Genomic DNA, 144,179 nt, shown 5'->3' on the forward strand with positions numbered 1-144,179 from the left:
GTGTAGTGAGGTGTATGAGCCTCTGGTCGAAGATCAATGGCCACACAACCCCCATTTGTGTCGAAAATTGCCATGAATGACCATTTTCAGTAATACCGAAGGCTAACACGTACGGATTTTTGACCAAGAAATGGTCTCCACCAGAAATCCAAGAATGTGATCTATGGCAAGGAAATATATGTGGGGTGAGGTGTATGAGCCTCTGGTCGATGATCAATGGCCACACAACCCCCATTTTTGTCGAAAATAGCCATGAACGACCATTTACAATAATACTGAAGGCTAACACCTACGGATTTTTGACCAAGAAATGGTCTCCACCAGAAATCCAAGAATGTGATCTATGGCAAGGAAACATATGTTGGGTGAGGTGTACGAGCCTCTGATCGATGATCAATGGCCACACAACCCCCATTTTTGTCAAAAATAGCCATGAACGACCATTTTCAATAATTCCGAAGGCTAACACCTACGGATTTTTGACCAAGAAATCGTCTCCACCAGAAATCCAAGAATATGATCTATGGCAAGGAAACATATTTGGGGTGAGGTGTACGAGCCTCTGGTCGATGATCAATGGCCACACAACCCCCATTTTTGTCGAAAACAGCCATGAACGACCATTTTCAATAATACCGAAGGCTAACACGTACGGATTTTTGACCAAGAAATGGTCTCCACGAGAAATCCAAGATTGTGATCTATGGCAATTAAACATATGTGGGGTGAGGTGTACGAGCCTCTGGTCGATGATAAATGGCCACACAACCCCCATTTTTGTCGATAATAGCCATGAACGACCATTTTCAATAATACCGAAGGCTAACACCTACGGATTTTTGACCAAGAAATGGTCTCCACCAGAAATCCAAGAATGTGATCTATGGCAAGGAAACATATGTGGGGTGAGGTGTACGAGCCCCTGGTCGATTATCAATGGCCACACAACCCCCATTTTTGTCGAAAATTGCCATGAACGACTATTTTCAATGACACTAAAGGCTAACACCTATGGATTTTTGACCAAGAACTGGTCTCCACCATAGATCCAAGAATGTGATCTATGGCAAGAAAACATATGAGTAGTGAGGTGTATGAGCCTCTGGTTGAAGATAAATGGCCACACAACCCCCATTTTTGTCGAAAATAGCCATGAATGACCATTTTCAATAATACCGAGGGCTAACACATTCAGATTTTTGCCCAAGAAATGGTCTCCACTAGAAATCCAAAAATGTGATCTATGTCAAGGAAACATATGTGGGGTGAGGTGTATGAGCCTTTGGTCGATGATCAAAGGCCACAGAACCTCTATTTTGTCAAAAATAGCCATGAACGACCATTTTCAATAATACCGAAGGCTAACACGTACGGATTTTTGACCAAGAAATGGTCTCCACCAGAAATCCAAGAATGTAATCTACGACAAGGAAACATATGTGGGTGAGGTGTACGAGCCTCTGGTCGATGATCAATGGCCACCCAACCCCCATTTTGTCGAAAATAGCCATGAACGACCATTTTCAATAATACTGAAGGCTAACACGTACGAATTTTTGACCAAGAAATGGTCTCCACCAGAAATCCAAGAGTGTGCTCTATGGCAAGGAAACATATGTGGGGTGAGGTGTACGAGCCTCTGGTCGATGATAAATGGCCACACAACCCCCATTTTTGATGAATATAGCCATGAACGACCATTTTCAATAATACCGAAAGCTAACACCTACGGATTTTTGACCAACAAATGGTCTCCACTAGAAATCCAAGAATGTGGTCTATGGCAAGGAAACATATGTGGGGTGAGGTGTATGAGCCTTTGGTCGATGATCAATGGCCACACAACCCCCATTTTTGTCGAAAATAGCCATGAACGACCATTTTCAATAACACCGAAGGCTAACACCTACGGATTTTTGACCAAGAAATGGTCACCACCAAAAATCCAAGAATGTGGTCTATGGCAAGGAAACACATGTGGGGTGAGGTGTATGAGCCTTTGGTCGATGATCAATTGCCACACAACCCCCATTTTTGTCGAAAATAGCCATGAACGACCATTTTCAATAATACCGAAGGCTAACACCTACGGATTTTTGACCAAGAAATGGTCTCCACCAGAAATCCAAGAATGTGATATATGGCAAGGAAACTTATGTGGGGTGAGGTGTACGATCCTGTGGTCCATGATCAATGGCGACACAACCCCCATTTTTGTCGAAAATAGCCATGAATGACCATTTTCAATGACACTGAAGGCTAACACCTATGAATTTTTCACCAACAAATGGTCTCCATGAGAAATCCAAGATTGTGATCTATAGCAAGAAAACATATGTGGGGTGAAGTGTACGAGCCTCTGGTCGATGATCAATGGCCACACAACCCCCATTTTTGTCGAAAATAACCATGAACGACCATTTTCAATGACACTGAAGGCTAACACCTATGGATTTTTGACCAAGAAATGGTCTCCACCATAAATCCAAGAATGTGATCTATGGCAAGGAAACATAAGTGTAGTGAGGTGTATGAGCCTCTGGTCGAAGATCAATGGCCACACAACCCCCATTTTTGTCGAAAATAGCCATGAATGACCATTTTCAATAATACCGAAGGCTAACACATACGGATTTTTGACCAAGAAATGGTCTCCACCAGAAATCCAAGAATGTGATCTATGGCAAGGAAACATATGTGGGGTGAATTGTACGAGCCTCTAGTCGATGATAAATGGCCACACAACCCTCATTTTAGTCGAAAATAGCCATGAACGACCATTTTCAATAATACCGAAGGCTAACACCAATAGATTTTTGACCAAGAAATGGTCTCCTCCAGAAATCCAAGAATGTGATCTATGCTAAGAAAACATATGTGGGGTGAAGTGTACGAGCCTCTGGTCGATGATCAATGGCCACACAACCCCCATTTTTGTCGAAAATAGCCATGAACGACAATTTTCAACGACACTAAAGGCTAACACCTATGGATTTCTGACCAAGAAATGGTCTCCACCATAAATCCAAGAATGTGATCTATGGCAAGGAAACATATGTGTAGTGAGGTGTATGAGCCTCTGGTCGAAGATCAATGGCCACACAACCCCCATTTTTGTCGAAAATAGCCATGAATGACCATTTTCAAAAATACCAAAGGCTAACAAATTCGGATTTTTTCCCAAGAAATGGTCTCCACCAGAAATCCAAGAATGTAATCTATGGCAAGGAAACATATGTGGGGTGAGGTGTACGAGCCTCTGGTCAATGATCAATGGCCACACAACCCCCATTTTGCCGAAAATAGCCATCAACGACCATTTTCAATAATACCGAAGGCTAACACGTACGAATTTTTTACCAAGAAATGGTCTCCACCAGAAATCCAAGAATGTGATCTATGGCAAGGAAACATATGTGGGGTGAGGTTTACGAGCCTCTAGTCGATGATAGATGGCCACACAACCCCCATTTTTTATGAAAATAGCCATGAGCGACCATTTTCAATAATACTAGAGGCTAACACCTACGGATTTTTGACTAAGGAATGGTCTCCACCAGAAATCCAAGAATGTGATCTATGGCAAGGAAACATATGTGGGGTGAGGTGTATGAGCCTCTGGTCGATGATCAATGGCCACACAACCACCATTTTTGTCGAAAATAGCCATGAACGACCATTTTCAATAATACCGAAGGCTAACACCTACGGATTTTTGACCAAGAAATGGTCTCCACCAGAAATCCAAGAATGTGATCTACGGCAAGGAAACATATGTGGGGTGAGGTGTACGAGCCTCTGGTTGATGATCAACGGCCACACAACCCTAATTTTTGTCGAAAATAGCCATGAACGACCATTTTCAATGACACTTAAGGCTAACAACTACGGATTTTTGACCAAAAAATGGTCTCCACCATAAATCCAAGAATGTGATCTACGACAAGGAAATATATGTGAGTTGAGGTTTACGAGCCTCTGGTCGATGATCAATGGCCACACAACCCTAATTTTTGTCAAAAATAGCCATGAACGACCATTTTCAATGACACTGAAGGCTAACACCTACGGATTTTTGACCAAGAAATGGTCTCCACCAGAAATCAAAGAATGTGGGGTGAGGTGTACGAGCCTTTGGTCGATGATCAATGGCCACATGACCCCCATTTTTGTCGAAAATAGCCATGAATGACCATTTTCAATAATACCGAAGGCTAACACGTACGGTTTTTTGACCAAGAAATGGTCTCCACCAGATATCCAAGAATGTGATCTATGGCAAGGAAACATATGTGGGGTGAGGTGTATGAGCCTCTGGTCGATGATCAATGGCCACACAACCCCCATTTTAGTCAAAAATAGCCATGAACGACCATTTTCAATAATACCGAAGGCTAACACCAACAGATTTTTGACCAAGAAATGGTCTCCACCAGAAATCCAAGAATGTGATCTATGGCAAGAAAACATATGTAGGGTGAAGTGTACGAGCCTCTGGTCGATGATCAATGGCCACACAACCCCCATTTTTGTCGAAAATAGCCATGAACGACCATTTTCAATGACACTGAAGGCTAACACCTATGGATTTTTGACCAAGAAATGGTCTCCACCATAAATCCAAGAATATGATCTATGGCAAGGAAACATATGTGTAGTGAGGTGTATGAGCCTCTGGTCGAAGATCAGTGGCCACACAACCCCCATTTTTGTCGAAAATAGCCATGAATGACCATTTTCAAAAATACCGAAGGCTAACACATTCGGATTTTTGCCCAAGAAATCGTCTCCACCAGAAATCCAATAATGTGATCTATGGCAAGGAAACATATGTGGGGTGAGGTGTATGAGCCTCTGGTCGATGATCAATGGCCACACAACCCCCATTTTGTCGAAAATAGCCATGAACGACCATTTTCAATAATACCGAAGGCTAACACGTACGAATTTTTGACCAAGAAATGGTATCCACCAAAAATCCAAGAATGTGATCTATGGCAAGGAAACATATGTGGGGTGAGGTATACGAGCCTTTGGTCGATGATAAATGGCCACACAACCCCCATTTTTGATGAAAATAGCCATGAACGACCATTTTCAATAATACTAGAGGCTAACACCTACGGATTTTTTTACCAAGAAATGGTCTCCGCCAGAAATCCAAGAATGTGATCTATGGCAAGGAAACATATGTGGGGTGAGGTGTATGAGCCTCTGTTTGATGATCAATGGCCACACAACCCCCATTTTTGTCGAAAATAGCCATGAACGACCATTTTCAATGATACCGAAGGCTAACACCTACGGATTTTTGACCAAGAAATGGTCTGCACTTGAAATCCAAGAATATGATCTATGGCAAGGAAACATATGTGGGGTGAGGTGTACGAGCCTCTGGTCGATGATCAATGGCCACACAACCCCTATTTTTGTCGAAAATAGCCATGAACAACCATTTTCAATGACACTTAAGGCTAACACCTACGGATTTTTGACCAAGAAATGGTCTCCACCATAAATCCAAGAATGTGATCCATGGCAAGGAAACATATGTGTAGTGAGTTCTATGTGCCTCTGGTCGAATATCAATGGCCACACAACCCCCATTTTTGTCGAAAATAGCCATGAACGACCATTTTCAATAGTACCGAAGGCTAACACATTCGGATTTTTGACCAAAAAATGGTCTCCACCAGAAATCAAAGAATGTGATCTATGGCAAGGAAATATATGTGGGGTGAGGTTTACGAGCCTCTGGTTGATGATCATTGGCCACACAACCCCCATTTTTGTCGAAAATAGCCATGAATGACCATTTTCAATAATACCGAAGGCTAACATGTACGGATTTTTGACCAAGAAATGGTCTCCACCAGAAATCCAAGAATGTGATCTATGGCAAGGAAACATATGTGGGGTGAGGTGTACAAGCCTCTGGTCGATGATAAATGGCCACACAACCCCCATTTTAGACGAAAATAGCCATGAACGACCATTTTCAATAATACCGAAGGCTAACACCAACGGATTCTTGACCAAGAAATGGTCTCCACCAGAAATCCAAGAATGTTATCAACGGCAAGAAAACATATGTGGGGTAAAGTGTACGAGCCTCTGGTCGATGATCAATGGCCACACAACACCCATTTTTTCGAAAATAGCCATGAACGACCATTTTCAATGACACGGAAGGCTAACACCTACGGATTTTTGACCAAGAAATGGTCACCACCATAAATCCAAGAATGTGATCTATGGCAAGGAAACATAAGTGAGGTGAGGTGTACGAGCCTCTGGTCGATGATAAATGGCCACACAACCCCTATTTTTGATGAAAATAGCCATGAACGACCATTTTCAATAATACCGAAGGCTAACACCTACGGATTTTTGACCAAGAAATGGTCTCCACCAGAAATCCAAGAATGTGATCTATGGCAAGGAAACATACGTGGGGTGAGGTGTATGGGCCTCTGGTCGATGATCAATGGCCACACAACCCCCATTTTTGTCGAAAATAGCCATGAACGACCATTTTCAATAATACCGAAGGCTAACACCTATGGATTTTTGAACACGAAATATTCTCCACCAGAAATCCAAAATGTGATCTATGACAAGGAAACATATGTGGGGTGAGGTGTACGAGCCTCTGGTCGATGATCAATGGCCACACAACCCCCATTTTTGTCAAAAATAGCCATGAACGACCATTTTCAAAGACACTGAAGGCTAACACCTACGGATTTTTGACCAAGAAATGGTCTCCACCATAAATCCAAGAATGTGATCTATGGCAAGGAAACATATGTGGGGTGAGGTGTATGGGCCTCTGGTCGATGATCAATGGCCACACAACCCCCATTTTTATCGAAAATAGCCATGAACGACCATTTTCAATGACACTGAAGGCTAACGCCTACGGATTTTTGACCAAGAAATGGTCTCCACCATAAATCCAAGAATGTGATCTATGGCAAGGAAACATATGTGGGGTGAGGTGTATGGGCCTCTGGCCGATGATCAATGGCCACACAACGCCCATTTTTGTCGAAAATAGCGACCAACGACCATTTTCAATAATACAGAAGGCTAACACGTATGGATTTTTGACCAAGAAATGGTCTCCACCAGAAATCCGAGAATGTGATCTATGGCAAGGAAACATATGTGGGGTGAGGTGTACGAGCCTCTGGTCGATGATCAATGGCCACACAACCCCCATTTTTGTCGAAAATAGCCATGAACAACCATTTTCAATGACACTGAAGGCTAACACCTCCGGAATTTTGACCAAGAAATGGTCTCCACCATATATCCAAGAATGTGATCTATGGCAAGGAAACATATGTGTAGTGAGGTGTATGAGCCTCTGGTCGAAGATCAATGGCCAAACAACCCCCATTTTTCTCGAAAATAGCCATGAATGGCCATTTTCAATAATACCGAAGGCTAACACATTCAGATTTTTGCCCAAGAAATGGTCTCCACCAGAAATCCAAGAATGTGATCTATGGCAAGGAAACATATGTGGGGTGAGGTGTACGAGCCTCTGGTCGATGATCAATGGCCACACAACCCCCATTTTTGTCGAAAATAGCCATGAACAACCATTTTCAATGACATTGAAGGCTAACACTCACGGATTTTTGACCAAGAAATGGTCTCCACCATAAATCCAAGAATGTGATCTATGGCAAGGAAACATATTTGTAGTGAGGTGTATGAGCCTCTGGTCGAATATCAATGGCCACACAACCCTTATTTTTATCGAAAATAGCCATGAACGACCATTTTCAATAGTACAGAAGGCTAACACATTCGGATTTTTTACTAAGAAATGGTCTCCAACAGAAATCTAAGAATGTGATCTATAGCAAGGAAACATATGTGGGGTGAGGTTTATGAGCCTCTGGTCAATGATCAATGGCCACACAACCCCCATTTTTGTCGAAAATAGCCATGAATGACCATTTTCAATAATACCGAAGGCTATCACGTACGGATTTTTGACCAAGAAATGGTCTCTACCAGAAATCCAAGAATGTGATCAATGGCAAGAAAACATATGTGGGGTAAAGTGTACGAGCCTCTGGTCGATGATCAATGGCCACACAACCCCCATTTTTGTCGAAAATAGCCATGAACGACCATTTTCAATGACACGGAAGGCTAACACCTACGGATTTTTGACCAAGAAATGGTCTCCACCATAAATCCAAGAATGTGATCTATGGCTAGGAAACATATGTGAGGTGAGGTGTACGAGCCTCTGGTTGATGATAAATGGCCACACAACCCCCATTTTTGTCGAAAATAGCCATGAACGACCATTTTCAATGACACTGGAGGCTAACACCTACGGATTTTTGACCAAGAAATGGTCTCCACCATAAATCCAAGAATGTGATCTATGGCAAGGAAACATATGTGGGGTGAGGTGTATGGGCCTCTGGCCAATGATCAATGGCCACACAACGCCCATTTTTGTCGAAAATAGTGATCAACGACCATTTTCAATAATACCGAAGGCTAACACGTATGGATTTTCGACCAAGAAATGGTCTCCACCAGAAATCCGATAATGTGATCTATGGAAAGGAAACATATGTGAGGTGAGGTGTACGAGCCTCTGGTCGATGATCAATGGCCACACAACCCCCATTTTTGTCAAAAATAGTCATGAACGACCATTTTCAATAATACCGAAGGCTAACACCTACGGATTTTTGACCAACAAATGGTCTCCACCAGAAATCCAAGAATGTGATCTATGGCAACAAAACATATGTGGGGTGATGTGTACGAGCCTCTGGTCGATGATCAATGGCCACACAACCCCCATTTTTGTCGAAAATAGCCATGAACGACCATTTTCAATGACATTGAAGGCTAACACTCATGGATTTTTGACCAAGAAATGGTCTCCACCATAAATCCAAGAATGTGATCTATGGCAAGGAAACATATTTGTAGTGAGGTGTATGAGCCTCTGGTCGAATATCAATGGCCACACAACCCTTATTTTTGTCGAAAATAGCCATGAACGACCATTTTCAATAGTACCGAAGGCTAACACATTCGGATTTTTTACTAAGAAATGGTCTCCACCAGAAATCAAAGAATGTGATCTATGGCAAGGAAACATATGTGGGGTGAGGTTTATGAGCCTCTGGTCAATAATCAATGGCCACACAACCCCCATTTTTGTCGAAAATAGCCATGAATGACCATTTTCAATAATACCGAAGGCTAACACGTACGGATTTTTGACCAAGAAATAGTCTCCACCAGAAATCCAAGAATGTGATCAATGGCAAGAAAACATATGTGGGGTAAAGTGTATGAGCCTCTGGTCGATGATCAATGGCCACACAACCCCCATTTTTGTCGAAAATAGCCATGAACGACCATTTTCAATGACACGGAAGGCTAACACCTACGGATTTTTGACCAAGAAATGGTCTCCACAATAAATCCAAGAATGTGATCTATGGCTAGGAAACATATGTGAGGTGAGGTGTACGAGCCTCTGGTCGATGATAAATGGCCACACAGCCCCCATTTTTGTCGAAAATAGCCATGAACGACCATTTTCAATGACACTGAAGGCTAACACCTACGGATTTTTGACCAAGAAATGGTCTCCACCATAAATCCAAGAATGTGATCTATGGCAAGGAAACATATGTGGGGTGAGGTGTATGGGCCTCTGGCCAATGATCAATGGCCACACAACGCCCATTTTTGTCGAAAATAGTGATCAACGACCATTTTCAATAATACCGAAGGCTAACACGTATGGATTTTCGACCAAGAAATGGTCTCCACCAGAAATCCGATAATGTGATCTATGGAAAGGAAACATATGTGAGGTGAGGTGTACGAGCCTCTGGTCAATGATCAATAGCCACACAACCCCCATTTTTGTCAAAAATAGCCTTGAACGACCATTTTCAATAATACCGAAGGCTAACACCTACGGATTTTTGACCAAGAAATGTCTCCACCATAAATCCAAGAATGTGATCTATGGCAAGTAAACATATGTGCAGTGAGGTGTATGAGCCTCTGTCGAATATCAATGGCCACACAACCCCCATTTTTGTCGAAAATAGCAATGAACGACCATTTTCAATAGTACCGAAGGCTAACACATTCGGATTTTTGATTAAGAAATGGTCTCCACAAGAAATCAAAGAATGTGATCTATGGCAAGGAAACATATGTGGGGTGAGGTTTACGAGCCTCTGGTCGATGATCAATGGCCACACAACCCCCATTTTTGTCGAAAATATCCATGAATGACCATTTTCAATAATACCAAAGGCTAACACTAACGGATTTCTGACCAAGAAATGGTCCCCACCAGAAATCCAAGAATGTGATCTATGGCAAGAAAACATATGTGGGGTGAAGTGTACGAGCCTCTAGTCGATGATCAATGGCCACACAACCCCCATTTTTGTGGAAAATAGCCATGAACGACCATTCTCAATGACACTGAAGGCTAACACCTAAGGATTTTTGACCAATAAATGGTCTCCACCATAAATCCAATAATTTGATCTATGGCAAGGAAACATATGTGTAGCGAGGTGTATGAGCCTCTGGTTGAAGATCAATGGCCACACAACCCTCATTTTTGTCAAAAATAGCCATGAATGACCATTTTCAATAATACCGAAGGCTAACACATTCAGAATTTTTCCCAAGAAATAGTCTCCACCAGAAATCCAAGAATGTGATCTATGGCAAGGAAACATATGTGGGGTGAGGTGTATGAGCCTCTGGTCGATGATCAATGGCCACACAACCCCCATTTTTGTCGAAAATAGCCATGAACCACCATTTTCAATGACACTGAAGGCTAGCACCTACAGATTTTTGACCAAAAAATGGTCTCCACCATAAATCCATGAATGTGATCTATGGCAAGGAAACATATGTGTAGTGAGGTGTATGAGCCTCTGGTCGAATATCAATGGCCACACAACCCCCATTTTTGTTGAAAATAGCCATGAACGACCATTTTCAATAGTACCAAAGGCTAACACATTCGGATTTTTGACCAAAAATGGTCTCCACCAGAAATCAAAGAATGTGATCTATGGCAAGGAAACATATGTGGGGTGAGGTTTACGAGCCTCTGGTCGATGATCAATGGCCACACAAACCCCATTTTTGTCGAAAATAGCCATGAACGACCATTTTCAATAATACCGAAGGCAAACACATACGGATTTTTGACCAAGAAATGGTCTCCACCAGAAATCCAAGAATGTGATCTATGGCAAGGAAACATATGTGGGGTGAGGTGTATGGGCCTCTGGTCGATGATCAATGGCCACACAACGCCCATTTTTGTCTAAAATAGCGATCAACGACCATTTTCAATAATACAGAAAGGCTAACACGTATGGATTTTTGACCAATAAATGGTCTCCACCAGAAATCCGAGAATGTGATCTATGGCAAGGAAACATATGTGGGGCGAGGTGTACGAGCCTCTGGTCGATGATCAATGGCCACACAACCCCCATTTTTGTCGAAAATAGCCATGAACGACCATTTTCAATGACACTGAAGCCTAACACCTACAGAATTTTGACCAAGAAATGGTCTCCACCAAAAATCCAAGAATGTGATATATGGCAAGGAAACATATGTGGGGTGAGGTTTACGAGCCTCTGGTAGGAGATCAATGCCCACACAACCCCCATTTTTGTCGAAAATAGCCATGAATTACCATTTTCAATAATACCCAAGGCTAACACATTCGGATTTTTGCCCAAGAAATGGTCTCCACCAGAAATCCAAGAATGTGATCTATGGCAAGGAAACATATGTGGGGTGAGGTGTACGAGCTTCTGGTCGATGATCAATGGCCACACAACCCCCATTTTTGTCGAAAATAGCCATGAACCACCTTTTTCAATGACACCGAAGGCTAACACCTACGGATTTTTGACCAAGAAATGGTCTCCACCATAAATCCAAGAATGTGATCTATGGCAAGGAAACATATGTGTAGTGAGGTGTACGAGCCTCTGGTCGATGATCAATGGCCACACAACCCCTATTTTTGTCGAAAATAGCCATGAACGACCAATTTCAATAGTACCAAAGGCTAACACATTCGGATTTTTGACCAAGAAATGGTCTCCACCAGAAATCAAAGAATGTGATCTATGGCAAGGAAATGTATGTGGGGTGAGGTGTACGAGCTTCTGGTCGAAGATAAATGGCCACACAACCCCCATTTTTGATGAAAATAGCCATGAACGACCATTTTCAATAATACCGAAGGCTAACACCTACACATTTTTTTACCAAGAAATGGTCTCCACTAGAAATCCAAAATGTGATCTATGGCAAGGAAACATATGTGGGGTGAGGTGTACGAGCCTTTGGTCGATGATCAATGGACACACAACCCCCATTTTTGTCGAAAATAGCCATGAACGACCATTTTCAATGACACTGAAGGCTAACACCTACGGATTTTTGACCAAGAAATGGTCTCCACCATAAATCCAAGAATGTGATCTTTGGCAAGGAAACATATGTGGGGTGAGGTGTATGGGCCTCTGGTCGAAGATCAATGGCCACACAACCCCCATTTTTGTCGAAAATAGCCATGAATGACAATTTTCAATAATATCGAAGGCTAACACATTCGGATTTTTGCCCAAGAAATGGTCTCCACCAGAAATCCAAGAATGTGATCTATGGCAAGGAAACATATGTGGGGTGAGGTGTACGAGCCTCTGGTCGATGATAAATGGCCACGCAACCCCCATTTTTCTCGAAAATAGCCGTGAACTACCATTTTCAATGACACCGAAGGCTAGCACCTACGGATTTTTGACCAAGAAATGGTCTCCACCATAAATCCAAGAATGTGATATATGGCAAGGAAACATATGTGGGGTGAGGTTTACGAGCCTCTGGTCGAAGATCAATGCCCACACAACCCCCATTTTTGTCGAAAATAGCCATGAATGACCATTTTCAATAATACCGAAGGCTAACACATTCGGATTTTTGCCCAAGAAATGGTCTCCACCAGAAATCCAAGAATGTGATCTATGGCAAGGAAACATATGTGGGGTGAGGTGTAAGAGCTTCTGGTCGATGATCAATGACCACACAACCCCCATTTTTGTCGAAAATAGCCATGAACCACCTTTTTCAATGACACCGAAGGCTAACACCTACGGATTTTTGACCAAGAAATGGTCTCCACCATAAATCAAAGAATGTGATCTATGGCAAGGAAACATATGTGTAGTGAGGTGTACGAGCCTCTGGTCGATGATCAATGGCCACACAACCCCTATTTTGTCGAAAATAGCAATGAACGACCATTTTCAATAGTACCAAAGGCTAACACATTCGGATTTTTGACCAAGAAATGGTCTCCACCAGAAATCAAAGAATGTGATCTGTGGCAAGGAAACATATGTGGGGTGAGGTGTACGAGCCTCTGGTCGAAGATAAATGGCCACACAACCCCCATTTTTGATGAAAATAGCCATGAACGACCATTTTCAATAATACCGAAGGCTAACACCTACGGATTTTTTACCAAGAAATGGTCTCCACTAGAAATCCAAAATGTGATCTATGGCAAGGAAACATATGTGGGGTGAGGTGTACGAGCCTTTGGTCGATGATCAATGGACACACAACCCCCATTTTTGTCGAAAATAGCCATGAACGACCATTTTCAATGACACTGAAGGCTAACACCTACGAATTTTTGACCAAGAAATGGTCTCCACCATAAATCCAAGAATGTGATCTTTGGTAAGGAAACATATGTGGGGTGAGGTGTATGGGACTCTGGTCGAAGATCAATGGCCACACAACCCCCATTTTTGTCGAAAATAGCCATCAACGACCATTTTCAATAATACCGAAGGCTAACAAGTATGGATTTTTGCCCAAGAAATTGTCTCCACCAAAAATCCAAGAATCTGATCTATGGCAAGGAAACATATGTGGGGTGAGGTGTAGAGCCTCTGGTCGATGATAAATGGCCACGCAACCCCCATTTTTGTCGAAAATAGCCGTGAACCACCATTTTCAATGACACCGAAGGCTAGCACCTACGGATTTTTGACCAAGAAATGGTCTCCACCATAAATCCAAGAATGTGATCTATGGCAAGGAAACATATTGTAGTGAGGTGTACAAGCCTCTGGTCGAATATCAATGGCCACACAACCCCCATTTTTGTCGAAAATAGCCATGAACGACCATTTTCAATGACCCTAAAGGCTAACACCTACGGAATTTTGACCAAGAAATGGTCTCCACCATAAATTGAATAATGTGATATATGGCAAGGAAACATATGTGTAGTGAGGTGTATGAGCCTCTGGTCGAATATCAATGCCCACACAACCCCCATTTTTGTCGAAAATAGCCATGAACGACCATTTTTCAATAATACCAAAGGCTAACACCAACGGATTTCTGACCAAGAAATGGTCTCCACTAGAAATCCAAGAATGTGATATTTGGCAAGAAAATATATGTGGGGTGAAGTGTACGAGCCTCTGGTTGATGATCAATGGTCACACAACCCCCATTTTTGTCGAATATAGCCATGAACGACAATTTTCAATGACACTGAAGGCTAACACCTATGGATTTTTGACCAAGGAATGGTCTCCACCATAAATCCAAGAATGTAATCTATGGCAAGGAAACATATGTGTAGTGAGGTGTATGAGCCTCTGGTCGAAGATCAATGGCCACACAACCCCCATTTTTGTCGAAAATAGCCATGAATGACCATTTTCAATAATACCGAAGGCTAACACATTCGGATTTTTGCCCAAGAAATGGTCTTCACCAGAAATCCAAGAATGTGATCTATGGAAAGGAAACATATGTGGGGTGAGGTGTACGAGCATCTGGTCGATGATCAATGGCCACACTACCCCCATTTTTGTCGAAAATAGCGATGAACGACCATTTTCAAGGACACTGAAGGCTAACACCTACGGATTTTTTTACCAAAAATGGTCTCCACCATAAATCCAAGAATGTGATCTATGGCAAGGAAACATATGTGTAGTGAGGTGTATGAGCCTCTGGTCGAATATCAATGGCCACAGAAGCCCCATTTTTGTCAAAAATAGCCATGAACGACCATTCTCAATACTACAGAAGGCTAACACATTCGGATTTTTGACCAAGAAATGGTCTCCACCAGAAATCAAAGAATGTGATCTATGGCAAGCAAACATATGTGGGGTGAGCTTTACGAGCCTCTGGTCGATGATCAATGGCCACACAACCCCCATTATTGTCGAAAATAGCCATGAATGACCATTTTCAATAATATCGAAGGATAACACGTACGGATTTTTGACCAAGAAATGGTCTCCACCAGAAATCCTATAATGTGATCTATGGCAAGGAAACATATGTGGGGTGAGGTGTACGAGCCTCTGGTCGATGATAAATGGCCACACAACCCCCATTTTAGATGAAAAGAGCCATGAACGATTATTTTCAATAATTCCGAAGGCTAACACCAACGGATTCTTGCCCAAGAAATGGTCTCCACCAGAAACCCAAAAATGTGATCTATGGCAAGGAAACATATGTGGGGTGAGGTGTACGAGCCTCTGGTCGATGATAAATGGCCACACAACCCCCATTTTTGATGAAAATAGCCATGAATGACCATTTTCAATAATACCGAAGGCTAACAACTACGGATTTTTGACCAATAAATGGTCTCCACCAGAAATCCAAGAATGTGATCTATGGCAAGTAAACATATGTGGGGTGAGGTGTATGAGCCTCAGGTCGATGATCAATGGCCACACAACCCCCATTTTTGTCAAAAATATCCATGAACGACCATTTTCAATAATACTGAAGGCTAACACCTATGGATTTTTGACCAAGAAATGGTCTCCACCAGAAATCCAAGAATGTGATCTATGGCAAGGAAACATATGTGGGGTGAGGTGTACGAGCCTCTGGTCGATGATCAATGGCCACACAACCCCCATTTTTGTCGAAAATAGCCATGAACGACCATTTTCAATCACATTGAAGGCCAACACCTACGGAATTTTGACCAAGAAATTGTCTCCACCATAAATCCAAGAATGTGATCTCTGGGAAGGAAACATATGTGTAGTGAGGTGTATGAGCCTTTGGTCGAATATCAACGGCCACACAACCCCCATTTTTGTCGAAAATACCCATGAACGACCATTTTCAATAGTACCGAAGGCTAACACATTCGGATTTTTGACCAAGAAATGGTCTCCACCAGAAATCAAAGAATGTGATATATGGTGAGGAAACATATGTGGGGTGAGGTTTAAGAGCCTCTGGTCGACGATCAATGGCCACACAACCCCCATTTTTGTCGAAAATAGCCATGAATGACCATTTTCAATAATACCGAAGGCTAACACGTACGGATTTTTGACCAAGAAATGGTCTCCACTTAGAAATCCAAGAATGTGATCTATGGCAAGGAAACATATGTGGGGTGAGGTGTACGAGCCTCTGGTCGATGACAAATGGCCACACAACCCCCATTTTAGTCAAAAATAGCCATGAACGACCATTTTCAATAATACCGAAGGCTAACACCAACGGATTTTTGACCAAGAAATGGTCTCCACCAGAAATCCAAGAATGTGATCTATGGCAAGAAACCATATGTGGGGTGAAGTGTACAACCTCTGGTCGATGATCAATGGCCACACAACCCCCATTTTTGTCGAAAATAGCCATGAACGACCATTTTCAATGACACTAAAGGCTAACACCTACGGATTTTTGACCAAGAAATGAACTCCACAATAAATCCAAGAATGTGATCTATGGCAAGGAAACATATGTGTAGTGAGGTGTATGAGCCTCTGGTCGAAGATCAATGGCCACACAACCCCCATTTTTGTCGAAAATAGCCATGAATGACCATTTTCAATAATTCCGAAGGCTAACACATTTGGATTTTTGCCCATGAATTGGTCTCCACCAGAAATCCAAGAATGTGATCTATGGCAAGGAAACATATGTGGGGTGAGGTGTACGAGCCTCTGGTCGATGATGAATGGCCACACAACCCCCATTTTGTCGAAAATAGCCATGAACAAACCATTTTCAATAATACCGAAGGCTAACACGTACGAACTTTTGACCAAGAAATGGTCACCACCAGAAATCCAAGAATGTGATCTATGGCAAGGAAACATATGTGGGGTAAGGTGTACGAGCCTCTGGTCGATGATAAATGGCCACACAACCCCCATTTTTGATGAAAATAGCCATGAACGACCATTTTCAATAATACCGAAGGCTAACACCTACGAATTTATGACCAAGAAACGGCCTCCACCAGATATCCAAGAATGTGATCTATGGCAAGGAAACATATGTGGGGTGAGGTGTATGAGCCTCTGGTCGATGATCAATGGCCACACAACCCCCATTTTTGTCGAAAATAGCCATGAACGACCATTTTCAATAATACCGAAGTCTAACACCTACGGATTTTTGACCAAGAAAAGGTCTCCACCAGAAATCCAAGAATGTGATCTATGGCAAGGAAACATATGTGGGGTAAGGTGTACGAGCCTCTATTCGATGATCAATGGCCACACAACCCCCATTTTTGTCGAAAATAGCCATGAACGACCATTTTCAATGACACTGAAGGCTAACACCGACGGATTTTTGACCAAGAAATGGTCTCCACCAGAAATCCAAGAATGTGATCTATGGCAAGGAAACATATGTGGGGTGAGGTGTATGAGCCTCTGGTTGAATATCAATGGCCACACAACCCCCATTTTTGTCAAAAATAGCCATGAACGACCATTTTCAATAGTACCGAAGGCTAACACATTCGGTTTTTGAGCAAGAAATGGTCTCCACTAGAAATCAAAGATTGTGATCTACGGCAAGGAAACATATGTGGGGTGAGGTTTACGATCCTCTGGTCGATGATCAATGGCCACACAACCCCATTTTTGTCGAAAATAGCCATGAATGACCATTTTCAATAATACCAAAGGCTAACACGTACGGATTTTTGACCAAGAAATGGTCTCCACCAGAAATCCAAGAATGTGATCTATGGCAAAGAAAAATATGTGAGGTGAGGTGTATGAGCCCCTGGTCGATGATAAATGGCCACACAACCCCCATTTTAGTCGAAAATAGCCATGAACGACCATTTTCAATAATACCGAAGGCTAACACCAACGGATTTTTGACCAAGAAATGGTCTCCACCAAAAATCCAAGAATGTGATCTATGGCAAGAAAACATATGTGGGGTGAAGTGTACGAGCCTCTGCTCGATGATCATTGGCCACAAAACCCCCATTTTTGTCGAAAATAGCCTTGAACGACTATTTTCAATGACACTGAAGGCTAACACCTACAATTTTTTGACCAAGAAATGGTCTCCACCATAAATCCAAGAATGTGATCTATGGGAAGGAAACATATGTGTAGTGGGGTGTATGAGCCTTTGGTCGAAGATCAATGGCCACACAACCCCCATTTTTGTCGAAAATAGCGATGAATGACCATTTTCAATAATATCGAAGGCTAACACATTTGGATTTTTGCCCTAGAAATGGTCTCCACCAGAAATCCAAGAATGTGATCTATGGCAAGGAAACATATGTGGGGTGAGGTGTACGAGCCTCTGGTCGATGATCAATTGCCACACATCCCCCATTTTGTCGAAAATAGCCATGAACGACCATTTTCAATAATACCGAAGGCTAACACGTACGAATTTTTGACCAAGAAATGGTCTCCACCAGAAATCCAAGAATGTGTTCTATGGCAAGGAAACATATGTGGGGTGAGGTGTACGAGCCTCTGGGCGATGATAAATGGCCACACAACCCCCATTTTTGATGAAAATAGCCATGAACGACCATTTTCAATAATACCGAAGGCTAACGCCTACGGATTTTTGACCAAGAAATGGTCTCCACCAGTAATCCAAGAATGTGATCTATGGCAAGGAAATATATGTGGGGTGTGGTGTATGAGCCTCTGGTCGATGATCAATGGCTACACAACCCCCATTTTTGTCGAAAATAGCCATGAACGACCATTTTCAATGACACAGTGTAACACCTCAGGTGTTACATAGGGTTTTCACTTAAGACTACACAATGCCAAGCCCATCATCACATGTGGTTGAAATAGAGCAAAGTACCTCAAACTTGGAACTCAAGGTCCTAAGCAAGTGCAACCCATCTTAGATATCATACCCTAACTTATCATGCACATCTAAAGGGGAGAATTGCCCAAAACCCTAATGCAAACCACTTTGGACAATGGGAACCCTAGAAGTAAGTATGACCAAAAGGTCATGAAAACCATATGATCATGACTTAGGCCAAATATAAAAGTTGTAGTACACTTAATAACCTACAAATAATAGTAAGAAAGTAACCCAAAAAGATTTCAGAAAAAGCCCCAAAAGGTTCACAAAAGGGTTGAGCACAAAAGAAAAATCAGGATTTTTCTAAGTCCAAAACCAACCCTTGGCCAAAGATCACACATGTTCACCCTCATTCAAACCTCAAAACAATTCGACCCAATTGACAAAGTGGCGCCAAATTACCTCTAAAATGCCCTGGAGAAAGTTGACGCCTACCCTAAGTCATTTGACACGACTTGGCATAGCTTTTGTCCCGGTTTGGATAGCTATGACATAGGCAACTTCTCACCCCTCTATCTCCCTACCTCGATCGTATCTTGGCTTGGAACTCACAGCAAAAAGGTAGGATATGGAGCAGGGAAGAGACCGTACACAGTGGTTTTGCCAAGGTACACACGCTAAGGTGCTCAAATCCGCCGTTGAACCATGGCAGAAGCGAGCTCCCACGTGTTCGACGCGGGCTGACACTCGGGGGCCCGATCAGAGCACGCCCGTGTGTGAACCCCCGCACGCCCGTGGCCGCCCGTGACCATGCCCGCGCCACAGCTATAAAGCCCGTCCCAGAGCTCGGCTGTCTTCCCCGTTGCCTCCTCCGTACCACGCCTAACTCCCCCGAGCTCGCCCATAGCTCCGGCGACCTCCCCGCGACCCGCCAGAGCCGCCCGAGGGCAACCACCGTGGCCAACCCTTTTCCCGCCCTCCTCCGCTCGATCCAAGCCCTCGGATAGCTCCCCTGGGAGGCCGTGAAGCTTGCACGAGGTTGAACCGAGGACCCGTGCCACCGGAATAGCGCAATTGTGCTCGCCGGAGTTCGGAACCCCGCCGGTGAACGTGGACCGGGTAAGCCTCTGCACCATTTCCAAATTCCTTGTGCCCACAGTCTCTACGTCACCCCGTGAAGCTCACCGTGCCATTGCATTGAACTAGATCGTCGTGGTTTAGCCGGAACACCCGCCGCCGACGAGATCACCCGCCTGCGCGCGTGGACCGGACGATTCCGGCCACCCCCGCCGTCGAGCCGTACACCGTTGTGACCGCCAGGACCTCTCGGAGCCAACCCCGCCCCTCGCCGGACCTCTCTCGCCGCCGGTAAGCCGCGCCGCCCTTTTCTTTTCCGCGGGTACTGTTTAAACCTAGGGAGGGACCGCGGGGGAGAAGAAGAAAAGAGTAGGGGGTTTTGCGCATTGTCAGTGACTCAGGGGAATAGTAGCGCAGGGGTATAACTGAGAGGATTAGTTTGGAAAGAACCCGAGGACTTCGGTGCAAAGTGGTTTTTCCAGGAAACCTTTTATTTAATCTGATTTAAATTCAAACAGAACTTGAATAATTCATATCTTCTGTTTTATTCACCCAAATCAAGTCAAACAAATTTTGCCAGACCTTAAATAATGTAAACTACTTAGGAAAAATATAAAACCCCTAAGTGCTACAGAAAACTTTAGGGTTCTGATTTAAATATTGATTTGGCCAAAAGCTAAATAATAGAAGGAAAAATAGTTGCACTATTTAACTGAGGTTAAGAAAATTTAGAGAAGTACTTGACCACCTACTGACCTATTTAAAAATGATAAACCCCTCTGTACACCCCATTAAGGTAGAATTTGCCATTTATTTTACATTGTGCTTATAGATAAAGAAAATAGGAAAGGTAATTTAAATAAAGAACCAGGGACCCCCATATTTTTTTAGTCTACTTATTTAGTATAGTTCACTAGAAAAATCTATTATACTCTAGTTTAGTACAAAATAATTGGGATACCTTTTATTTTAAGAAAACAAGAAAAACTTAGAAAAACCCTAGAAAAATAACCTCAAGGTGAAAGCACCCCAAACCTTGGGATAAGTAATGTTTTGTTCTTAAAAACATATGAAAAATATTAAATCTGCTGTTTGACATTTTTCAAATAACAAGGCAGTAGAAAGTGCCTTTTTGGCATTAAACTTTAGAAACTCACAACTAAATAACCATCAATTAACTTTCTGTGATTTTTGGCACAGAAGCTTGTTATTACTGTTAGATGCCAACAAAAATGACCCTTTGGACAGAACCCACTCCTAGTTAAGAGTTGTAGTGCAAAGTGACCCATTTGCCCAACTTTTGTTATTTTTGTCCAAGGCATAGTCTTTTTATTCTGGACCTCAAATTCCTAGAACAGGCTATAGTGACCAATGGCAACCCACTGTAATTGTTACAGAATTTTTGGAAAAAGTTAAACCACTATTGTAGTTCAAACCCACACTAGAATTCATAATTAGAAAATGAAAAAGGGGAAATTGATAATGGAAATTTGTGTCACCCTAACCCCACTAGCAAAACCCTTTTTAAATTGCCCACTGAAATATGTAAGGAAAATACAAATCCACTATGCTTATTCTCAACCCAACCTAAACCTAGAATGATAAGCATAAACCACTAAAAGCCATGTATGACCAAGAAACCCTAAGTTACTACCTAACTTAGTTTTTCTTCCTTTAGCATAATGTTGTTAAACCCTGCATAATCGTGACATACATATTCATTATAATTCAATAGATTGCAACCTCGCTGACGGAGAGTACGTCCTCGTGCCGGAGCAAGGACTCGCTTAGGAGGTAGCCCCGGATCCAGCACCAGAGCCTACACCAGAGGATCTGCCTGCCACTGCTTTGGAAGGCAAGCCCCGGTTTATGCATAACCTGTTCTATATGCTATTTTACTACACTTAATGATTGTAGGATTGAATGTGCACTTAAGTGTAGGAGTTGTTTGGAACCCTAGTTGCATGATCTCAGGAATCCCATTGAGATGAATACTAGTATGCTAAGCCGAGTAGCTGCTTATTTAATTAGGGATTTCGGTAGAAGTCGAGTGATTTTTCTAGCACTCGCGCGAGGTCAGGAAATTGGTTGTATCCACTTTCTTATCATAATGATGCTGGTTTGTGGACAACAATCCATGGGGATTGGTTGTCCACGTGATAAAAATTTGAATAAGGATTAAGGTGTGGTACCGTGTGTCAAGCGTTTGAACGTACTAAGCACATGCCGAGAAATATGGTAAATCGGTAAGCCTAGTACCTGAGTGAACCTGGCGTGGACATATCCCCTCACGCGACCTGAGATGAGGTCTCCCATTCCGGTTATGGTGGGTACAAGTGCGGTCACTGCACGACGGCAGTCGGGGTCAGTGAGGCATTGTACGCCAAAGCGGTGAGCCCTGGTCTGCTGACGGGGAATCGATGGGGACGGTTGATGTGTGTGGGGACGGAGTGCCCCTACATGTCGTGTGTTTAGGTTTACCTTGCAAGGATAAAAACTCGATTCGAATCGTCTGCTTCTCGTAGCTAATGAGACTGCTTGATCCATGCTGCTACATTGAGTAACAAGTGGAAATGTGATGAGTTGACACAAGATGTTGATTGCTAAATATGTTTGATACCATGTATGATTAGATAGTACACTTTTATCCTTAAGAGAGTCACACTTAAACTTGACAAAGCTAAAACTTGATTTATAAACTCAGCTAGTGCTTTTGGCAACCTAACCCCACAGCCAAACAGCTGCATGTCTAGAGGTAGACGAGTAGACTCCTCACACCGGGTAAGTCTAGCTGAGTATTAGTATACTCAGCCTTGCTTGTGGCATAATTTTACAGGTTCTTTGGAGGACATGGTTGCTGGAGTGACTTGGCCATCCATCTTGCCACCGGGTTGGACTGTCGAGTGGGACCCCGCCTCGGCTGAGGAGAAGCATGAGGAGTGATGGGACAGGCTTCCCATCTCTCTGTTTATTTATCGTTAGTTTCATTCGGCTGCACTTCGAACAATGATGACTACTTTTGCAAAAACTCCGATGATGATGTAATAATTTAATACTCCTTAATGTATGGTTTTATGTTTTATTGTATTTGCTCTGTGACTCACCATCGAGTGAGATTGTGGTACTTGATCCTGTCAGTGGCCTCGTCGGACTAGATCCGAGGGATTGACGAGTTATTCCCATTTAAGTGTGGTCTAGTCTCTAAGGCGGGACGTAGGCACATAAGTTGGAATAATTCGGGCAGTTCCGCCACACACAGAAGACTAATACCTATGGATTTTTGACCAAGAAATGGTCTCCACCATAAATACAAGAATGTGATCTATGGCTAGGAAAAATATGTGTAGTGAGGTGTATGATCCTCTGGTCGAATATCAATGGCCACACAACACCCATTTTTGTCGAAAATAGCCATAAACGACCATTTTCAATAGTACCAAAGGCTAACACATTCGGAGTTTTTGACCAAGAAATGGTCTCCACCAGAAATCAAACAATGTGATCTATGGCAAGGAAACATATGTGCGGTGAGGTTTATGAGCCTCTGGTCGATGATCAATGGCCACACAACCCCCATTTTTTGTCGAAAATAGCCATGAACGACCATTTTCAATAGTACCGAAGGCTAACACATTTGGATTTTCGACCAAGAAATGGTCTCCACCAGAAATCAAAGAATGTGATCTATGGCAAAGAAACATATGTGGGGTGAGGTTTACGTTCCTCTGGTAGATGATTAATGGCCACACAACCCCCATTTTTTGTCGAAAATACCATGAATGACCATTTTCAATAATACCGAAGGCTAACACGTATGGATTTTTGACCAAGAAATGGTCTCCACCAGAAATCCAAGAATGTGATCTATGGCAAGGAAACATATATGGGGTGAGGTGTACGAGCCTCTGGTCGATGATAAATGGCCACACAACCCCCATTTTAGTCGAAAATAACCATGAACGACCATTTTCAATAATACCGAAGGCTAACACCAACAAATTTTTGACCAAGAAATGGTCTCCACCAGAAATCCAAGAATGTGATCTATGGCAAGAAAACATATGTGGAGTGAAGTGTACGAAGCTCTGGTTGATGATCAATGGCCACACAACCCCCTTTTTTGTCGAAAATAGCCATGAACGACCATTTTCAATGACACTAACGGCTAACACCTACGGATTTTTGACCAAGAAATGGTCTCCACCATAAATCCAAGAATGTGATCTATGCCAAGGAAACATATGTGTAGTGGGGTGTATGAGCGTCTGGTCGAAGATCAATGGCCACACAACCCCCATTTTTGTCGAAAATAGCCATGAATGACCATTTTCAATAATACCGAAGGCTAACACATTCGGATTTTTGCCCAAGAAATGGTCTCCACCAGAAATCCAAGAATGTGATCTATGGCAAGGAAACATATGTGGGGTGGGGTGTACGAGCCTCTTGTCGATGATCAATAGCCACACAACCCCCATTTTGTCGAAAATATCCATGAACGACCTTTTCAATAATACTGAAGGCTAACACGTACGAATTTTTGACCAAGAAATGGTCTCCACCAGAAATCCAAGAATGTGATCTATGGCAAGGAAACATATGTGGGGTGAGGTGTACGAGCCTCTGGTCGATGATAAATGGCCACACAACTCCAATTTTTGATGAAAATAGCCATGAACGACCATTTTCAATAATATCGAAGGCTACGACCTACGGATTTTTTTACCAAGAAATGGTCTCCACCAGAAATCCAAGAATGTGATCAATGACAAGGAAACATATGTGGGGTGAGGTGTATGAGCATCTGGTCGATGATCAATGGCCACACAACACCCATTTTTGTCGAAAATAGCCATGAACGACCATTTTCAATAATACTGAAGGCTAACACCTACGGATGTTTGACCAAGAAATGGTCCCCACCAGAAATCCAAGAATGTGATCTATGGCAAGGAAACATATGTGGAGTGAGGTGTATGAGCCTCTGGTCGATGATCAATGGCACACAACCCCCATTTTTGTCGAAAATAGCCATGAACGACCATTTTCAATAATACCGAAGGCTAACACCTACGGATTTTTGACCAAGAAATGGTCTCCACCTTAAATCCAAGAATGTTATCTATGGCAAGGAAACATATGTGTAGTGAGGTGTATGAGCCTCTGGTCGAATATCAATGGCCACACAACCCCCTTTTTTGTCGAAAATAGCCATGAACGGCCATTTTCAATTCTACCGAAGGCTAACACATTCGGATTTTTGACCAAGAAATGGTCTCCACCAGAAATCAAAGAATGTGATCTATGGCAAGGAAACATATGTGGGGTTTGGTTGACAAGCCTCTGGTCGATGATCAATGGCCACACAACCCCCATTTTTGTCAAAAATAGCCATGAATGACCAGTTTCAATAATACCGGAGGCTAACACGTACGGATTTTTGACCAAGAAATGGTCTCCACCAGAAATCAAAGAATGTGATATATGGCAAGGAAACATATGTGGGGTGAGGTTTACGAGCCTCTGGTCGATGATCAATGTCCACACAACCCCCATTTTTGTCGAAAATAGCCATGAACGACCATTTTCAATAGTACCGAAGGCTAACACATTCGGATTTTTGACCAAGAAATGGTCTACACCAGAAATCAAAGAATGTGATATATGGCAAGGAAACATATGTGGGGTGAGGTTTACGTTCCTCTGGTCAATGATCAATGGCCACACAACCCCCATTTTTGTCGAAAATACCATGAATGACCATTTTCAATAATATCGAAGGCTAACACGTACGGATTTTTGACCAAGAAATGGACTCCACCAGAAATCCAAGAATGTGATCTATGGCAAGGAAACATATGTGGGGTGAGGTGCACGAGCCTATGGTCGATGATAAATGGCCACACAACCCCCATTTTAGTCGAAAATAGCCATGAACGACCATTTTCAAAAATACCGAAGGCTAACACCAACGGATTTTTGACCAAGAAATGGTCTCCACCAGAAATCCAAGAATGTGATCTATGGCAAGAAAACATAAGTGGGTTGAAGTGTACGAGCCTCTGGTCAATGATCAATGGCCACACAACCCCCATTTTTGTCAAAAATAGCCATGAACGACCATTTTCAATAATACTGAAGGCTAACACCTACGGATTTTTGATCAAGAAATGGTCTCCACCAGAAATCCATGAATGTGATCTATGGCAAGGAAACATATGTGGGGTGAGGTGTACGAGCCTCAGGTCGATGATCAATGGCCACACAACCCCCATTTTTGTCGAAAAATAGCCATGAACGACCATTTTCAATGACACTGAAGGCTAACACCTACGGATTTTTGACCAAGAAATGGTCTCCACCATAAATCCAAGAATGTGATCTATGGCAAGGAAACATATGCGTAGTGAGGTGTATGAGCCTATAGTCGAATATCACTGGCCACAGAACCCCCATTTTTGTCGAAAATAGCCATGAACGACCATTTTCAATAGTACCGAAGGCTAACACATTCGGATTTTTGACCAAGAAATGGTCTCCACCAGAAATCAAAGAATGTGATCTATGGCAAGGAAACATATGTGGGGTAAGGTTTACGAGCCTCTGGTCGATGATCAATGGCCACACAATCCGCATTTTTGTCGAAAATAGCCATGAATGACCATTTTCAATAATAGCGAAGGCTAACACGTACGGATTTTTGACCAATAAATGGTCTCCACCAGAAATCCAAGAATGCGATCTATGGCAAAGAAACATATGTGGGGTGAGCTGTACGAGCCTCTGGTCGATGATAAATGGCCACACAACCCCCATTTTAGTCGAAAATAGCCATGAACGACCATTTTCAATAATGTCGAAGGCTAACTCCAACGGATTTTTGACAAGGAAATGGTCTCCACCAGAAATCCAAGAATGTGATCTATTGCAAGGAAACATATGTGGGGTGAGGTGCACGAGCCTCTGGCCGATGATAAATGGCCACACAACACCCATTTTGGTCGAAAATAGCCATGAACGACCATTTTCAATAGTACCGAAGGCTAACACATTCAGATTTTTGACCAAGAAATGGTGTCCACCATTTTGGTCGGGGTGAGGTTTACGAGCCTTTGGTCGATGATCAATGGCCACACAACCCCCATTTTTGTCGAAAATAGCCATGAATGACCATTTTCAATAATACCGAAGGCTAACACGTACGGATTTTTGACCAAGAAATGGTGTCCACCAGAAATCCAAGAATGCGATCTATGGCAAGGAAACATATGTGGGGTGAGGTGTACGAGCCTCTAGTCGATGATAAATGGCCACACAACCCCCATTTTAGTCAAAAATAGCCATGAACGACCATTTACAATAATACCGAAGGCTAACACCAACGGATTTTTGACCAAGAAATGGTCTCCACCAGAAATCCAAGAATGTGATCTATGGCAAGAAAACATATGTGGGGTGAAGTGTACAAGCCTCTGGTCGATGATCAATTGCCACACGACCCCCATTTTTGTCGAAAATAGCCATGAACAACCATTTTCAATAATACCAAAGGCTATAGATTTTTTACCAAGAAATGGTCTCCACCAGAAATCCAAGAATCTGACATATGGCAAGGAAACATATGTGGGGTGAGGTGTACGAGTAACTGGTCGATGATCAATGGCCACACAACCCCCATTTTTGTCGAAAATAGCATGAACGACCATTTTCAATAATAATGTAGGCTAATACCAATGGATTTTTGACCAAGAAATGGTTTCCATCAAAAATCCAAGAATGTGATCTATGGCAAGAAAACATACGTGGGGTGAAGTGTACGTGCCTCTGGTCGATGATCAATGACCGCACTATCGACCAGAGGCACGTACACTTCACCCCACGTATGTTTTCTTGCCATAGATCACATTCTTGGATATCTGATGGAAATCATTTCTTGGTCAAAAATCCATAGGTGTTAGCCTTCGTTATTATTGAAAATGGTCGTTCATGCTATTTTCGACAAAATGGGAGTTGTGTGGCCATTGATCATCGACCAGTTACTCGTACACCACACCCCACATATGTTTCCTTGCCATAGGTAACATTCTTGGATTTCTGGTGGAGACCATTTCTTGGTCAAAAATCTGTAGCCTTTGGTATTATTGAAAATGGTCGTTCATGGCTATTTTCGACAAAAATGGGGGTCGTGAGGCCATTGATCATTGACCAGAGGCTCGTTCACCTCACCCAACATATGTTTCCTTGCCATAGATCACATTCTTGGATTTCTGGTGGAGACCATTTCTTGGTCAAAAATCTGTAGGTGTTAGCCTTCGGTATTATTGAAAATGGTCATTCATGGCTATTTTCGACAAAAATGGGGGTTGTGTGGCCATTGATCATTGACCAGAGGCTCATTCACCTCACCCCACATATGGTTCCTAGCCATAGATCACATTCTTGGATTTCTGGTGGAGACCAGTTCTTGGTCAAAAATCCGTAGGTGTTTGCCTTCGGTATTATTGAAAATGGTCGTTCATGCTATTTTCAACAAAAATAGGTGTTGGGTGGCCTTTGATCGTCAACCAGAGGCTCGTACACCACTCCCCACATATGTTTCCTTACCATAGATCACATTCTGGGATTTTTGGTGGAGACCATTTCTTAGTGAAAAATCTGTTGGTGTTAGCCTTCAGTATTATTGAAAATGGTCGTTCATGCTATTTTCGACCAAAATGGGGCTTGTGTGGCCATTTATCATTGACCAAAGGCTCGTACACCTCACCCAACATATGTTTCCATGCCATAGATTACATTCTCGTATTTTTGGTGGAGACCATTTCTTGGTCGAAAATTCGTAGGCGTTAGCCTTTGGTATTATTGAAAATGGTCGTTCTTGGCTATTTTCGACAAAAAGGGGGTGGTGTGGCCATTGATCATCGACCAGAGGCTCGTACACCATACCCCACATATTTTCCTTTCCATAGATCACATTCTTAGATTTTTGGTGGAGACCATTTCTTAGTCAAAAATCCATAGGTGTTATCCTTTAGTATTATTGAAAATGGTCGTTCATTCTATTTTTTGACAAAAATGGGGGTTGTGTAGCCATTGACCATCGAACAGAGGCTTGTACACCTGAACCCACATATATTTCCTTGCCATAGATCACATTCTTGGATTTCTAGTGGAGACCATTTCTTGGTCAAAAATCCATATGTGTTAGCCTTCGGTATTATTGAAAATGGTAGTTTATACTATTTTGACAAAAATGGGGGCTGTGTAGCCATTGATCATCGACTAGAGACTCATACACCTCATCCCACATATGTTTCTATGCCATAGATCACATTTTTGTATTTTCGGTGGAGACCATTTATTGGTCAAAAACCTATAGGTGTTAGCCTTCGGTATTATTGAAAATGGTCGTTGATGCAATTTTCGGCAAAAATATGTGTTGTGTGGCTAGAAATCATGGACTAGAGGCTCGTACACCTCAATCCACATATGTCTCCTTACCATGGATCACATTCTTAGAATTCTGGTGGAGGCCATTTCTTGGTCAAAAATCCGTAGGTGTTAGCCCTCGGTATTATTGAAAATGGCCGTTCATGCTATTTTCGTCAAAAATGGGGGTTGTGTGGCCATTGATCAACTACTAGAGGCTCAGAAACCACACACCACATATGTTTCCTTGCCATAGATCACATTCTTGCATTTCTGGCAGAGACCATTTCTTGATCAAATATCCATAGGTGTTAGCCTTCACTATTATTGAAAATGGTCATTCATGCTATTTTCAACAAAAATAGGGGTTGTGTGTCCATTGATCATCGACTAGAGGTTCATACACCTCACCCCACATATGTTTCCTTGCCAAAGGTCACATTCTTGGATTTCTAGTGGAGACCATTTCTAGGTCAAAAATCCGTAGGTGTTAGCCTTTAGTATTATTGAAAATGGTCGTTCATGCTATTTTCGACAAAAATGGGGTTGTGTGGCCATTGATCATCGACTAAAAAAACCCCATTTTCAATAATACCGAGGCTAACACCAACAGATTTTTGGCCATGAAATGGCCTCCACCAAAAATCCAAGAATGTGATCTATGGCAAGGAAACATATGTTGGGTTAGGTGTATGAGCCTCTGGTTGATAATCAATGGCCACACAACCCCCATTTTTGTCCAATATTGCAAGAACGGCCATTTTCAATAATATCGAAGTCTAACACCTACGGATCTCGACCAAGAAGTGGTCACCACTAGAAATCCAAGAATGTGACCTATGGCAAGGAAACATATGTGGGGTCAGGTGTACGAGCCTCTGTTCGATGGTCAATGGCTACACAACCCCTATTTTTGTCGAAAATTGCATCAACGACCATTTCCAATAATACCGAAGGCAAACACCTACGAATTTTTGACCAATAAATTGTCTCGACCAAAAATCCAAAAATGTGATCTATGGCATGGAAACATATGTGGGGTGAGGTGTACTAGCCTCTGGTCGATGATTAATGGTCACACAACACCTATTTTTGTCGAAAATGCCATGAACGACCATTTTCAATAATACCCATGGCTAACACCTACGGATTTTTGAACAAAAAATGGTCTCCACCAGAAATCCAAGAATGTGATCTATGGAAAGAAAACATGCGTGGGGTGAGGTGTACGAGCCTCTGGTCAATGATCAATGGCCACACAACTCCCATTTTTGTCGAAAATAGCATGAAGGACCATTTTCAATTATACCGAAGGCTAACACCAACAGATTTTTCGCCAAGAAATGGTCTCCACCAGAAAACCAAGAATGTGATCTATGGCAAGGAAACCTATGTGGGGTGAGGTGTAGGAGCCTCTAGTCGATGATCAATGGCCACACAACCTTCATCTTTGCCGAAAATATCCATGAAACGACCATTTTCAACAATACCAAAGGCTTACACCAACGGGTTTTTTACCAAGAAATGATCTCCACCAAAAATCCAAGAATGTGATCTATGTCAAGGAAACATATGTGGGGTCAGGTGTATGAGCCTTTGGTCGATGATCAATGGCTACACAACCCCCATTTTTGTCCAAAATAGCAAGAACGAGCATTTTCAACAATATCGAAGGCTAACACCTACGGATTTTTGACCAACAAATGGACCCCACCAGAAATCCAAGAATGTGACCTATGGCAAGGAAACATATGTGGGGTCAGGTGTACGAGCCTTTGTTCGATGGTCAATGGCTACACAACCCCCATTTTGTCGAAAATAGAATGAACGACCATTTTCAATAATACCGAATGCTAGCACCTACGGATTTTTGACCAAGAAATGGTTTCCACCAGAAATCTAAAAATGTGACCTATGACAAGGAAACATATGTGGGGTCTGGTGTACAAGCCTCTGGTCGATGTCCAATGGCCCCACAACCCCCATTTTGTCGAAAATAGCCATGAACGATCATTTTCAATAATACTGAAGGCTAACACCTAGGATTTTTACCAAAAAATGGTCTCCACTAGAAATCCAAGAAATGTGATCCACGGTAAGGAAACATATGTGGGTGAGGTGTACGAGCCTCTGGTCGATGATCAAAGGCCACACAACCCTATTTTTTCAAAAATAGCAAGAACGACCATTTTCAATAATATCGAAGGCTAACACCAACGGATTTTTGACAAAGAAATGGTCTCACCAAAAATCCAAGAATGTGATCTTTGGCAAGGAAACATATGGGGTGAGGTGAACGAGCCTCTGGTCAATGATCAATGGCCACACAACCCCCATTTTTGTCGAAAATAGCCATGAACGTGACCTATGGCAAGAAAATGGTCTCCATAGAAATCCAAGAACGTGACCTATGGCAAAGAAACATAAGTGGGGTAAGGTGTACGAGCGTCTGGTCGATGATGAATGGCCACACAACCCCATTTTTGTCAGAAATTTCCTTGAACGAGCATTTTCAATAATACCAAAGGCTAATACCTACCGATTTTTGACCAAGAAATAGTCTTCGCCACAAATCCAAGAATGTGAACTATGGGAAGGAAACATATGTGGGGTGAGGTGTACGATAAACTGGTCGATGATCAATTGCCACACAACCCCCATTTTTGTCGAAAATAGCATGCACGACCATTTTCAATAATACTTACAAATTTTTGGCCAAGAAATGGTCTCCGCCCGAAAACCAAGAATGTGATCTATCACAAGGAAACAAATGTGCGGTGATGTGTACGAGCCTCTAGTCGATGATCAATGGCCAACACCTATGGATTCTTGACCAAGAAATGGTCTCCACCAAAAATCCAAGAATGTGATCTATGGCCAGGAAACATATGTGGGGTTAGGTTTATGGGCCTCTGGTCGATGATCAATGATCACACAACCCCTATTTGTGTCCAAAATAACATGAATGACCATTTTCAATAATGGCCAAGTAATGGCCTCCACCAGAAATCCAAGAATGTGATCTTTGGCAAGGAAACATATGTGGGGTGAGGTGTACGAGCCTCTGGTCGATGACAATGGCCACACAACACACATAAACTTAAACTCATATTGATGTGTTTATGTCCACTCAAGTAAAACATCACACATCATTATGCCACATTGTTTCTAAAAATAAAATAAAGACCATGGGAAATTTAGCCAAATTGCACGAGAGAACTGTCCAAACATGGGTTAAGGTTGTAAGGAATCTTCTTTCCACCAAACTATTGCTATTAAGTAGGAATATGAAGAATTCAAAACAATAGATCATCTTTTAAACTAAAAATGACGTTTCCTTGATGTCAAGGGCATTGTATTCGCACCAGAGGGTATTAGAGTACAACTAGTGGATGAAGACGTTATTGGGCTAGCTAATGACCTTTTGTGATACCAGGTTTCCTATAATCCCCTCTATTCAAGGCATACCTAGATGGTTTTTATATCCACTCAAGAAAAACAACACACATCAATATGCCACATCGTTTCTCAAAATAAAATAATGACCATGGAAAATTTATCCAAATTGAGTGAGAGAACTGTCCAAACATAGGTTAAGGTTGTAAGGCACATTTTTCCACCATACCATTGCTAAAAAGTTGGAATATAGAGAATTCAAACAATATATCACCTTTTAAACCACAAATGACGTTTCTATGATTTTGAGGACACTATATTCGCACGAGAGGGTATTAGAGTGCAACTAGTGGATGAAGACGTTATTGGGCTAGCTAATGACTTTTGTGATACCATGTTTCCAATAGTCCCCTCTATTCAAGGCATACCTAGATGGTGTTTATGTCCACTCAAGTATAACACCATACATCATTATGCCACACTATTTCTCAAAGTAAAATAAAGACCATGGGAAATTTAGCCAAATTGCGTGAGAGAACTGTCCAAATATAGGTTAAGGTTGTAAGACACCTTTTTTCCACCGTACAATTGCTAAAAAGTTGGAATATAAAGAATTCAAAACAATAGATCACCTTTTATACCACAAATGACGTTTCCCAGATGTCAAGGGCATTGTAATTGCACGTGAGGGTATTAGAGTACAACTAGTGGATGAAGACGTCATTGGGCTAGCAAATGACGTTTTGTGATACCAGGTTTCCTATAATCCCCTCTATTCAAGGCATACCTACACGGTGTTTATGTCCACTCAAGAAAAACAATAGATTAAGGTTGTTTCTAAAAATAAAATAATGACCTTGGAAAATTTAGCCAAATTACGTGAGTGAACTGTACAAAGATAGGTTAAGGTTGTAAGGCACCTTTTTTCCACCATACAGTTGCGAAAAAGTTGGAATATAAAAAATTCAAAACAATAGATCACCTTTTAAACCTCAAATGACGTTTCTATGATATTGAGGGCATTGTATTCACAACTAGTGGATGATGACGTTATTGGGCTAGCTAATGACCTTTTGTGATACTAGGTTTCCTATAATCCCCTCTATTCAAGGCATACCTAGATGGTGTTTATGTCCACTCAAGTAAAACACCGTACATCATTTTTGCCACATCGTTTCTCAAAATAAAATAAAGACCATCGAAAATTTATCCAAATTGCGTGTGAGATCTGTCCAAACATAGGTTACTGTTGTAAGGCACCTTTTTTTCACCATACAGATGCTAAAAGGTTGGAATATAAAGAATTCAAAACAATATATCACCTTTTAAACCTCAAATGTCGTTTCTATGATATTGAGGGCATTGTATTCACACGAGTGGGTTTTAGAGTACAACTAGTGGATGAAGACATTATTGGGCTAGCTAATGATCTTTTGCGATACCAGGTTTCCTATAATCCCCTCTATTCTAGGCACCCCAAGATGGTGTTTCTGTCCACTCAAGTAAAACACCACACATCATTATGCCACATCATTTCTCAAAATATAATAAAGACCATGTGAAATTTAGCGAAATTGCGTGAGAGAACTGTCCAAACATAGGTTAAGGTTATATGACACCTTTTTCCACCATACAGTTGCTAAAATGTAGGAATATAAAGAATTCAAAGTAATAGATCAACTTTTAAACTAAAAATGATGTTTCCCTGATGTCAATGGCATTGTATTCACACGAGAGGGTATTAGAATACAACTACTGGATGAACACGTTAATGGGCTAGCAAATGACCTTTTGTGATAACAGGTTTCGTATAACCCCTCTATTCAAGGCATACTTAGACGGTGATTTTGTCCACTCAAGTAAAACACCACACATCAATTTGCCACATTGTTTCTCAAAATCAAATAAAGACCATTGAAAATTTTGCAAACTACATGGGAGAACTGTCCAAACATAAGTTAAGGCTGTAAGGCACCTTTTTTCCACCATACAGTTGCTAAAAAGTTTCAATATAAAGAATTCAATTCAATAGATCACCTTTTAAACCACAACTGACGTTTCCTTGATGTCAAGGGCATTGCATTGGCACGAGAGGGTATTAGAGTACAACTAGTGGATGAAGATGTCATTGGGCTAGCTAATGACCTTTTGTGATACCAGGTTTCCTATAATCCCCTCTATTCAAGGCATACCTAGTCGTGTTTATGTCCACTCAAGAAAAACAAAACACATCAATATGCCACATTGTTTCTCAAAATAAAATAATTACCATGGAAAATTTAGCCAAATTACGTGAGTGAACTGTCCAATCATAGGTTAAGGTTGTAAGGCACCTTTTTTCCACCATACAGTTGCAAAAAAGTTGGAATATAAAGAATTCAAAACAATATATCACCTTTTAAACCTCAGGATATTGAGGGCATTGTATTCACACGAGACGGTATTAGAGTACAACTAGTGGATGAAGACGTTATTAAGCTAGCAAATGACCTTTTGTGATAGCAAAATACCTAAAATCCCCTCTATTTAACGCATACCTAGATGGTATTTGTGTCCACTCAAGTAAAACACCGCACATCATTATGCCACATCGTTTCTCAAAATAAAATAAAGACCATGTGAAATTTAGCCAAATTGCGTGAGAGAACTTTCCAAACATAGGTTAAGGTTGTAAGGCACTTTTTCCGCCATACAGTTGCTAAAAAGCAGGAATATAAAGATTTCAAAACAATAGATCACCTTTTAAAATAAAAATGATGTTTCCCAGATGTCAAGGGCATTGTATTCGCATGAGAGGGTATTAGAGTACAACTAGTGGATAAAGATGTTATTGGGCTAGCTAATGACCTTTTGTGATACCAGGTTTCCTATAATCCCCTCTATTCAAGGCATACCTAGACGGTGTTTATGTCCACTCAAATAAAACACCACATATTAATATGCCACATTGTTTCTCAATAAAACAAAGACCACGGAAAATTTAGCCAAATTGGGTGAGAGAACTGTCCAAACATAGGTTAAAGTTGTAAGGCACATTTTTCCACCATACGGTTGCTAAAAAGTTGGAATATAAAGAATTCAAAACAATAGATCACATTTTAAGCCACAAATGACGTTTCTATGATATTGAGGGCACTGTATTCGCACGAGAGGGTATTAGAGTACAACTAGAGGTTGAAGACGTTATTGGGCTAGCTAATAACTTTTTGTGATACCAGGTTTCCTATAATCCCTTCTATTCAAGGCGTACCTAGATTGTGTTTATGTCCACTCAAGGAAAACACCACACATCAATTTGCCACATCTTTTCTCAAAATAAAATAAAGAGCATGGAAAAGTTAGCCCAATGACGTCTTCATCGACTAACCCAATGTGCCTTACAACCTTAACCTATGTTTGGACTGTTCTCTCACTCAATTTAGCTAAATTTTCCATGGTCATTGTTTTATTTTGAGAAATGATGTGGCATATTGACGTGTGTTGTTTTTCTTGAGTGGACATAAACACCGTCTAGGTATGTCTTGCATGGAGGGGATTATAGGAAACCTAGTATTACAAAAGGTCATTAGCTAGCCCAATAACGTCTTCAACCACTAGTTGTACTCTAATACCCTCTGGTGCGAATACAATGCCCTTGACATCAGGGAAACATCATTTTTAGTTTAAAAGGTGATCTATTGTTTTGAATTCTTTATATTCCTACTTATTAGCATCTTTTTGGTGGAAAAAAGGTGTCTTACAACCCTAACCTATGTTTGGAAAGTTCTCTCGTGCAATTTGGCAAAATTTCCCATGGTCTTTATTTTATTTTGAGAAATGATGTGGCATAATGATGTGCGATGTTTTACTTGAGTGGACATAAACACCATCTAGATATGCCTTGAATAAAGGGATTATAGGAAATCTAGTATCACAAAAGGTCATTAACTAGCCCAATAACGCCTTCATCCGCTAGTTGTACTCTAATACCCTCTCGTGTGAATACAATGCCCTCAATATCATAGAAACGTCATTTGAGGTTTAAAAGGTGATCTATTGTTTTGAATTCTTTATATTCCAACTTTTTAGCAACTGTATGGTGGAAAAAATTGCCTTAAAACCTTAACCTATCTTTGGACAGTTCACTCACGCAATTTGGCTAAATTTTCCATAGTCTTTATTTTATTTTTAGAAATGATGTGTCATATTGATGTGTGGTGTTTTACTTGAGTGGACATAAACACCATCTAGGTATCCCTTGAATAGAAGGGATTATAGGAAACCTGGTATCACAAAAGGTCATTATCTAGCCCAATGACGTCTTCATCCACTAGTTGTACTCTAATACCCTCTCATCCGAATATAATGCCCTTGACATCAGGGAAACATCATTTGTGGTTTAAAAGTTGATCTATTGTATTGAATTCTTTATATTCCAACTTTTTATCATCTTTATTTTATTTTGAGAATCGATGTGGCAAATTGATGTGTGGCGTTTTACTTGAGTGGACATAAACACCATTTAAGTATTCCTTGAATAGTGGGGATTATAGGAAACCTGTTATCACAAAAGATCATTAGCTAGCCCACTAGCGTCTTCATCCAATAGTTGTACTCTAATACCCTCTCGTGCGAATACAATGCCTTTAATATCATAGAAACACTATTTTTTGTTTCAAACATGATCTATTGTTTTGAATTATTTATATTCTAACTTTTTAGCAACTGTATGGTGGAAAAAAGGTGTCTTACAACCTTAACCTATGTTTGGACAGATCTCTTACGCAATTTGGCTAAATTTCCTATTCTCTTTATTTTATTTTTAGAAACGATGTGGCGTAATGATGTGCGATGTTTTACTTGAGTGGACATAAACACCATCTAGGTATGCCTTTAATACAGGGGATTATAGGAAACCTAGTATCACAAAAGGTCATTAGCTAGCCCAATAACGTCTTCATCCACTAGTTGTTCTCGAATACCCACTCGTCTGAATACAATGTCCTCAATATCATAGAAACGTCACTTGAGGTTTAAAAGGTGATCTATTGTTTTGTATTCTTTATATTACAACCTTTTCACAACTGTATGGTGGAAAAAAGGTGACATACAACTATAACCTATGTTTGGACAGATCTCTCACGCAATTTTTCTAAATTTCCCATGGTCTTTATTTTATTTTATTTTATTTTGAGAAACGATGTGGCATAATGATGTGCGGTGTTTTACTTGAGTGGACATAAACACCACCTAGGTATGCCTTGAATAGAGAGGATTATAGGAAACCTGGTATCACAAAAGGTCAGTAGCTAGCCCAACAATGTCTTCATCCACTAGTTGTACTCTAATACCCTCTCATGTGAATACAATGCCCTCAATATCATGGAAACATCATTTGTGGTTTAAAATGTGATCTATTGATTAGAATTCTTTATATTCCAACTTTTTAGCAACTGTATGGTGGAAAAAAGGTGCCTTACAACCATAACCTATGTTTGGACAATTCACTCATGCAATTTGGCTAAATTTTCCATGGTCTTTATTTTATTTTGAGAAACGATGTGGCATATTGAATAGAGGGGATTATAGGAAACCTAGAGGGGATTACAGGAAACCTAGAATCACAAAAGGTCATTAGCTAGCCCAATGACGTCTTCATCCACTAGTTGTACTCTAATACCCTCTCGTGCTAATACAATGCCCTTGACATCAGGAAACGTCATTTGTAGTTTAAAAGGTTATCTATTGTATTGAATTCTTTATATTCCAACTTTTTGCATGGTTTAAAAAATATGCCTTACAATGTTAACCTATGTTTGGACAGGTCTCCCATGCAATTTGGCTAAAATTTTCATGGTCTTTATTTTATTTTGAGAAACGATGTTGCAAATTGAAGTGTGGTCTTTTACTTGAGTGGACTTAAACACCATTTGAGTATGCCTTGAATAGAGGGGATTATAGGAAACATATTATCACAAAAGGTCATTAGCTAGCCCACTAATGTCTTCATTCAGTGTGTTGTACTCTAATACCCTCTCATGCGAATACAATGCCCTCATTACCATAGAAACACTATTTCTAGTTTCAAAGTTGGTCTATTCTTTTGAATTCTTTATATTCCAACTTTTTAGCAACTGTATGATGGAAAAAGGTGCCTTACAACCTTAACCTATGTTTGGACAGATCTCTTATGTAATTTGGCTAAATTTCCCATGGTATTTATTTTATTTTGAGAAACAATGTGGCATAATAAAGTGTAGTGTTTTACTTGAGTGGACATAAACACCATCTAGGTTTGCCTTGAATAGAGGGGATTATAGGAAACCTGGTATCACAAAAGGTCATTAGCTAGCCCAATAACGTCTTCATCCACTAGTTGTACTCTAATACTCACTCATGTGAATACAATGCAGTCAATATCATAGAAACATCATTTGAGGTTTAAAAGCTGATCTATTGTTTTGAATTCTTTATATTCCAACCGACCATTTCCAGGTCATAAATCATAGGTGTTAGCCTTCTGTATTATTGAAAATGGTCATTAATGGCTATTTTTGACAATAATGGGTTTGTGTGGCCATTGATCATCGACCAGAGGCTCGTACACCTCACCCCACATATGTTTCCTTGCCATAGATCACATTCTTGGATTTCTAGTGGTGACCATTTGTTGATCAAAAATCCGTAGGTGTTAGCCTTCGGTATTATTGAAATAGTCGTCCATTCAATTTTCGACAAAAATGTGGGTTGTGTGGCCATTTATCATCGACCAAAGGCTCGTACAACTCACCCCACAAATGTTTCCTTCCCATAGATCACAATCTTGGATTTCTGGAGGAGACCATTTCTTGGTCAAAAATTCATAGGTGTTACCCTTCGGTATTATTGAAAATGGTCGTTCATGTTATTTTCAAAAAAAATAGGGGTTGTGTGGCCATTGATCAATGACGAGAGGCTCGTACACCTAACCCCACATATGTTTACTTGCCATATATCACATTCTTGGATTTCTATTGGATACCATTTCTTGGCCAAAAATTGTAGGTGTTATCCTTCGGTATTATTGAAAATGGTCGTTCATGCTATTTTCAACAAAAATAGGGGTTGTGTGGCCATCAATCATCGACCAAAGGCTCGTACACCTCATCCCACATATGTTTTATTGCCATAGATAAAATGTTTGGATTTCTGGTGGAGACCAAATCTTAGTAAAATGCGTAGGTGTTAGCCTTCGGTATTATCGAAAATGGTCGTTCATGCTATTTTCGACAAAAATGGGGGTTGTGTGGCCATTGGTCATTGACAAGAGGCTCGTACACCTCACCCCACATATGTTTCCTTGCCATAGATCACATTTTGTTTGACTCTATTTATTAGTAAAATATATGTAGGTGTTAGCCTTTGGTATTATTGAAAATGGTCGTTCATGCTATTTTCGAAAAAATATGGGTTGTGTGGCCATTGATCATCGACCAGGGGTTCGTACACCTGACCCCACATATTTTTCTTTGCCATCGATCACATTCTTGGATTTCTAGTGGAGGTCGTTTCTTGGTGAGAAATCTGTAGGTGTCAGCCTTCTGTATTATTGAATATGGTAGTTCATGCTATTTTCGACAAAAATGGGGGTTGTGTGGCCATTGATCATCGACCAGAGGCTCATACACCTGACCCCACATGTGTTTCCTTGCCATAAATCACATTCTTGGATTTCTGGTAGAGACCATTTCATGGTCAAAAATCTGTAGGTGTTAGCCTTCAGTTTTATTGAAAATGGTCGTTCATGGCTATTTGCGACAGAAATGGGGGTTGTGTGGCCATTGATCATCGACCAGAGGCTCGTACACCTCACCCCACATATGTTTCTTTGCCAGAGATCACATTCTTGGATTTCTGGTGGAGACCATTTGTTGGTGAAAATTCCGTAGGTGTTAGCCTTCTTTATTATTGAAAATGGTCGTTCTTGGCTATTTTCTACAAAAATGAGGGTTGTGTGGCCATTGATCATCGACTAGAGTCTCATACACCTGTCCACACATATGTTTCCTTGCCAAAGATCACATTCTTGGATTTTTGGTGGTGACCATTTCTTGGTCAAAAATTTGTATGTGTTAGCCTTCGGTATTATTGAAAATGGTCGTTCATGCTATTTTCAACAAAAATGGGGGTTGTGTGGCCATTAGTCATCTACTAGAGGCTCGTACACCACACCCCACATATGTTTCCTTGACATAGATCACATTCTTAGATTTCTGGTGGAGACCATTTCTTCGTCAACAATCCATAGGTGATAGACTTTGGTATTATTGAAAATGGCAATTCATGCTATTTTCGACAAAAATGGGGGTTGTGTAGCCATTGATCATCGACCATAGGCTCGTACGCCTGACCCCACATGTGTTTCCTTACCATAGATCACAATTTTGGATATTTGTTGGAGACCATTTCTTGGTCAAAAATCTGTAGGTGTCAGCCTTCGGTATTATTGAAAATGGTCGTTCATGCTATTTTCGACTTCCTTGGATTCCTAGAGGAGACCAAATTTTGGTCAAAAATCCGTAGGTGTGAGCCTTCGGTATTATTGAAAATGGTCGTACATGCTATTTTCGAAAAAATGGGTGTTGTGTGGCCATTAATCATCGACTAGAGGCTCGTACACCTCACCCCACATATTTTTGCTTGCCATAGATTCCATTCTTGGATTTTTGGTGGAGTCCATTTCTTGGTCAAAAATCCGTAGGTGTTATCCTTCGGTATTATTAAAATGGTCGTCCATGCAATTTTCGAGAAAAATGTGGGTTGTGTGGCCATTGATCATCGACTAGAGGCTCGTACACTTCACCCCACATATGTTTACTTGACATAGAACACATTCTTGGATTTCTGGTGGAGACCATTTATTGGTCAAAAATCTGTAGGTGTTAGCCTTCGGTATTATTGAAAATGGTCCTTCATGCTATTTTTGACAAAAAATAGGGGTTGTGTGGCCATTGATCATCGACCAGAGGCTCGTACAATTCCCCACACATATGTTTCCTTGCCATAGATCACATTGTTGGATTTCTGGTAGAGACCATTTTTTGGTCAAAAATTCGTAGGTGTTTGCCTTCAGTATTATTGAAAATGGTTGTTCATGGCTATTTTCGACAGAAATGGGGGTTGTGTGGCCATTGATCATTGACCAGAGTCATGTACACCTCACCCGACATATGTTTCCTTGACATAGATGACATTCTTGGATTTTTGGTGGAGACCATTTCTTAGTCAAAAATCTGTAGGTGTTAGCCATCGGTACTATTGAAAATGGTCGTTCATTCTATTTTCGACAAAAATAGGGGTTGTGTGGCCATTGATCATCGACCAGAGGCTCGTACACTTCACCCCACATATGTTTCCTTGCCATAGATCACATTCTTGGATTTTTGGTGGAGACCATTTCTTGGTCAAAAATCCGTAGGTGTTGGCCTTCTGTATTATTGAAAATGGTTGTTCATGCTATTTTTGACAAAAATAGGGGTTGTGTGGTCATTGATCATCGACCAGAGGCTCGTACACCTAACCCCACACATGTTTCCTTGCCATAGATCACATTCTTGGATTTCTTGGTCAAAAATCTGTAGGTCTTAGCCATTGGTATTTTTGAAAATGGTCGGTCATAATATTTTCGAAAAAATGGGTGTTGTGTGGCCACTCATCGTCGACCAGAGCCTCGTACACCTGACAACACATATGTTTCCTATTCATAGATCACATTCTTGGATTTCTGGTGGAGACAATTTTTTTAAAAAAATTCGTAGGGGTTAGCCTTCGGCATTATTGAAATGGTCATTCATGCAATTTTCGACAACCTTGAATTTCTAGGGGAGACCATTTCTTGGTCAAAAATCTGTAGGTGTTAGCCTTCAGTATTATTAAAAATGGAGACCACATATGTTTGCTTGCCATAGATTGCATCCTTGGATTTCTTATGGAGACCATTTCTTCATCAAAAATCCGTAGGTGTTATCCTTTGGTATTATTGAAAATGGTCGTTCATTCAATTTTCGACAAAAATGTCTGTTGTGTGGCCACTAGTCATCGACTAGAGGCTCGTTTGTATGTGTTAGCCTTCAGTATTATTGAAAATTGTTGTTCATGCTATTATCGACAAAAATGGGAGTATTGTGGCCATTGATCATTGACCAGAGGCTCGTACACCTCACCCCACATAGGTTACCTTGCCACAGATCACGTTCTTGGAATCCTGGTGGAGACCATTTCTTGGTCAAAAAATTCGTAGGTGTTAGCCTTTGCTATTATTGAAAATGGTCGATCTTGGCTATTTTCGACTAAAATGGGGGTTATGTGGCCATTGATCATCGACTAGAGGCTCGTACACCTCACCCCACATATGTTTCCTTGCCATAGATCATCGACTAGAGGCTCGTTCTTGGATAGCGAGCCTCTAGTCGATGATCAATGACCACACAATAGACATTTTTTTCAAAAATTGCATGAATGACCATTTTCAATAATACAGAAGGATAACACCTACGGATTTTTGATGAAGAAATGGTCTCAACCAGAAATCCAAGAATGCAATCTTTGGGAAGCAAACATATGTGGGGTGAGGTGTACGAGCCTCTAGTCGATGATCAATGGCCACACAACCCCCATTTTTGTCGACAATAGCATGAACAAACATTTTCAATAATACTGAAGGCTAACACCTACAGATTTTTGACCAAGAAATGGTCTCCCCTAGAAATCTAAGGCTGTCGAAAATTGCATGAATGACCATTTCAATAATGTCGATGGCTAACCCCTACGGATTTTTACTAAGAAATTGTCTCCACCAGAAATCCAAGAATGTGATCTATGAAGAGGAAACATATGTGTTGTCTGGTGTACGAGGCTCTGGTCGACCATTAGTGGCCACACAACCCCCATTTTTTCGAAAATATTATGACCGACCATTTTCAAAAATACCAAAGGCTAACACCTACAGATTTTTGACCAAGAAATGGCCTCCACCAGAAATCCAAGAATGTTATATATGGCAAGGAAACAAATGTGGGGTGAGGTGTACGAGCCTCTGGTCGATGATCAATGGCCACACAACCCCTATTTTTGTCGAAAATAGCATGAACGACCATTTTCAATAATACGGAAGGCCAACATCTACGGATTTTTGACCAAGAAATGGTCTCCACCAAAAATCCAAGAATGTGATCTATGGCAAGGAAACATATGTGGAGTGAAGTGTACGAGCCTGTGGTCGATGATCAATGGCCACACAACCCCTATATTTGTCGAAAATAGCATGAACGACCATTTTCAAAAGTACCTAAGGCTAACACCTACAAATTTTTGACTAAGAAATGGTCACCACCAGAAATTAAAGAATGCGATCTATGCCAAGGAAACATATGTGGGGTGAGGTGTACGAGACTCTGGTCGATGATCAATGGCCACACAACCCCCATTTCTGTCGAAAATAGCTATGAACAACCATTTTCAATAATACTGAAGGCTAACACCTACGAATTTTTGACCAAAAAATGGACTCTACCAGAAATCCAATAATGTGATCTATGGCAAGGAAACATATGTGTGGGGAATTGTACGAGCCTCTGGTCGATGATCAATGGCCACATAACCCCTATTTTTTGTCGAAAATAGCATGAACGACCATTTTCAATAATATCGAAGGCTAACACCTATGGATTTTTGACCAATAAATGGTCTCCACCAGAAATCCAAGAATGTGATCTATGGCAAGTAAACATATGTGGGGTGAAGTGTACGAGCCTCTGGTCGATGATAAATAGCCAGACAACCCACATTTTTCTCAAAAATTGCATGGACGACCATTTTAATAATACCGAATGATAACACCTACGGATTTTTGACCAAGAAATGGATTCCACCAAAAATCCTAGAATGCAATATATGGCAAGCAAACATATGTGGGGTGACACAACCCCCATTTTTTCGAAAATAGCATGTACGACCATTTTCAATAATACCGAAGGCTAACACCTACAGATTTTTGACCAAGAAATGGTCTCCCCTAGAAATCCAAGGATGTCGAAAATAGCATGAACAACCATTTTCAATAATACCGAAGGCTAACACCTACATATTTTTGACCAAAAAATGGTCTCCAACAGATATCCAAAATTGTGATCTATGGTAAGGAAGCACATGTGGGGTCAGGTGTACGAGCCTATGGTCGATGATCAATGGCTACACAACCCCCATTTTTGTCGAAAATAGCAAGAACGACCATTTTCAATAATACCGAAGTTTGTCACCTACGGATTGTTGACCAAGAAATGGTCTGTGGCGGAACTGCTCGAATTATTCCAACTTAAGTGCCTAAGTCCCGCCTTAGAGGCTAGACCACAATTAAATGGGAATAACTCGTCAATCCCTCGGATCTAGTCCGACGAGGCCACTGACAGGATCAAGTACCACAATCTCACTCGATTGTGAGTCACAGAGCAAATACAATAAAGCATAAAACCATACATTAAGGAGTATTAAATTATTACATCATCATCATCGGAGTTTTTGCAAAAGTGGTCATCATTGTTCGAAGTGCAGCGGAATAAAACTAACGATAGATAAATAGAGGGATGGGGAAGCCTGTCCCATCACACCTCATGCTCCTCCTCAGCCGAGGCGGGGTCCCACTCGACAGTCCAACCCGGTGGCAAGATGGACGGCCAAGTCACTCCAGCAACCATGTCCTCCAAAGAACATGTAAAAAATTATGCCACAAGCAAGGCTGAGTATACTAATACTCAACTAGACTTACCCGGTGTGAGGAGTCTACTCCTCTACCTCTAGACATGCAGCTGTTTGGTTGTGGGGTTTGGTTGCCAAAAGCACTAGCTGAGTTTCTAAATCAAGTTTTATCTTTGTCAAGTTTAAGTGTGACTCTCTTAAGGCTAAATATGTACTAACTACTCATACATAGTAGCAAACATTTTTAGCAATCAACATCTTGTATCAACTCATCATATTTCCACTTGTTACTCAATGTAGCAGCATGGATCAAGCAGTCTCCTTAGCTGCGAGAAGCAGACGATTCGAATCGAGTTTTCATCCTTGCAAGGTAAACCTAAACACATGACATGTAGGGCACTCCGTCCCCACACACATCAACCGTCCCCATCGATTCCCTGGCAACAGAAAGGGGCTCACCGCCTTGGCGTACAATGCCTCACTGACCCCGACTGCCGTTGTGCAGTGACCGCACTTGTACCCACCATAACCGGAATGGGAGACCACATCTCAGGTCGCGTGAGGAGGGCAATCTGCGGGCAGGTTCACTCAGGTACTAGGCTTACCGATTTACCATATTTCTTGGTATGTGTTTAGTACGTTCAAACGCTTGACACACGGTACCACACCTTAATCCTTATTCAATTTTCATCCCGTGGACAACCAATCCCCATGGATTGTTGTCCACAACCTAGCATCATTATGATAAGAAAGTGGATACAACCAATTTCCTGACCTCGCGCGAGTGCTAGAAAAATCACTCGACTTCTACCGAGATCCTAATTAATAAAGCAGCTACTCGACTTAGCATACTAGTATTCATCTCAAAAGGAATCATGAGTTCATGCAACTAGGGTTTCAAGCAACTCCTACACTTAAGTGCACATTCAATCCTACAATCAATAAGTGTAGTAAAATAGCATAAATAACAGGTTATGCATAAACTGGGGCTTGCCTTCCAAAGCAGTGGCAGGCAGATCCTCTGGTGTAGGCTCTAGTGCTGGATCCGGAGCTACCTCCTGAGCAGCTCCTTGCTCTGGCACGAGGACGTACTCTCCGTCAGCGAGGTTACAGTCTATCGAAATGCAATGAATATGTATGTCATGATTATGCAGGATTTAATAACATTATGCTAAAGGAAGAAAACCAAGTTAGTCAGCAACTTAGGGTTTTCTTGGTCATACGTGGCTTTTAGTGGTTTATGCTTATTACTCTAGGTTTAGGTTTTGTTAGAGGTAGGCATTTCTTTTATATAATTCAGTGGACAATTTACAAAGGGTTTTAGGATGACACTAATTTCCATCATTCATTTTCCTTTCTTTATTTTCTATTTAGGAGTTCTAGTGTAGGTTTGAACTACAACAGTGAATTAACTTTTTCCAAGAATTCTGTAAAAATTACAGTGGCTTGCCATTGGTCAATATAGTCTGTTCTAGGAATTTGATGTTCAAAATAAAAAGGCTATGCTCTAGACAAAAATAATAAAAGTTGTGTAAATGGGCCACTTTGCACTACATGTCTTAATTAGGGGTGGGTTCTGTCCTAAGGGTTATTTTTGTTGGCATCTAACAGTAATAATAAGCTTCTGTGCCAAAAATCACAGAAAGCTAAGGGATGGTTATTTAGGTGTGATTTTCCAAAGTTTAATGCCAAAAAGGCACTTTCTACAGCCTTGCCATTTGAAAAATGTCAAACAGCAAATTTCATATTTTTCCTAAGTTCTTAATAACCAAACATTAGCTATCCCAAGGGTTGGGGTGTTTTCACCTTGGGGTTATTTTTGTAGGGTTTTTCTAAGTTTTCCTTGTTTTGTTAAAATAAAAGGTATCCTATTTATTTTATACTAAACCAGAGTATAATAGATTTTTCTAGTGAACTACACTGAATAAGTACCCTAACAAAAATAGGAGTGCCCCCTGGTTCATTATTTAAATCACCTTTTTTATTTTTCTTAACCTTAAGCATATTGTAAAACAAATGGCAAAAGCTACCTTAATGGGGTGGACAGAGAGGTTTAGCATTTTTTAAACAGGTCAGTAGGTGGACATAAACTTCTCCAAATTTTCTTAACCTTAGTCAAATAGTGCAACTATTTTTCTTCCTATTATTTAGCTTTTGGCCAAAACAATAATTAAATCAGAACCCTAAAGTTTTCTGTAGTACATAGAGCTTTTATATTTTTCCTAAGTAGTTTATATTATTTAAGATCTGACAAAATTGGTTTGACTAAATTTGGATGAATAAAACAGAAGTTATGAATTATTCAAGTTCTGTTCAAATTTTAAATCAGATTTAATAAAGGGTTTCCTGGAAAAACAGTTTACACCTAGGACCCTGGGTTTAATCCAAATCAACCCACTCAAATCTACCCCTGCACCACTATTCCCCTGAGTCACTGACAGTTAAAAAATCCCCCCGACCTTTCCTTCTTCTTCCCCGAGGTCCTTTCCCTAATGCAAACAGTACCCGCGGGAAAGAAAAGGGCAGCGCGGCTTACCGGCGGTGAGAGAGGTTCGGCGAGGGGCGGGGTTGGCTCCGGGAGGCTCTGGCGGTCACAACGGTGTACGGCTCGACGGCGGGGATGGCCGGAATCGCTCGGTCCACGTGCACAGGCGGGTGCTCTCGTCAGCGGCGGGTGTGCCGGCCAAATCACGGCGATCTAGTTCAATCCAATGGCACGGTGAGCTTCACGGGGTGATGTAGAGGCTATCTGTGCATTGAATCGAAAAATGGCGCAGTGGATTACCCGGTCTACGCTCGCCGGCGGTCGGATGGAGTCCGGCGACCGTGGACTGGCCTCTCCGGCGAAGCAAACTTCGATTCCTCGCTCGGGGAGCTTCACCGAGGTGTGCTCAGTCCGAGGGCTGGACGGGGTTGGGAAAGGCTTGGCTGGCCGGTCTACGGTTGTAGGGGCTCGGGTGGCCGCGGACACGCCGTGCACGGGCAAACGCAGGTGAGTTTGAGCTCCGGCGAGGTTGAGCGCGTGCGGAGGGGTACGGTCAAGCTCCCTGGGTGCTTTATAGGCGCGGGCGCGGGCCATGGTGTCGGCTTGGCTTTGGCGCGACGCGGGGCACGCGGGGGCGCGCGCGGGCGTGCTCTAGTGAGCTCAGAGCGCGTCGAACACGTGGCTCTTTGCTTCTGCCCGTGTTCTTCCCTCTGCTGAGCGGCCAAAACGTACGAATCTTGCGCTAGAGCCTGTGAGAGATCTCTTCCCTGCACCTAGAGCTACCTAGTTATGTGAGTTCCAAGGGTAGATGTGGTCGGGTTAGAGAGATATGGGGGTGGGAAGTCGGCTATGTCAAACACGTCCAAACCGAGACAAAAATGGTGCCAAGTCGTGTCAAACGTCTAAGGGTAGGTTTCAACTTTTTCCAGGGCATTCTAGGGTTAATTTGGCACCACTTTGTCAATTGGGTCGAAGTGTTTTGAATTTTGGATGAGGGTGAACATGTGTGATCTTTGTCCAAAGTTTAGTTTTGGACTTAGGCATTTTCTGATTTTTCTTTTGTGTTCAAACCTTTGGTGAACTTTCTGGGGCTTTTCTGAAATCTTTTTGTGGTTACTTTCTTACTATTATTTGTAGGTTATGAAGTATACTACAACTTTTATATTTGGCCCAAGCCATGATCATAAGGTTTTCATAACTTTTTGGTCCTACTTACATCTAGGGTTTCCATTGTCCAAAGGGGTTTGCTTTAGGGTTTTGGGCAATTCTCCCCTTTAGATGTGCATGACAAGCTAGGGTATGATATCCAAGATGGGTGGCACTTGCTTAGGACCTTGAATTCCAAGTTTGAGATACTTTGCTCAAACTACCCCACATGTGATAGTAGGTTTAACAGGTGTAGCCCTGGGTGGACACCCTGAGTAACACCTGGGGTGTTACAGCCCTCCCCCCTTAAAGGAATCTCGTCCCGAGATTTAGGTAGAGTCCCTTGGAGGGGGGTGCGTGAAGGTGTGTTAGTGTGCTACTCTTTCTTTTACCCAGGTTTCTCTTGTTACTGCTCTTCGAATGTCATTCTCTTTGCAACTTTAGAAGGAAGTCCTTTTTAAGTTAAATCCACAACTTAGACTACCCTTGTTATCTAAGTTTTTCTTATAATTGTATTCAAAGGGCAGGTGGGGGTGGGGTTTTGGGTTACGTACCGACTCCTTTGGGCAGAAAGTCGGGGAAGCGAGAGCGTAGAAAATCCTCAGTCTCCCATGTAGCTTCTTCTACTGAATGGTGACTCCACTGAACCTTATACATTCGGATCGACCTTGCCCGTGTTGATCTCTCCTTCTGATCCAATACCTTGATGGGGTATTCTTGATAGGACAAGTCTGGTTCTATCTCAATGTCTGGTTCAGGTAGCAATTCAGTGGGTAGGCGGACACATTTCCGCAGCTGAGATACATGGAACACATCATGAACCGTTGACATGCTGGGTGGCAACTTCAATTGATAGGCTACAGGTCCACAAGCCTCCTTGATCTCGTAGGGTCCAATGTAGCGAGGAGCTAATTTGCCCTTGATCCCGAATCTCTGGACACCCTTGGTGGGTGACACCTTAAGATAAACATGATCTCCCACTTCAAATTGCAGAGGCTTCTGCCTCTTGTCATGATAGCTCTTTTGCCTGGCCTGAGCAGCTTCTAAGTTCTTTGTAATAACTCTGACCTTTTCCTCTGCTTCAAGTACCAAGTCTGGTCCAAATATTTCCTTCTCTCCTGCTTGAGACCAATTCAGTGGGGTTCTACATCTTCTCCCATATAAGGCTTCAAAAGGTGCCATCTTCAAACTAGACTGGTAGCTGTTATTATAAGAAAACTCTGCCAAAGAAAGGCACTTGTCCCAATCTTTTCCGTAGTGCAGTACACATGCCCTTAACATGTCTTCCAAAATCTGGTTTACCCTTTCTGTCTGGCCATCTATTTGGGGATGGTATGCTGAGCTTCGTATTACATGGGTCCCAAGTGATTCCTGCAATTGTTCCCAAAATCGTGCCACAAATGGTGCTCCTCTGTCTGAGACTATAGTCCTTGGTATTCCATGCAAACGAACTATCTTGTCAATGTAGATCTCTGCATACTTCTCCGTCCTGTGGGTGGTGTGTACTGGCAAGAAATGAGCTGACTTGGTCAATATGTCCACAATGACCCAAATAGAATCATGGTGCCTGGAGGTATTGGGCAATCCCACGATAAAGTCCATGCAAATGTCCTCCCATTTCCATGATGGTATGTGAAGGGGTTGCAAAGGGCCTACTGCCTTCAAATGACTAGCTTTAATCCTTTGGCAGGTGTCACACTCGGATATATACTTGGCAATTTCCCTCTTCATCCTGGTCCACCAGTATAAGGATCTGAGATCATGATACATCTTGTTACTACCAGGGTGCATGGAGAATTTTGAAAGGTGAGCTTCGTCCAGTATCTTCTTTCTGAGCTCAGGGTCCTTGGGAACAACCAATCGATCTCCAAACCATAAAATTCCCTTGCTGTCCTGACGGAAGCACTTGTATTTCTCTGCCTTCTGCTCGATCATTTCCTTGATAACCTGAACACCCTTGTCTTCAATCTGTGCCCTGACTATTTGCTCTTGCAATGTGGGCTCCACCGAGATATAGTTTAAGTCACTAGAAGAAACAACTTCTAGGTTCAATTTGCACAACTCATCGCACAGGGTGGTAACACTTGCATCCATGCTCATACAATTGCACTGGGCCTTTCTGCTCAAGGCATCTGCCACAACATTGGCTTTGCCAGGATGGTAATGCACCTCCAAATCATAGTCCTTGATTAATTCTAACCATCTTCTCTGCCTCATGTTCAGATCTGCCTGAGTGAAGATCTATTTGAGGCTCTTGTGATCAGTGTAAATGTTACAGTGAGCTCCCATCAAGTAGTGTCTCCATATCTTAAGAGCATGAACCACAGCTGCTAACTCCAGATCATGTGTAGGGTAGTTCTGCTCATGGGGCCTGAGTGCTCGGGAAGCATAAGCAATTACTCTGTTATCTTGCATTAAGACACATCCCAATCCAGTACCGGAAGCATCACAATAAACTTCAAATGGCTTGGTGTTGTCAGGTTGAGCCAGCACTGGGGCTGTTGTCAAATGCTGCCTTAGTGTATGAAAAGCATCTTCGCACTTTTGGCTCCAATCATACTTGACTCCCTTCTTTAACAGTTCAGTCATTGGTTTAGCAATTCTGGAGAAATCTAGAATAAATCATCGATAATACCCTGCCAATCCAAGAAAACTCCGAATCTGCCTCACTGTAGTCGGGGGTTTCCAATCCATCACCTCTTGTACCTTCTCAGGATCAACAGATATCCCATCCTGAGAAATTGTGTGACCTAAGAATTTAATTTCCTTCATCCAAAATTCACATTTAGACAATTTGCCATACAACTGATGGTCACGTAGCCTCTGAAGTATAGTATGCAAATGTTTGGTGTGCTCGGCTTCATTCTTGGAATAGACCAGAATATCATCAATGAAAATGACCACGAATTTGTCCAACTCTGGCATGAATACTGAGTTCATCAGGTACATAAAATAAGCCAGGGCATTGGTCAGCCCAAAAGACATCACCAAAAACTCATAAAGCCCATATCTGGTTGTGAAAGCCGTTTTGGGAATATCACTGGTACGAATCTTGATCTGATGGTAACCCGAACAAAGATCTATCTTGGAGAATATCTTGGCTCCCACTAACTGATCAAACAAAACATCAATACAGGGCAGTGGGTATTTGTTCTTGATAGTCACCGCATTGAGAGGGCGGTAATCAACACACATCTTCAAACTCTCATCCTTTTTCTTCACAAATAAAGCAAGACATCCCCATGGTGAAGTACTTGGGCGAATAAACCCCTTGTCCAACAACTCCTGCAGTTGCTTTTTCAATTCTGCGAATTCCGCGGGAGGCATCCTATAGGGTCTCTTGGAGATAGGAGCAGTCCCGGGTTGCAATTCAATGGCGAACTCAATGTCTCTATCGGGTGGCATTCCCGGCAATTCATCCGGAAAAACATCTGGGTAGTCACAAAACACTGGGATCTTTTCCACTGGGGATTCTATCATAACAAAAGCACAAGAACGGGTACAACCCTGATCAGGCAAATACAAAACAGTCTTGCCATATGCAGGGGAATGAATTTCAATGGCCCTTGCTGCAATATCCAATACTGCCTGATGCCTGGTCAACCAGTCAGTTCCCAATATAATATCCACGCTATCCAATCCTAAGATGAGAAGGGTGGTTCTAATCACAAGACTACCAAATTTTATAGGCACTTGCCTGTTGATTTGATAGGTGGCAACCCTGCCTCATGGTGTTGAAATTGTAATGCCCCCATCGGTGTGGTGAAAGGGCAACTGGCACTTGGCACTAAATTTGGCACTGATAAAACTATGCGATGCACCAGAATCAAAAAGAATAATAGCAGGATAATTCAAAACTGTAAAGATACCAGTCATGACGGGTGCCCCCTCTGGAATATCAGCCATGGTGGTGAAGTTTAGCTTGCCCTGCCTCACTTGCACCTTCTGTCTCTTGCCTTGATTCTGATTAACATTCTGCCCCTGCCTCTGCTGGTTCCTGGGGCAATTCTTGGCATAATGTCCGGTGTTGCCGCATGTGAAACACCTGTTGTCATTTGCCTGGCGATACTGCTGCTGCTGTTGATTGTTCCTCTGAGCTAGAAACTGGGTGCGGTTGGGTGCCTGCTGCTGCTGCTGCTGTGGTCGGATCACCCATCGCCCTTGCTGCTGCTGAGGTCCCCTGTTCTGAGTGTCAGACACAATCCGGAAATGTTGTGGATGAGCTGAAGGTCCTGTCACAGGGGTCTTCCTCTTCTTCTCTACCTGACGAGCTGTGATACAGTCCTCCTGGGAGATGGCCATGTTGACCAACTCATTATAGCTGTTGGCCCTGACGGTGTTGAGACGGTCACGGAGCTTAGTGCTAAGCCCCCTTCTGAACCTGTCTCTCTTCTTCTCGTCCGTATCTGCATGATACCTGGCATACTGGCATAGGTCATTAAAAGCCTGAGCATACTGCAACACTGTCCTATTTCCCTGAGTGAGTGCCAGAAACTCGTTGAGCTTTCGGTCCATAATTCTGGCTGGTATAAGGTGCCCCCTGAAAGCTGCCTTGAACTCTCTCCATTCCACCTCTCGGTCATCTGGCTGCATAGCAAGAAAATGATCCCACCAAGTCCTTGTGGGTCCGCGAAGCTGCTGGGTGGCGAACCTGACTTTAGTGACCTCTAAGCAAACTCCATGGAGTAGCGGGAATTTGGATTCCACTAGTCTCAACCATACATCCGCATCAAGTGGGTCCTCTGCCCTGGTGAACAATGGAGGCTGGGTACTGAGGAACTCCTGGTAGGTGGCTACCACGGGGTGACGCTGATGATCTCCACCACCATAATGCTGAGGTGGTGGCTGACGCTGAGCTAGCTGCCTCAAGATCTCATTCTGCTGAGCCATTAGCTCCTGCAGAGTGGGAGGCGGTGGCGGCGGTAGAGGAACGCGCTCATTCTGGCCACTACGCGCTCTCCCGGCCATCTGAAAAATCACATATATCCTCAATAACACATCTTCAAGTTTAAGGTTTAATCGCAGTGAAAGAGTCAAAAGGCGAATTGATAAATTCCGACATAAACATAAAGGATTTAACAAGGCATAAACTTTTCTTCCCAATTTAAAACTAACATCATCCATCAACCATGCTTCCAAAAGAGTTTATCATGATTACTTCAATGGCCCAAAAGGCTCAACTCTATCTAGCCTAGTACCCCAAGGGTGCAAAAGCTAAGCTAGCTGTGAGGAGTCCTACCATCACCGACTTCTAACCCTACTCCTGATACCTAGTGGGCGAACGAGGCAACACTCGACTCGAGGGAAGGTGGTCTCCCTGAGCCAGCAGTGTCCAAGCTGGAAGCCGGCTCCTCTCCTCCCTCAATGTCGACGTCCTCGTTGGCCTCCATGTCCTGTATCTCCTGGTGATGCATATCCAGGTGCTCATTAGCCTCGGCAAGCTGCTGCTGGGTGTTGATAAGATGATCCTCGAGAACCTCGATGGTGTTCTCCCTGGTCCTCACTAATTCCTCTAGCTCTTGGATCTCATTGGACAGCTGCTCCACCTGCAAGTCCTTCTCCACCATCTCAGTGGACAAATCAACCACAAGCTCCTCTCTGTTGTCCAGGGTGATCTTTGTTGCCTCCAACAAGGCCATCAGATGGGACATCGCCTCACCGCGCATCACTTGCAGACGGTACAGGGCATTCATGCACCGCACGGTCAAGTGAGCAGTCTGACCTGGGTAGATAGCCCAGATGTCCTTGGCATGCTCCACCCGATCCTTCCACATTGGGTCGTCCTCCCTCTCTGCGGGGAACAAGCCAATGGGGTGGGTAGACAGCTCTAAGGGATGGAATCCGCAGAAAGTAGTCAACCCGTGCAGAGCAATCGCCTCGATCGTGTCCTCAGCCCGGTATCCAAAGGACTCAGAGTCCAGCGAACGCCAGCCTAGCTGCAGGGGATGAGGCTCCAAGGTCATCCTCACCCTACAGGGGGGCACTCGGTGCTTCTCAAACTGCTGCACCGCGTACTGAGGAGGTGTCGTGTATCCGGCCCCCTAAAGTACCTCCCACAAAATACGGGGAAAGCCCTCTCGTGCAAGCCCGTCAATGTGGGACAGTGCATTCCCGTCGTCTGAGGATCCGTGGGAAGACATCTGTGTACGGTTAAGCGTAAGTAAAAGAAAAAGAATTATAAAAAGAAAAAGGAAATACAACTCATCCTCTCTCTAATTATAAAAATGGTACTGGGGTACTTAGTTGGTCATCATTTTGTATTTAAGTCTTTACTCAATTATCTATTTGTTTATTTAAGAATGCATGCATGCTCGTCCTAAGCGACCTTACATCAATATAAAGGGAATAGGGAAGAACTCTCATCCCTTATAGTAGCCCGTAGGGCTTAATCACATAGCCACCTAGCTACCCCTCTATCATCCTAAGGCTTCACATCCTAGGTCTATCATGATCGTCCTACGATCTATCCAACATTGTTTCTATCAAGTTTTACTTCGGAAAAGGATGGTATTTATATTTTATTGATTCCTCGGTGGTGGTACAAGCTCCGATACCAGCTGTGGCGGAACTACCCGAATTATTCCAACTTAAGTGCCTAAGTCCCGCCTTAGATGCTAGACCACACTTAAATGGGAATAACTCGTCAATCCCTCGGATCTAGTCCGACGAGGCCACTGACAGGATCAAGTACCACAATCTCACTCGATGGTGAGTCACAGAGCAAATACAATAAAGCATAAAACCATACATTAAGGAGTATTAAATTATTACATCATCATCATCGGAGTTTTTGCAAAAGTGGTCATCATTGTTCGAAGCGCAGCGGAATAAAACTAACGATAGATAAATAGAGGGATGGGGAAGCCTGTCCCATCACTCCTCAGGCTCCTCCTCAGCCGAGGCGGGGTCCCACTCGACAGTCCAACCCGGTGGCAAGATGGACGGCCAAGTCACTCCAGCAACCATGTCCTCCAAAGAACCTGTAAAAAATTATGCCACGAGCAAGGCTGAGTATACTAATACTCAGCTAGACTTACCCGGTGTGAGGAGTCTACTCCTCTACCTCTAGATATGCAGCTGTTTGGCTGTGGGGTTTGGTTGCCAAAAGCACTAGCTGAGTTTCTAAATCAAGTTTTAACTTTGTCAAGTTTATGTGTGACTCTCTTAAGGCAAAATATGTACTAACTACTCATACATAGTAGCAAACATTTTTTGCAATCAGCATCTTGTATCAACTCATCATATTTCCACTTGTTACTCAATGTAGCAGCATGGATCAAGCAGTCTCCTTAGCTGTGAGAAGCAGACGATTCGAATCGAGTTTTCATCCTTGCAAGGTAAACCTAAACACACGACATGTAGGGGCACTCCGTCCCCACACACATCAACCGTCCCCATCGATTCCCTGGCAACAGAAAGGGGCTCACCGCCTTGGCGTACAATGCCTCACTGACCCCGACTGCCGTCGTCCAGTGACCGCACTTGTACCCACCATAACAGGAATGAGAGACCACGTCTCAGGTCGCGTGAGGAGGGCAATCTGCGGGCAGGTTCACTCAGGTACTAGGCTTAACGATTTACCATATTTCTCGGTATGTGTTTAGTACGTTCAAACGCTTGACACACGGTACCACACCTTAATCCTTATTCAATTTTCATCCCGTGGACAACCAATCCCCATGGATTGTTGTCCACAACCCAGCATCATTATGATAAGAAAGTGGATACAACTAATTTCCTGACCTCGAGCGAGTGCTAGAAAAATCACTCGACTTCTACCGAGATCCTAATTAATAAAGCAGCTACTCGACCTAGCATACTAGTATTCATCTCAAAAGGAATCCTGAGTTCATGCAACTAGGGTTTCAAGCAACTCCTATACTTAAGTGCACATTCAATCATACAATCAATAAGTGTAGTAAAATAGCATAAATAACAGGTTATGCATAAACCGGGGCTTGCCTTCCAAAGCAGTGGCAGGCAGATCCTCTGGTGCAGGCTCTGGTGCTGGATCCGGGGCTACCTCCTGAGCAGCTCCTTGCTCCGGCACGAGGACGTACTCTCTGTCAGCGAGGTTACAATCTATCGAAATGCAATGAATATGTATGTCATGATTATGCAGGATTTAATAACATTATGCTAAAGGAAGAAAACCAAGTTAGTCAGCAACTTAGGGTTTTCTTGGTCATACGTGGCTTTTAGTGGTTTATGCTTATTACTCTAGGTTTAGGTTTTGTTAGAGGTAGGCATAGTGGATTGGCATTTCTTTTATATAATTCAGTGGACAATTTACAAAGGGTTTTAGGATGACACTAATTTCCATCATTCATTTTCCTTTCTTTATTTTCTATTTAGGAGTTCTAGTGTAGGTTTGAACTACAACAGTGAATTAACTTTTTCCAAGAATTCTGTAAAAATTACAGTGGCTTGCCATTGGTCAATATAGTCTGTTCTAGGAATTTGATGTTCAAAATAAAAAGGCTATGCTCTAGACAAAAATAATAATAGTTGTGTAAATGGGCCACTTTGCACTACATCTTATAATTAGGGGTGGGTTCTGTCCTAAGGGTTATTTTTGTTGGCATCTAACAGTAATAATAAGCTTTTGTGCCAAAAATCACAGAAAGCTAAGGGATGGTTATTTAGGTGTGATTTTCCAAAGTTTAATGCCGAAAAAGCACTTTCTACTGCCTTGCCATTTGAAAAATGTCAAACAGCAAATTTCATATTTTTCCTAAGTTCTTAATAACCAAACATTAGCTATCCCAAGGGTTGGGGTGTTTTCACCTTGGGGTTATTTTTGTAGGGTTTTTCTAAGTTTTCCTTGTTTTCTTAAAATAAAAGGTATCCTATTTATTTTAAACTAAACCAGAGTATAATAGATTTTTCTAGTGAACTACACTGAATAAGTACCCTAACAAAAATAGGAGTGCCCCCTGGTTCATTATTTAAATCACCTTTTTTATTTTTCTTAACCTTAAGCATATTGTAAAACAAATGGCAAAAGCTACCTTAATGGGGTGGACAGAGAGGTTTAGCATTTTTGAAACAGGTCAGTAGGTGGACATAAACTTCTCCAAATTTTCTTAACCTTAGTCAAATAGTGCAACTATTTTTCTTCCTATTATTTAGCTTTTGGCCAAAACAATAATTAAATCAGAACCCTAAAGTTTTCTGTAGTACATAGGGGTTTTATATTTTTCCTAAGTAGTTTATATTATTTAAGATCTGACAAAATTGGTTTGACTAAATTTGGATGGATAAAACAGAAGTTATGAATTATTCAAGTTCTGTTCAAATTTTAAATCAGATTTAATAAAAGGTTTCCTGGAAAAACAGTTTACACCGAGGACCCTGGGTTTAATCCAAATCAACCCACTCAAATCTACCCCTACGCCACTATTCCCTTGAGTCACTGACAGTTCAAAAATCCCCCCGACCTTTCCTTCTTCTTCCCCGAGGTCCTTTCCCTAATGCAAACAGTACCCGCGGGAAAGAAAAGGGCGGCGCGGCTTACCGGCGGTGAGAGAGGTCCGCCGAGGGGCGGGGTTGGCTCCGGGAGGCTCTGGCGGTCACAACGGTGTACGGCTCGACGGCGGGGATGGCCGAAATCGCTCGGTCCACGTGCGCAGGCGGGTGCTCTCGTCGGCGGCGGGTGTGCCGGCCAAATCATGGCGATCTAGTTCAATCCAATGGCACGGTGAGCTTCACGGGGTGATGTAGAGGCTATCAGTGCATTGAATCGAAAAATGGCGCAGTGGCTTACACGGTCTACGCTCGCCGGCGGTCGGATGGAGTCTGGCGACCGTGGACTGGCCTCTCCGGCGAAGCAAACTTCGATTCCTCGCTCGGGGAGCTTCACTGAGGTGTGCTCAGTCCTCTCCGAGGGCTGGTCGGGGTTGGGAAAGGCTTGGCTGGCCGGTCTACGGTGGTACGGGCTCGGGTGGCCGCGGACACGCCGTGCACGGGCAAACGCCGGTGAGTTTGAGCTCCGGCGAGGTTGAGCGCGTGCGGAGGGGTACGGTCAAGCTCCCTGGGTGCTTTATAGGCGCGGGCGCGGGCCATGGAGTCGGCTTGGCTTTGGCGCGACGCGGGGCACGCAGGGGCACGCGCGGGCGTGCTCTGGCGAGCTCAGAGCGCGTCGAACACGTGGCTCTTTGCTTCTGCCTGTGTTCTTCCCTCTGCTGAGCGGCCAAAACGTACGAATCTTGCCCTAGAGCCTGTGAGAGATCTCTTCCCTGCACCTAGAGCTACCTAGTTCATGTGAGTTCCAAGGGTAGATGTGGTCGGGTTAGAGAGATATGGGGGTGGGAAGTCGGCTATGTCAGACACGTCCAAACCGAGACAAAAATGGTGCCAAGTCGTGTCAAATGTCTAAGGGTAGGTGTCAACATTTTCCAGGGCATTCTAGGGTTAATTTGGCGCCACTTTGTCAATTGGGTCGAAGTGTTTTGAATTTTGGATGAGGGTGAACATGTGTGATCTTTGTCCAAAGGTTAGTTTTGGACTTAGGCATTTTCTGATTTTTCTTTTGTGTTCAAACCTTTGGTGAACTTTTTGGGGCTTTTCTGAAATCTTTTTGGGGTTACTTTCTTACTATTATTTGTAGGTGATGAAGTATACTACAACTTTTATATTTGGCCCAAGCCATGATCATAAGGTTTTCATAACTTTTTGGTCCTACTTACATCTAGGGTTTCCATTGTCCAAATGGGTTTGCTTTAGGGTTTTGGGCAATTCTCCCCTTTAGATGTGCATGACAAGCTAGGGTATGATATCCAAGATGGGTGGCACTTGCTTAGGACCTTGAATTCCAAGTTTGAGATACTTTGCTCAAACTACCCCACATGTGATAGTAGGTTTAACAGGTGTAGCCCTAGCCCTGGGTGGACACCCTGAGTAACACCTAGGGTGTTACATGGTCTCCACCAGAAATCCAAGAATGTGATCTATGTCAAGGGAACATATGTGGGGTGAGGTGTACGAGCCTCTGGTAGATGACTAATGGCCACACAACCCCCATTTTTGTTGAAAATAGCATGAACGACCATTTTCAATAATACCGAAGGCTAACACATATAGATTTTTGACCAAAAATGGTCACCACCAAAAATCCAAGAATATGATCTTTGGTAAGGAAACATATGTGTGGACAGGTGTACGAGCCTCGGGTCAATGATCAATGGCCACACAACCCACATTTTTGTAGAAAATAGCCAAGAACGACCATTTTCAATAATACCGAAGGCTAACACCTATGGATTTTTCACAAAGAAATGGTCTCCACCAGAAATCCAAAAATATGATCTCTGGTAAAGAAACATATATGGGGTGAGGTGTACGAGCCTCTGGTCGATGATCAATGGCCACACAACCCCCATTTCTGTCGAAAATAGCCATGAACGACCATTTATAATAAAACTGAAGGATAACACTTACATATTTTTGACCATGAAATGGTCTCTACCAAAAATCCAAGATTGTGATCTATGGCAAGAAACACACGGGGGGTCAGGTGCACGAGCCTCTGGTCGATGATTAATGGCCACACAACCCCCATTTTTGTCGAAAATAGCATGAACTACCATATTCAATAATACAGAAGGCTAACACCTACGGAATTCTCACCAAGAAATGACCTCCACTAGAAATCCAAGAATGTGATCTATGGCAAAGAAAAATATGTGGGGTCAGGTGTACGAACCCCTGGTCGATGATCAATGGACACACAACCCATATTTTTCGAAAATAGCGTGAACGACCATTTTCAATAATACCGAAGGCTAACATCTACAGATTTTTTACCAATAAATAGAGTCAAACAGAATGTGATTTATGGCAAGGAAACATATGTGGGGTGAGGTGTACGAGCCTCTAGTCAATGACCAATGGCCACACAACCCCAATTTTTGTCGAAAATAGCATGAACGACCATTTTCAATAATACCGAAGGCTAACACCTACGCATTTTTACTAAGATTTGTTCTCCACCAGAAATCCAAGCATGTGATCTATGGCAATAAAACATATGTGGGATGAGGTGTACGAGCCTTTGGTCGATGATTAATGGCCACACAACTCCTATTTTTTTGAAAATAGCATGAACGACCATTTTCAATAATACCGAAGGATAACACCTACAATTTTTGACCAAGAAATGGTATCCAATAGAAATCCAAGAATGTGATCTATGGCAAGTAAACATATGTGGGGATAGGTGTACGAGCCTCTCGTCATTGATCAATGGCCACACAACCCCCATTTTTTCAAAAATAGCATGAACGACCATTTTCAATAATACCGAAGGGTAACACCTACGAATTTTTTACCAAGAAATGGTCTCCACCAGAAATCCAAGATTGTGATCTATGGGAAGGAAACATTTGTGGGGTGAGTTGCACGAGCTTTTGGTAGATGATAAATGGCCACGCAACCCACATGTTTGTCGAAAATTGCATGGACGACCATTTTCAATAATACCGAAAGCTAACATCTACGGTTTTTTATCAACAAATGGTCTCCACCAGAAATTCAAGAATGTGATCTATGGCAAGGAAACATATGTGGGGTGAGGTGTATGAGCCTCTGGTTGATGATCAATGGCCACACAACCCGATTTTTTTCGAAAATAGCCATGAATGACCATTTTCAATAATACAGAAGGCTAACACCTACAATTTTTGACCTAAAAATGGTCGGTTGGGATATATAGAATTCAAAACAATAGATCAGCTTTTAAACCTCAAATGACGTTTCTATGATATTGACTGCATTGTATTCACATGAGTGATTATTAGAGTACAACTAGTGGATGAAGACATCATTGGGCTAGCTAATGACCTTTTGCGATACTAGGTTTCCTATAATCCCCTCTATCCAAGGCATACATAGATGGTGTTTATGTCCACTCAAGTAAAACACTACACTTTATTATGCCACATTGTTTCTCAAAATAAAATAAAGACCATGGGAAATTTAGCCAAATTACATAAGAGATCTGTCCAAACATAGGTTAAGGTTGTAAGACACCTTTTTTCCATCATACAGTTGCTAAAAAGTTGGAATATAAAGAATTAAAACGAATAGACCAACTTTGAAACTAAAAATAGTGTTTCTATGGTAATGAGGGCATTGTATTCGAATGAGAGGGTATTAGAGTACAACACACTGAATGAAGACATTAGTGGGCTAGCTAATGACCTTTTGTGATAATATGTTTCCTATAATCCCCTCTATTCAAGGCATACTTAAACAGTGTTTATGTCCACTCAAGTAAAACACCACACTTCAATTTGCAATGTCGTTTCTCAAAATAAAATAAAGACCATGAAAATTTTAGCCAAATTGCGTGAGAGACCTGTCCAAACATAGGTTAACGTTGCAAGGCACATTTTTTAAACCATGCAAAAAGTCGGAATATAAAGAATTCAATACAATAGATAACCTTTTAAACTACAAATGACGTTTCCCTGATGTCAAGGGCATTGTATTAGCACGAGAGGGTATTAGAGTACAACTAGTGGATGAAGACGTCATTGGGCTAGCTAATGACCTTTTGTGATTCTAGGTTTCCTATAATCCCCTCTAGGTTTCCTATAATCCCCTCTATTCAATATGCCACATCGTTTCTCAAAATAAAATAAAATAAAGACCATGGAAAATTTAGCCAAATTGCATGAGTGAATTTTCCAAACATAGGTTAAGGTTGTAAGGCACCTTTTTCCACCATACAGATGATAAAAAGTTGGAATATAAATAATTCAATACAATAGATCAAGTTTTAAACCACAAATGATGTTTCCCTGATATCAAGGGCATTGTATTCGGACGAGAGGGTATTAGAGTACAACTAGTGGATGAAGACATTGTTGGGCTAGATAATGACCTTTTGTGATACCAGGTTTCCTATAATCCTCTCTATTCAAGGCATACCTAGATGGTGTTTATGTCCACTCAAGTAAAACACCGCACATCATTGTGCCACATCATTTCTCAAAATAAAATAAAATAAAATAAAGACCATGGAAAATTTAGCCAAATTGCGTGAGTGAACTGTCCATACATAGGTTACGGTTGTAAGGCAATTTTTTCCACCATACATTTGCTAAAAAGTTGGAATATAAAGAATTCAAAACAATAGATTGCCTTTTAAACCTCAAATGATGTTTCTATGATATTGAGGGCATTGTAATCCCACGAGAGGGTATTCGAGTACAACTAGTTGATGAAGACGTTATTGGGCTAGCTAATGACCTTTTGTGATACCAGGTTTCCTATAATCCCTTTATTCAAGGCATACCTAGTTGGTGTTTATGTCCACTCAAGTAAACACATCGCACATCATTATGCCACATCATTTCTCAAAATAAAATAAAGACCATGGAAAATTTAGCCAAATTGCATGAGAGAACTGTCCAAACATAGGTTAAGGTTGTAAGGAATCTTCTTTCCACCAAACAGTTGCTAATAAGTAGGAATATAAAGAATTCAAAACAATAGGTCAATTTTTAAACTAAAAATGATGTTTCCCTGATGTCAAGGGCATTGTATTCGCACGAGAGGATATTAGAGTACAACTAGTGGATGAAGACGTTATAGGGCTAGCTAATGACCTTTTGTGATACCAGGTTTCCTATAATCCCCTCTATTCAAGGCATACCTAGACGGTGTTTATGTCCACTCAAGAAAAACACATCAATATGCCACATCGTTTCTCAAAAAAAAATAATGACCATGGAAATTTTTTCCAAATTGAGTGAGAGAACTGTCCAAACATAGGTTAAGGTTGCATACCATTGCTAAAAAGTTGGAATATAGAGAATTCAAACAATAGATCACCTTTTAAACCGCAAATGACGTTTCTATGATTTTGAGGGCACTATATTCACATGAGAGGGTATTAGAGTGCAACTAGTGGATGAAGACGTTATTGGGCTAGCTAATGACTTTTGTGATACCAGGTTTCCAATAATCCCCTCTATTCAAGGCATACCTAAATGGTGTTTATGTCCACTCAAGTATAACACCATACATGATTATGCCACACCATTTCTCAAAATAAAAAAAAGACCATGGGAAATTTAACCAAATTGCGTGAGAGAACTGTCCAAATATAGGTTAATGTTGTAAGGCACCTTTTTTCCACCGTACAATTGCTAAAAAGTTGGAATATAAAGAATTCAAAATAATAGATCACCTTTTATACCACAAATGACATTTCCCTGATGTCAAGGGCATTGTAATTGCACGTGAGGGTATTAGAGTACAACTAGTGGATGAAGACGTCATTTGGCTAGCAAATGACATTTTGTGATTCCAGGTTTCCTATAATCCCCTCTATTCAAGGCATACCTAGACGGTGTTTATGTCCACTCAAGAAAAACAAAGCACATCAATATGCCACATTGTTTCTCAAAATAAAATAATGACCTTGGAAAATTTAGCAAAATTACGTGAGTGAACTATACAAACAAAGGTAAAGGTTGTAAGGCACCTTTTTTCCACCATACAATTGCGAAAAAGTTGGAATATAAAGAATTCAAAACAATAGATCACCTTTTAAACCTCAAATGACGTTTCTAGGATATTGAGGGCATTGTATTCACATGAGACGGTATTAGAGTACAACTAGTGGATGAAGACGTTATTGGGCTAGCTAATGACCTTTTGTGATACCAGGTTTCCTATAATCCCCTTTATTCAAGGCATACCTAGATGGTGTTTATGTCCACTCAAGTAAAACACCACACATCATTTTGCCACATCGTTTCTCAATAAAATAAAGACCATGGGAAATTTATCCAAATTGCGTGTGAGATCTGTCCAAACATAGGTTACGGTTGTAAGGCACCTTTTTTCCACCATATAGATGCTAAAAGGTTGGAATATAAAGAATTCAAAACAATATATCACCTTTTAAACCTCAAATGTCGTTTCTATGATATTGACGGAATTGTATTCACACGAGAGGGTATTAAAGTACAACCAGTGGATGAAGACATTATTGGGCTAGCTAATGACCTTTTGTGATACCAGGTTTCCTATAATCCCCTCTATTCAAGGCATACCTAGTCGTGTTTATGTCCACTCAAGATAAACAAAAGACATCAATATGCCACATCGTTTCTCAAAATAAAATAATGACCATGGAAAATTTAGCCAAATTACGTGAGTGAAGTGTCCAAACATAGGTTAAGGTTGTAAGGCACCTTTTTTCAACCATACAGTTGCGAAAAAGTTGGAATATAAAGAATTCAAAACAATAGATCACCTTTTAAACCTCAAATGACGTTTCTATAATATTGAGGGCATTGTATTCACATGAGACGGAATTAGAGTACAACTAGTGGATGAAGACGTTATTGGGCTAGCAAATGACCTTTTGTGATAGCGGGGTTCGTATAATCTCCTCTATTTAATGCATACCTAGATGATATTTGTGTCCACTCAAGTAAAACACCGCACATCAATATGCCACATCGCTTCTCAAAATAAAATAAAGACCGTGGGAAATTTAGCCATTGTGTGTGAGAACTTTGCAAACATATGTTAAGGTTGTAAGGCACTTTTTTCCACTATACGGTTGCTAAAAAGCAGGAGTATAAACAATTCAAAACAATAAATCACCTTTTAAACTAAAAATGATGTTTCCCAGATGTCAAGGGCATTGTATTCGCATGAGAGGGTATTAGAGTACAATTAGTGAATAAAGATGTTATTGGGCTAGCTAATGACCTTTTGTGATACCAGGTTTCCTATAATCCCCTCTATTCAAGGCATACCTAGACGGTGTTTATGTCTACTCAAATAAAACACAACATATTAATATGCCACATTGTTTCTCAATAAAATAAAGACCATGGAAAATTTAGCCAAATTGAGTGAGAGAACTATCCAAACATAGGTTAAAGTTGTAAGGCAAATTTTTCCACCATACGGTTGCTTAAAAGTTGGAATATAAAGAATTCAAAACAATAGATCACCTTTTAAACCACAAATGACGTTTTTATGATATTGAGGGCACTGTATTCGCACGAGAGGGTATTAGAGTACAACTAGAGGATGAAGACGTTATTCGGCTAGCAAATAACTTTTTGTGATACCAGGTTTCCTATAATCCCTTCTATTCAAGGCGTAACTAGATTGTGTTTATGTCCACTCAAGTAAAACACCACACATCAATTTGCTACATCTTTTCTCAAAATAAAATAAAGACCACGGAAAATTTTGCCCAATGACGTCTTCATCGACTAGCCCAATGTGCCTTACAACCTTAACCTATGTTTGGATTGTTCTCTCACTCGATTTGGCTAAATTTTCCATGGTCATTGTTTTATTTTGAGAAATGATGTGGCATATTGATGTGTGTTGTTTTTCTTGAGTGGACATAAACACCATCTAGGTATGCCTTGAATAGAGGGGATTATAGGAAACCTGGTATTACAAAAGGTCATTAGCTAGCCCAATAATGTCTTCATCCACTAGTTGTACTCTAATACCCTCTCGTGCGAATACAATGCCCTTGACATCAAGGAAACGTCCTTTTTAGTTTAAAAGGTGATCTATTGGTTTGAATTCTTTATATTCCTACTTATTAGCATCTTTTTGGTGGAAAAAGGTGCCTTACAACCTTAACCAATGTTTGGAAAGTTCTCTCGTGCAATTTGGCTAAATTTCCCATGGTCTTTATTTTATTTTGAGAAATGATGTGGCATAATGATGTGTGATGTTTTACTTGAGTGGACATAAACACCATCTAGGTATGCCTTGAATAAAGGGATTATAGGAAACCTGATATCACAAAAGGTCATTAGCTAGCCCAATAACGTCTTCATCAACTAGTTGTACTCGAATACCCTCTCGTGTGATTACAATGCCCTCAATATCATAGAAACGTCATTTGAGGTTTAAAAGGCAATCTATTGTTTTGAATTCTTTATATTCCAACTTTTTAGCATAATGTATGGTGGAAAAAATTGCCTTACAACCTTAACCTATGTATGGACAGTTCATTCACGCAATTTGGCTAAATTTTCCATGGTCTTTATTTTATTTTATTTTGAGAAATGATGTGGCATAATGATGTGCGGTGTTTTACTTGAGTGGACATAAACACCATCTAGGTATGCCTTGAATAAAGGGATTATAGGAAACCTGGTATCACAAAAGGTCATTAGCTAGCCCAATAACGTCGTTTGAGGTTTAAAAGCTGATCTATTATTTTGAATTCTTTATATCCCAATGAACCATTTTCAGGTCAAAAATTGTAGGTGTTAGCCTTCTGTATTATTGAAAATGGTCATTCATGGCTATTTTCGAAAAAATGGGGTTGTGTGGCCATTAATCATCGACCAGAGGCTCATACACCTCACCCCACATATGTTTCCTTGCCATAGATCACATTCTTGGATTCCTGGTGGAGACCATTTGTTGATAAAAAAATCCGTAGGTGTTAGCTTTCGGTATTATTGAAAATGGTCGTCCATGCAATTTTCGACAAACATGTGGGTTGTGTGGCCATTTATCATCGACCAAAAGCTCGTGCAACTCACCCCACAAATGTTTCCTTCCCATAGGTCACAATCTTGGATTTCTGGTGGAGACCATTTCTTGGTAAAAAATTCGTAGGTGTTACTCTTCGGTATTATTGAAAATGGTCGTTCATGCTATTTTCGAAAAAATGGGGGTTGTGTGGCCATTGATCAATGACGAGAGGCTCGTACACCTATCCCCACATATGTTTACTTGCCATAGATCACATTCTTGTATTTCTATTGGATACCATTTCTTGGTCAAAAATTGTAGGCGTTATCCTTCGGTATTATTGAAAATGGTCGTTCATGCTATTTTCGACAAAAATGGGGGTTGTGTGGCCATTGGTCATTGACCAGAGGCTCGTACACCTCACCCCACATATGTTTCCTTGCCAAAGATCACATTCTGTTTGACTCTATTTATTGGTAAAAAATATGTAGGTGTTAGCCTTCGGTATTATTGAAAATGGTCATTCACGCTATTTTCGAAAAATATGGGTTGTGTGGCCATTGATCATCGACCAGAGGTTCGTACACCTGACCCCACATATTTTTCTTTGCCATAGATCACATTCTTGGATTTCTAGTGGAGGTCGTTTCTTGGTGAGAAATCCGTAGGTGTTAGCCTTCTGTATTATTGAATATGGTAGTTCATGCTATTTTCGACAAAAATGGGGGTTGTGTGGCCATTGATCATCGACCAGAGGCTCGTACACCTGACCCCCGTGTGTTTCTTGCCATAGATCACAATCTTGGATTTTTGGTAGACACCATTTCATGGTCAAAAATATGTAAGTGTTATCCTTCAGTTTTATTAAAAATGGTCGTTCATGGCTATTTTCGACAGAAATGAGGGTAGTGTGGTTATTGATCATCGACCAGAGGCTCGTACACCTCACCCCACATATGTTTCTTTACCACAGATCATATTCTTGGATTTCTGGTGGAGACCATTTCTTGGTGAAAAATCCGTAGGTGTTAGCCTTCGGTATTATTGAAAATGGTCGTTCTTGGCTATTTTCTACAAAAAATGAGGGTTGTGTGGCCATTGATCATTAACCAGAGGCTCGTACACCTGTCCACACATATGTTTCCTTGCCAAAGATCATATTTTTGGATTTTTGGTGGTGACCATTTTTGGTCAAAAATCTATATGTGTTAGCCTTCGGTATTATTGAAAATGGTCGTTCATGCTATTTTCAACAAAAATGGGGGTTGTGTGGCCATTAGTCATCTACAAGAGGCTCGTACACCTCACCCCACATATGTTTCCTTGACATAGATCACATTCTTGGATTTCTGGTGGAGACCATTTCTTGGTCAACAATCCGTAGGTGACAGACTTCGGTATTATTGAAAATGGTCGTTCATGCTATTTTCGACAAAAATGGGGGTTGTGTAGCCATTGATCATCGACCATAGGCTCATACACCTGACCCCACATGTGCTTCCTTACCATAGATCACAATTTTGGATATATGTTGGATACCATTTTTTGGTCAAAAATATGTAGGTGTTAGCCTTCGAAAAATAGCCATGAACGACCATTTACAATAATACCGAAGGCTAACACCAACGGATTTTTGACCAAGAAATGGTCTCCACCGGAAATCCAAGAATGTGATCTATGGCAAGAAAACATATGTGGGGTGAAGTGTACAACCTCTGGTCGATGATCAATGGCCACACAACACCCATTTTTGTCGAAATAGCCATGAACGACCATTTTCAATGACACTGAAGGCTAACACCTACAGATTTTTGACCAAGAAATGAACTCCACAATAAATCCAAGAATGTGATCTATGACAAGGAAACATATGTGTAGTGAGGTGTATGAGCCTCTGGTCGAAGATCAATGGCAACACAACCCCCATTTTTGTCGAAAATAGCCATGAATGACCATTTTCAATAATACCGAAGGCTAACACATTCGGATTATTGCCCAAGAAATGGTCTCCACTAGAAATCCAAGAATGTGATCTATGGAAAGGAAACATATGTCGGGTGAGGTGTACGAGCCTCTGGTCGATGATGAATGGCACACAACCCCCATTTTGTCGAAAATAGCCATGAACAAACCATTTTCAATAGTACCGAAGGCTAACACATTCGGATTTTTGACCAAGAAATGGTCTCCACCAGAAATCAAAAATGTGATATATGGCAAGGAATCATATGTGGGGTGAGGCTTACAAGCCTCTGGTCGATGATCAATGGCCACACAACCCCCATTTTTGTCGAAAATAGCCATGAATGACCATTTTCAATAATACCCAAGGCTAACACGTACGGATTTTTGACCAAGAAATGGTCTCCACTTAGAAATCCAAGAATGTGATCTATGGCAAGGAAACATATGTGGGGTGAGGTGTATGAGCCTCTGGTCGATGACAAATGGCCACACAACCCCCATTTTAGTCAAAAATAGCCATGAACGACCATTTACAATAATACCGAAGGCTAACACCAACGGATTTTTGACCAAGAAATGGTCTCCACCGGAAATCCAAGAATGTGATCTATGGCAAGAAAACATATGTGGGGTGAAGTGTACAACCTCTGGTCAATGATCAATGGCCACACAACACCCATTTTTGTCGAAATAGCCATGAACGACCATTTTCAATGACACTGAAGGCTAACACCTACATATTTTTGACCAAGAAATGAACTCCACAATAAATCCAAGAATGTGATCTATGACAAGGAAACATATGTGTAGTGAGGTGTATGAGCCTCTGGTCGAAGATCAATGGCAAAACAACCCCCATTTTTGTCGAAAATAGCCATGAATGACCATTTTCAATAATACCGAAGGCTAACACATTCGGATTATTGCCCAAGAAATGGTCTCCACTAGAAATCCAAGAATGTGATCTATGGCAAGGAAACATATGTGGGTTGAGGTGTACGAGCCTCTGGTCGATGATAAATGGCCACACAACCCCCATTTTTGATGAAAATATCCATGAACGACCATTTTCAATAATACCGAAGGCTAACACCTACAAATTTCTGACCAAGAAACGGCCTCCACTCGAAATCCAAGAATGTGATCTATGGCAAGGAAACATATGTGGGGTGAGGTGTATGAGCCTCTGGTCGATGATCAATGGCCACACAACCCCCATTTTTGTCAAAAATAGCCATGAACGAGCTTTTTCAATAATACCGAAGTGTAACACCTACGGATTTTTGACCAAGAAAAGGTCTCCACCAGAAATCCAAGAATGTGATCTATGGCAAGGAAACATATGTGGGGTGAGGTGTACGAGCCTCTGGTCGATGATCAATGGCCACACAACCCCCATTTTTGTCGAAAATAGCCATGAACGACCATTTTCAATGACACCGAAGGCTAACACCAACAGATTTTTGACCAAGAAATGGTCTCCACCAAAAATCCAAGAATTTGATCTATGGCAAGAAAACATATGTGGGGTGAAGTGTACGAGCCTCTGCTCGATGATCAATTGCCACAAAACCCCCATTTTGGTCGAAAGTAGCCATGAACGACTATTTTCAATGACACTGAAGGCTAACACCTACGAATTTTTTACCAAGAAATGGTCACCACCATAAATCCAAGAATGTGATCTATGGGAAGGAAACATATGTGTAGTGGGGTGTATGAGCCTTTGGTCGAAGATCAATGGCCACACAACCCCCATTTTTGTCGAAAATAGTGATGAATGACCATTTTCAATAATACCGAAGGCTAACACATTTGGATTTTTGCCCTAGAAATGGTCTCCACCAGATATCCAAGAATGTGATCTATGGCAAGGAAACATATGTGGGGTGAGGTGTATGAGCCTCTGGTCGATGATCAATTGCCACACATCCCCCATTTTGTCGAAAATAGCCATGAACGACCATTTTCAATAATACCGATGGCTAACACGTACGAATTTTTGACCAAGAAATGGTCTCCACCAGAAATCCAAGAATGTGTTCTATGGCAAGGAAACATATGTGGGGTGAGGTGTACGAGCCTCTGGTCGATGATAAATGTCCACACAACCCCCATTTTTGATGAAAATAGCCATGAACGACCATTTTCAATAATACCGAAGGCTAACACCTACGGATTTTTGACCAAGAAATGGTCTCCACCAGAAATCCAAGAATGTGATCTATGGCAAGGAAACATATGTGGGGTGAGGTGTATGAGCCTCTGGTCAATGATCAATGGCCACACAACCCCCGTTTTTGTCGAAAATAGCCATGAACGACCATTTTCAATAATACCGAAGGCTAACACCTACGGATTTTTGACCAAGAAATGGTCTCCCCCAGAAATCCAAGAAAATGATCTATGGCAAGAAAACATATGTGGGGTGAGGTGTACGAGCCTCTGGTCGATGATTAATGGCCACACAACCCCCATTTTTGTCGAAAATAGCCAAGAACGACCATTTTCAATGACACAGAAGGCTAACACCTATGGATTTTTGACCAAGAAATGGTCTCCACCATATATACAAGAATGTGATTTATGGCTAGGAAACATATGTGTAGTGAGGTGTATGAGCCTCTGGTCGAATATCAATGGCCACACAACCCCCATTTTTGTCGAAAATAGCCATAAACGACCATTTTCAATAGTACCAAAGCCTAACACATTCGGATTTTTTTACCAAGAAATGGTCTCCACCAGAAATCAAAGAATGTGATCTATGGCAAGGAAACATATGTGGGGTGAGGTTTACGAGCCTCTGGTCGATGATCAATGGCCACACAACCCCCATTTTTTGTCGAAAATAGCCATGAATGACCATTTTCAATAGTACCGAAGGCTAACACATTCGGATTTTTGACCAAGAAATGGTCTCCACCAGAAATCAAAGAATGTGATCTATGGCAAGGAAACATATGTGGGTTGAGGTTTACGATCCTCTGGTAGATGATCAATGGCCACACAACCCCCATTTTTGTCGAAAATAACATGAATGACCATTTTCAATAATACCGAAGGCTAACACGTATGGATTTTTGACCCAGAAATGGTCTCCAGCAGAAATCCAAGAATGTGATCTATGGCAAGGAAACATATATGGGGTGAGGTGTACGAGCCTCTGGTCGATGATAAATGGCCACACAACCCCAATTTTAGTCGAAAATAGCCATGAATGACCATTTTCAATAATACCGAAGGCTAACACCAACGGATTTTTGACCAAGAAATGGTCTCCACCAGAAATCCAAGAATGTGATCAATGGCAAGAAAACATATGTGGGGTGAAGTGTACGTAGCTCTGGCTGATGATCAATGGCCACACAAACCCCTTTTTTTGTCGAAAATACCCATGACACTGACGGCTAACACCTACGGATTTTTGACCAAGAAATGGTCTCCACCATAAATCCAAGAATGTGATCTATGGCAAGGAAACATATCTGTAGTGGGGTGTATGACCCTCTGGTCGAAGATCAATGGCCACACAACCCCTATTTTTGTCGAAAATAGCCATGAATGACCATTTTCAATAATACCGAAGGCTAACACATTCGGATTTTTGCGCAAGAAATGGTCTCCACCAGAAATCCAAGAATGTGATCTATGGCAAGGAAACATATGTGAGGTGAGGTGTACGAGCCTCTGGTCGATGATCAATAGTCACACAACCCCCATTTTGTCGAAAATATCCATGAACGACCATTTTCAATAATACTGAAGGCTAACACGTACGAATTTTTGACCAAGAAATGGTCTCCACCAGAAATCCAAGAATGTGATCTATGGCAAGGAAACATATGTGGGGTGAGGTTTACGAGCCTCTGGTCGAGGATAAATGGCCACACAACCCCCATTTTTGATGAAAATAGCCATGCACGACCATTTTCAATAATACCGAAGGCTAAGACCTACGGATTTTTTTACCAAGAAATGGTCTCCACCAGAAATCCAAGAATGTGATCAATGACAAGAAAACATATGTGGGGTGAGGTGTATGAGCTTCTGGTCGATGATCAATGGCCACACAACCCCCATTTTTGTCGAAAATAGCCATGAACGACCATTTTCAATAATATCGAAGGCTAACACCTACGGATGTTTGACCAAGAAATGGTCTCCACTAGAAATCCAAGAATGTGATCTATGGCAAGGAAACATATGTGGAGTGAGGTGTATGAGCCTCTGGTCGATGATCAATGGCACACAACCCCATTTTTGTCGAAAATAGCCATGAACGACCATTTTCAATGACACTGAAGGCTAACACCTATGGATCTTTGACCAAGAACTAGTCTCCACCATAAATCCAAAAATGTGATCTATGGCAAGGAAACATATGTGTAGTGAGGTGTATGAGCCTCTGGTCGAATATCGATGGCCACACAACCCCCATTTTTGTCGAAAATAGCCATGAACGACCATTTTCAATAGTACAGAAGGCTAACACATTCGGATTTTTGACCAAGAAATGGTCTCCACCAGAAATCAAAGAATGTGATCTATGGCAAGGAAACATATGTAGGGTGAGGTTGACGAGACTCTGGTCGATGATCAATGGCCACGCAACCCCCATTTTTGTCAAAAATAGCCATGAATGACCATTTTCAATAATACCGAAGGCTAACACGTACGAATTTTTGACCAAGAAATGGTCTCCACCAGAAATCAAAGAATGTGATCTATGGCAAGGAAACATATGTGGGGTGAGGTTTACGAGCCTCTGGTCGATGATCAATGTCCACACAACCCCCATTTTTGTCGAAAATAGCCATGAACGACCATTTTAAATAGTACCGAAGGCTAACACATTCGGATTTTTGACCAAGAAATGGTCTACACCAGAAATCAAAGAATGTGATATATGGCAAGGAAACATATGTGGGGTGAGGTTTACGTTCCTCTGGTCAATGATCAATGGCCACACGACTCCCATTTTTGTCGAAAATACCATGAATGACCATTTTCAATAATACCGAAGGCTAACACGTACAGATTTTTGACCAAGAAATGGTCTCCACCAGAAATCCAAGAATGTGATCTATGGCAAGGAAACATATGTGGGGTGAGGTGTACGATCCTCTGGTCGATGATAAATGGCCACACAACCCCCATTTTAGTCGAAAATAGCCATGAACGACCATTTTCAATAATACCGAAGGCTAACACCAACGGATTTTTGACCAAGAAATGGTCTCCACCAGAAATAGAAGAATGTGATCTATGGCAAGAAAACATATGTGGGTGAGGTTTACGAGCCTCTGGTCGATGATCAATGGCCACACAACCCCATTTTTTGTCGAAAATAGCCATGAACGACCATTTTCAATGACACTGAAGGCTAACACCTACGGATTTTTGACCAAGAAATGGTCTCTACCATAAATCCAGGAATGTGATCTATGGCAAGGAAACATATGTGTAGTTGGGTGTATGAGCCTCTGGTCTAAGATCAATGGCCACACAACCTCCATTTTTCTCGAAAATAGCCATGAATAACCATTTCCAATAATATCGAAGGCTAACACATTCGGATTTTTGCCCAAGAAATGGTCTCCACCAGAAATCCAAGAATGTGATCTATGGCAAGGAAACATATGTGGGGTGAGGTGTACGAGCCTCTGGTCGAGGATAAATGGCCACACAACCCCCATTTTTGATGAAAATAGCCATGCACGACCATTTTCAATAATACCGAAGGCTAAGACCTACAGATTTTTTACCAAGAAATGCTCTCCACCAGAAATCCAAGAATGTGACCAATGACAAGGAAACATATGTGGGGTGAGGTGTATGAGCCTCTGGTCGATGATCAATGGCCACACAACCCCCATTTTTGTCGAAAATAGCCATGAACGACCATTTTCAATAATATCGAAGGCTAACACCTACGGATGTTTGACCAAGAAATGGTCTCCACTAGAAATCCAAGAATGTGATCTATGGCAAGGAAACATATGTGGAGTGAGGTGTATGAGCCTCTGGTCGATGATCAATGGCACACAACCCCATTTTTGTCGAAAATAGCCATGAACGACCATTTTCAATGACACTGAAGGCTAACACCTATGGATCTTTGACCAAGAAATGGTCTCCACCATAAATCCAAGAATGTGATCTATGGCAAGGAAACATATGTGTAGTGAGGTGTATGAGCCTCTGGTCGAATATCAATGGCCACACAACCCCCATTTTTGTCGAAAATAGCCATGAACGACCATTTTCAATAGTACCGAAGGCTAACACATTCGGATTTTTGACCAAGAAATGGTCTCCACCAGAAATCAAAGAATGTGATCTATGGCAAGGAAACATATGTAGGGTGAGGTTGACGAGACTCTGGTCGATGATCAATGGCCACGCAACCCCCATTTTTGTCAAAAATAGCCATGAATGACCATTTTCAATAATACCGAAGGCTAACACGTACGAATTTTTGACCAAAAATTGGTCTCCACCAGAAATCAAAGAATGTGATCTATGGCAAGGAAACATATGTGGGGTGAGGTTTACGAGCCTCTGGTCGATGATCAATGTCCACACAACCCCCATTTTTGTCGAAAATAGCCATGAACAACCATTTTAAATAGTACCGAAGGCTAACACATTCGGATTTTTGACCAAGAAATGGTCTACACCAGAAATCAAAGAATGTGATATATGGCAAGGAAACATATGTGGGGTGAGGTTTACGTTCCTCTGGTCAATGATCAATGGCCACACGACTCCCATTTTTGTCGAAAATACCATGAATGACCATTTTCAATAATACCGAAGGCTAACACGTACAGATTTTTGACCAAGAAATGGTCTCCACCAGAAATCCAAGAATGTGATCTATGGCAAGGAAACATATGTGGGGTGAGGTGTACGATCCTCTAGTCGATGATAAATGACCACACAACCCCCATTTTAGTCGAAAATAGCCATGAACGACCATTTTCAATAATACCGAAGGCTAACACCAACGGATTTTTGACCAAGAAATAGTCTCCACCAGAAATACAAGAATGTGATCTATGGCAAGAAAACATATGTGGGTGAGGTTTACGAGACTCTGGTCGATGATCAATGGCCAGACAACCCCATTTTTTGTCGAAAATAGCCATGAACGACCATTTTCAATGACACTAAGGCTAACACCTACGGATTTTTGACCAAGAAATGGTCTCTACCATAAATCCAGGAATGTGATCTATGGCAAGGAAACATATGTGTAGTTGGGTGTATGAGCCTCTGGTCTAAGATCAATGGCCACACAACCCCCATTTTTCTCGAAAATAGCCATGAATAACCATTTCCAATAATACCGAAGGCTAACACATTCGGATTTTTGCCCAAGAAATGGTCTCCACCAGAAATCCAAGAATGTGATCTATGGCAAGGAAACATATGTGGGGTGAGGTGTACGAGCCTCTGGTCGAGGATAAATGGCCACACAACCCCCATTTTTGATGAAAATAGCCATGCACGACCATTTTCAATAATACCGAAGGCTAAGACCTACGAATTTTTTACCAAGAAATGGTCTCCACCAGAAATCCAAGAATGTGATCAATGACAAGGAAACATATGTGGGGTGAGGTGTATGAGCCTCTGGTCGATGATCAATGGCCACACAACCCCCATTTTTGTCGAAAATAGCCATGAACGACCATTTTCAATAATATCGAAGGCTAACACCTACGGATGTTTGACCAAGAAATGGTCTCCACTAGAAATCCAAGAATGTGATCTATGGCAAGGAAACATATGTGGAGTGAGGTGTATGAGCCTCTGGTCGATGATCAATGGCACACAACCCCATTTTTGTCGAAAATAGCCATGAACGACCATTTTCAATGACACTAAAGGCTAACACCTATGGATCTTTGACCAAGAAATGGTCTCCACCATAAATCCAAGAATGTGATCTATGGCAAGGAAACATATGTGTAGTGAGGTGTATGAGCCTCTAGTCGAATATCAATGGCCACACAACCCCCATTTTTGTCGAAAATAGCCATGAACGACCATTTTCAATAGTACCGAAGGCTAACACATTCGGATTTCTGACCAAGAAATGGTCTCCACCAGAAATCAAAGAATGTGATCTATGGCAAGGAAACATATGTAGGGTGAGGTTGACGAGACTCTGGTCGATGATCAATGGCCACGCAACCCCCATTTTTGTCAAAAATAGCCATGAATGACCATTTTCAATAATACCGAAGGCTAACACGTACGAATTTTTGACCAAGAAATGGTCTCCACCAGAAATCAAAGAATGTGATCTATGGCAAGGAAACATATGTGGGGTGAGGTTTACGAGCCTCTGGTCGATGATCAATGTCCACACAACCCCCATTTTTGTCGAAAATAGCCATGAACGACCATTTTAAATAGTACCGAAGGCTAACACATTCGAATTTTTGACCAAGAAATGGTCTACACCAGAAATCAAAGAATGTGATATATGGCAAGGAAACATATGTGGGGTGAGGTTTACGTTCCTCTGGTCAATGATCAATGGCCACACAACTCCCATTTTTGTCGAAAATACCATGAATGACCATTTTCAATAATACCGAAGGCTAACACGTACAGATTTTTTACCAAGAAATGGTCTCCACCAGAAATCCAAGAATGTGATCTATGGCAAGGAAACATATGTGGGGTGAGGTGTACGATCCTCTGGTCGATGATAAATGGCCACACAACCCCCATTTTAGTCGAAAATAGCCATGAACGACCATTTTCAATAATACCGAAGGCTAACACCAACGGATTTTTGACCAAGAAATAGTCTCCACCAGAAATACAAGAATGTGATCTCTGGCAAGAAAACATATGTGGGTGAGGTTTATGAGCCTCTGGTCGATGATCAATGGCCACACAACCCCATTTTTTGTCGAACATAGCCATGAACGACCATTTTCAATGAAACTGAAGGCTAACACCTACGGATTTTTGACCAAGAAATGGTCTCTACCATAAATCCAAGAATGTGATCTTTGGCAAGGAAACATATGTGTAGTTGGGTGTATGAGCCTCTGGTCTATGATCAATGGCCACACAACCCCCATTTTTCTCGAAAATAACCATGAATAACCATTTCCAATAATACCGAAGGCTAACACATTCGGATTTTTGCCCAAGAAATGGTCTCCACCAGAAATCCAAGAATGTGATCTATGGCAAGGAAACATATGTGGGGTGAGGTGTACGAGCCTCTGGTCGAGGATAAATGGCCACACAACCCCCATTTTTGATGAAAATAGCCATGCACGACCATTTTCAATAATACCGAAGGCTAAGACCTACGGATTTTTTACCAAGAAATGGTCTCCACCAGAAATCCAAGAATGTGATCATTGACAAGGAAACATATGTGGGGTGAGGTGTACGAGCCTCTGGTCGATGACACATGGCCACACAACCCCCATTTTTGATGAAAATAGCCATGAACGACCATTTTCAATAATACCGAAGGCTAAGACCTACGGATTTTTGACCAAGAAATGGTCTCCACCAGAAATCCAAGAATGTGATCTATGGCAAGGAAACATATATGGGGTGAGGTGTATGAGCCTCTCGTCGATGATCAATGGCCACACAACCCCCATTTTTGTCGAAAATAGCCATGAACGACCATTTTCAATAATACCAAAGGCTAACACCTACAGATTTTTGACCAAGAAATGGTCTCCACCAGAAATCCAAGAATGTGATCTATGGCAAGGAAACATATGTGGGGTGAGGTGTACGAGCCTCAGGTCGATGATCAATGGCCACACAACCCCCATTTTTGTCGAAAATAGCCATGAACGACCATTTTCAATGACACTGAAGGCTAACACCTACAGATTTTTGACCAAGAAATGGTCTCCACCATAAATCCAAGAATGTGATCTATGGAAAGGAAACATATGTGTAGTGAGGTGGAGACCATTTATTGGTCAAAAATCCGTTGGTGTTAGCCTCGGTATTATTGAAAATGGGGCTCATACAACGCATATTTTTGCCGAAAATTGCTACAACGACCATTTACAATAATACCGAAGGCTAACACCTACAGATTTTTGACCAATAAATGGTCTCCACCAAAAAATCCAAAAATGTGATCTATGGCATAGAAACATATGTGGGGTGAGGTGTACGAGTCTCTAGTCGATGATCAATGGCCACACAACCCCCATTTTTGTCAAAAATAGCATGAACGGCCATTTTCAATGATACCGAAGGATAACACCTATGGATTTTTGACTAAGAAATGGTCTCCACCAGAAATCTAAGAATGTGATCTATGGCAAGGAAAATATGTGGGGTATGGTGTACGAGCCTGTGGTCGATGATCAATGGCCACACAACCCCCATTTTGTCGAAAATAGCCAAGAACGACCATTTTCAATAATACCGAAGGCTAACGCCTACGGATTTTCGACCAAGAAATGGTCTCCACCAAAAATACAAGAATGTAATCTATGGCAAGGAAACATATGTGGGGTGAGGTGTACAAGCCTTTGGTCAATGATAAATGGCCACGCAAGCCCCATTTTGGTCAAAAATAGCATGAACGACCATTTTCAATAATACCGAAGGCTAACACGTACAGATTTTTGACCAAGAAATGGTCTCCACCAGAAATCCAAGAATGTGATCTATGGCAAGGAAACATATGTGGGGTGAGGTGTACGATCCTCTAGTCGATGATAAATGGCCACACAACCCCCATTTTAGTCGAAAATAGCCATGAACGACCATTTTCAATAATACCGAAGGCTAACACCAACGGATTTTTGACCAAGAAATAGTCTCCACCAGAAATACAAGAATGTGATCTATGGCAAGAAAACATATGTGGGTGAGGTTTACGAGACTCTGGTCGATGATCAATGGCCAGACAACCCCATTTTTTGTCGAAAATAGCCATGAACGACCATTTTCAATGACACTGAAGGCTAACACCTACGGATTTTTGACCAAGAAATGGTCTCTACCATAAATCCAGGAATGTGATCTATGGCAAGGAAACATATGTGTAGTTGGGTGTATGAGCCTCTGGTCTAAGATCAATGGCCACACAACCCCCATTTTTCTCGAAAATAGCCATGAATAACCATTTCCAATAATACCGAAGGCTAACACATTCGGATTTTTGCCCAAGAAATGGTCTCCACCAGAAATCCAAGAATGTGATCTATGGCAAGGAAACATATGTGGGGTGAGGTGTACGAGCCTCTGGTCGAGGATAAATGGCCACACAACCCCCATTTTTGATGAAAATAGCCATGCACGACCATTTTCAATAATACCGAAGGCTAAGACCTACGGATTTTTTACCAAGAAATGGTCTCCACCAGAAATCCAAGAATGTGATCATTGACAAGGAAACATATGTGGGGTGAGGTGTATGAGCCTCTGGTCGATGATCAATGGCCACACAACCCCCATTTTTGTCGAAAATAGCCATGAACGACCATTTTCAATAATATCGAAGGCTAACACCTACGGATGTTTGACCAAGAAATGGTCTCCACTAGAAATCCAAGAATGTGATCTATGGCAAGGAAACATATGTGGAGTGAGGTGTATGAGCCTCTGGTCGATGATCAATGGCACACAACCCCATTTTTGTCGAAAATAGCCATGAACGACCATTTTCAATGACACTGAAGGCTAACACCTATGGATCTTTGACCAAGAAATGGTCTCCACCATAAATCCAAGAATGTGATCTATGGCAAGGAAACGTATGTGTAGTGAGGTGTATGAGCCTCTAGTCGAATATCAATGGCCACACAACCCCCATTTTTGTCGAAAATAGCCATGAACGACCATTTTCAATAGTACCGAAGGCTAACACATTCGGATTTTTGACCAAGAAATGGTCTCCACCAGAAATCAAAGAACGTGATCTATGGCAAGGAAACATATGTAGGGTGAGGTTGACGAGACTCTGGTCGATGATCAATGGCCACGCAACCCCCATTTCTATCAAAAATAGCCATGAATGACCATTTTCAATAATACCGAAGGCTAACACGTACGAATTTTTGACCAAGAAATGGTCTACACCAGAAATCAAAGAATGTGATATATGGCAAGGAAACATATGTGGGGTGAGGTTTACGTTCCTCTGGTCAATGATCAATGGCCACACAACTCCCATTTTTGTCGAAAATACCATGAATGACCATTTTCAATAATACCGATGGCTAACACGTACAGATTTTTGACCAAGAAATGGTCTCCACCAGAAATCCAAGAATGTGATCTATGGCAAGGAAACATATGTGGGGTGAGGTGTACGATCCTCTGGTCGATGATAAATGGCCACACAACCCCCATTTTAGTCGAAAATAGCCATGAACGACCATTTTCAATAATACCGAAGGCTAACACCAACGGATTTTTGACCAAGAAATAGTCTCCACCAGAAATACAAGAATGTGATCTATGGCAAGAAAACATATGTGGGTGAGGTTTACGAGCCTCTGGTCGATGATCAATGGCCACACAACCCCATTTTTTGTCGAAAATAGCCATGAACGACCATTTTCAATGACACTGAAGGCTAACACCTACGGATTTTTGACCAAGAAATGGTCTCTACCATAAATCCAGGAATGTGATCTATGGCAAGGAAACATATGTGTAGTTGGGTGTATGAGCCTCTGGTCTAAGATCAATGGCCACACAACCCCCATTTTTCTCGAAAATAACCATGAATAACCATTTCCAATAATACCGAAGGCTAACACATTCGGATTTTTGCCCAAGAAATGGTCTCCACCAGAAATCCAAGAATGTGATCTATGGCAAGGAAACATATGTGGGGTGAGGTGTACGAGCCTCTGGTCGAGGATAAATGGCCACACAACCCCCATTTTTGATGAAAATAGCCATGCACGACCATTTTCAATAATACCGAAGGCTAAGACCTACGGATTTTTTACCAAGAAATGGTCTCCACCAGAAATCCAAGAATGTGATCAATGACAAGGAAACATATGTGGGGTGAGGTGTACGAGCCTCTGGTCAATGATACATGGCCACACAACCCCCATTTTTGATGAAAATAGCCATGAACGACAATTTTCAATAATACCGAAGGCTAAGACCTACGGATTTTTGACCAAGAAATGGTCTCCACCAGAAATCCAAGAATGTGATGTATGGCAAGGAAACATATATGGGGTGAGGTGTATGAGCCTCTCGTCGATGATCAATGGCCACACAACCCCCATTTTTGTCGAAAATAGCCATGAACGACCATTTTCAATAATACCAAAGGCTAACACCTACAGATTTTTGACCAAGAAATGGTCTCCACCAGAAATCCAAGAATGTGATCTATGGCAAGGAAACATATGTGGGGTGAGGTGTACGAGCCTCAGGTCGATGATCAATGGCCACACAACCCCCATTTTTGTCGAAAATAGCCACGAACGACCAATTTCAATAATACCGAAGGATAACACCTATGGAATATAAAGAATTCAAAACAATAGATCACCTTTTATACCACAAAAGATGTTTCCCAGATGTCAAGGGCATTGTAATTGCACGTGAGGGTATTAGAGTACAACTAGTGGATGAAGACGTCATTGGGCTAGCAAATGACATTTTGTGATACCAGGTTTCCTATAATCCCCACTATTCAAGGCATACCTACACGGTGTTTATGTCCACTCAAGAAAAACAAAACACATCAATATGCCACATTGTTTCTAAAAATAAAATAATGACCTTGGAAAATTTTGCCAAATTACGTTAGTGAAATGTACAAAGATAGGTTAAGGTTGTAAGGCACCTTTTTTCCACCATACAGTTGCGAAAAAGTTGGAATATAAAGAATTCAAAACAATAGATCACCTTTTAAACCTTAAATGACGTTTCTATGATATTGTGGGCATCGTATTCACACGAGACAGTATTAGAGTACAACTAGTGGATGATGACGTTATTGGGCTAGCTAATGACCTTTTGTGATACTAGGTTTCCTATAATCCCCTCTATTCAAGGCATACCTAGATGGTGTTTATGTCCACTCAAGTAAAACACCGTACATCATTTTTGCCACATCGTTTCTCAAAATAAAATAAAGACCATGGGAAATTTATCCAAATTGCGTGTGAGATCTGTCCAAACATAGGTTACAGTTGTAAGGCACCTTTTTCCACTATACAAATGCTAAAAGGTTGGAATATAAAGAATTCAAAAAAAATATCACCTTTTAAACCTCAAATGTCGTTTCTATGATATTGAGGGCATTGTATTCACACGTGTGGGTTTTAGAGTACAACTAGTGGATGAAGACATTATTGGGCTAGCTAATGATCTTTTGTGATACCAGGTTTCCTATAATCCCCTCTATTCTAGGCACACCTAGATGGCGTTTCTGTCCACTCAAGTAAAACACCACACATCATTATGCCACATCATTTCTCAAAATATAATAAAGACCATGTGAAATTTAGCGAAATTGCGTGAGAGAACTGTCCAAACATAGGTTAAGGTTATATGACACCTTTTTCCACCATACAGTTGCTAAAATGTAGGAATATAACAAATTCAAAGTAATAGATCAACTTTTAAACTAAAAATGACGTTTCCCTGATGTCAATGGCATTGTATTCACACGAGAGGGTATTAGAATACAACTACTGGATGAACACGTTAGTGGGCTAGCTAATGACCTTTTGTGATAACAGGTTTCCTATAACCCCTCTATTCAAGGCATACTTAGACGGTGATTATGTCCACTCAAGTAAAACACCACACATCAATTTGCCACATCGTTTCTCAAAACCAAATAAAGACCATTGAAAATTTTGCCAAACTACATGGGAGAACTGTCCAAACATAAGTTAAGGCTGTAAGGCACCTTTTTCCACCATACAGTTGCTAAAAAGTTTCAACATAAAGAATTCAATTCAATAGATCACCTTTTAAACCACAACTGACGTTTCCTTGATGTCAAGGGCATTGCATTGGCACGAGAGGGTATTGGAGTACAACTAGTGGATGAAGATGTCATTGGGCTAGCTAATGACCTTTTGTGATACCAGGTTTCCTATAATCCCCTCTATTCAAGGCATACCTAGTCGTGTTTATGTCCACTCAAGATAAACAAAACACATCAATATGCCAGATCGTTTCTCAAAATAAAATAATGACCATGGAAAATTTAGCCAAATTACGTGAGTGAACCGTCCAAACATAGGTTAAGGTTGTAAGGCACCTTTTTTCCACCATACAGTTGCAAAAAAGTTGGAATATAAAGAATTCAAAACAATATATCACCTTTTAAACCTCAAATGACGTTTCTATGATATTGAGGGCATTGTATTCACAAGAGACAGTATTAGAGTACAACTAGTGGACGAAGATGTTATTAAGCTAGCAAATGACCTTTTGTGATAGCAGAATACCTAAAATCCCCTCTATTTAACGCATACCTAGATGGTATTTGTGTCCACTCAAGTAAAACACCGCACTTCATTATGCCACATCGTTTCTCAAAATAAAATAAAGACCATGGGAAATTTAGCCAAATTGCGTGAGAGAACTTTCGAAACATAGGTTAAGGTTGTAAGGCACTTTTTCCACAATACAGTTGCTAAAAAGCAGGAATATAAATAATTCAAAACAATAGATCACCTTTTAAACTAAAAATGATGTTTCCCAGATGTCAAGGGCATTGTATTCGCACGAGAGGGTATTAGAGTACAACTAGTGGATAAAGATGTTATTGGGCTAGCTAATGACCTTTTGTGATACCAGGTTTCCTATAATCCCCTCTATTTAAGGCATACCTAGACGGTGTTTATGTCCACTCAATTAAAACACCACATATTAATATGCCACATTGTTTCTCAATATAAAAAAGACCATGGAAAATTTAGCCAAATTGAGTGAGAGAACTGTCCAAACATAGGTTAAAGTTGTAAGGCACATTTTTCCACCATACGATTGCTAAAAAGTTGGAATATAAAGAATTCAAAACAATAGATCACATTTTAAGCCACAAATGACGTTTCTATGATATTGAGGGCACTGTATTCGCACGAGAGGGTATTAGAGTACAACTAGAGGTTGAAAACGTTATTGGGCTAGCTAATAACTTTTTGTGATATCGGTTTCCTATAATCCCTTCTATTCAAGGCGTACCTAGATTGTGTTTATGTCCACTCAAGGAAAACACCACACATCAATTTGCCACATCTTTTCTCAAAATAAAATAAAGACCATGGAAAATTTAGTCCAATGACGTCTTCATCAACTAGCCCAATGTGCCTTACAACCTTTACCTATGTTTGGACTGTTCTCTCACTCAATTTGGCTAAATTTTCCATGGTCATTGTTTTATTTTGAGAAATGATGTGGCATATTGACATGTGTTGTTTTTCTTGAATGGACATAAACACCGTCTAGGTATGCCTTGAATGGAGGGGATTATAGGAAACCTAGTATTACAAAAGGTCATTAGCTAGCCCAATAACGTCTTCATCCACTAGTTGTACTCTAATACCCTCTGGTGCGAATAAAATGCCCTTGACATCAGGGAAACATCATTTTTAGTTTAAAAGGTGATCTATTGTTTTGAATTCTTTATATTCCTACTTATTAGCATCTTTTTGGTGGAAAAAAGGTGTCTTACAACCTTAACCTATGTTTGGAAAGTTCTCTCGTGCAATTTGGCAAAATTTACCATGGTCTTTATTTTATTTTGAGAAATGATGTGGCATAATGATGTGCAATGTTTTACTTGAGTGGACATAAACACCATTTAGATATGCCTTGAATAAAGGGATTATAGGAGACCTGGTATCACAAAAGGTCATTAGCTAGCCCACTAGCGTCTTCATCCAATAGTTGTACTCTAATACCCTCTCGTGTGAATACAATGCCCTCAATATCATAGAAACGTCATTTGAGGTTTAAAAGGTGATCTATTGTTTTGAATTCTTTATATTCCAACTTTTTAGCAACTGTATGGTGGAAAAAATTGCCTTACAACCTTAACCTATGTTTGGACAGTTCAGTCACGCAATTTGGCTAAATTTTCCATAGTCTTTATTTTATTTTTAGAAATGATGTGTCATATTGATGTGTGGTGTTTTACTTGAGTGGACATAAACACCATCTAGGTATCCCTTGAATAGAGGGGATTATAGGAAACCTGGTATCACAAAAGTTCATTGTCTAGCCCAATGACGTCTTCATCCACTAGTTGCACTCTAATACCCTCTCATCCGAATATAATGCCCTTGACATCAGGGAAACATCATTTGTGGTTTAAAAGTTGATCTATTGTATTGAATTCTTTATATTCCAACTTTTTATCATCTTTATTTTATTTTGAGAATCGATGTGGCAAATTGATGTGTGGCGTTTTACTTGAGTGGACATAAACACCGTTTAAGTATTCCTTGAATGGTGGGGATTATAGGAAACCTGTTATCACAAAAGATCATTAGCTAGCCCACTAGCGTCTTCATCCAATAGTTGTACTCTAATACCCTCTCGTGCGAATACAATGCCCTTAATATCATAGAAACACTATTTTTTGTTTCAAACATGATCTATTGTTTTGAATTCTTTATATTCCAACTTTTTAGCAACTGTATGGTGGAAAAAAGGTGTCTTACAACCTTAACCTATGTTTGGACAGATCTCTTACGCAATTTGGCTAAATTTCCTATTGTCTTTATTTTATTTTTAGAAACGATGTGGCGTAATGATGTGCGATGTTTTAATTGAGTGGACACAAACACCATCTAGGTATGCCTTTAATACAGGGGATTATAGGAAACCTACTATCACAAAAGGTCATTAGCTAGCCCAATAACGTCTTCATCCACTAGTTGTTCTCGAATACCCACTCGTCTGAATACAATGCCCTCAATATCATAGAAACGTCATTTGAGGTTTAAAAGGTGATCTATTGTTTTGTATTCTGTATATTACAACCTTTTCACAACTGTATGGTGGAAAAAGGTGACAAACAACTATAACCTATGTTTGGACAGATCTCTCACGCAATTTTTCTAAATTTCCCATGGTCTTTATTTTATTTTCTTTTATTTTGAGAAACGATGTGGCATAATGATGTGTGGTGTTTTACTTGAGTGGACATAAACACCACCTAGGTATGCCTTGAATAGAGAGGATTATAGGAAACCTGGTATCACAAAAGGTCAGTAGCTAGCCCAACAATGTCTTCATCCACTAGTTGTACTCTAATACCCTCTCATGTGAATACAATGCCCTCAATATCATGGGAACATCATTTGTGGTTTAAAAGGTGATCTATTGATTAGAATTCTTTATATTCCAACTTTTTAGCAACTGTATGGTGGAAAAAAGGTGCCTTACAACCATAACCTATGTTTGGACAATTCACTCATGCAATTTTATTTTGAGAAATGATGTGGCATATTGAATAGAGGGGATTATAGGAAACCTAGAGGGGATTATAGAAAACCTAGAATCACAAAAGGTCATTAGCTAGCCCAATGACGTCTTCATCCACTATTTGTACTCTAATACCCTCTCGTGCTAATACAATGCCCTTGACATTAGGAAACGTCATTTGTAGTTTAAAAGGTTATCTATTGTATTGAATTCTTTATATTCCAACTTTTTGCATGGTTTAAAAAATATGCCTTACAATGTTAACCTATGTTTGAACAGGTCTCCCATGCAATTTGGCTAAACTTTTCATGGTCTTTATTTAATTTTGAGAAACGATGATGCAAATTGAAGTGTGGTGTTTTACTTGAGTGGACTTAAACACCATTTGAGTATGCCTTGAATAGAGGGGATTATAGGAAGCATATTATCACAAAAGGTCATTAGCTAGCCCACTAACGTCTTCATTCAGTGTGTTGTACTCTAATACCCTCTCATGCGAATACAATGCCCTCATTACCATAGAAACACTATTTCTAGTTTCAAAGTTGGTCTATTCTTTTGAATTCTTTATATTCCAACTTTTTAGCAACTGTGTGATGGAAAAAGGTGCCTTACAACCTTAACCTATGTTTGGACGGTTCACTCACGTAATTTGGCTAAATTTTCCATGGTCATTATTTTATTTTGAGAAACAATGTGGCATAATAAAGTGTAGTGTTTTACTTGAGTGGACATAAACACCATCTAGGTATGCCTTGAATAGAGGGATCATAGGAAACCTGGTATCACAAAAGGTCATTAGCTAACCCAATAACGTCTTCATCCACTAGTTGTACTCTAATACTCACTCATGTGAATACAATGCAGTCAATATCATAGAAACATCATTTGAGGTTTAAAAGCTGATCTATTGTTTTGAATTCTTTATATTCCAACCGACCATTTCCAGGTCATAAATCGTAGGTGTTAGCTTTCTGTATTATTGAAAATGGTCATTAATGGCTATTTTTGACAATAATGGGGTTGTGTGGTCATTGATCATCGACCAGAGGCTCGTACACCTCACCCCACATATGTTTTCTTGCCATAGATCACATTCTTGGATTTCTAGTGGAGACCATTTATTGATCAAAAATTCGTAGGTGTTAGCCTTCGGTATTATTGAAATAGTCGTCCATTCAATTTTCGACAAAAAAGTGGGTTGTGTGGCCATTTATCATCGACCAAAGGCTCGTACAACTCACCCCACAAATGTTTCCTTCCCATAGATCACAATCTTGGATTTCTGGAGGAGACCATTTCTTGGTCAAAAATTCATAGGTGTTACCCTTTGGTATTATTGAAAATGGTCGTTCATGTTATTTTCAAAAAAATAGGGGTTCTGTGGCCATTGATCAATGATGAGAGGCTCGTACACCTAACCCCACATATGTTTACTTGCCATATATCACATTCTTGGATTTCTATTGGATACCATTTCTTGGCCAAAAATTGTAGGTGTTATCCTTCGGTATTATTGAAAATGGTCGTTCATGCTATTTTCAACAAAAATAGGGGTTGTGTGGCCATTAATCATCGACCAAAGGCTCGTACACCTCATCCCACATATGTTTTATTGCCATAGATAAAATGTTTGGATTTCTGGTGGAGACCAAATCTTAGTAAAAATGCGTAGGTGTTAGCCTTCGGTATTATTGAAAATGGTCGTTCATGCTATTTTGGACAAAAATGGGGGTTGTGTGGCCATTGGTCATTAACCAGAAGCTCGTACACCTCACCCCACATATGTTTCCTTGCCATAGATCACATTTTGTTTGACTCTATTTATTGGTAAAATATTTGTAGGTGTTAGCCTTCGGTATTATTGAAAATGGTCCTTCACGCTATTTTCGAAAAAATATGGGTTGTGTGGCCATTGATCATCGACCAGGGGTTCGTACACCTGACCCCACATATTTTTCTTTGCCATAGATCACATTCTTGGATTTCTAGTGGAGGTCGTTTCTTGGTGAGAAATCTGTAGGTGTTAGCCTTCTGTATTATTGAATATGGTAGTTCATGCTATTTTCGACAAAAATGGGGGTTGTGTGTCCATTGATCATCGACTAGAGGCTCGTACACCTGACCCCACATGTGTTTCCTTGCCATATATCACAATCTTAGATTTCTGGTAGAGACCATTTCATGGTCAAAAATCTGTAAGTGTTAGCCTTCAGTTTTATTGAAAATGGTCGTTCATGGCTATTTTCGACAGAAACGGGGGTTGTGTGGCCATTGATCATCGACCAGAGGCTCGTACACCTCACCCCACATATGTTTGTTTGCCAGAGATAACATTCTTGGATTTCTGGTGGAGACCATTTGTTGGTGAAAAATCCGTAGGTGTTAGCCTTCTTTATTATTGAAAATGGTCGTTCTTGGCTATTTTCTACAAAAATGAGGGTTGTGTGGCCATTGATCATCGACTAGAGTCTCATACACCTGTCCACACATATGTTTCCTTGCCAAAGATCACATTCTTGGATTTTTGGTGGTGACCAATTCTTGGTCAAAAAATTGTATGTGTTAGCCTTTGGTATTATTGAAAATGATCGTTCATGCTATTTTCAACAAAAATGGGGGTTGTGTGGCCATTAGTCATCTACTAGAGGCCGTACACCACACCCCACATATGTTTCCTTGACATAGATCACATTCTTCGATTTCTGGTGGAGACCATTTCTTGGTCAACAATCCGTAGGTGATAGACTTCGGTATTATTGAAAATGGTCGTTTATGCTATTTTCGACAAAAATGGGGGTTGTGTAGCCATTGATCATCGACCATAGGCTCGTACGCCTGACCCCACATGTGTTTCCTTACCATAGATCATAATTTTGGATATCTGTTGGAGACCATTTCTTGGTCAAAAATCTGTAGGTGTCAGCCTTCGGTATTATTGAAAATAGTCGTTCATGCTATTTTCGACATCCTTGGATTCCTAGGGGAGACCAAATTTTGGTCAAAAATCCGTAGGTGTTAGCCTTCGATATTATTGAAAATGGTCGTACATGCTATTTTCAAAAAAATGGGTGTTGTGTGGCCATTAATCATCGACTAGAGGCTCGTACACCTCACCCCACATATGTTTGCTTGCCATAGATTGCATTCTTGGATTTTTGGTGGAGTCCATTTCTTGGTCAAAAATCCGTAGGTGTTATCCTTCGGTATTATTAAAAAGGTCGTCCATGCAATTTTCAAGAAAAATGTGGGTTGTGTGGCCATTGATCATCGACTAGAGGCTCGTACACTTTACCCCACATATGTTTACTTGCCATAGATCACATTGTTGGATTTCTGGTAGAGACCATTTTTTGGTCAAAAATTCGTAGGTGTTTGCCTTCAGTATTATTGAAAATGGGGGGTTGTGTGGCCATTGATCATCGACCAGAGTCTCGTACACCTCCCCCGACATATGTTTCCTTGACATAGATCACATTCTTGGATTTCTAGTGGAGACCATTTCTTAGTCAAAAATTTGTAGGTGTTAGCCCTCGGTACTATTGAAAATGGTCGTTCAGGCTATTTTCGACAAAAATAGGGGTTGTGTGGCCATTGATCATCGACCAGAGGCTCGTACACTTCACCCCACATATGTTTCCTTGCCATATATTACATTCTTGGATTTTTGGTGGAGACCATTTCTTGGTCAAAAATCCGTAGGTGTTGGCCTTCCGTATTATTGAAAATGGTTGTTCATGCTATTTTTGACAAAAATAGGGGTTGTGTGGCCATTGATCATCGACCAGAGGCTCGTACACCTCACCCCAGACATGTTTCCTTGCCATAGATCACATTCTTGGATTTCTTGGTCAAAAATCTGTAGGTGTTAGCCTTTGGTATTTTGAAAATGGTCGGTCATAATATTTTTGAAAAAATGGGGGTTGTGTGGCCACTCATCGTCGACCAGAGCCTCGTACACCTGACAACACATATGTTTCCTATTCATAGATCACATTCTTGGATTTCTGGTGGAGACAATTTTTTTAAAAAATTCGTAGGGGTTAGCCTTCGGCAATATTGAAATGGTCATTCATGCAATTTTCGACAGCCTTGAATTTCTAGGGGAGACCTTTTCTTGGTCCAAAATTTGTAGGTGTTAGCCTTCAGTATTATTGAAAATGTTCGTTCATGCTATTGTCGACAAAAATGGGGGTTGTGTGGCCATTGATCATCGACTAGAGGCTCGTACACCTCACCCCACATATGTTTGCTTGCCATAGATTGCATCCTTGGATTTCTTATGGAGACCATTTCTTCATCAAAAATCCGCAGGTGTTATCCTTCGGTATTATTGAAAATGGTCGTTCAAGCAACTTTTGACAAAAATATCTGTTGTGTGGCCACTAGTCATCGACTAGGGGCTCGTTTGTATGTGTTAGCCTTCGGTATTATTGAAAATTGTTGTTCATGCTATTATCGACAAAAATAGGGGTATTGTGGCCATTGATCATCGACCAGAGGCTCGTACACCTCACCCCACATAGGTTACCTTGCCACAGATCACGTTCTTGGAATCCTGGTGGAGACCATTTCTTGGTCAAAAAATTCGTAGGTGTTAGCCTTCGCTATTATTGAAAATGGTCGTTCTTGGCTATTTTCGACTAAAATCGGGGTTATGTGGCCATTGATCATCGACTAGAGGCTCGTACACCTCACCCCACATATGTTTCCTTGCCATAGATCACATTCTTGGATTTCTAATGGAGGCCATTTCTTGGATCAATGGCCACATAACCCCCATTTTTGTCGAAAATAGCCAAGAATGACCATTTTCAATAATACCGAAGGCTAACACCTACGAATTTTTTGACCAAGAAATGGTCTCCACCAGAAATCCAAGAACATGATATGTGGCAAGGAAACTTATGTGGGGTCAGGCGTACGAGCCTCTGGTCGATGATCACTGGCCACAATACCCCCATTTTTGTCGATAATAGCATGAACAACAATTTTCAATAATACCGAAGGCTAACACCTACGAACGAGCCTCTAGTCGATGATCAATGGTCACACAACAAACATTTTTTTCAAAAATTGCATGAACGACCATTTTCAATAATACAGAAGGATAACACCTACGGATTTTTGATGAAGAAATGGTCTCAACCAGAAATCCAAGAATGCAATCTGTGGCAAGCAAACATATGTGGGGTGAGGTGTACGAGCCTCTAGTCGATGATCAATGGCCACATAACCCCCATTTTTGTCGACAATAGCATGAACAAACATTTTCAATAATACTGAAGGCTAACACCTACAGATTTTTGACCAAGAAATGGTCTCCCCTAGAAATCCAAGGCTGTCGAAAATTGCATGAATGACCATTTAAATAATGCCGATGTCTAACCCCTACGGATTTTTACTAAGAAATTGTCTCCACCAGAAATCCAAGAATGTGATCTATGAACAGGACACATATGTGTTGTCTGGTGTACGAGGCTCTGGTCGACGATTAGTGGCCACACAACCCCCATTTTTTTCAAAAATATTATGACCGACCATTTTCAAAAATACCAAAGGCTAACACCTACAGATTTTTGACCAAGAAATGGCCTCCACCAGAAATCCAAGAATGTGATATATGGCAAGGAAACATATGTGGGGTGAGGTGTACGAGCCTCTGGTCGATGATCAATGGCCACACAACCCCTATTTTTGTCGAAAATAGCATGAACGACCATTTTCAATAATACGGAAGGCCAACATCTACGGATTTTTGACCAAGAAATGGTCTCCACTAGAAATCCTAGAATGTGATCTATGGCAAGGAAACATATGTGGGGTGAAGTGTACGAGCCTGTGGTCGATGATCAATGGCCACACAACCCCTATTTTTGTCGAAAATAGCTTGAACGACCATTTTCAATAGTACCGAAGGCTAACACCTACAAATTTTTGACTAAGAAATGGTCTCCACCAGAAATCAAAGAATGCGATCTATGCCAAGGAAACATATGTGGGGTGAGGTGTACGAGACTCTGGTCGATGATCAATGGCCACACAACCCCCATTTCTATCGAAAATAGTCATGAACAACCATTTTCAATAATACTGAAGGCTAACACCTACGAATTTTTGACCAAAAAATGGTCTCTACCAGAAATCCAAGAATGTGATCTGTGGCAAGGAAACATATGTGTGGGGAATTGTACAAGCCTCTGGTCGATGATCAATGGCCACACAACCCCCTATTTTTTGTCGAAAATAGCATGAACGACCATTTTCAATAATACCGAAGGCTAACACCTATGGAATTTTGACCAATAAATGGTCTCCACCAGAAATCCAAGAATGTGATCTATGGCAAGTGAACATATGTGGGGTGAAGTGTACGAGCCTCTGGTCGATGATCAATAGCCACACAACCCACATTTTTCTCGAAAATTGCATGGACGACCATTTTAATAATACCGAAGGATAACACCTACGGATTTTTGACCAAGAAATGGATTCCAATAAAAATCCTAGAATGTAATCTATGGCAAGCAAACATATGTGGGGTGACACAGCCCCCATTTTTTCGAAAATAGCATGTACGACCATTTTCAATAATACTGAAGGCTAACACCTACGAATTTTTGACCAATAAATGGTCTCCCCGAGAAATCCAAGGATGTTGAAAATAGCATGAACGACCATTTTCATATTTTTGACTAAAATGGGGGTTGTGTGGCCATTTGTCATCGACCAGAGGCTCATACACCTAAACCCACATATGTTTCCTTGCCATAGATCACATTCTTGGATTTCTAAGTGGAGACCATTTCTTGGTCAAAAATCCGTACGTGTTAGCCTTGGGTATTATTGAAAATGATCATTCATGGCTATTTTCGACAAAAATGGGGGTTGTGTGGCCATTGATCATCGACCAGAGGCTTGTAAGCCTCACCCCACATATGATTCCTTGCCATATATCACATTCTTTGATTTCTGGTGGAGACCATTTCTTGGTCAAAAATCCGAATGTCTTAGCCTTCAGTACTATTGAAAATGGTCGTTCATGGCTATTTTCGACAAAAATGGGGGTTGTGTGGCCATTGATATTCGACCAAAGGCTCATACACCTCACTACACATATGTTTCCTTCCCATAGATCACATTCTTGGATTTATGGTGGAGACCATTTCTTGGTCAAAATTCCGTAGGTGTTAGCCTTCAGTGTCATTGAAAATGGTCGTTCATGGCTATTTTCAACAAAAATGGGGCTTGTGTGGCCATTGATCATCGACCAGAGGCTCGTACACCTCACCCCACATATGTTCCTTGCCATAGATCACATTCTTGGATTTCTGGTGGAGACCATTTCTTGGTCAAAAATCCATAGGTGTTAGCCTTCAGTATTATTGAAAATGGTCGTTCATGGCTATTTTTGACAAAAATGGGGGTTGTGTGGCCATTGATCATCGACCTGAGGCTCATACACCTCACCCCACATATGTTTCCTTGCCATAGATCACATTTTTGGATTTCTGGTGGAGACCATTTCTTGGTCAAAAATCCGTAGGTGTTAGCCTTCGGTATTATTGAAAATGGTCATTCATGGCTATTTTCATCAAAAATGGGGGTTGTGTGGCCATTTATCATCGACCAGAGGCTCGTACACCTCACCCCACATATGTTTCCTTGCCATAGATCACATTTTTGGATTTCTGGTGGAGACCAATTCTTGGTCAAAAATTCGTACGTGTTAGCCTTCAGTATTATTGAAAATGGTCGTTCATGGCTATTTTCGACAAAATGGGGGTTGTGTGGCCATTGATCATCGACCAGAGGCTCGTACACCTCACCCCACATATGTTTCCTTGCCATAGATCACATTCTTGGGTTTCTAGTGGAGACCATTCCTTGGGCAAAAATCCGAATGTGTTAGCCTTCAGTATTATTGAAAATGGTCATTCATGGCTATTTTCGACAAAATGGGGGTTGTGTGGCCATTGATCTTCGACCAGAGGCTCATACACCTCACTACACATATGTTTCCTTGCCATAGATCACATTCTTGGATTTATGGTGGAGACAATTTATTGGTCAAAAATCCATAGGTGTTAGCCTTCAGTGTCATTGAAAATGGTCATTCATGGCTATTTTCGACAAAAATGGGGGTTGTGTGGCCATTGATCATCGACTAGAGGCTCGTACACTTTACCCCACATATGTTTTCTTAACATTGATCACATTCTTGGATTTCTGGTGGAGACCATTTCTTGGTCAAGAATCCGTTGGTGTTAGCCTTCGGTATTATTGAAAATAATCGTTCATGGCTCTTTTCGTCTAAAATGGGGTTGTGTGGCCATTTATCATCACCAGAGGCTCGTACACCTCACCCCATATATTGTAACACCACAGGTGTTACCATGGCTAGGGCACATCTATGCACTAATGACTATGATCACATGTGGAAGAAACTTAAGGAGCAAAGTGTAAGGGCCTTGGAGGCTAGGTTTTAACCAAGAGATGTGGATGACCAAAAGCATTACCCAAGTTGTGTGCACTTATCACTTTGGACAAGGGGGGAGTAAACCCTAGACCTCTCTTGAACCCTATCTCCTAAGCACCTTGGTTAAAGGTGAGAGATTAAGCAAAGGTGCAAGTCATGACCAAACCTTTGGCACAAAGTTAAGTAACTTATTAACCTACAATTATAGAGAGGAAACATTGCTAAAAGACCCCTTAAGAAACCCCAAATCCATTCCCTAAGTAGAGAAAGAGCTAGAGCTCTCTAATTCTCTCTAAGTCAAAAACTACACCTAATCTAAAGATCCACCGTGTTCACCTTGAAGATGGAACCAAAACCACTTAAGTTCTATACCAAAATGTGGCATACCACCTAGGGCACCCCCTGGAAAAAGTTGAGACCGAGACCTTGACGTTTGACATGGCTTAGCATCACTTTTGTCGCGCAGCGGGCAGGGGGACAAGCCAGATTTGGCGTCCGCATATCTTCTGACCTAGGGCTTATCTTCCCTTGGAACTCACATATGAGAGATAGCCATAGGTGCCAGGAAGAGGTCTGCGCCGGATTTTTGCCAAGATTCGCACGTTTGCGATCTCAGCAGGCGTTTGAACACGGGCAGATGAACACTTCCACGTGTTCGACGCGTTCTGCGCGCGCCAGAGCACGCCCTCGCCCGACCTCGCGTGCCCCGCGTCGCGCCAAAGGCCAGCCGACGCCATGGCCCGCGCCCGCGCCTATATAACGCCCAATGACCTTAACCGTACCCTTCCACACACGCTCAACCTCACCGGAGCTCAAACTCACCGGCGTTTGCCCGTGCACGGCGTGTCCGCGGCCACCCGAGCCCCTGCCACCGTAGACCGGCCAACCAAGCCCTTCCCAACCCCGTTCGAGCCTCGGAGAAGACTGAGCACACCTCGGTGAAGCTCCCCGAGCGAGGAATCGAAGTCTGCTTCGCCGGAGAGGCCACCACGGTCGCCGGACTCCATCCGACCGCCGGCGAGCGTAGACCGGGTAAGCCACTGCGCCATTTTTTGATTCAATGCACAGATAGCCTCTACATCACCCTGTGAAGCTCACCGTGCCATTGGATTGAACTAGATCGTCGTGATTTGGCCGGCACACCCTCCGCCGACGGGGACACCCGCCTGCGTACGTGGACCGAGCGATTCCGGCCACCCCCACCGTCAAGCCGTACACCGTTGTGACCGCCAGAGCCTTCCCAAGCCAACCCCGCCCCTCGCCGGACCTCTCTCGCCGCCGGTAAGCCGCGCCGCCCTTTTCTTTCCCGCGGGTACTGTTTACATTAGGGGAAGGACCTCGGGGAAGAAGGAAAGGTCAGGGGGATTTTTGAACTGTCAATGACTCAGGGGAATAGTGACTGTTGGGGACTTGTTCTCAAATGCTTCGGATTAAGAACAAGGCAACACAAAATGTTAAATGTCAATATCCTTCGTCCTTCTAAACATTATTTCCTTAAGGATATAATGATTTTCAGATGAAGGTTATGAAAGACATACCTTCATAAGCATAAAAATATAATAATGAAGAAGGAATCATATGAAATATATAAGTTAATATCAACGATTATATATTATTGACAATCCATTTTTATTTTATTATGATGATGGAATAAAAATAATATTAAATTACAAATGTACCTTCGGCTTGTTAGAAGGTAAAAGTACGAGTGTGACGCAAAAGTCAATGCCAAATCAGCGTGAACAGTACAGGGATACTGTTCATCTATTTATAGGCACGGGTCGCAGCCCATGGAAAATTACAATAATGTCCTTCACATTTATCAATAACTCTATGATAACTCTTCGAGGTTTAATCTGGTTTTTCATCTTTAAGTCGGTTTCCTTTTCCGCCGCTACTTCGAAGCTCTTCTACACACAGCTTCGGCTCTGTATTTCTTCGTACCGTGACTCTGATCCGAATCCGAAGGTACCTGTTAATGTACTTTACTCCAGAAACATTGTTAAATCATACTTTTGAGGACCTTCGGAAGCCGAAGGCCCCCAAGAGTAGCCCCTCGCAATATTAATTTGTCAGAATGATGAATTCAGATTGCGAAATGGACGAAGGCTATAAGCCGAAGGTCCGAAAAAACACCTTCCTTTTGCTAGAATAGCAACAGTCATTGGCAAATGGGGCCCTCCAGTCCCCGACACAATGAGTATATAAATACAGGCTCGCCACAATTTATTCGGCACGCTCCCTTGCCATCTGTTTTGCCCGCTCAAATAGTTTTCTGCCCACAAATATTTTGTTGCCGTCCTAGCTTTAAGCTTCGGAAGCAAGAGGCAAGAATTCCGAAGAGATGTCCGAGGAGAAGAAGGTTGTTGCCGAAATGAAGCTAAGTCTTTCTGAAGAGATGCATCTGGGTTTTCTTCAATCTATGTCGAAGACTAATACTGAGAAGATCACTAAAGAAATTTTGGAAGGTTTATCTAAAGATACTGGTGAGAGCGACAGCTATGATGCGGATAGTGGTGGCGAAGACTCCGAAGATCGACCTTAGCGACCAAGCCATGCGGTTTTCAGCAAATCAAGTATTAAAGAAAGTCATCTTGCCAATATGAGGGGAAGATATTTCCGGGATTTGTCTATTGTAAGGGCTGACGAGGGAGAGAAGACTTCCCCAACTCCTGAGGAAAATGAAGTTGTAATATTTCGAAGCTTCTTGAAAGCTGGATTACGATTTCCCCTGAGCCGTTTTGTTGTGGAGGTGCTGAAGATATTTGAAATCCACCTTCACCAACTTATCCCTGAAGCGATCATAAGGATGAATATCTTCGTGTGGGCTGTGAGGAGCCAAGGCTTGGAGCCTGATGCAAAGAGCTTCTGTAATATACACGAATTGTTATACGAGACAAAACCCTGGGGTAAGGAACAATATCACAACAACTTTGGCTGCTACAGCTTCGGCTCTCGTTCTGGGTCAAGCTGCCCTGTGCCGACCTTCCGCAAGAGGTGGCCTGGCGACTGGATGACGGAATGGTTTTACATGAAAAATGACTTGAAATCTCGAGAAGATATAAAGAAGATCATTATGCGTTCCATCTAGCAACGCTTCGGCCTGCGAAGGTCGAAGGTGGAAATGAATGAAGCAACCGAAGAATGCTAGAGAGCCTTCGGAGTTGTTTGCTCTTTTATTGGGACGAGGGATTTAACACAAGAACATATTGCCTTCAGAGTGTGGCCTCTTGCGGATAATTGGGAAATGCTGAAAGAAACTATTAAAGAAACTGACGAAGGTGGGCTAGTCCGGCTGAAGTACACATTCAAGTACGGAGACAAATTCGTTGAACCAGATGATGATTGGTTAAAGAGCATTGAGACTGTAAGTGATGAACTGCTTGGAGCATATTCGAAGGCCGAAGATACTGCTTTGTCAGCGGCCTTCGGAGGCCGAAAAAGGAAAAGACTCAACCGGGTATTTGATGCAATCGGGTTCGTCTACCCCGACTATCGCTATCCTATTCGAGGGCAGAAAAGAAAAGGCACAACTTCTGCGAAAGAAGAAACTGCAGCTGCTCCTAGTGAGCCAGCACCGAAGAGAAAAAGGGTAAATGTTCTCACACATCGGCCACGCTATATTGAACCAGCCACGGTGCCTGAGTTTACCGGAAAGACCTCTTCGGCCACCGAGGCTGAAGAGCCAACCCTGCTGCCAGAAGTCGCAGAAATGGCCGAAGTGCCAGCGACAGAAAAGATAAAAGAACCAGAGACTGAAGAAGCAAAAACATCAGCCGAGGGAGTGAAGGCATCAGAAATTTTAAGTCCTTCAGAAGAAATTGAAGCATCAAAAATTAAGAAGGGGCCGACAGTGACCCCAAAAAGGAAAAGAATGGTTAATGTGTTAGATATTTTGGAAACAATTAAACTTCCAAGCACAATTCCAAAGAAAACTGCTGAAACTTCTGAGGCACTTGCTGAAGTGTCTGTTGCTGAAGCTCCAAAGCAACAGACTGGAGTTGAAACTGGGCCTCCAGAACCAACCAAGGTAATACCTTCGGAAGCAGAAGAAGTAAAAATTGCAAAAGCAACCGAAGAAATGAAAATGTCAGAGCCAGCTTCGGTTGAAGGAATTGATACCGCCGTCCCCGAAGCATCTTCCAAAATGTATGACTATATTGTGCGACATGCTTCGGGGAAAAAGTTATCAGAAGAAGAGATTTATGAAGCTAACCATTATGCCAAAGAATTGAAATATCCGAAGGGGGCACTAGTATTCAATGGAACGGACGAAGGGGATTTCCTATACTGCCTTCCAGACAACAAAGAATTATCCGTCTGTCGGGAGATGGCTAGGAGTATGGGGTTCCCAAAGCTCGAAGCTGGCTTATGTGCTATGACGAAAGAAGATCTCGCAGATAGCCTTGCGTATAATAGCCTGAAGGTATGGGGATTAGACGTTTGAAAATTTTATAATTCGTAACTCATTCTTTTATTCTTATATGGACTCTTTTTCGTATAGGGTTTAATTCTAAGCAACGCATTAAGAGCACAAAAGAGTGCCGAAGACGAGAGCTATGAAATCGCGTTCAACAATTTACGATCAGAAGTTATTAAACTGAGAAACGAAGCTCTTGAAAAAGATAAAATTCTGCTTACATTGGTAGACAAGATAAAAAAGGACGAAGCTGCTTCAAAGGTTCAGGCCGAAGCTCACATGCGCGAAATTAAAGATCTTCAGAAGCAACTAGCTAGAGCTAAAGAAGAACGTATGCTTGAAGAGACAAAACGAGAGCTTAGTGACCAATTGGCCAATCATTTGGAGATAAGTGCTAAGGAGCTTCGTGCATCCCAGAGAAAATGCTATGTTAAATCCATAGAGTGCGTTAAGAAAATAAAATCCAGCTTCGCCAGCGTTGGTGCATTTTCTAGTGAAGAGAATATTTCAAGAGGCAATCCTGAAGGTCCCATGGAATGGATCAGTCACGAAGCAGAAGCCTTCGAGGAAATTCTGAACAGCCGCGGCGACATCTGCGCTTTTTCGGGTGCTAGAGGGATTGCTACTGTTTTGGAGAAGAAGGGCTGCGAGCACGTAAAATCCTTAGCGCAGTCCGAAGCTACTTTGTCTACTGAAGATATTAAAGACCCCTCACCCGAAGCAAGCATGGTCGACGGAAAATTTTTCACCGATATCTGGGATAACGGCGGCCGAGAACTGGCGCAAGAAATTATCCAAAGGAGTGAAAAAGGCATCCACGATGCTAGAAAAGTAGCAGAAGCTGCCGAAAAAAGTACAGAGCCCGAAGGGCACATAGGTATTAATTAGTGGTTTTTATCATGCTGTAATTTCTATTTCCAAACTCCACTCTCGGTTTGTAATAGTAATATAGCCGTATCTTTTCTTCCCTCAGAAGCTGCTGAAGCATCTCCGGGCCCCCACCCGAAGGGGGACGATGAAATTAGACAAATGGCCGAAGCCATTATGGACAAGGTTGTCAATCAACTATTGAACGAAGCTGCAGAAATAGTGCTTAAAGAGGATTGAATGCCATTGTAGAAACATTTGAAATGTAAAAATGTGTAATATATTGTAACTTTAAATGTAATATACAATCTATTTGTAGTTTTATTCTTTACGATGCATGAAACTTTGCATACATACCATTTTTTGAGCCTTCGGCGAAAAAAACACCTTCCCTTCTTTTCATGCTTCGTGAAGAAAATCTTTTTCTATATCATAAGAATTTGCTTACTTCTCTGATGAAAAATGTCCAAGCTTCGTGAAATGTTCTTCGAAGCTGTAAAGAAGTTTTGTGTTGCTTTTCTGATGAGGCTACACTTCATCTCGATTTGCCTTGTGCCTTAGCACGATTTTTTCTTTCCCAAAATATGTTCCGAAGGTCAATACTGTATCCCCTTCTTGTTCCAGATGCATTATGTTGTATGATGCTTATGTTATGCAAAAATGATGTGATGATGTTATGTTATGCAAAAATGATGTTTGTGCCGCAGATACATATCCCTGTAATAAAGCACACACACTTTTTATATCAGCGCTGACTTTTCGCTGTAAGCCTCCCTTAGGAGCTTCTTCGCCTTTTACTTTCAGCGGAATTAGCGTTTATTTTTCGCTGTAAGCCTCCCTTAGGAGCTTCTTCGCCTTTTACTTTCAGCGGAATCAGCGTTTATTTTTCGCTGTAAGCCTCCCTTAGGAGCTTCTTCGCCTTTTACTTTCAGCGGAATCAGCGTTTATTTTTCGCTGTATGTTTAGAAAACTTACACTGCGCTCCCTTAGGAACGACTTTTTACTGCTTCGAACAATTTGTACTGTGTCCATTAGATCGAATTTTTGATAATACAAAAGTCCTTCAAATCAGTACAAGTTCGTATGCTTCGGCAACTCGAGTCTATGGAAAAAACATATTTTTATTATGGTAGAAGACGGAAGTATTACAAGAAATTGAAATTCAATTAAAGACATTTGAACTCTTCATAATTGTTCCTTATTAACAAAAAAGTAATAGCGAATGTAGGAAATGCAAAAGAACTGCTGTTGATGTAGGATATTCGTCAGTAGATGTGCTTCGACTCTGGCACAATGCTATTGACTGTGCGAGCTTCGGATTCCTCTCTGAAATCCCGCTGAAGGTTAGTGCGCTGACTCCCTTCTGGCTGCTGACCTCTTTGGATCGGCGGTGGCAGTGGAGGTTGCTGCCAGGATGCTTGGGGTTGACTCGCCGAAGCAACAGAAGTTGCAGGGTGGTTGCCTACATATTCTGGAATATAAGGTGAGTGATACGAAGCAGTATGCATGACCTGCTTCGGCTGACTCTGTTGCGCTGCTGCTTCCGCTATTTCCTTCTGCTTCTGGATGGTAACATGGCACATTCTAGTAGTATGGCCCTTGTCTTCACCACAGAATAGGCAATATATTTTTCTTGGCTGGTCTCCAAACCTTCCCCCGAAGCCCCTGGCGCCTCTACCCCTTGGCGCTGGCGGCCGAAAAGAACTCTGCTGTTGGGCCGAAGCTTGTGAAGAATGTTGTGGCCTTTGCTGCTGGCTTCCTCGATCATCAGTTTGAGCAGAGTTATGGATTGACCTAACATGCCTCGGGTGAAATCTTCCTCCGAAGCCCCTGGTCATTTCAGAAAACCTGAATGCTTCCTCCCTTCTTTGGCGGAAGTCATTGTCAGCTCGAATGTATTCGTCCATCTTCTGGAGCAGCTTCTCCAACGTTTGTGGTGGCTTCCTGGCAAAGTACTGCGCTGACGGCCCTGGCCGAAGCCCCTTAATCATGGCCTCAATGACAATTTCATTGGGCACTGTTGGCGCTTGTGCCCTCAGGCGCAGAAACCTCCGAACATACGCCTGAAGGTACTCTTCATGGTCCTGGGTACACTGAAAGAGAGCCTGAGCGGTGACTGGCTTCGTCTGAAACCCTTGGAAGCTAGTTATCAGCATATCCTTCAATTTCTGCCAAGAAGTGATTGTCCCTGGCCGAAGGGAAGAGTACCAAGTCTGAGCAACGCTCCTGACGGCCATGACAAAAGATTTTGCCATGACTGCCGTATTGCCACCATACGAAGATATTGTTGCTTCATAACTCATTAGGAATTGCTTCGGGTCTGTGTGACCGTCATACATGAGGAGCTGGGGTGGCTTGTAAGACTGTGGCCATGGTGTAGCCTGCAATTCTGTTGAAAGAGGAGAAGCATCATCAAAAGCAAAGTTTCCATGATGGAAATCTTCATACCAGTCATTCTCATTGTGAAAGCCTTCTTGATGAAGCTCTCTGCGTGGAGGCCTTTGGCTTTGATCATCTTGAACAAGATGTCGAACCTCATCAGAAGCTTTGTCTATCTGTCTCTGAAGATCAGCTAGACGAGCCATCTTCTCCTTCTTGCGTTGCACCTGTTGCTGAAGGATCTCCAGGTTTTGGATTTCCTGATCCAGGTCATCCTCCGGGGGTGTTGGACTGACAGCCTTCCTCTTTTGGCTTCGGGCCTCTCTGAGAGAAAGGACATCCTGATTGGGATCCAGCGGCTATAAAGTACCAGCCCCTGTCGCTGGAGCTTGTTTCGGTGGCATGACGAAGGTGATGCTTGCCGAAGATGTTCAAAACTCAAGAAATGGAAGTGAGTTCACCGGAGGTGGGCGCCAATGTTGGGGACTTGTTCTCAAATGCTTCGGATTAAGAACAAGGCAACACAAAATGTTAAATGTCAATATCCTTCGTCCTTCTAAACATTATTTCCTTAAGGATATAATGATTTTCGGACGAAGGTTATGAAAGACATACCTTCATAAGCATAAAAATATAATAATGAAGAAGGAATCATATGAAATATATAAGTTAATATCAACGATTATATATTATTGACAATCCATTTTTATTTTATTATGATGACGGAATAAAAATAATATTAAATTACAAATGTACCTTCGGCTTGTTAGAAGGTAAAAGTACGAGTGTGACGCAAAAGTCAATGCCAAATCAGCGTGAACAGTACAGGGATACTGTTCATCTATTTATAGGCACGGGTCGCAGCCCATGGAAAATTACAATAATGTCCTTCACATTTATCAATAACTCTACGATAACTCTTCGAGGTTTAATCTGGTTTTTCATCTTTAAGTCGGTTTCCTTTTCCGCCGCTACTTCGAAGCTCTTCTACACACAGCTTCGGCTCTGTACTTCTTCGTACCGTGACTCTGATCCGAATCCGAAGGTACCTGTTAATGTACTTTACTCCAGAAACATTGTTAAATCATACTTTTGAGGACCTTCGGAAGCCGAAGGCCCCTAACAGTGGCGCAGGGGTAGAATTGAGTGGGTTGATTTGGATTAAACCCAGGGTCCTCGGTGTAAACTGCTTTTCCAGGAAACCTTTATTAAATCTGATTTAAAATTTGAACAGAACTTGAATAATTCATAACTTCTGTTTTATTCATCCAAATTTAGTCAAACCAATTTTGTCAGATCTTAAATAATATAAACTACTTAGGAAAAATATAAAACCCCTATGTACTACAGAAAACTTTAGGGTTCTGATTTAATTATTGTTTTGGCCAAAAGCTAAATAATAGAAAGAAAAATAGTTGCACTATTTGACTAGGGTTAGAAAAATTTGAAGAAGTTTATGTCCACCTACTGACCTGTTTAAAAATGCTAAACCTCTTTGTCCACCCCATTAAGGTAGCTTTTGCCACTTATTTTACAATATGTTTAAGGTTAAGAAAAATATAAAAGGTGATTTAAATGATGAACCAGGGGGCACTCCTATTTTTGTTAGAGTACTTATTTTGTGTAGTTTACTACAAAAATCTATTATACTCTGGTTTAGTATAAAATAAATAGGATACCTTTTATTTTAAGAAAACAAGGAAAACTTAGAAAAACCCCACAAAAATAACCCCAAGGTGAAAACACCCCAACCCTTGGGATAGTTAATGTTTTGTTAATAAGAACTTAGGAAAAATATGAAATGTGCTGTTTGACATTTTTCAAATAACAATGTAGTAGAAAGTGCCTTTTTGACATTATACTTTGGAAAATCACAACTAAATAACCATCCCTTAGCTTTCTGTGATTTTTGGCACAGAAGTCTATTATTACTGTTACATGCCAACAAAAATAACCTTTAGGACAGAACCCACCCCTAATTAAGAGTTGTAGTGCAAAGTGGCCCATTTACACAACTCTTATTATTTTGTCTAGAGCATAGCCTTTTTTAAATTGAACCTCAAAGTCCTAGAACAGGCTATATTGACCATAGGCAAGCCACTGTAATTTTTACAAAATTTTTGGAAAAAGTTAAACCACTGTTGTAGTTCAAACCTACACTAGAATTCATAAATAGAAAAAATAAAGAAAGGAAAATGAATAATGGAAAATGGTGTCATCCTAAAACCCTTTGTAAATTGTCCACTAAATTATAATAAGGAGATACCAATCCTATATGCTTATCCTTAACAAAAACCTAAACGAAGAGTGATAAGCATTAACCACTAAAAGCCCCGCATGACCAAGAAACCCTAAGTTACTCATTAACTTAGTTTTTCTTCTTTTAGCATAATGTTATTAAATCCTGCATAATCATGACATACATGTTCATTACATTTCGATAGACTGTAACCTCGCTGACGGAGAGTACGTCCTCGTGCCGGAGCAAGGAGCTGCTCAGGAGGTAGCCCCGGATCCAGCACCCGAGCCTGCACCAGAGGATCTGCCTGCCACAGCCTTGGAAGGCAAACCCCGGTTTATGCATAACCTGTTATTTATGCTATTTAATATACTTAATGATTGTTGGATTAATTGTGCACTTAAGTGTAGGAGTTGTTTGAAACCCTACTTGCATGATCTCAGGAATCCCATTGAGATGAATACTAGTATGCTAAGTCGAGTGGTTGCTTTATTCATTAGGATCTCAGTAGAAGTCGAGTGATTTTTCTAGCACTCGCGTGAGGTCAGGAAATTGGTTGTATCCACTTTCTTCTCATAATGATGCTGGGTTGTGGACAACAATCCATGGGGGTTGGTTGTCCACGGGATGAAAATTGGAATAAGGATTAAGGTGTGGTACCGTGTGTCAAGCGTTTGAACGTACTAAACACATACCGAGAAATATGGTAAATCGGTAAGCCTAGTACCTGAGTGAACCTGCCTGTAGACATATCCCCTCACGCGACCTGAGACGTGGTCTCCCATTTCGGTTATGGTGGGTACAAGTGCGGTCACTGCACGACGGCAGTCGGGGTCAGTGAGGCATTGTACGCCAAGGCGGTGAGCCCTGATCTGTTGCCAGCGAATCGATGGGGACGGTTGATGTGTGTGGGGACGGAGTGCCCCTGCATGTCGTGTGTTTAGGTTTACCTTGCAAGGTTTAAAAACTCGATTCGAATCGTCTGCTTCTCGCAGCTAATGAGACTGCTTGATCCATGCTGCTACATTGAGTAACAAGTGGAATTATGATGAGATGATACAAGATGTTGATTTCTAAAAATGTTTGCTACTATGTATGAGTAGATAGTACGCATTTAGCCTTAAGAGAGTCACACTTAAATTGACAAAGTTAAAACTTGATTTAGAAACTCAGCTAGTGCTTTTGGCAACCAAACCCCACAGCCAAATAGCTGCATGTCTAGAGGTAGAGGAGTAGACTCCTCACACCGGGTAAGTCTAGCTGAGTATTAGTATACTCAGCCTTGCTTGTGGCATAATTTTTCAGGATCCTTGGAGGACATGGTTGCTGGAGTGACTTGGCCGTCCATCTTGCCACCGGGTTGGACTGTCGAGTGGGACCCTACCTCGGCCGAGGAGGAGCATAAGGAGTGATGGGACAGGCTTCCCCATCTCTCTGTTTATTTACCGTTAGTTTTATTCCGCTGCACTTCGAACAATGATGACTACTTTTGCAAAACTCCGATGGTGATGTAATAATTTAATACTCTCATATGCATGGTTTTATGCTTTATTGTATTTGCTCTGTGACTCACCATCGAGTGAGATTGTGGTACTTGATCCTGTCAGTGGCCTTGTCGGACTAGATCCGAGGGATTGATGGGTTATTCCTATTTAAGTGTGGTCTAGCCTCTAAGGAGGGACTTAGGCACTTAAGTTGGAATAATTCGGGCAGTTCCGCCACAGCTGGTATCAGAGCTTGTACCACCACAGAGGAATCAATAAAATATAAATACCATCCTTTTCCAAAGTAAAACTTGATAGAAACAATGTTGGATAGATCGTAGGACGATCAGGATAGACCTAGGACGTGAAGCCTTAGGATGATTGAAGGGTAGCTAGGTGGCTAAGTGTTTAAGCCCTACGGGCTACTATAAGGGATGGGAGTTCTTCCCTATTCTCTTTTTATTGATGTGAGGTCGTTTAGGACGAGCATGCATGCATTCTTAATTAAGCAAATGGATAATTGAGTAAAGACTTAAATACATAATGATGACCAACTAAGTACCCCAGTACCATTTTTATAGTTGGAGAGAAGCTGAGTCTTATTTTCTTGTTCTTTTTATAATTCTTTTTCTTTTACTTACGCTTAACCGTACACAGATGACTTCCCACGGATCCTCAGACGACGGAAATGCACTGTCCCACACTGACGGGCTTGCACGAGAGGGCTTTCCCCGCATTTTGTGGTAGGTACTTCAGGGGGCTGGATACACGACACCTCCTCAGTACGCGGTGCAGCAGTTCGAGAAGCACCGAGTGCCCCGCTGTAGGGTGAGGGTGACCTTGGAGCCTCATCCCCTGCAGCCAGGCTGGCGTTCACTGGACTCTGAGTCCTTTGGATACCGGGCTGAGGACACGATTGAAGCAATTGCTCTGCACGGATTGACCACTTTCTGCGGATTCCATCCCTTGGAGCTGTCTACCACCCCATTGGCTTGTTCCCCGCGGAAAGGGAGGACGACCCAATGTGGAAGGATCGGGTGGAGCATGCCAAGGATATCTGGGCTATCTACCCAGGTCAGACTGCTCAATTAACCGTGCGGTGCATGAATGCCCTGTACCGTCTGTAAGTGATGCGTGGTGAGGCGATGTCCCATCGGATGGCATAATTGGAGGCAACTAAGATCACCCTGGACAACAGAGAGGAGCTTGTGGTTGATTTGTCCACTGAGATGGTGGAAAAGGATTTGCAGGTGGAGCAGCTATCCAATGAGATCCAAGAGCTGGAGGAATTAGTGGGGACCAGGGAGAACACCATCGAGATTCTCGAGGATCAACTTATTAACACCCAGCAGCAGCTTGCCGAGGCGAATGAGCACCTGGATATGCATCTCCAGGAGATCCAGGATATGGAGGCCAACGAGGACGTCGACATTGAGGGAGGAGAGGAGCCTGCCTCCATCTTGGACACTGCTGGCTCAGGGAGACCACCTTCCCCCGAGTCGAGTGTTGCCTCGTTCGCTCACTAGGTATCATGAGTAGGGTTAGAAGTCAGTGATGGTAGGACTCCTCCCAGCTAGCTTAGCTTTTGCACCCTTGGGGTACTAGGCTAGTTAGAGTTGAGTCTTTTGGACCGTTGATGTAATCATGTTAAACTCTTTTGGAAGCATGGTTGATGGATGATGTTAGTTTTAAATTGGGAAGAGAAAGTTTATGACTTTTGAGATCTTTTATGTTTATGTCGGAATCTATCAATTCACATTTTTAACTCTTTCGCCGAGATTAAACCTTAAACTTGAAGATGTGTTATTGAGAGTGTATGTGATTTTTCAGATGGCCGGGAGAGCACGTCGTGGCCAGAATGAGCGCGTTCCTCCACCGCCGCCACCGCCTCCCACTCTACAGGAGCTAATGGCTCAGCAGAATGAGATCTTGAGGCAGCTAGCTCAGCGTCAGCCACCACCTCAGCAATATGGTGGTGGAGATCATCAGCGTCACCCCGCGGCAGCTACCAACCAGGAGTTCCTCAGTACCCAACCTCCTTTGTTCACCAGGGCAGAGGACCCACTTGATGCAGATGTGTGGTTGAGAGTAGTGGAATCCAAATTCCCGCTACTCCATGGAGTTTGCTCAGAGGTCACAAAAGTCAGGTTCGCCACCCAGCATCTTCGCGGACCCGCAAGGACTTGGTGGGATCATTTTCTTGCTATGCAGCCAGATGACCGAGAGGTGGAATGGAGAGAGTTCAAGGCAGTTTTCAGGGGGCACCATATACCAGCCGGGATTATGGACCGAAAGCTCAACGAGTTTCTGGCACTCACTCAGGGCAACAGGACAGTGTTGCAGTATGCTCAGGCTTTTAATGACCTGTGCCAGTATGCTGGGTATCATGCAGATACGGACGAGAAGAAGAGAGATAGGTTCAGGAGGGGGCTCAGCACTAAGCTCCGTGACCGTCTCAACACCGTCAGGGCGAACAGCTACAATGAGTTGGTCAACATGGCCATCTCCCAGGAGGACTGTATCACGGCTCGTCAGGCAGAAAAGAAGAGGAAGACCCATGTGGCAGGACCTTCAGCTCAGCCACAGCGCTTCAGGATTGTGTCTGACACTCAGAGCAGGGGACCTCAGCAGCAGCAAGGGCGATGGGTGATCCGACCACAACAGCAGCAGCAGGCACCCAACCGTACCCAGTTTCCAGCTCAAAGGAACAATCAACAGCAGCAGCAGTATCGCCAGGCAAATGACAACAGGTGTTTCACATGCGGCAACACCGGACATTATGCCAAGAATTGCCCCAGGAACCAACAGAGGTAGGGGCAGAATGTTAATCAGAATCAAGGCAAGAGACAGAAGGTGCAAGTGAGGCAGGACAGGCTGAACTTCACTACCATGGCTGATATTCCAGAGGGAGCACCCGTCATGACTGGTATCTTTACAGTTTTGAATTATCCTGCTATTATTCTTTTTGATTTTCGTGCATCGCATAGTTTTATCAGTGCCAAATTTAGTGCCAAGTGCCAGTTGCCTTTTCACCACACCAATGGGGGCATTACAATTTCAACACCAGGAGGCAGGGTTGCCACCTACCAAATCAACAAGAATGTGCCTATAAAGTTTGGTAGTCTGATAATTAAAACCAACCTCCTCATTTTGGGTTTGGATAGTGTGGATATCATATTGGGAACTGACTGGTTGACCAAACACCAGACTGTGATTGATATTGCAGCTAGGGCCATTGAAGTGCACTCACCGGCCTGTGGTGAAACCACATTATATTTGCCCGACCAGGGTTGTACCCGTTCTTATGCCTTCGTTATGATAGAATCCCCAGTGGAAAGAATCCCAGTGGTCCGTGACTACCCAGATGTTTTTCCGGATGAATTGCCAGGGATGCCACCCGATAGAGACATTGAGTTCGCAATTGAATTACAACCCGGAACTGCTCCTATATCCAAGAGACCCTATAGGATGCCTCTCGCGGAATTGGTAGAATTGAAAAAGAAACTACAGGAGTTGTTGGACAAGGGGTTTATTCGCCCAAGTACTTCACCATGGGGATGTCCTACCTTGTTCGTGAAGAAAAAGGATGAGAGTTTGAGAATGTGTGTTGACTACCGCCCTCTCAATGCGGTGACCATTAAGAACAAATACCCACTGCCCGCATTGATGTTTTGTTTGATCAGTTGGTAGGAGCCAAGGTGTTTTCCAAGATAGATCTTCGTTCAGGTTACCATCAGATCAAGATCCGTGCCAGTGATATTCCCAAGACGGCCTTCTCAACCAGATATGGGCTTTATGAGTTTTTGGTGATGTCTTTTGGGCTGACCAATGCCCCGGCTTATTTTATGTACTTGATGAACTCAGTATTCATGCCAGAGCTGGACAAATTCGTGGTCGTTTTCATTGACGATATTCTGGTGTATTCCAAGAATGAAGCCGAGCACACCAAGCATTTGCATACTGTACTTCAGAGGCTGCGTGATCATCAGTTGTATGCCAAGTTGTCTAAATGTGAATTCTGGCTGAAGGAGATTAAATTCTTGGGTCATACAATTTCTCAGGATGGGATATCAGTTGATCCTGAGAAGGTACAAGAGGTAATGGATTGGAAACCCCCGACTACAGTGAGGCAGATTCGGAGTTTTCTGGGATTGGCAGGGTATTATCGACGATTTATTCCGGATTTCTCCAGGATTGCCAAGCCAATGACTGAACTATTGAAGAAGGGAGTCAAGTATGATTGGAGCCAAAAGTGCGAAGATGCTTTTCATACACTAAGGCAGCATTTGACCACAGCCCCAGTGCTGGCTCAACCTGATAACACCAAGCCATTTGAAGTTTATTGTGATGCTTCCGGTACTGGATTGGGATGTGTCTTAATGCAAGATAACAGAGTAATTGCTTATGCTTCCCGAACACTCAGACCCCATGAGAAGAACTACCCTACACATGATCTGGAGTTAGCAGCTGTGGTTCATGCTCTCAAAATATGGAGACACTACTTGATGGGAGCTCACTGTAACATTTACACGGATCACAAGAGCCTCAAATACATTTTCACTCAGGCAAATTTGAACATGAGGCAGAGGAGATGGTTGGAATTAATCAAGGACTATGATCTGGAAGTACATTACCACCCGGGCAAGGCCAATGTTGTGGCAGATGCCTTGAGCAGGAAGGCCCAGTGCAATTGTATGAGCATGGATGCAAGAGTTACCACCCTGTGTGATGAATTGTGCAAGCTAAACCTGGAAGTTGTTTCTTCAGGTGAATTAAACTATATCTCGGTGGAGCCCACATTGCAAGAGCAAATAGTAAGGGCACAGATTGAAGACAAGGGTGTTCAGGTTATCAAGGAAATGATCAAGCAGAAGGCAGAGAAATACATGTGCTTCCGTCAGGACAGCAAGGGAATTCTATGGTTTGGAGATCGATTGGTTGTTCCCAAGGACCCTGAGCTCAGAAAGAAGATATTGGATGAAGCTCACCTTTCCAAATTCTCCATGCACCCTGGTAGCAACAAAATGTATCATGATCTCAGATCCTTATATTGGTGGACCAGAATGAAGAGGGAGATTGCCAAGTACATATCCGAGTGTGACAGCTGCCAAAGGATTAAAGCTAGTCATCTGAAGGCAGCAGGTCCTTTGCAACCCCTTCCCATACCATCTTGGAAATGGGAGGACATTTGCATGGACTTCATCGTTGGACTGCCCAATACCTCTAGGCACCATGATTCAATTTGGGTTATTGCGGACAGATTGACCAAGACCGCTCATTTCTTGCCAGTACACACCACCCACAGGACCGAGAAGTATGCAGAGATCTACATTGACCAGATAGTTCGTTTGCATGGGATACCAAGGACTATAGTATCAGACAGAGGAGCACCATTTGTGGCATGATTTTGGGAACAATTGCAGGAATCACTTGAGACCCATGTAATACGAAGCTCAGCATACCATCCCCAAACAGATGGCCAGACAGAAAGGGTAAACCAGATTTTGGAAGACATGTTAAGGGCATGTGTACTGCACTACAGAAAAGATTGGGACAAGTGTCTTTCCTTGGCAGAGTTTTCTTATAATAACAGCTACCAGTCCAGTCTAAAGATGGCACCTTTTGAAGCCTTGTATGGGAGAAGATGCAGAACCCCGCTGAATTGGTCTCAAGTAGGAGAGAGGGAAATTTTTGGGCCAGATTTGGTACTTGAAGCAGAGGCAAAGGTCAGAGTCATCAAGAAGAACTTAGAAGCTGCTCAGGCCAGACAAAAGAGCTATCATGATAAGAGGCGGAAGCCTCTATAGTTTGAAGTGGGAGACCATGTTTATCTTAAGGTGTCACCCACCAAGGGTGTCCAGAGATTCGGGATCAAGGGCAAGTTAGCTCCTCGCTACATTGGACCCTACAGGATCAAAGCAAGTTGTGGACCCGTGGCCTATCAATTGGAATTGCCACCTCACATGTCAGCTATTCATGATGTGTTCCATGTATCTCAGCTGCGGAAATGTGTTCGCCTACCCACCGAAGTGCTACCTGAACCAGACATTGAGATAGAACCAGACTTGTCCTATCAAGAGTACCCCATCAAGGTATTGGATCAGAAGGAGAGATCAACACGGGCAAGGTCAATCCGAATGTATAAGGTTCAGTGGAGTTACCATTCAGCAGAAGAAGTTACATGGGAGACTGAGGATTTTCTACGCTCTCGCTTCCCCGACTTTCTGCCCAAAGGAGTCGGTACGTAACCCAAAACCCCACCCCGCCTACCCTTTGAATACAATTATAAGAAAAACTTAGATAACAAGGGTAGTCTAAGTTGTGGATTTAACTTAAGAAGGACTTCCTTCTGAAGTTGCAAAGAGAATGACATTCGAAAAGCAGTTAACAAGAGAAACTTGAGTAAAAGAAAGAGTAGCACACCAACGCGCTTTCATAGCACCCCTCTAGAGGACTCTGCCTAAAATCTCGGGACGAGATTCCTTTAAGGGGGGAGGGCTGTAACACCTCAGGTGTTACCATGGCTAGGGCACATCTATGCACTAATGACTATGATCACATGTGGAAGAAACTTAAGGAGCAAAGTGAAAGGGCCTTGGAGGCTAGGTTTTAACCAAGAGATGTGGATGACCAAAAGCATTACCCAAGTTGTGTGCACTTATCACTTTGGACAAGGGGGGAGAAAACCCTAGACCTCTCTTGAACCCTATCTCCTAAGCACCTTGGTTAAAGGTGAGAGATTAAGCAAAGGTGCAAGTCATGACCAAACCTTTGGCACAAAGTTAAGTAACTTATTAACCTACAATTATAGAGAGGAAACATTGCTAAAAAACCCCTTAAGAAACCCCAAATCCATTCCCTAAGTAGAGAAAGAGCTAGAGCTCTCTAATTCTCTCTAAGTCAAAAACTACACCTAATCTAAAGATCCACCGTATTCACCTTGAAGATGGCACCAAAACCACTTAAGTTCTATACCAAAAATGTGGCATACCACCTAGGGCACCCCCTGGAAAAAGTTGAGACCGAGACCTTGACGTTTGACATGGCTTGGCATCACTTTTGTCGGGCAGCGGGCAGGGGGACAAGCCAGATTTGGTGTTCGCATATCTTCTGACCTAGGGCTTATCTTCCCTTGGAACTCACATATGAGAGATAGCCATAGGTGCCAGGAAGAGGTCTGCGCCGGATTTTTGCCAAGATTCGCACGTTTGTGATATCAGCAGGCCTTTGAACACGGGCAGATGAACACTTCCACATGTTCGACGCGTTCTGCGCGCGCCAGAGCACGCCCGTGCCCGACCTCGCGTGCCCCGCATCGCACCAAAGGCCAGCCGACGCCACGACGCCATGGCCCGCGCCCGCGCCTATATAACGCCCAGTGACCTTAACCGTACCCTTCCGCGCACGCTCAACCTCACCGGAGCTCAAACTCACCAGCGTTTGCCCGTGCACGGCGTGTCCGCGGCCACCCGAGCCCCTGCCACCGTAGACCGGCCAACCAAGCCCTTCCCAACCCCGTCCGACCCTCGGAGAAGACTGAGCACACCTCGGTGAAGCTCCCCGAGCGAGGAATCGAAGTCTGCTTCGCTGGAGAGGCCAGTCCACGGTCGCCGGACTCCATCCGACCGCCGGCGAGCGTAGACCGGGTAAGCCACTGCGCCATTTTTCGATTCAATGCACAGATAGCCTCTACATCACCCCGTGAAGCTCACTGTGCCATTGGATTGAACTAGATCGCCGTGATTTGGCCGGCACACCCGCCGCCGACGAGGACACCCATCTGCGTACGTGGACCGAGCGATTCCGGCCACCCCCGCCGTCAAGCCGTACACCGTTGTGACCGCCAGAGCCTCCCCGAGCCAACCCCGCCCCTCGCCGGACCTCTCTCGCCGCCGGTAAGCCGCGCCGCCCTTTTCTTTCCCGCGGGTACTGTTTACATTAGGGGAAGGACCTCGGGGAAGAAGAAGGAAAGGTCAGGGGGATTTTTGAACTGTCAATGACTCAGGGGAATAGTGGCGCAGGGGTAGAATTGAGTGGGTTGATTTGGATTAAACCCAGGGTCCTCGGTGTAAACTGCTTTTCCAGGAAACATTTATTAAATCTGATTTAAAATTTGAACAGAACTTGAATAATTCATAACTTCTGTTTTATTCATCCAAATTTATTCAAACCAATTTTGTCAGATCTTAAATAATATAAACTACTTAGGAAAAATATAAAACCCTTATGTACTACAGAAAACTTTAGGGTTCTGATTTAATTATTGTTTTGGCCAAAAGCTAAATAATAGGAAGAAAAATAGTTGCACTATTTGACTAGGGTTAGAAAAATTTGGAGAAGTTTATGTCCACCTACTGACCTGTTTAAAAATGCTAAACCTCTCTGTCCACCCCATTAAGGTAGCTTTTGCCACTTATTTTACAATATGTTTAAGGTTAAGAAAAATATAAAAGGTGATTTAAATGATGAACCAGGGGGCACTTCTATTTTTGTTAGAGTACTTATTCAGTGTAGTTTACTAGAAAAATCTATTATACTCTGGTTTAGTATAAAATAAATAGGATACCTTTTATTTTAATAAAACAAGGAAAACTTAGAAAAACCCCACAAAAACAACCCCAAGGTGAAAACACCCCAACCCTTGGGATAGTTAATGTTTTGTTAATAAGAACTTAGGAAAAATATGAAATCTGCTGTTTGACATTTTTCAATTAACAATGTAGTAGAAAGTGCCTTTTTGACATTAAACTTTGGAAAATCACTTTTAGATGCCAACAAAAATAACCTTTAGGACAGAACCCACCCCTAATTAAGAGTTGTAGTGCAAAGTGGCCCATTCACGCAACTCTTGTTATTTTGTCTAGAGCATAGCCTTTTTTAAATTGAACCTCAAAGTCCTAGAACAGGCTATATTGACCATAGGCAAGCCACTGTAATTTTTACAAAATTTTTGGAAAAAGTTAAACCACTATTGTAGTTCAAACCTACACTAGAATTCATAAATAGAAAATAAAGAAAGGAAAATGAATAATGGAAAATGGTGTCATCCTAAAACCCTTTGTAAATTGTCCACTAAATTATAATAAGGAGATACCAATCCTATATGCTTATCCTTAACAAAAACCTAAACCACGAGTGATAAGCATAAACCACTAAAAGCCCCGCATGACCAAGAAACCCTAAGTTACTCATTAACTTAGTTTTTCTTCTTTTAGCATAATGTTATTAAATCCTGCATAATCATGACATACATGTTCATTACATTTCGATAGACTGTAACCTTGCTGACGGAGAGTACGTCCTCGTGCCGGAGCAAGGAGCTGCTCAGGAGGTAGCCCCGGATCCAGCACCCGAGCCTGCACCAGAGGATCTGCCTGCCACAGCCTTGGAAGGCAAGCCCCGGTTTATGCATAACCTGTTATTTATGCTATTTTAATATACTTAATGATTGTAGGATTGATTGTGCACTTAAGTGTAGGAGTTGTTTGAAACCCTAGTTGCATGATCTCAAGAATCCCATTGAGATGAATACTAGTATGCTAAGTCGAGTAGCTGCTTTATTCATTAGGATCTCGGTAGAAGTCGAGTGATTTTTCTAGCACTCGTGCGAGGTCAGGAAATTGGTTGTATCCACTTTCTTCTCATAATGATGGTGGGTTGTGGACAACAATCCATGGGGGTTGGTTGTCCATGGGATGAAAATTGGAATAAGGATTAAGATGTGGTACCGTGTGTCAAGCGTTTGAACGTACTAAACACATACCGAGAAATATGGTAAATCGGTAAGCCTAGTACCTGAGTGAACCTGCCCGCAGACATATCCCCTCACGCGACCGGAGACGTGGTCTCCCATTCCAGTTATGGTGGGTACAAGTGCGGTCACTGCACGACGGCAGTCGGGGTCAGTGAGGCATTGTACGCACAGGCGGTGAGCCCTGATCTGTTGCCAAGGAATCGATGGGGACGGTTGATGTGTGTGGGGACGGAGTGCCCCTGCATGTCGTGTGTTTAGGTTTACCTTGCAAGGTTTAAAAACTCGATTCGAATCGTCTGCTTCTCGCAGCTAATGAGACTGCTTGATCCATGCTGCTACATTGAGTAACAAGTGGAATTATGATGAGATGATACAAGATGTTGATTGCTAAAAATGTTTGCTACTATGTATGAGTAGATAGTACACATTTAGCCTTAAGAGAGTCACACTTAAATTGACAAAGTTAAAACTTGATTTAGAAACTCAGCTAGTGCTTTTGGCAACCAAACCCCACAGCCAAACAACTGCATGTCTAGAGGTAGAGGAGTAGACTCCTCACAACGGGTATGTCTTGCTGAGTATTAGTATACTCAGCCTTGCTTGTGGCATAATTTTTCAGGATCCTTGGAGGACATGGTTGCTGGAGTGACTTGGCCGTCCATCTTGCCACCGGGTTGGACTATCGAGTGGGACCCTACCTCGGCCGAGGAGGAGCATAAGGAGTGATGGGACAGGCTTCCCCATCTCTCTGTTTATTTACCGTTAGTTTTATTCCGCTGCACTTCGAACAATGATGACTACTTTTGCAAAACTCCGATGGTGATGTAATAATTTAATACTCTCATATGCATGGTTTTATGCTTTATTGTATTTGCTCTGTGACTCACCATCGAGTGAGATTGTGGTACTTGATCCTGTCAGTGGCCTTGTCGGACTAGATCCGAGGGATTGACGGGTTATTCCCATTTAAGTGTGGTCTAGCCTCTAAGGCGGGACTTAGGCACTTAAGTTGGAATAATTCGGGCAGTTCCGCCACACATATGTTTCCTTGCCATAGATCACATTCTTGGATTTCTGGTGGAGACCATTTCTTGGTCAAAAATCCGTACGTGTTAGCCTTCGGTATTATTGAAAATGGTCATTCATGGCTATTTTCGACAAAATGGGGGTTGTGTGGCCATTGATCATCGATCAGAGGCTCGTAAAGCTCACCCCACATATGTTTGCTTGCCATAGATAACATTCTTTGATTTCTGGTGGAGACCATTTCTTGGTCAAAAATCCGAATGTGTTAGCCTTCGGTACTATTGAAAATGGTCGTTCATGGCTATTTTCGACAAAAATGGATGTTGTGTGGCCATTGATATTCGACCAGAGGCTCATACACCTCACTACACATATGTTTCCTTGCCATAGATCACATTCTTCAATTTATGGTGGAGACCATTTATTGGTCAAAATTCCGTAGGTGTTAGCCTTCAGTGTCGTTGAAAATGGTCGTTCATTGCTATTTTCGACAAAAATGGGGGTTGTGTGGCCATTGATATTCGACCAGAGGCTCGTACACCTCACTACACATATGTTTCCTTGCCATAGATCACATTCTTGGATTTATGGTGGAGACCATTTCTTGGGCAAAAATCTGAATGTGTTAGCTTTCGGTGTTATTGAAAATGGTCATTCATGGCTATTTTCAACAAAAATGGGGGTTGTGTGGCCATTGATCTTCGACCAGAGGCTCATACACCTCACTACACATATGTTTCCTTGCCATAGATCACGTTCTTGGATTTATGGTGGAGACCATTTCTTGGTCAAAAATCCATAGGTGTTAGCCTTCAGTGTCATTGAAAATGGTCGTTCATGGCTATTTTCGACAAAAATGGGGGTTGTTTGGCCATTGATCATCAACTAGAGGCTCATACACTTCACCCCACATATATTTTCTTGCCAAATATCACATTCTTGGATTTCTAGTGGAGACCATTTCTTGGTCAGAAATCCGTTGGTGTTAGCCTTTGGTATTATTGAAAAATGGTCGTTCATGGCTATTTTTTGACTAAAATGGGGGTTGTGTGGCCATTTATCATCCACCAGAGGCTCATACACCTGACCGCACATAAGTTTCCTTGCCATAGATCACATTCTTGGATTTCTGGTGGAGACCATTTCTTGGTAAAAAATCCGTACGTGTTAGCCTTCGGTATTACTGAAAATGTTCATTCATGGCTATTTTCGACAAAAATGGGGGTTGTGTGGCCATTGATCATCGACCAGAGGCTCGTAAACCTCACCCCACATATGTTTGCTTGCCATAGATCACATTCTTTGATTTCTGGTGGAGACCATTTCTTGGTCAAAAATCCGAATGTGTTAGCCTTCGGTACAATTGAAAATGGTCGTTCATGGCTATTTTCGACAAAAATGGGGGTTGTGTGGCCATTGATATTTGACCAGAGGCTCATACACCTCACTACACATATGTTTCCTTGCCATAGATCACATTCTTCAATTTATGGTGGAGACCATTTATTGGTCAAAATTCCGTAGGTGTTAGCCTTCAGTGTCGTTGAAAATGGTGGTTCATGGCTATTTTCGACAAAAATGGGGGTTGTGTGGCCATTGATCATCGACCAGAGGCTCGTACACCTCACCCCACATATGTTTCCTTGCCATAGATCACATTCTTGGATTTCTGGTGGAGACCATTTCTTGGGCAAAAATCCATACGTGTTAGCCTTCGGTATTATTGAAAATGGTCGTTGATGGCTATTTTCGACAAAAATGGGGGTTGTGTGGCCATTGATCTTCGACTAAAGGCCCATACACCTCACCCCACATATGTTTCCTTGCCAAAGATCACATTCTTGGATTTATGGTGGAGACCATTTCTTGGTCAAAAATCCGTAGGTGCTAGCCTTCAGTGTCATTGAAAATTGTCGTTCATGGCTATTTTCGACAAAAATGGGGGTTGTGTGTCCATTGATCATCGACCAAAGGCTCGTACACCTCACCCCACATATGTTTCCTTGCCATAGATCACATTTTGTATTTCTGGTGGAGACCATTTTTTGGTAAAAAAATCCGTAGGTGTTAGCCTTTGGTATTATTGAAAATGGTCGTTCATGGCTATTTTCGACTAAAATGGGGGTTGTGTGGCCATTGATCATCGACCAGAGGCTCATACACCTCACCCCACGTATGTTTCCTTGCCATAGATCACATTCTTGGATTTCTGGTGGAGACCATTTCTTGGTCAAAAATCCGTAGCTGTTAGGCTTCGGTGTTATTGAAAATGGTCGTTCATGGCTATTTTCATTAAAAATGGGGGTTGTGTGGCCATTTATCTTCAACCAGAGGCTCGTACACCTCACCCCACATATGTTTCCTTGCCATAGATCACATTCTTTGATTTCTGGTGGAGACCATTTCTTGGTCAAAAATCCGAATGTGTTACCCTTTGGTACTATTGAATATGGTCGTTCATGGCTATTTTCGACAAAAATGGGGGTTGTGTGGCCATTGATCATCGACCAGAGGCTCGTACACCTTGCTACGCATATGTTTCCTTGCCATAGATCACATTCTTGGATTTATGGTGGAGACCATTTCTTGGTCAAAAATCCGTAGGTGCTAGCCTTCGGTGTCATTGAAAATGGTGGTTCATGGCTATTTTCGACAAAAATGGGGGTTGTGTGGCCATTGATCATCGACTAGAGGCTCGTACACCTCACCCCACATATGTTTCCTTGCCATAGATCACACTCTTGGATTTCTGGTGGAGACCATTTCTTGGGCAAAAATCTGAATGTGTTAGCCTTCGGTATTATTGAAAATGGTCATTCATGGCTATTTTCGACAAAAATGGGGATTGTGTGGCCATTGATCATCGACCAGAGGCTCGTACACATCGCCCCACATATGTTTCCTTGCCATAGATCACATTCTCGCATTTCTGGTGGAGACCATTTATTGGTCAAAAATCCATACGTGTTAGCCTTCTGTATTATTGAAAATGGTCGTTCATGGCTATTTTCGACAAAAATGGGGGTTGTGTGGCCATTGATCATCGACCAGAGGCTCGTAAACCTCACCCCACATATGTTTCCTTGCCATAGATCACATTCTTTGATTTCTGGTGGAGACCATTTTTGGTCAAAAATCCGAATGTGTTAGCCTTTGGTACTATTGAAAATGGTCGTTCATGGCTATTTTCGACAAAAATGGGGGTTGTGTGGCCATTGATATTCGACTAGAGGCTCATACTCCTCACTACACATATGTTTCCTTGCCATAGATCACATTCTTGGATTTATGGTGGAGACCATTTCTTGGTCAAAAATTCGTAGGTGCTAGCCTTCAGTGTCATTGAAAATGGTGGTTCATGGCTATTTTCGACAAAAATGGGGGTTGTGTAGCCATTGATCATCGACCAGAGGCTCGTACACCTCACCCCACATATGTTTCCTTGCCATAGATCACATTCTTGGATTTCTGGTGGAGACCATTTCTTGGGCAAAAATCCATATGTGTTATCCTTCGGTATTACTGAAAATGGTCGTTGATGGCTATTTTCGACAAAAATGGGGGTTGTGTGGCCATTGATCTTCGACCAGAGGCCCATGTACCTCACCCCACATATGTTTCCTTGCCAAAGATCACATTCTTGGATTTATGGTGGAGTCCATTTCTTGGTCAAAAATCCGTAGGTGTTAGCCTTCAGTGTCATTGAAAATGGTCGTTCATGGCTATTTTCGACAAAAATGGGGGTTGTGTGTCCATTGATCATCGACCAAAGGCTCGTACACCTCACCCCACATATGTTTCCTTGCCATAGATCACATTTTGGCTTTCTGGTGGAGACCATTTCTTGGTAAAAAATCCGTAGGTGTTAGCCTTCGGTATTATTGAAAATTGTCGTTCATGGCTATTTTCGACTAAAATGGGGGTTGTGTGGCCATTGATCATCGACCAGAGACTCATACACCTCACCCCATGTATGTTTCCTTGCCATAGATCACATTCTTGGATTTATGGTGGAGACCATTTCTTGGTCAAAAATCCGTAGGTGCTAGCCTTCAGTGTCATTGAAAATGGTGGTTCATGGCTATTTTCGACAAAAATGGGGGTTGTGTGGCCATTGATCATCGACCAGAGGCTCGTACACCTCAACCCACATATTTTTCCTTGCCATAGATCACATTCTTGGATTTCTGGTGGAGACCATTTCTTGGGCAAAATTCCGAATGTGTTAGCCTTCGGTATTATTGAAAATGGTCATTCATGGCTATTTTCGACAAAAATGGGGGTTGTGTGGCCATTGATCTTCGACCAGAGGCTCATACACCTCACTACACATATGTTTCCTTGCCATAGATCACATTATTGGATTTATGGTGGAGACCATTTCTTGGTCAAAAATCCATAGGTGTTAGCCTTCAGTGTAATTGAAAATGGTCGTTCATGGCTATTTTCGACAAAAATGGGGGTTGTGTGGCCATTGATCATCGACCAGAGGCTCTTACACTTCACCCCACATATGTTTTCTTGCCATAGATCACATTCTTGGATTTCTGGTGGGGACCATTTCTTGTTCAGAAATCCGTTATACCCCGTTTGGTTGTAGATATTCAAGACTGGAATTGGGAATTGGAATCGGGAATTCTGAATTCTGCTGTTTGGCTGGCTAAAGAATTCAGAGCTAGAATTAAAGCTCAATTCCTTGGAAATGGACTTTAACTAAAAAGTGTCTCTCACAATTCAGAGCCAAGACTCTAGGTATTGGATGGAATTGCAATTCCAGATACATCCAAACAACAGATTTGTATTGAAACTCATTTCCAATACTAGACAAATTTGGTATTGGATCTAATTCAATTCCAACATCTCCAATATCTACATCCAAACGGACCCTTAGTGTTAGCCTTTGGTATTATTGAAAAATGGTCGTTCATGGCTATTTTTGACTAAAATGGGGGTTGTGTGGCCATTTATCATCGACCAAAGGTTCGTACACCTCACCCCACATATGTTTCCTTTCCATAGATCACATTCTTGGATTTCTGGTGGAGACCATTTCTTGGTCAAAAATCCGTACGTGTTAGCCTTCGGTATTATTGAAAATGGTCATTCATGGATATTTTCGACAAAAATGGGGGTTGTGTGGCCATTGATCATCGACCAGAGTCTCGTAAACCTCACCCCACATATGTTTTCTTGCCATAGATCACATTCTTTGATTTCTGGTGGAGACCATTTCTTGGTCAAAAATCCGAATGTGTTAGCCTTCGGTACTATTGAAAATGGTAGTTCATTGCTATTTTCGAAAAAAATGGGGGTTGTGTGGCCATTGATATTCGACCAGAGGCTCATACACCTCACTGCACATATGTTTACTTGCCATAGATCACATTCTTGGATTTATGGTGGAGACCATTTCTTGGTCAAAAATCCGTAGGTGTTAGCCTTCGGTATTATTGAAAATGGTCGTTCATGGCTATTTTTGACAAAAATGGGGGTTGTGTGGCCATTGATCATCGACCAGAGGCTCGTACACCTCACCTCACATATGTTTCCTTGCCATAGATCACATTATTGGATTTCTGGTGGAGACCATTTCTTGGTCAAAAATCCATACGTGTTAGCCTTCGGTATTATTGAAAATGGTCGTTGATCACTATTTTCGACAAAAATGGGCGTTGTGTGGCCATTGATCATTGGCCAGAGGCCCATACACCTCACCCCACATATGTTTCCTTGCCATAGGTCATATTCTTGGATTTATGGTGGAGACCATTTCTTGGTCAAAAATCCGTAGGTGTTAGCCTTCAGTGTCATTGAAAATGGTCGTTCATGGCTATTTTTGACAAAAAATGGGGGTTGTGTGGCCATTGATCATCGACCTGAGGCTCGTACACCTCACCCCACATATGTTTCCTTGCCATAAATCACATTTTGAATTTCTGGTGGAGAACATTTCTTGGTCAAAAATCCGTAGGTGTTAGCCATCGGTATTATTGAAAATGGTCGTTCATGGCTATTTTCGACAAAAATGGGGGTTGTGTGGCCATTGATCATCGATCAGAGGCTCATACACCTCACCCCACGTATGTTTCCTTGCCATAGAGCACATTCTTGGATTTCTGGTGGAGACCATTTCTTGGTCAAAAATCCGAAGGTGTTAGCCTTCGGTATTATTGAAAATGGTCGTTCATGGCCATTTTGATAAAAAATGGGGGTTGTGTGGCCATTTATCATCGACTAGAGGCTCGTACACCTCACCTCACATATGTTTCCTTGCCATAAATCACATTCTTGGATTTATGGTGGAGACCATTTCTTGGTCAAAAATCCGTAGGTGTTAGTCTTCCGTGTCATTGAAAATGGTCGTTCATGGCTATTTTTGACAAAATGGGGGTTGTGTGGCCATTGATCATCGACCAGAGGCTCGTACACTTTACCCCACATATGTTTTCTTGCCATTGATCACATTCTTGGATTTCTGGTGGAGACCATTTCTTGGTCAAAAATCCGTAGGTGCTAGCCTTCGGTATTATTGAAAATGGTCGTTCATGGCTATTTTCGTCTAAAATGGGGGTTGTGTGGCCATTTATCATCGACCAGAGGCTCGTACACCTCACCCCACATATGTTTCCTTGCCATAGATCACATTCTTGGATTTATGGTGGAGACCATTTCTTGGTCAAAAATCCGTACGTGTTAGCCTTCGGTATTATTGAAAATGGTCATTCATGGCTATTTTTGACAAAAATGGGGGTTGTGTGGCCATTGATCATTGACCAGAGGCTCATAAACCTCACCCCACATATGTTTCCTTGCCATAGATCACATTCTTTGATTTCTGGTGGAGACCATTTCTTAGTCAAAAATCCGAATGTGTTAGCCTTCGGTACTATTGAAATGGTCGTTCATGGCTATTTTCGACAAAAATAAGGGTTCTGTGGCCATTGATATTCGACCAGAGGCTCATACACCTCACTACAAATTTTTTTCCTTGCCACAGATCACATTCTTGGATTTATGGTGGAGACCATTTCTTGGTCAAAAATACGTGAGTGTTAGCCTTCAATATCATTGAAAATGGTCGTTCATGGCTATTTTCGACAAAAATGGGGGTTGTGTGGCCATTGATCATCGACCAGAGGCTCGTACACCTCACCCCACATATGTTTCCTTGCCATAGATCACATTCTTGGATTTCTGGTGGAGACCATTTCTTGGGCAAAAATCTGAATGTCTTAGCCTTCGGTATTATTGAAAATGGTTCTTCATGGCTATTTTCGAGAAAAATGGGGGTTGTTTGGCCATTGATCTTCGACCAGAGGCTCATACACCTCACTACACATATGTTTCCTTGCCATAGATCACATTCTTGGATTTATGGTGGAGACCATTTCTTGGTCAAAATTCTGTAGGTGTTAGCCTCCAGTGTCATTGAAAATGGTCGTTCATGGCTATTTTCGACAAAAATGGGGGTTGTGTGGCCATTGATCATCGACCAGAGGCTCGTACACCTCACACCACATATGTTTCCTTGTAATAGATCACATTCTCGGATTTCTGGTGGAGACCATTTCTTGGTCAAAAATCCATACGTATTAGCCTTATGTATTATTGAAAATGGTCGTTGATCGCTATTTTAGACAAAAATGGGCGTTGTGTGGCCATTGATCATCGACCAGAGGCCCATACACCTCACCCCACATATGTTTCCTTGCCATAGATCACATTCTTGGATTTATGGTGGAGACCATTTCTTGGTCAAAAATCCATAGGTGTTAGCCTTCAGTGTCATTGAAAATGGTCGTTCATGGCTATTTTCGACAAAAATGGGGGTTGTGTGGCCATTGATCATCGACCAGAAGCTCGTACACCTCACCCCACATATGTTTCCTTGCCATAGATCACATTTTGTATTTCTGGTGGAGAACATTTCTTGGTCAAAAATCCGTAGTTGTTAGCCTTCGGTATTATTGAAAATGGTCGTTCATGGCTATTTTCGACAAAAATGGGGGTTGTGTGGCCATTGATCATCGACCATAGGCTCATACACCTCACCCCACGTATGTTTCCTTGCCATAGATCACATTCTTGGATTTCTGGTGGAGACCATTTCTTGGTCAAAAATCCGTAGGTGTTAGCCTTCGGTATTATTGAAAATGGTCGTTCAAGGCTATTTTCATCAAAAATGGGGGTTGTGTGGCCATTGATCATCGACCAGAGGCTCGTACACCTCTCCCCACATATGTTTCCTTGCCATAGATCACATTCTCGGATTTCTTGGGGAGACCATTTCTTGGTCAAAAATCCATACGTGTTAGCCTTCTGTATTATTGAAAATGGTCGTTGATCGCTATTTTAGACAAAAATGGGCGTTGTGTGGCCATTGATCATCGACCAGAGGCCCATACACCTCACCCCACATATGTTTCCTTGCCATAGATCACATTCTTGGATTTATGGTGGAGACCATTTCTTGGTCAAAAATCCATAGGTGTTAGCCTTCGGTATTATTGAAAATGGTCGTTCATGTCTATTTTCGACAAAAATGGGGGTTGTGTGGCCATTGATCATCGACCATAGGCTCATACACCTCACCCCACGTATGTTTCCTTGCCATAGATCACATTCTTGGATTTCTGGTGGAGACCATTTCTTGGTCAAAAATCCGTAGGTGTTAGCCTTCGGTATTATTGAAAATGGTCGTTCATGGCTATTTTCATCAAAAATGGGGGTTGTGTGGCCATTTATCATCGATCAGAGGCTCGTACACCTCACCTCACTTATGTTTCCTTTCCATAGATCACATTCTTGGATTTATGGTGGAGATCATTTCTTAGTCAAAAATCCGTAGGTGTTAGCCTTCTGTGTCATTGAAAATGGTCGTTCATGGCTATTTTCGAAAAAATGGGGGTTGTGTGGCCATTGATCATCGACCAGAGGCTCGTACACTTCACCCCACATATGTTTCCTTGCCATAGATCACATTCTCGGATATCTGGTGGAGACCATTTCTTGATCAAAAATCCATACGTGTTAGCCTTCTGTATTATTGAAAATGGTCGTTGATCGCTATTTTAGACAAAAATGGGCGTTGTGTGGCCATTGATCATCGACCAGAGGCCCATACACCTCACCCCACATATGTTTCCTTGCCATAGGTCACATTCTTGGATTTATGGTGGAGACCATTTCTTGGTCAAAAATCCATAGGTGTTAGCCTTCTGTATTATTGAAAATGGTCGTTCATGGCTATTTTCGACAAAAAATGGGGGTTGTGTGGCCATTGATCATCGACCATAGGCTCATACACCTCACCCCACGTATGTTTCCTTGCCATAGATCACATTCTTGGATTTCTGGTGGAGACCATTTCTTGGTCAAAAATCCGTAGGTGTTAGCCTTCAGTATTATTGAAAATGGTCGTTCATGGCTATTTTCGACAAAAATGGGGGTTGTGTGGCCACTGATCATCGACCATAGGCTCATACACCTCACCCCATGTATGTTTCCTTGCCATAGATGACATTCTTGGATTTCTGGTGGAGACCATTTCTTGGTCAAAAATCCGTAGGTGTTAGCCTTCGGTATTATTGAAAATGGTCGTTCATGGCTATTTTCATCTAAAATGGGGGTTGTGTGGCCATTGATCATCTACCAGAGGCTCGTACACCTCACCCCACATATGTTTCCTTGCCATAGATCACATTCTCGGATTTTCTGGTGGAGACCATTTCTTGGTCAAAAATCCATACGTGTTAGCCTTCTGTATTATTGAAAATGGTCGTTGATCGCTATTTTAGACAAAAATGGGCGTTGTGTGGCCATTGATCATCGACTAGAGGCCCATACACCTCACCCCACATATGTTTCCTTGCCATAGATCACATTCTTGGATTTATGGTGGAGACCATTTCTTGGTCAAAAATCCATAGGTGTTAGCCTTCGGTATTATTGAAAATGGTCGTTCATGGCTATTTTCGACAAAAAATGGGGGTTGTGTAGCCATTGATCATCGACCATAGGCTCATACACCTCACCCCACTTATGTTTCCTTGCCATAGATCACATTCTTGGATTTCTGGTGGAGACCATTTCTTGGTCAAAAATCCGTAGGTGTTAGCCTTCGGTATTATTGAAAATGGTCGTTCATGGCTATTTTCATCAAAAATGGGGGTTGTGTGGCCATTTATCATCGACCAGAGGCTCGTACACCTCACCTCACTTATGTTTCCTTTCCGTAGATCACATTCTTGGATTTATGGTGGAGACCATTTCTTGGTCAAAAATCCGTAGGTGTTAGCCTTCGGTATTATTGAAAATGGTCGTTCATGGCTATTTTCGACAAAAATGGGGGTTGTGTGGCCATTGATCATCGACCATAGGCTCATACACCTCACCCCACATATGTTTCCTTGCCATAGATCACATTCTTGGATTTCTGGTGGAGACCATTTCTTGGTCAAAAATCCGTAGGTGTTAGCCTTCGGTATTATTGAAAATGGTCGTTCATGGCTATTTTCGACAAAAATGGGGGTTGTGTGGCCATTGATCATCGACCATAGGCTCATACACCTCACCCCACGTATGTTTCCTTGCCATAGATGACATTCTTGGATTTCTGGTGGAGACCATTTCTTGGTCAAAAATCCGTAGGTGTTAGCCTTCGGTATTATTGAAAATGGTCGTTCATGGCTATTTTCATCAAAAATGGGGGTTGTGTGGCCATTGATCATCTACCAGAGGCTCGTACACCTCACCCCACATATGTTTCCTTGCCATAGATCACATTCTCGGATTTCTGGTGGAGACCATTTCTTGGTCAAAAATCCATACGTGTTAGCCTTCTGTATTATTGAAAATGGTCGTTGATCGCTATTTTAGACAAAAATGGGCGTTGTGTGGCCATTGATCATCGACCAGAGGCCCATACACCTCACCCCACATATGTTTCCTTGCCATAGATCACATTCTTGGATTTATGGTGGAGACCATTTCTTGGTCAAAAATCCATAGGTGTTAGCCTTCGGTATTATTGAAAATGGTCGTTCATGGCTATTTTCGACAAAAAATGGGGGTTGTGTGGCCATTGATCATCGACCATAGGCTCATACACCTCACACCACGTATGTTTCCTTGCCATAGATCACATTCTTGGATTTCTGGTGGAGACCATTTCTTGGTCAAAAATCCGTAGGTGTTAGCCTTCGGTATTATTGAAAATGGTCGTTCATGGCTATTTTTATCAAAAATGGGGGTTGTGTGGCCATTGATCATCGACCAGAGGCTCGTACACCTCAACCCACATATGTTTCCTTGCCATAGATCACATTCTCGGATTTCTGGTGGAGACCATTTCTTGGTCAAAAATCCTTACGTGTTAGCCTTTTGTATTATTGAAAATGGTCGTTGATCGCTATTTTAGACAAAAATGGGTGTTGTGTGGCCATTGATCATCGACCAGAGGCCCATACACCTCACCCCACATATGTTTCCTTGCCATAGATCACATTCTTGGATTTATGGTGGAGACCATTTCTTGGTCAAAAATCCATAGGTGTTAGCCTTCGATATTATTGAAAATGGTCGTTCATGGCTATTTTCGACAAAAATGGGGGTTGTGTGGCCATTGATCATCGACCATAGGCTCATAAACCTCACCCCACGTATGTTTCCTTGCCATAGATCACATTCTTGGATTTCTGGTGGAGACCATTTCTTGGTCAAAAATCCGTAGGTGTTAGCCTTCGGTATTATTGAAAATGGTCGTTCATGGCTATTTTCATCAAAAATGGGGGTTGTGTGGCCATTTATCATCGACCAGAGGCTCGTACACCTCACCTCACTTATGTTTCCTTTCCATAGATCACATTCTTGGATTTATGGTGGAGATCATTTCTTAGTCAAAAATCCGTAGGTGTTAGCCTTCTGTGTCATTGAAAATGGTCGTTCATGGCTATTTTCGAAAAAATGGGGGTTGTGTGGCCATTGATCATCGACCAGAGGCTCGTACACTTCACCCCACATATGTTTCCTTGCCATAGATCACATTCTCGGATATCTGGTGGAGACCATTTCTTGATCAAAAATCCATACGTGTTAGCCTTCTGTATTATTGAAAATGGTCGTTGATCGCTATTTTAGACAAAAATGGGCGTTGTGTGGCCATTGATCATCGACCAGAGGCCCATACACCTCACCCCATATATGTTTCCTTGCCATAGGTCACATTCTTGGATTTATGGTGGAGACCATTTCTTGGTCAAAAATCCATAGGTGTTAGCCTTCTGTATTATTGAAAATGGTCGTTCATGGCTATTTTCGACAAAAAATGGGGGTTGTGTGGCCATTGATCATCGACCATAGGCTCATACACCTCACCCCACGTATGTTTCCTTGCCATAGATCACATTCTTGGATTTCTGGTGGAGACCATTTCTTGGTCAAAAATCCGTAGGTGTTAGCCTTCAGTATTATTGAAAATGGTCGTTCATGGCTATTTTCGACAAAAATGGGGGTTGTGTGGCCACTGATCATCGACCATAGGCTCATACACCTCACCCCATGTATGTTTCCTTGCCATAGATGACATTCTTGGATTTCTGGTGGAGACCATTTCTTGGTCAAAAATCCGTAGGTGTTAGCCTTCGGTATTATTGAAAATGGTCGTTCATGGCTATTTTCATCTAAAATGGGGGTTGTGTGGCCATTGATCATCTACCAGAGGCTCGTACACCTCACCCCACATATGTTTCCTTGCCATAGATCACATTCTCGGATTTTCTGGTGGAGACCATTTCTTGGTCAAAAATCCATACGTGTTAGCCTTCTGTATTATTGAAAATGGTCGTTGATCGCTATTTTAGACAAAAATGGGCGTTGTGTGGCCATTGATCATCGACCAGAGGCCCATACACCTCACCCCACATATGTTTCCTTGCCATAGATCACATTCTTGGATTTATGGTGGAGACCATTTCTTGGTCAAAAATCCATAGGTGTTAGCCTTCGGTATTATTGAAAATGGTCGTTCATGGCTATTTTCGACAAAAAATGGGGGTTGTGTGGCCATTGATCATCGACCATAGGCTCATACACCTCACCCCACTTATGTTTCCTTGCCATAGATCACATTCTTGGATTTCTGGTGGAGACCATTTCTTGGTCAAAAATCCGTAGGTGTTAGCCTTCGGTATTATTGAAAATGGTCGTTCATGGCTATTTTCATCAAAAATGGGGGTTGTGTGGCCATTTATCATCGACCAGAGGCTCGTACACCTCAACCCACATATGTTTCCTTGCCATAGATCACATTCTCGGATTTCTGGTGGAGACCATTTCTTGGTCAAAAATCCTTACGTGTTAGCCTTTTGTATTATTGAAAATGGTCGTTGATCGCTATTTTAGACAAAAATGGGTGTTGTGTGGCCATTGATCATCGCCCAGAGGCCCATACACCTCACCCCACATATGTTTCCTTGCCATAGATCACATTCTTGGATTTATGGTGGAGACCATTTCTTGGTCAAAAATCCATAGGTGTTAGCCTTCGATATTATTGAAAATGGTCGTTCATGGCTATTTTCGACAAAAATGGGGGTTGTGTGGCCATTGATCATCGACCATAGGCTCATAAACCTCACCCCACGTATGTTTCCTTGCCATAGATCACATTCTTGGATTTCTGGTGGAGACCATTTCTTGGTCAAAAATCCGTAGGTGTTAGCCTTCGGTATTATTGAAAATGGTCGTTCATGGCTATTTTCATCAAAAATGGGGGTTGTGTGGCCATTTATCATCGACCAGAGGCTCGTACACCTCACCTCACTTATGTTTCCTTTCCATAGATCACATTCTTGGATTTATGGTGGAGATCATTTCTTAGTCAAAAATCCGTAGGTGTTAGCCTTCTGTGTCATTGAAAATGGACGTTCATGGCTATTTTCGAAAAAATGGGGGTTGTGTGGCCATTGATCATCGACCAGAGGCTCGTACACTTCACCCCACATATGTTTCCTTGCCATAGATCACATTCTCGGATATCTGGTGGAGACCATTTCTTGATCAAAAATCCATACGTGTTAGCCTTCTGTATTATTGAAAATGGTCGTTGATCGCTATTTTAGACAAAAATGGGCGTTGTGTGGCCATTGATCATCGACCAGAGGCCCATACACCTCACCCCATATATGTTTCCCTGCCATAGGTCACATTCTTGGATTTATGGTGGAGACCATTTCTTGGTCAAAAATCCATAGGTGTTAGCCTTCTGTATTATTGAAAATGGTCGTTCATGGCTATTTTCGACAAAAAATGGGGGTTGTGTGGCCATTGATCATCGACCATAGGCTCATACACCTCACCCCACGTATGTTTCCTTGCCATAGATCACATTCTTGGATTTCTGGTGGAGACCATTTCTTGGTCAAAAATCCGTAGGTGTTAGCCTTCAGTATTATTGAAAATGGTCGTTCATGGCTATTTTCGACAAAAATGGGGGTTGTGTGGCCACTGATCATCGACCATAGGCTCATACACCTCACCCCATGTATGTTTCCTTGCCATAGATGACATTCTTGGATTTCTGGTGGAGACCATTTCTTGGTCAAAAATCCGTAGGTGTTAGCCTTCGGTATTATTGAAAATGGTCGTTCATGGCTATTTTCATCTAAAATGGGGGTTGTGTGGCCATTGATCATCTACCAGAGGCTCGTACACCTCACCCCACATATGTTTCCTTGCCATAGATCACATTCTCGGATTTTCTGGTGGAGACCATTTCTTGGTCAAAAATCCATACGTGTTAGCCTTCTGTATTATTGAAAATGGTCGTTGATCGCTATTTTAGACAAAAATGGGCGTTGTGTGGCCATTGATCATCGACCAGAGGCCCATACACCTCACCCCACATATGTTTCCTTGCCATAGATCACATTCTTGGATTTATGGTGGAGACCATTTCTTGGTCAAAAATCCATAGGTGTTAGCCTTCGGTATTATTGAAAATGGTCGTTCATGGCTATTTTCGACAAAAAATGGGGGTTGTGTGGCCATTGATCATCGACCATAGGCTCATACACCTCACCCCACTTATGTTTCCTTGCCATAGATCACATTCTTGGATTTCTGGTGGAGACCATTTCTTGGTCAAAAATCCGTAGGTGTTAGCCTTCGGTATTATTGAAAATGGTCGTTCATGGCTATTTTCATCAAAAATGGGGGTTGTGTGGCCATTTATCATCGACCAGAGGCTCGTACACCTCACCTCACTTATGTTTCCTTTCCTTAGATCACATTCTTGGATTTATGGTGGAGATCATTTCTTAGTCAAAAATCCGTAGGTGTTAGCCTTCTGTGTCATTGAAAATGGTCGTTCATGGCTATTTTCGAAAAAATGGGGGTTGTGTGGCCATTGATCATCGACCAGAGGCTCGTACACTTCACCCCACATATGTTTCCTTGCCATAGATCACATTCTCGGATATCTGGTGGAGACCATTTCTTGATCAAAAATCCATACGTGTTAGCCTTCTGTATTATTGAAAATGGTCGTTGATCGCTATTTTAGACAAAAATGGGCGTTGTGTGGCCATTGATCATCGACCAGAGGCCCATACACCTCACCCCATATATGTTTCCTTGCCATAGGTCACATTCTTGGATTTATGGTGGAGACCATTTCTTGGTCAAAAATCCATAGGTGTTAGCCTTCTGTATTATTGAAAATGGTCGTTCATGGCTATTTTCGACAAAAAATGGGGGTTGTGTGGCCATTGATCATCGACCATAGGCTCATACACCTCACCCCACGTATGTTTCCTTGCCATAGATCACATTCTTGGATTTCTGGTGGAGACCATTTCTTGGTCAAAAATCCGTAGGTGTTAGCCTTCAGTATTATTGAAAATGGTCGTTCATGGCTATTTTCGACAAAAATGGGGGTTGTGTGGCCACTGATCATCGACCATAGGCTCATACACCTCACCCCATGTATGTTTCCTTGCCATAGATGACATTCTTGGATTTCTGGTGGAGACCATTTCTTGGTCAAAAATCCGTAGGTGTTAGCCTTCGGTATTATTGAAAATGGTCGTTCATGGCTATTTTCATCTAAAATGGGGGTTGTGTGGCCATTGATCATCTACCAGAGGCTCGTACACCTCACCCCACATATGTTTCCTTGCCATAGATCACATTCTCGGATTTTCTGGTGGAGACCATTTCTTGGTCAAAAATCCATACGTGTTAGCCTTCTGCATTATTGAAAATGGTCGTTGATCGCTATTTTAGACAAAAATGGGCGTTGTGTGGCCATTGATCATCGACCAGAGGCCCATACACCTCACCCCACATATGTTTCCTTGCCATAGATCACATTCTTGGATTTATGGTGGAGACCATTTCTTGGTCAAAAATCCATAGGTGTTAGCCTTCGGTATTATTGAAAATGGTCGTTCATGGCTATTTTCGACAAAAAATGGGGGTTGTGTGGCCATTGATCATCGACCATAGGCTCATAAACTTCACCCCACGTATGTTTCCTTGCCATAGATCACATTCTTGGATTTCTGCTGGAGACCATTTCTTGGTCAAAAATCCGTAGGTGTTAGCCTTCGGTATTATTGAAAATGGTCGTTCATGGCTATTTTCATCAAAAATGGGGGTTGGGTGGCCATTTATCATCGACCAGAGGCTCGTACACCTCACCTCACTTATGTTTCCTTTCCATAGATCACATTCTTGGATTTATGGTGGAGACCATTTCTTGGTCAAAAATCCGTAGGTGTTAGCCTTCCGTGTCATTGAAAATGGTCGTTCATGGCTATTTTCGAAAAAATGGGGGTTGTGTGGCCATTGATCATCGACCAGAGGCTCGTACACTTCACCCCACATATGTTTCCTTGCCATAGATCACATTCTCGGATTTCTGGTGGAGACCATTTCTTGGTCAAAAATCCATACGTGTTAGCCTTCTGTATTATTGAAAATGATCGTTGATCGCTATTTTAGACAAAAATGGGCGTTGTGTGGCCATTGATCATCGACCAGAGGCCCATACACCTCACCCCACATATGTTTCCTTGCCATAGATCACATTCTTGGATTTATGGTGGAGACCATTTCTTGGTCAAAAATCCATAGGTGTTAGCCTTCGATATTATTGAAAATGGTCGTTCATGGCTATTTTCGACAAAAATGGGGGTTGTGTCGCCATTGATCATCGACCATAGGCTCATACACCTCACCCCACGTATGTTTCCTTGCCATAGATCACATTCTTGGATTTCTGGTGGAGACCATTTCTTGGTCAAAAATCCGTAGGTGTTAGCCTTCGGTATTATTGAAAATGGTCGTTCATGGCTATTTTCATCAAAAATGGGGGTTGTGTGGCCATTTATCATCGACCAGAGGCTCGTACACCTCACCTCACTTATGTTTCCTTTCCATAGATCACATTCTTGGATTTATGGTGGAGACCATTTCTTGGTCAAAAATCCGTAGGTGTTAGCCTTCGGTATTATTGAAAATGGTCGTTCATGGCTATTTTCGACAAAAATGGGGGTTGTGTGGCCATTGATCATCGACCATAGGCTCATACACCTCACCCCACGTATGTTTCCTTGCCATAGGTCACATTCTTGGATTTCTGTTGGAGACCATTTCTTGGTCAAAAATCCGTAGGTGTTAGCCTTCGGTATTATTGAAAATGGTTGTTCATGGCTATTTTCATCAAAAATGGGGGTTGTGTGGCCATTGATCATCGACCAGAGGCTCGTACACCTCACCCCACATATGTTTCCTTGCCATAGATCACATTCTCAGATTTCTGGTGGAGACCATTTCTTGGTCAAAAATCCATACATGTTAGCCTTCTGTATTATTGAAAATGGTCGTTGATCGCTATTTTAGACAAAAATGGGCGTTGTGTGGCCATTGATCATCGACCAGAGGCCCATACACCTCACCCCACATATGTTTCCTTGCCATAGATCACATTCTTGGATTTATGGTGGAGACCATTTCTTGGTCAAAAATCCATAGGTGTTAGCCTTCGGTATTATTGAAAATGGTCGTTCATGGCTATTTTCGACAAAAATGGGGGTTGTGTGGCCATTGATCATCGACCATAGGCTCATAAACCTCACCCCACGTATGTTTCCTTGCCATAGATCACATTCTTGGATTTCTGCTAGAGACCATTTCTTGGTCAAAAATCCGTAGGTGTTAGCCTTCGGTACTATTGAAAATGGTCGTTCATGGCTATTTTCATCAAAAATGGGGGTTGTGTGGCCATTTATCATCGACCAGAGGCTCGTACACCTCACCTCACTTATGTTTCCTTTCCATAGATCACATTCTTGGATTTATGGTGGAGACCATTTCTTGGTCAAAAATCCGTAGGGTTGTTAGCCTTCCGTGACATTGAAAATGGTCGTTCATGGCTATTTTCGAAAAAATGGGGGTTGTGTGGCCATTGATCATCGACCAGAGGCTCGTACACTTCACCCCACATATGTTTCCTTGCCATAGATCACATTCTCGGATTTCTGGTGGAGACCATTTCTTGGTCAAAAATCCATACGTGTTAGCCTTCTGTATTATTGAAAATGGTCGTTGATCGCTATTTTAGACAAAAATGGGCGTTGTGTGGCCATTGATCATCGACCAGAGGCCCATACACCTCACCCCACATATGTTTCCTTGCCATAGATCACATTCTTGGATTTATGGTGGAGACCATTTCTTGGTCAAAAATCCATAGGTGTTAGTCTTCGGTATTATTGAAAATGGTCATTCATGGCTATTTTCGACAAAAATGGGGGTTGTGTGGCCATTGATCATCGACTAGAGGCTCATAAACCTCACCCAACATATGTTTTCTTGCCATAGTTCACATTCTTTGATTTCTGGTGGAGACCATTTCTTGGTCAAAAATCCGAATGTGTTAGCCTTCAGTACTATTGAAAATGGTCGTTCATGGCTATTTTCGACAAAAATAAGGGTTGTGTGGCCATTGATATTCGACCTGAGGCTCATACACCTCACTACACATACTTTTCCTTGCCATAGATCACATTCTTGGATTTATGGTGGAGACCATTTCTTGGTCAAAAATCCGTGAGTGTTAGCCTTCAGTGTCATTGAAAATAATCGTTCATGGCTATTTTCGACAAAAATGGGGGTTGTGTGGCCATTGATCATCGACCAGAGGCTCGTACACCTCACCCCACATATGTTTCCTTGCCATAGATCACATTCTTGGATTTCTGGTGGAGACCATTTCTTGGGCAAAAATCTGAATGTGTTAGCCTTCGGTATTATTGAAAATGGTCATTCATGGCTATTTTCGACAAAAATGGGGGTTGTGTGGCCATTGATCATCGACCAGAGGCTCATAAACCTCACTACACATATGTTTCCTTGCCATAGATCACATTCTTGTATTTATGGTGGAGACCATTTCTTGGTCAAAATTTCGTAGGTGTTAGCCTTCAGTGTCATTGAAAATGGTCGTTCATGGCTATTTTCGACAAAAAATGGGGGTTGTGTGGCCATTGATCATCGACCAGAGGCTCGTACACCTCACCCCACTTATGTTTCCTTGCCATAGATCACATTCTCCGATTTCTGGTGGAGACCATTTCTTGGTCAAAAATCCATACGTGTTAGCCTTCTATATTATTGAAAATGGTCGTTGATCGCAATTTTCGACAAAAATGGGCGTTGTGTGGCCATTGATCATCGACCAGAGGCCCATACACCTCACCCCACATATGTTTCCTTGCCATAGATCACATTCTTGGATTTATGGTGGAGACCATTTCATGGTCAAAAATCCGTAGGTGTTAGCCTTCGGTATTATTGAAAATGGTCGTTCATGGCTATTTTCGACCATTGATCATCGACCAGAGGCTCATACAAGTCACCCCACGTATGTTTCCTTGCCATAGATCACATTCTTGTATTTCTGGTGGAGACCATTTCTTGGTCAAAAATCTGTAGGTGTTAGCCTTCGGTATTATTGAAAATGGTCGTTCATGGTTATTTTCATCAAAAATGGGGGTTGTGTGGCCATTTATCATCGACCAGAGGCTCGTACACCTCACCTCACATATGTTTCCTTGCCATAGATCACATTCTTGGATTTATGGTGGAGACCATTTCTTGGTCAAAAATCCGTAGGTGTTAGCCTTCCGTGTCATTGAAAATGGTCGTTCATGGCTATTTTCGACAAGAATGGGGGTTGTGTGGCCATTGATCATCGACCAGAGGCTCGTACACTTTACCCCACATATGTTTTCTTGCCATTGATCACATTCTTGGATTTCTGGAGGAGACCATTTCTTGGTCCAGAATCTGTTGGTGTTAGCCTTCGGTACTATTGAAAATGGTCGTTCATGGCTATTTTCGACAAAAATGGGGGTTGTGTGGCCATTAATCATCGACCAGAGGCTCATTAACCTCACCCCACATATGTTTCCTTGCCATAGATCACATTCTTTGATTTCTGGTGGAGACCATTTCTTGGTCAAAAATCCGTACGTGTTAGCCTTCGGTATTATTGAAAATGGTCATTCATGGCTATTTTCAACAAAAATGGGGGTTGTGTGGCCATTGATCATCGACCAGAGGCTCATAAACCTCACCCCACATATGTTTCCTTGCCATAGATCACATTCTTGGATTTCTGGTGGAGACCATTTCTTGGTCAAAAATCCGTACGTGTTAGCCTTCGGTATTATTGAAAATGGTCATTCATGGCTATTTTCGACAAAAATGGGGGTTGTGTTGCCATTGATCATCGACCAGAGGCTCGTACACCTCACCCCACATATGTTTCCTTGCCATATATCACATTCTTGGATTTATGGTGGAGACCATTTCTTGGTCAAAAATACGTAGGTGTTAGCCTTCGGTATTATTGAAAATGGTCGTTCATGGCTATTTTCGACAAAATTGGGGGGTGTGTGGCCATTGATCATCGACCAAAGGATCGTACACCTCACCCCACATATGTTTCCTTGCCATAGATCACATGCTTTGATTTTTGGTGAAGACCATTTCTTGGGCAAAAATCCGATCACATTCTTGGATTTATGGTGGAGACCATTTCTTGGTCAAAAATCCGTATGTGTTTGCCTTCAGTGTCATTGAATATGGTCGTTCATGGCTATTGATCATTGACCAGAGGCTTGTACACCTCACCCCACATATGTTTCCTTGCCATAGATCACATTCTTGGATTTATGGTGGAGACCATTTCTTCGTCAAAAATTCGTACGTGTTAGCCTTCGGTATTATTGAAAATGGTCATTCATGGCTATTTTCGACAAAAATGGGGGTTGTGTGGCCATTAATCATCGACCAGAGGCTCATTAACCTCACCCACATATGTTTCCTTGCCATAGATCACATTCTTTGATTTCTGGTGGAGACCATTTCTTGTTCAAAAATCCGTACGTGTTAGCCTTCGGTATTATTGAAAATGGTCATTCATGGCTATTTTCAACAAAAATGGGGGTTGTGTGGCCATTGATCATCGACCAGAGGCTCATGAACCTCACCCCACATATGTTTCCTTGCCATATATCACATTCTTGGATTTCTACTGGAGACCATTTCTTGGTCAAAAATCCGTAGATGTTAGCCTTCAGTGTCATTGAAAATGGTCATTCATGGCTATTTTCGACAAAAGTGGGGGTTGTGTGGCCATTGATCATCGACCAGAGGCTCGTACACCTCACCCCACATATGTTTCCTTGCCATAGATCAAATTTCTGGTGGAGAACATTTCTTGGTGAAAAATCCGTAGGTGTTAGCCTTCGGTATTATTGAAAATGGTCGTTCATGGCTATTTTCGACAAAAATGGGGGTTGTGTGGCCATTGATCATCGACCAGAGGCTCATACACCTCACCCCACGTATGTTTCCTTGCCATAGATCACATTCTTGGATTTCTGGTGGAGACCATTTCTTGATCAAAAATCCGTAGGTGTTAGCCTTCGGTATTATTGAAAATGGTCGTTCATGGCTATTTTCATAAAAAATGGGGGTTGTGTGGCCATTTATCATCGACCAGAGGCTCGTACACCTCACCTCACATATGTTTCCTTGCCATAGATCACATTCTTGGATTTATGGTGGAGACCATTTCTTGGGCAAAAATCTGTAGGTGTTAGCCTTCCGTGTCTTTGAAAATGGTCGTTCATGGCTATTTTCGACAGAAATGGGGGTTGTGTGGCCATTGATCATCGACCAGAGGCTCATACACTTTACCCCACATATGTTTTCTTGCCATTGATCACATTCTTGGATTTCTGGTGGAGACCATTTATTGGTCAAGAATCCGTTGGTGTTAGCCTTCGGTATTATTGAAAATGGTCGTTCATGGCTATTTTCGTCTAAAATGGGGGTTGTGTGGCCATTCATCATCGACCAGAGGCTCGTACACCTCACCCCACATATGTTTCCTTGCCATAGATCATATTCTTGGATTTCTGGTGGAGACCATTTCTTGGTCAAAAATCTGTACGTGTTAGCCTTCGGTGTCATTGAAAATGGTCGTTCATGGCTATTTTCGACAAAAATGGGGGTTGTGTGGCCATTGATCATCGACAATAGGCTCATACACCTCACCCCACGTATGTTTCCTTGCCATAGATCACATTCTTGGATTTCTGGTGGAGACCATTTCTTGGTCAAAAATCCGTAGGTGTTAGCCTTCGGTATTATTGAAAATGGTCGTTCATGGCTATTTTCATCAAAAATGGGGGTTGTGTGGCCATTGATCATCAACCAGAGGCTCCTACACCTCACCCCACATTTGTTTCCTTACCATAGATTACATTCTCGGATTTCTGGTGGAGACCATTTCATGGTCAAAAATCCATACGTGTTAGCCTTCTGTATTATTGAAAATGGTCGTTGATCGCTATTTTAGACAAAAATGGGCATTGTGTGGCCATTGATCATCGACCAGAGGCCCATACACCTCACCCCACATATGTTTCCTTGCCATAGATCACATTCTTGGATTTATGGTGGAGACCATTTCTTGGTCAAAAATCCATAGGTGTTAGCCTTCGGTATTATTGAAAATGGTCGTTCATGGCTATTTTCATCAAAAATGGGGGTTGTGTGGCCATTGATCATCGACCATAGGCTCATAAACCTCACCCCACGTATGTTTCCTTGCCATAGATCACATTATTGGATTTCTGCTGGAGACCATTTCTTGGTCAAAAATCCGTAGGTGTTAGCCTTCGGTACTATTGAAAATGGTCGTTCATGGCTATTTTCATCAAAAATGGGGGTTGTGTGGCCATTTATCATCGACCAGAGGCTCGTACACCTCACCTCACTTATGTTTCCTTTCCATAGATCACATTCTTGGATTTATGGTCGAGACCATTTCTTGGTCAAAAATCCGTAGGTGTTAGCCTTCCGTGTCATTGAAAATGGTCGTTCATGGCTATTTTCGAAAAAATGGGGGTTGTGCGGCCATTGATCATCGACCAGAGGCTCGTACACTTCACCCCACTTATGTTTCCTTGCCATAGATCACATTCTCGGATTTCTGGTGGAGACTATTTCTTGGTCAAAAATCCATACGTTTTAGCCTTCTGTATAATTGAAAATGGTCGTTGATCGCTATTTTAGACAAAAATGCGCGTTGTGTGGCCATTGATCATCGACATGAGGCTCATACACCTCACCCCACATATGTTTCCTCGCCATAGATCACAATCTTGGATTTATGGTGGAGACCATTTCTTGGTCAAAAAACCATAGGTGTTAGTCTTCGGTATTATTGAAAATGGTCATTCATGGCTATTTTCGACAAAAATGGGGGTTGTGTGGCCATTGATCATCGACTAGAGGCTCATAAACCTCACCCAACATATGTTTCCTTGCCATAGATCACATTCTTTGATTTCTGGTGGAGACCATTTCTTGGTCAAAAATCCGAATGTGTTAGCCTTCAGTACTATTGAAAATGGTCGTTCATGGCTATTTTCAACAAAAATAAGGGTTGTGTGGCCATTGATATTCGACCTGAGGCTCATACACCTCACTACACATATGTTTCCTTGCCATAGATAACATTCTTGGATTTATGGTGGAGACCATTTCTTGGTCAAAAATCCGTGAGTGTTAGCCTTCAGTGTCATTGAAAATGATCGTTCATGGCTATTTTCGACAAAAATGGGGGTTGTGTGGCCATTGATCATCGACCAGAGGCTCGTACACCTCACCCCACATATGTTTCCTTGCCATAGATCACATTCTTGGATTTCTGGTGGAGACCAATTCTTGGGCAAAAATCTGAATGTGTTAGCCTTCGGTATTATTGAAAATGGTCATTCATGGCTATTTTCGACAAAAATGGGGGTTGTGTGGCCATTGATCATCGACCAGAGGCTCATAAACCTCACTACACATATGTTTCCTTGCCATAGATCACATTCTTGGATTTATGGTGGAGACCATTTCTTGGTCAAAATTTCGTAGGTGTTAGCCTTCAGTGTCATTGAAAATGGTCGTTCATGGCTATTTTCGACAAAAATGGGGGTTGTGTGGCCATTGATCATCGACCAGAGGCTCGTACACCTCACCCCACTTATGTTTCCTTGCCATAGATCACATTCTCCGATTTCTGGTGGAGACCATTTCTTGGTCAAAAATCCAGACGTGTTAGCCTTCTATATTATTGAAAATGGTCGTTGATCGCTATTTTCGACAAAAATGGGCGTTGTGTGGCCATTGATCATCGACCAGAGGCCCATACACCTCACCCCACATATGTTTCCTTGCCATAGATCACATTCTTGGATTTATGGTGGAGACCATTTCTTGGTCAAAAATCCGTAGGTGTTAGCCTTCGGTATTATTGAAAATGGTCGTTCATGGCTATTTTCGACCATTGATCATCGACCAAAGGCTCATACAAGTCACCCCACATATGTTTCCTTGCCATAGATCACATTCTTGGATTTCTGGTGGAGACCATTGCTTGGTCAAAAATCTGTAGGTGTTAGCCTTCGGTATTATTGAAAATGGTCGTTCATGGCTATTTTCATCAAAAATGGGGGTTGTGTGGCCATTTATCATCGACCAGAGGCTCGTATACCTCACCTCACATATGTTTCCTTGCCATAGATCACATTCTTGGATTTATGGTGGAGACCATTTCTTGGTCAAAAATCCGTAGGTGTTAGCC

Source organism: Zea mays, chromosome 8 (genome assembly GCF_902167145.1).
Source record: "Zea mays cultivar B73 chromosome 8, Zm-B73-REFERENCE-NAM-5.0, whole genome shotgun sequence".
In the NCBI taxonomy this organism is placed as follows: domain Eukaryota; kingdom Viridiplantae; phylum Streptophyta; class Magnoliopsida; order Poales; family Poaceae; genus Zea; species Zea mays.